The sequence below is a fragment of the Thalassophryne amazonica genome, chromosome 5, assembly GCF_902500255.1.
Source record: "Thalassophryne amazonica chromosome 5, fThaAma1.1, whole genome shotgun sequence".
In the NCBI taxonomy this organism is placed as follows: domain Eukaryota; kingdom Metazoa; phylum Chordata; class Actinopteri; order Batrachoidiformes; family Batrachoididae; genus Thalassophryne; species Thalassophryne amazonica.
Window position 1 is genome coordinate 85,391,162 of NC_047107.1, and position 129,921 is coordinate 85,521,082.

The 129,921-nt window shown below is 41.3% G+C and overlaps 2 protein-coding genes across 2 annotated transcripts; both read right to left on the reverse strand.

Moving 5' to 3' along the window:
* Positions 1-35,631: 35,631 nt before the first annotated feature.
* cspg4b (chondroitin sulfate proteoglycan 4b) lies at positions 35,632-108,033 on the reverse strand. Its single transcript, XM_034170764.1, is given in 13 exon segments — positions 35,632-38,316; positions 38,398-38,575; positions 39,227-39,399; positions 47,369-47,500; positions 56,528-56,726; positions 75,426-75,602; positions 76,530-77,003; positions 79,838-80,835; positions 80,838-82,491; positions 82,494-82,587; positions 82,589-83,406; positions 84,705-84,869; positions 107,881-108,033. Coding segments are annotated over 12 exon segments (7,107 nt in total). The 5' UTR covers positions 84,861-84,869; positions 107,881-108,033; the 3' UTR covers positions 35,632-36,262.
* A 1,981-nt stretch (positions 108,034-110,014) lies between these two features.
* Positions 110,015-119,459, reverse strand: si:dkey-193c22.1 (uncharacterized protein LOC567837 homolog). Its single transcript, XM_034170765.1, is given in 9 exon segments — positions 110,015-110,767; positions 111,358-111,520; positions 113,075-113,216; positions 113,323-113,406; positions 113,570-113,782; positions 117,307-117,372; positions 117,374-117,428; positions 117,541-117,676; positions 119,431-119,459. Coding segments are annotated over 9 exon segments (1,110 nt in total). The 5' UTR covers positions 119,447-119,459; the 3' UTR covers positions 110,015-110,532.
* Between the last annotated feature and the right edge of the window lie 10,462 nt (positions 119,460-129,921).

Below are 129,921 nucleotides of genomic sequence, written 5' to 3' on the forward strand. Positions count from 1 at the left end.
GACTTGAGAGGAGAACTGAGGACCACGATCTGAGACAATGTCAGTTGGTATCCCATGCAGATGTACAGCGTGGTGGACCAGGAGGTCTGCGGTCTCCTGGGCTGTTGGGAGCTTCGGGAGGGCCACGAAGTGGGCCACCTTGGAGAATCAGTCCACTATTGTGAGGATGGTCGTCATGCCCTGGGACGGCGGGAGACCCGTGACAAAGTCCACGCCAATGTGCGACCAGGGGCGATGAGGCACCGGAAGCGGCTGGAGGAGTCCCTGGGTCTTTTTGTGGTCAGCCTTGCCCCTGGCACAGGTGGTACAGGCCTGGACGTACTCCCGGACGTCGGCCTCCATGGATGCCCACCAGAAGCGCTGCCGGACCACTGCCACGGTTCTTCGCACCCCTGGGTGACAGGAGAGCTTGGAACCATGACAGAAGTCCAGGACTGCAGCTCTGGCCTCTGGTGGGACGTAAAGTCGGTTCTTCGGGCCGGTCCCCGGGTCCAGGGTTCCGTGCCCGGGCCTCCCGGACGGTCTTCTCCACGTCCCAGGTGAGGGTGGCCACGATAGTGGACTCGGGGATGATAGGATCCGGTGGATCTGACAGCTCGGTTTTGACTTCCTCTTCGTGGACCCGGGACAGGGCGTCAGATCATTGGTTCTTGGTCCCGGGGCGGTAGGTGATCTGGAAGTCAAAACGCCTGAAGAACAGTGACCAGCGGGCTTGCCTGGGGTTCAGACGCTTGGTGGCCCGGATGTACTCCAGGTTCCGATGGTCCGTGAAAACCGTGAACGGTACCGCAGCTCCCTCCAGCAGGTGTCTCCACTACTCAAGAGCCTCTTTCACCGCTAGGAGTTCCCGATTGCCGACGTCATAGTTCCGTTCTGCCGGGGTCAACCTGCGGGAAAAATAGGCACAAGGGTGGAGAACCGTATCGGACTCCCTGCTCTGGGACAGCACGGCTCCTATCCCTGAGTCAGAGGCATCCACTTCAACGATAAACTGGCAGCTAGGATCGGAAACCGGCGTTTCAACTCCCTAAACGCGGCCTTGCACCAATCCAACCAGGTGAAGGGGACTTTTGGGGAGGTCAGGGCTGTCAGGAGGCTAACAACCTGACTGTAGCCCTTAATGAACCTCGTGTAGAAATTTGCAAAGCTGAGGAACTGTTGCAGCTTCCTACGGCTTGTTGGTTGGGGTGTTAAATGCCGTCTTCCATTCGTCTCCCTTCCGGATCCGAACCAGGTGGTACGCATTTCTAAGATCCAGCTTTGTGAAGATTTTGGCTCCATGCAGGGGCGTGAACACTGAATCCAACAGGGGCAACGGGTATCGGTTACAAACCGTAATCTCGTTCAGCCCTCTGTAATCAATGCATGGACGGAGTCCGTCGTCTTTCTTGCCCACAAAAAAGAAACCAGCACCCATCGGGGAGCTGGAGTTCCGGATCAGCCCAGCAGCTAAAGAGTCCCGGATGTAGGTCTCCATTGATTCGTGCTCAGGACGTGAGAGATTGTACAGCCTGCTGGACGGGTACTCAATGCCCGGAATCAAATCAATGGCACAATCGTACGGATGGTGCGGGGGAAGAGTGAGTGCCAGATCTTTGCTGAAGACATCAGCAAGATCGTGGTACTCCACCGGCACCGCCGTCAGATTGGGGGGGACTTCAACATCCTCTTTAGCGGTCAAACCGGGAGGAACCGAGGATCCTAAACACTCCCGGTGGCAGGTTTCGCTCCACTGAGCCACAACCCCAGACGGCCAATCAATCCGGGGATTGTGTTTTACCATCCATGGGAAGCCCAAAATAACGCGGGAGGTAGAAGGAGTTACATAAAACTCAATCTCCTCCCGATGATTCCCAGACACAACCAGAGTTACTGGCTGTGTCTTGTGTGTGATTAAAGAGAGAAGGGTGGCATCTAGCGCCCGTACCTTCAATGGAGAACGTAGAGCCCCTAGGGGGAGCCCGACCTCCCTTGCCCATCTGCTATCCAGCGGATTCCGTTCCGACCCCGTGTCCACCAGTGCTGGGGCGTGAAGGGTTAGATCCCCATTCAGGATCATAACTGGGATGCGTGCGGATCTACGGGATTTCCCCGCGTGAATGTTATAGCCCACCCTTAGCCCAGTCTCTAGGGGCAGGCGTTGTAGTTTAACCGCTTGGGGCAGTTCTTCTGGATGTGCTCACTCGAGCCACAGAAAAAAATTCTCCGCGGGCCAGTCTCCGTTGTCTGTCATTGGATTTTACTTTGGCCCTGCTCGTGTCCATAGCTTCGTCAGCAGGGGGAGCTGTTGCCACACGGAGCTCTCCGACTGTGGAGCGTGGGGACGGCGGCACCCTTTCGGACCCGGAAGGAAGAGGGACGGCTCGCACACAGCCACGCCCTTTGCCCCGCTCCTGACAATGTTCCTCTAATCGGTTTTCTAACCGTATGACCAGGTCGACAAGCCTGTCAAAATCCTGCGGCTCATCCTTAGCCAACAGATGCTCCTTCAGGACCGGAGACAGTCCGTTTATGAAGGCGGCGCGGAGCGCAACAGTATTCCAGCCGGACCTCGCAGCTGCGATGCGGAAGTCAACTGCATACTCGGCTGCGCTCGGACTCCCCTGTCTCATTGACAGCAGCACAGTCGAAGCGGTCTCGCCTCTATTGGGGTGATCAAACACTTGTTTAAACTCCCGCACGAACCCAGTATATGTTGTTAGGAGCCGGGAATTCTGCTCCCAGAGCGCCGTAGCCCAGGCGCGTGCCTCTCCCTGAAGCAAGTTTATAACATAAGCCACCCGGCTGGCATCTGACGCGTACATAACGGGTGTTGTGAAAAGACGAGCGAACACTGCATCAGGAAGTCTGCGCATGTCTCAACACAACCTCCGTACGGCTCCGGAGGGCTTATGTAAGCTTCAGGGGTTGTGGGGGGGGGTTCGCTGAACCACCATTGGAATATCTGTATTCAGTGCTCGGTCAGCAGGAGGAGGTGCTGCAGCAGCGCCCAGTGTGTGCGCTTCCACCTGGGCGGTGAGAGCCTCCATCCTCCGATTGAGTATAACATTCTGCTCGGTTACCAAGTCCAACCGAGCAGTGAAGGCGGTTAAGATTTGCTGCAGCTCACCTAATACGCCTCCTGCCGGTGCCTGTGCACCCTGCGTTTCCATTGACGGTTCACTCGATGGTTGACGCCCCTCGGGATCCATGACGTTGGCCGAGATATCCTGTTGGGAAAGTGTAGTGACACGGACCCACAACAGGGGGCCTAAATGAACGGACAATGGCTGAACCAAAAGATAATTTACTGTTGTGAATGTGCACAACGGAATACAGACAATCACATATTTAGAATCCAGTCAATATACAAAGGTGATGTGTGGGCAGGCTCGAGGATAGAAGATGTCTGTCCAGAGAAGAGTCGGGTCCCTCTGGTGATGGGCCAGCAGTACCTCCTCTTCAGCGGCTCACACAACATAAGACTCAATAAAATGTTGTTCAATTTCAATTTAATTGGCTCATAAAGCACCAAATCACAACAAAATCCATCTTAAGGTGCCTCACATAGAACAGTTCAACATAAAAAATTTAAATAAATAAATAAAATTTAAAAAATTCAAATACATAATTAAAAACAGAAGTAAAAGAATAAAACAGATAAAGAAATAAAAACTATTCATAAGAAAGAGAATAAAAATAGGCTTTAAGTCTTGACTTAAAAATGTCCATGGACTCCAACTGTCTCACGGTCGCAGGAAGACCGTTCCACAGTGCAGATGGACGATAAGATAAAGCCAAATAAAAGAATGAAGATTACTGAATAACAAGACACGTACACTTTTGCATCTGTCAGATTTTCACTCTGGATCCAGTTAAGGTGCCTTTTGGCAAACTCCAGGCGAGCTGCCTTGTGCCTTTTACAGGCCTGATTGGTGTATTGCTGCAGAGATGGTTGTCTTTCTGGAAGGTTCTCCTCACTCCACAGAGGAATACTGGAACTCTGACAGAGTGACCATCAGGTTTTTGGTCACCTTCCTGACGAAGGCCCGTCTCCCTCAATCACTCAGTTTAGATGCGCAGATGATTATTTTCTGAAGCAGTTTTATTTTGTGGGGGGGTTTTTCAGTCTTTTGAAAATGCGACTCATTTTAGGATTTGATGGGTTCTCTTACCATTCTGAAACTAATGTTCCAAATTTAGACTGTTTTGAAACTAATCATTTTCACTAACAGTAGGGTTTTTATTTATTGAATTACTTTTTAAGTAGCCCTTGTATTTACACTTTGAACATTGTGAAAGAGATCAGTGTCAAAAAAAACATTTTACCTCTTTACTATTTCAATCCATCTGAAACAGTGAGTAGGATTGTGACGTAAAACATGTTTGTTTGGTTCATGATTTAAAAAAAGCCTTCTGCCATGATTAATATATGTGGAATATTTTGACTGGAGTTTAAACATGAAAGCTCACTTAAATCTGTCTGTGGGCAGATTTTATTTCCCTAATTACATTCACTTTATAGTTATTTTCAGGTAATTGCCTATCTAATTAAAAGTAATCCACATTGATTTACATTGTGCTGGCGTGGACAAAACCAGCTTCTTTCTTTCTTTTCAGTTTCCTTCTTTCACATAAAGTCTGTAACTGGAATGTTGCTAAAAATAATAGTTTGCTCTGTGTCGGATAACCAGCGTCTTGAGTTTCTTGCTTTATGTTCTTCTTCTTCTTCTTCTCCCCCCCACAGTAAATGAAATGTTTCTGTACATCTATAACCACCACTAATAATCTTGCGCTCGGAAAGGGATAACACTTTTTTCTTCCCTCTGAATGTTATTTATGTTCCTGTGTGGTGTTTTTACAAGCAGTTCTTGGTCTTGTAGAAATGTGATTAGTCAAACATTGGCTTGGTCAGCAGCTCCCATGAGCACATCTACTGACTTCAGCACAGTGATGAAGCAGCAAAATCCACTGAAGGCTTCAATAAGATCAAGAGGAGGCTCAGACAAGCCCCAAGCTTCAGCAAAAAAACCCCACAATACTTTAGGTTCAAAATCACATTTAAACGTCCTTAAATTTGGAATGGTCTAAATTTGAATAAATGCACATCTTTGTATTCTGAAATGGGTGATAAAATGCTGAAAAAGAACGCAGTGCATTAAAAAACAGCAGATGTCACTCATGCAATTAAACTGCTAAGATTTCTAGAAGTGGAAAATGGATTTCAATAGTTTTTCCATGGGATGATTCTTGTGTTCGGGCAAACATTGCTTACACCTTTTTATGGCAGTCTGCCTCAAATTTATATCTTTTATCAGAAAAAAATGCCTTCAACATCCCAAAGTACGTGGGATGATTGAAAAGTTTTGAGCCTGACCATTAAGAAACTACAACTGAATTAATGTAATGTTTTATTTTTTCAACACAATCCTCATGTACATCCATGCACTTTTTCCAGCAATGCTGCAGTGCCTTAATACCATTCTCATAGAAGGTCTTATCCTGGAGCTCTAGGAAGTCATCCACTGCAGATATGACATAATTTCAGTATTATAATGAGTTCCAGCAAGATGCCTTTTCATGTTTGGAAACAGACAGAAGTTCGAAGGAGTCAAATCAGGGGAATAAGGTGGGTGAGAAAGAGGTTTGAAAACACATTCATAAAAGAAAGCCACTACGATGATTGATGTGTGGACCAGAGCACTGTCCTGGTGAACAGCAGAACACCTTGAAGGAGCATTCCACAGCACTTCTGGTTTATTTTCTCCCACAGTTGTCGCAAAAGGGAAACACAACAGGCCCCGTAGATGGTCTGTCCCTTCTGGAGATAGTCCACCATTATGATGCCCTCAGCGCCCCCAGAAGACAGATGCCATGAGCTTTCCAGTAGATGAGACAGCTGTGCCTTTCTTTGGCAGGGCAGAACCCACATTTCCATTGCTTGAACTGTTGTTTGGATTCCAGTTCGACATGATGGACTCAGGGCTCATCCATGGTCACAAATCGTTGCATGAATTCACCTGGATCTGCCTCAAAAATCAGAAGATTCTGTGCTTGAAATCTGGAACCTCGTGCCCCACTAAACCTTAAACATCCTATGGATGTTCTATGGAACCTACAAATGCAATATAGACATGATCTACATGTCAGTAGGACGTCTAATGTTTAGTGGGGTGTTTCTGATCAGCCGTGAGAAGCTTTGGGGCCCATCCCGCTGAAGGTTTCATCATTCCCAGTTCTTCCGTCAGAACTGAATGAACTGTCTCCTGGGAAATGCCTACAATACTGGCTATGTGAGGATCACTTACTCTTCTGTCAGTGAGGGCCATATCATGGATCTTATGGATCATATCGTTGGAGGTGGCAGTTCTGGGTATTTCTGATCTTGCTCCATCTTTGATGCTTGTTCTGCCCCTCTTGAATTTGGCTGACCAGTGTTTAATTGTAGCATAAACTGGGGAATCCACCCCTAATGTCATTCCCATGTCCTTTGGAGACATTCCCTGTTTCCTGAGATACCGAATCACAGCACGCCCACCAGCTTTGTTCATTTTGCCAATCTGACACACCCCTACTCACTTTACTGACATATTGTGTCTGCAACATTGTACCCAGTGAGTCAAAATTTCACACATTCTCAAGAGAAATGTTGGTTTCTCAGAATGCACAAACGGAGAACCACCCCCTACTTTTTCTGGGTAAGGCTCAAAACTTTTTAATCCCCCCTCGTAGTCCAGGCAAGTCTAAGAGTATGAACTGGTGCTGTGCTTTGTCGCATCCATGACAAAATGGAACGTCCTTGGGTCTTGGATGGCAGCCACCCTGGCAGACAACCGGTTCATCCCCACCTCTCAAAAGCATCCATCTACCTGCTGCAGCTAGTCTAAGAGTTTGACAGTCTTTAGGCTCCTGGTGCTTCCTGTCTTACTGTATGGTTGACTTGGAGCAAAGGCAATGACTGTTTGTCTGTGGGACTATATCTTTTCAAAGGCTCCTTGGGTTCCATTTGAATGATGTTGTGTTAAAAAAGCAGTTACTTGGGGAGCTTCAGATGGGGCTTACCACTTGCATTAACATCAGCTGCAACATCTTGGCCATGTGGTGGTTCTGGGCATGGTCCAGCATGCAGGCTTTCTTCAGTCAATGGCAAAGGCCAAGGGGACACCCACATATCACTTAGAGGTGGGGATAGACCGGATGCGTGCCTTGGTGGTTTCCATTGATGATGCAAGTGGGTTTATTAGTGTGCTGGATGTGGGGAAACATGATGCCAGTACATGGTCCCAGACACTATTTGACCTTCTTCTCCCAGTGGAACTATGTGCTCTCCAAGTACACATCTAGTTACTTTAAACTTTTCATAAGTCTGAAAAAAGTCACTGCCGCTTTAAGGACGGCCACAACTGCTGAGAGAGCGGCTCCACAGCGATGCGCGGAACTCCTCCGCACGTCTGTCTTAATGTGCTGAAAAAGTGCTGATGTCCACGTCTTTTCACAATTCCTGTGCTAGTCAGACGACATACCGGATCAAGACAGCGTCCAGTTTAGAAATGAAAGGCACATTCCACTGTTACAGGAGTTTTTGTCATGGAAAGAGGAGCGGCATGGCGCAAAGCAACGCCGTGATGAAGCCTTCCAGGACATGTTGGGGCATGTCCAGCTCATGCACAATCACAATCGGATAATCACACGACTGAAAAGCAACCGGAATCCATCTGAAAGCCACCTGAAAGCCATCCTGTGAGACCACCACCGAGGTGGTTTTGTCCCACGTAATGAACGGCTCCGTGGCGCATCCCTCCGCTTTTCTTTCCATGAAAAAAACACTCCTGTAAAAGTGGAATGTGCCGAAAAAGTGCTGATGTCCACTCCTTCTGCCTTTTTGTGAAAGTCAGACGAGGTCCCGGATCAACAAAGCCTTCACGTTGGAAATGATCTGGTTGTTTCAGCGGGGTCTGAGCATTTCGATCGGCGCTGAGAGCGTGCCGTGCTCTCAGCAGTTGTGGGCCGTCCTTAAAGTGGCAGTAACACTCCTTAATCTGTATAATCCCCATAAAATCGTCCCTGAAAGCCATATTAATTTTCCGAACGGTGTCCACCTGGAGGTCTCTCACAGTTTCTGGAAAAAAATTGATGCAGCAAAGCTCCAAATCGTTCAGACATTTATTCTCAATAAAAATCCGACGAGAGGGGTGGACCAGTGCTCACACAACGCCTGCTCACAGGTGAATGACGCAACCGACAGCCGTGAAAAAACTTACGCATGCGCACGAAGGTTCAAGCTTGTCTGATGCAATTACACGTGATTCAAATCCATATGGTTTTTGAAAAAAATAAAAAGGTCCGATACTTTTCTAATAGACCTCATATTTACAGCACTTACCTTTTGCCATACTTTAGCCTTATTCCAAAATGGATGAAAGTCATTTTTCCATCCATGTAATGACTTCAAGTGAGATTTCTTTATTCTAACCTGGATCCAAACTAAAACGTAACATACTCCTTGTTGGCCCTATGCTTCACCTCTTCATCAAGTACCATAAATTTATATTCGTAATTTCTGAGCAATGCTGGCGACAAGAAAACAAAGCACATTGATGGTGGAGACCACCTGTGCTCCATTAACCTTGTACATCTGGAGGCATCCAGCATAAAATTGTGCCAAAACAACATGCAGATCCATACCAGATCTGCTGTCATGTCCCTGAGCAAAATGGGAGAACCCAAAAAAGGTTTGCAAGATGTCTTACAAATAAACTAATATGAGGACAGACAGGAGAAAGACTGCAACCTTTAGCAACTTCTTGTTTTCCTGTTGGCAGTAAAAATGATTGAAAAGTAACTCAAAGTCACAAGATTTTTATGTTGTGTTTTCATATTAGTGGACAATGAGTCACATGAGAGTTGACCTTTGTTTATGTATGGAAATGCCCATCAGTCAGCTGCTCATAGAACTGAAATGTTGTCTATATTAAATTATGAAGGTATGCTGTCAAATCCAATGACCCAGTGTCACATGTAGTGAGTCAAAAACGCACCACGAGGAAAGAAATTGCAAAAAAACATCCAACTGAAGGGATATCACAGAAAGGAAGTGTTAGACAGGCAACTCACAATGGCACCCTTGAGCAAGATACTCAATTTTCAAGTTACTCCTGTGCACCTTGCTAGGAGGCACCCTTAGTCCAGGCCTTTAGGGAGTCATGAGGGGGGTATTGTGCAGATTTGTCTACAAGTAACAAATTCAACTCAAATGTACAGTAGTGTTCAGAATAACAGTAGTGCTATGTGACTAAAAAGATTAATCCAGGTTTTGAGTATATTTCTTATTGTTACATGGGAAACAAGGTACCAGTAGATTCAGTAGATTCTCACAAATCCAACAAGACCAACCATCCATGATATGCACACTCTTAAGGTTATGAAATTGGGCTATTAGCAAAAAAAGTAGAAAAGGGGGTGTTCACAATAATAGTAGTGTGGCATTCAGTCAGTGAGTTCGTCAATTTTGTGGAACAAACAGGTGTGAATCAGGTGTCCCCTATTTAAGGATGAAGCCAGCACGTGTTGAACATGCTTTTCTCTTTGAAAGCCTGAGGAAAATGGGACGTTCAAGACATTGTTCAGAAGAACAGCGTAGTTTGATTAAAAAGTTGATTGGAGAGAGGAAAACTTATACGCAGGTGCAAAAAATTATAGGCTGTTCATCTACAATTATCTCCAATGCTTTAAATTGGACAAAAAAACCAGAGATGCATAGAAGAAAATGGAAACCAACCATCAAAATGGATAGAAGAATAACCAGAATGGCAAAAGCTCACCCATTGATCAGCTCCAGGATGATCAAAGACAGTCTGGAGTTACCTGTAAGTGCTGTGACAGAAGACGCATGTGTGTAGCTAATTTATCTGCAAGAATCCCCCGCAAAGTCCCTCTGTTAAATAAAAGACATGTGCAGAAGAGGTTACAATTTGCCAAAGAACACATCAACTGGCCTAAAGAGAAATGGAGGAATAATTGTTCTTTTTGGGTCCAAGGGCCGCAGGCAGTTTGTGAGACGACCCCCAAACTCTGAAATCAAGCCACAGTTCACAGTGAAGACAGTGAAGCATGGTGGTGCAAGCATCATGATATGGGCATGTTTCTCCTACTATGGTGTTGGGCCTATATATCGCATACCAGGTATCATGGATCAGTTTGGATATGTCAAAATACTTGAAGAGGTCATGTTGCCTTATGCTGAAGAGGACATGTCCTTGAAATGGGTGTTTCAACAAGACAGTGACCCCAAGCACACTAGTAAATGTGCAAAATCTTGGTTCCAAACCAACTAAATTAATGCCTCGCAGATGTGAAGAAATCATGAAAAACTGTGGTTATGCAACTAAATACTAGTTTAGTGATTCACAGGATTGCTAAAAAAGCAGTTTGAACATAATAGTTTTGAGATTGTAGCGTCAACAGCAGATGCTACTATTATTGTGAACACCCCCTTTTCTACTGTTTTTTTTTACTAATAGCCCAATTTCATAGCCTTAAGAGTGTGTATATCATAAATGCTTGGTCTTGTTGGATTTGTGAGAATCTACTGAATCTACTGGTACCTTGTTTCCCATGTAACAATAAGAAATATACTCAAAACCAGGATTCATCTTTGTAGTCACATAGCACTACTATTATTCTGAACACTACTGTACCTTCTTCATTTTTGGAGGGCGTCAAGCCATGCGCTCACTGGGGGCTGCCATATTGGCCAAATCTAAGATGGCCACTGCCGACATTTGATAATATCGTAACTTCATAACTGAACGCCGTGGGATCATGAATGAAGGCACTTTTTACAGGTTTGTGACATCAAGAATTCCAAATTTGACCTCTGTTTTGACATGCACAGTCGGGATAACCCCCAAGGACATATAAAACACAATTTGGCTGATTTAGCAGTTAAACATGTGACATTTTCAAATCAAATTTGTTTTTTCCACATCATTTTAGATCATAAGAGTTGACAATTGAGATGAAAAATAAGCCAAGTAAGTGCTTAAGTGACTGCAGGAGAATGATCTGTGGAAGTGTGTTTGACTGTGCACTGGGGGAAATGGATTTCACAGCTGTGGGGAAAAAGCTGTCTCTCACTCTTGTGGTCCGTGTTCTTATGTTCTTGTACCGTTTCCCCGATGGAAGTGGTACAAACAGTCGATTGCCTGGATGGGTGGGATCCATTACAATACGCCTGGCCCTCCTCTGGATCCGGCCAGCGTATATTGAATCCAAATCAGGGAGAGGACCTCCCACAATCCCCTGAGCTGTCCATACCACCCAGGCCAAGTTCTTCCTGTCCTGTGCCGTACTGCTCCCATACCACATTGTGGCAATCTGGGAGAGGATGCTCTCTATTATAGCCCTATAAAGTTTGTGGGCAGCCGAGAGGAAAGTCCAGCCCGTTTCAGTTTCCTGAGGAAAAAATTCTTTGCTGGGCTTTCTTCACCAGGCACGATATGTGCAGAGACCAGGTCAGGTCAGATGTGATGTGGATGCCCAGGAATCTGATGCCGTCCACCTGCTCTACTGCCTCCCCATGGATAAAGAGGGGAGCATGTTCAGTCTTTCTGGACTTCCCAAAGTCCACAATGACCTCCTTGGTCTTACTGGTGTTAAGAACCAAGTTATTGGCTGCACACCATCCTGTCAGGTGTTGAATCTCCTCTTGGTAGTGAGCCTCATCATTGTCCGATATGAAGCCCACCACTGTGGTATCATCCGCAAACTTGAGGACCAAGTTAGAGGGATGGATGGATGAGCAGTCATGTGTGAAGAGAGTGAAAATAGCTGGGCTGAGCACACAGCCCTGCAGTTTACCAGTGTTCAGAACCAGTGTGGATGATGCACTATTGTGTGGATGATGCCTATTCTCACCATCTGAGGCCTGTTGGTGAGAAAGTCCCTGATACAGTAGCACAGTGACTAAGATAGACCCAGGTTGTGAAGCTTCAGCACCAACTTGTCTGGACTAACTGTATGAAATGCTGAACTGAAATCCACAAATGGCATCCTAACATAAGTATTAGGATGCTCCAGGTGAGTTGGGCTGTGTGAAGTGCTAATGAGACTGCATCCTCGGTTGAGCAATTCCCCCTATAAGCATACTGGTGACAGTCCAGGCCAGCAGGGATTGTGTCCTTTATGTACTTTAGGAGGATCCTCCCAAAACACTTCAGAACTACTGAGGGCGGTAGTCATTAAGGCAGGTGACAGCTGATTTTTTTTGGCACAGGCACAATGATGGAGGATTTGAGGCAAGTTGGGACCACAGCAAATTGCAGGGACAAATTGAAAATGTCCAAAAAGACTCCCGCCAGTTAGTCAGCACGTTTTCAGACTCCGTCCCAACACCTTATCTGGTCCTACCGCTCTGTTGATGTTTATCCTCCTCAGGGTGGACCTCACTTGATGCAGTTGCAGGATGAGAGGCTTATGTTGCTCCTCTAGCCGAGAAAGATGTACATTTTCTCTGCTGTAGGGAGTTTCGAAGCATGCAAATAATCTCAGGTGTCATCATTATTCACATGTCCACCTTCAGACTTGCCCAACCCTGTGCAGCAGACTCCAACATTTGCAGTTTCCTGTGCAAGATCTCTTGCAGCTATAGTGGAGGATGGAACATGCCTTACTAGCATCTGTCCGTGATGCCCGTTACGGTAACCAGATACCATTGTCATCCTTTTGCCAGCCGCATTCACTGAAATCAGGAATTTCCTGGCAAACTGAGGTTGCTTGATTCCATTAAGAGCTTGCCTGAAGCAGTGTCCTATTTACTATGTGCTCAAACAGCACTGCTTGAGTGGGTGGTACATTCACCAGTGTTTTTGTACCGTTTGTAAAAAGACGGTGCCTGGCTTCATTGACCTTGGCCAAACCACATCCCTTACTGTACATTATTACCACAAATCGTTCCAGCTTCTGTATGTCAAGAGACTCAAGACTGAAGAGTTTTGGCTCATGAGTGACAGCCACCTATGTTTAGTGTGTCCTGAAGTGCTTTGTCAAGATTCCCAGGCAGTCTTGTTGCCACATCCAAGGAAGTGTGATGTTGCATCACATCCTGTGAGGGCGTGGAAGAGTGGCAATGCCATAGACTTGGAGGGTCCAACATGAGAGCAGATATAATGGATGGCAATATCACAAAATTGTTTCCCAATAACGAAGCCCACCCACAGCTGTGAAAGGCCAAGTGTGGTGAAGAAGCATACAGCAAGAACCACCACATCGCTGTCAACAATACAAACATAGGCTGTCCTGTGACCCTGTACTGCAGCATGTTCCAGATGAAGTAATGTCCTTGTATCTGCCTCAGTGGTTAGAGGGTTGGAGAGCTGACACATCACAGGGTCTGTTGGAAAGCACATTCTCAAACTTTCTACTGAGGGGGAGCCTCCCATCCATATCTTTCTTGACTCCTCACTGAGAAAGGAGAATAGCTCCTTTTTCTTATCCTGATTTTTTACAGAACCTACTGTTCCAATCATGCTTTGGGGTCTGTGTCTTGCCATCCTTAACCATAACCCATCATTCAGCTGATCACAGGGGACTCTCATTCCAGAAGGAACAGCATTGATTTCCTTAAAGTCATTCAGATCTCTTGTGTTAGAAGTCCTTCCTGTCTCTGTTCATTTTTATCTGACAGCACGGTTCCCAATTGATATAATTCATTGTTGACACAGTATTATGAATCGCTACAGATATCTTAAGCAGCTTCAATATTTAGCACCACCACCAGTCCATGCAATTCATGTAATTCATCAATATTCTTCCTCACCAATCCAGCCAAGCACATCTGAAAAAGATAGACTATTTATTAGTACTTGTAGGTTCAACCACATAAACATAAAATACTAGAATAAAAATTACACAACAAGTTGTCATATCAGCAACCCATACTTGCATCCCTGAAAAAGACAGAAATAAACATGACTTCATAATTATGTCGAATGTAAATGTCTCTGGCCTTTATGGGCTCAACAGACCTTTACCATACAAATAGTGCAACATACAAATTTTACGACCTGATAAACAAGCATTATATAGATTGTTGTTGTAGATGCCCAGATTTAACACCTAAAGCTTAAAAAAAACAAAAAACAAATTAGGCTCTATTTGCTCTGGGCGGTTATCCTGACTGTGAATGTCAAAACAAACAACAGATTTGTAATCCTTGAGGTCAAAACCCATAAAAAGTGCCTTCATTTCCTGTTCTATGACTTTCGGTTATGACGATATGATATAATCGCAGCTCAGCTGGCCGCCATGTTGGATTTGGCAAATATGGCGGCCCCCAGTGACCTCCAAAAATGAAAATGGTATGTCTTCGTCTACACCTGGGCCAAATTTCATGCTTGTAGACAAATCTGCACAATTTAGTCCCTAAGGGCCTGCACTATGTACAACCCCTGTCAAAAATTATGGAATCACCGGCCTCGGAGGATGTTCATTCAGTTGTTTAATTTTGTAGAAAAAAAAGCAGATCACAGACATGACACAAAACTAAAGTCATTTCAAATGGCAACTTTCTGGCTTTAAGAAACACTATAAGAAATCAGGAAAAAAATTGTGGCAGTCAGTAACGGTTACTTTTTTTAGACCAAGCAGAGGGAAAAAAAATATGGACTCACTCAATTCTGAGGAAAAAATTATGGAATCATGAAAAACAAAAGAACGCTCCAACACATCACTAGTATTTTGTTGCACCACCTCTGGCTTTTATGAATGAATGAATGAATGAAAAATGAATGAATGAATGAATGAATGAAAACTGTTTATTTCGAACATTTGATACAACAACAATTACAAGATAGATCAGTAAAGACAACAACAAAAAAGTTCCTACTGTGTACCCAACATGTCCGAAAAGGGGTAGGGTGAAGCATCAGCTTATTTATCCCTACCCCTTCTTCCCCACAACCAGTAATACCCTTTGCCACATATACACATAGATTCCTACACACCTAAACCGATATCAATATATATATATATATATATATATATATATATATATATATATATATATATATATATATATATATATATATACATACACATATATATATATATACATACACATATATATATATACATACACATATATATACACATATACATACACATATATATACATATATATATACATACACATATATATATACATACACACATCAACATACATACATATATACACATATACATATATACACATATATATACACAAACATAAATATACACCTACACATACCTACTTACATACAAAATACTATATATTTACAAGCCAAAGCAAAAAACAAAAACACCCTAACCCTCATTACCCTTCCTCCTCCCTATACCCAGAAAAAAACATTTTTGTACCGCTGTTTGAACTGGTTCATGCTTGGACATTGCTTGAGCCCCACTCCCAATCTGTTCCACATCCTCACCCCACAGACAGAAATACAGAAACCTTTTAATGTTGTTCGTGCCCACTGATGCTTTAAATTAAATTTCCCCCTCAGACTGTAATCCCCTGATCTGTTAAAAAACATTTTTAATATTTGCTGGAAGTAAATTGTTTATTGCTTTATACACAATTTGTACTCTTTGAAAATGAACCAAGTCTGTGAATTTTAAGAATTTGGATTGTAAAAATAGTGGATTTGTATGATCTCTATAGCCAGTATTATGAATAATTCTTATAGCTCTTTTCTGCATTACTGATAGTGATTGTGTTGTACCTTTATAAGTATTACCCCATACCTCTGCACAGTACTGTAAATATGGTAAAACCAGTGAGCAGTAAAGAATGCGGAGTGAGTTGTGGTCCAGAATATGTTTCGCTTTGTTTAGAACTGAAATGCTTCTTGACAGTTTACTTTGTATATGTTTTATATGAGTCTTCCAGTTTATCTTATCTATTATCACCCCCAGAAACTTATTTTCATGTACCCTTTCAATATCTACCCCCTCGACTTGTAACTGAACCTGTATGTCTGTATTACAATAGCCAAATAACATGTATTTTGTTTTACTTAAGTTTAATGATAATTTGTTTCTGTCAAACCATATTTTCAATTTTCCCATTTCTATACTGATCTTCCTCAGTAACTCCTGCAAATCCCCCCCTGAACAAAAAATGCTTGTGTCATCTGCAAATAATACTAATTTTAATATTTTGGAAACACTGACAATATCATTTATATAAATTAGAAACAGTTTTGGACCCAATACTGACCCCTGTGGGACGCCACAAGCATTGTCCAAGCATGATGATGTATATTCCCCCAACTTCACAAACTGTTTTCTGTTACTTAAGTAGCTTCTCACCCAGTGCAACACCAACCCCCTAATCCCATACTGTTCAAGTTTATTGATTAATATGTCATGATTAATTGTATCAAAAGCCTTTTTAAGGTCTATAAATATTCCAACTGAATGTAATTTGTGGTCTATGGCGTTTGTAATCTCCTCAACTGATTCTATTAATGCAAGTGATGTTGAACTATGTGCTCTGAATCCATATTGACTATCAGTAAGTAATTTATGTTTATTTATGAATTTGTCTAATCTATTATTGAATAACTTTTCTAATAATTTGGAAAATTGTGAAAGCAAAGAAACAGGTCTATAATTTGTGAAGTAGTGTCTATCCCCAGTCTTATACAGCGGCACAACCTTAGCTATTTTCATTTGATTGGGAAATTTACCGGTTTGAAATGATAAGTTACAGATGTATGTTAATGGTTCTACAATCCATTCAATGACCTGTTTTACCACCACCATATCAATTTCATTTAAATCGGTAGATGTTTTATATTTACAATTATTCACAATGTCTATAATTTCATTTCCATCCACTGCTGTGAGGAACATTGAACAGGGATTTCTTTCTATAAGATTATTATCCCAATCCTCAGATTGGGAATTGGGAATTTTTTCTGCCAAGCTTGGTCCAATATTTACAAAAAAATTATTAAAACCGTTGACTACCTCATCCTTATTTTCCTTCTTGACATTATTATCAATGAAATACTGAGGGTAACTCTGTTTTTTATTACCATTTTTGATAATGCTATTTAATATATCCCATATTCCTTTAATATTGTTTTTGTTATTATATAATGTTACTATAATATTCCTTCCTACATACCCGTATAATATTAGTTAATCTATTTTTGTATTTCTTATATCTATTTTCTGCCTCTTTAGTCTTTAGTTTTATGAATTCTCTATACAGTGTATTTTTCTTATTACATGCATTTCGTAACCCTTTCGTCATCCATGGTCGAGCTTGGATTTTTTGTTTTCTGTAGTCTTGTTTAATTGGACAATTTTTATCATATAATGATGTAAATATTTGTAAAAAAGTTTCATATGCACTATCAACATCACTTTCACTGTATACCTTTTCCCAGTTTTGCTCCTGTAAATCCTTCTTTAGTGTGTTCATGTTTTCCTCTGTCCGCACTCGCCTGTATTTTATTTTCTCCTCTGGCTGATTCCGCCGATGGTTTCTATTATAAACGATGAAAACTGGTAGATGATCACTAATGTCATTGATTAATAATCCACTCACAGTGTTATTCTCAATATCATTGCTGAATATATTATCAATTAAGGTGGCACTATGGGATGTAATTCTGCTTGGCCTGGTGATTTTTGGATATAAACTCATACTGTACATTATACTGATAAATTCATCTGTTATTTTATGCTTATTTGGATTGAGCAGATCAATATTTAAGTCACCACAAATGAACACAGTTTTTTGATTAGTTTTTGAGAACATTTTTCCCATACAGTCAGTGAATGTTTCAATACTAGATCCTGGTGCTCTATATATACAGCTGACTAATACATTTTTGCTTTTTTCTTCACATATTTCAATAGTTATACATTCTAATAAGTTATCAATCACAGTTGTCATATTGTCTACTATTTTATAATCCATGTTCTTATCCACATACACAGCCACTCCTCCTCCACTCTTATTCTTTCTGTTTACACAATTAAATTCATATCCATCCAGTTCAAAATCCATTCCTTTATCTTCATTGATCCATGTTTCTGATATAGCAATTATGTTAAATATTTTTTTTAAACTGACTTAAATATTCTTTAATGTTGTTAAAGTTTGCATATAGACTTCTGCTGTTGAAATGGATTATTGATAATTTGTTATCCGTTCTAATGATCAGATTAAACTGTTCATCTGTATAATAGCAACAACTGTCATTGATATTTGAGAAGAAATTATTGTCCGGGTCTATATCGTGCTCCAAGTCCAGTACATTGTGGTCTGTGTATTTAAATGTTCTCAGTTCTACTTTTCCATGATCAGCAATCCTTTGAGTTATATCCTTCTTGTCTCCAGATGTAGATGAATAGGTAGTAGATGAATAGGTTCCTCTGGTCTGTGTCATGGTGTTGTGATGTGTTTGTGTCCTCATACCTTATTGGTCATATTTGTCCAGATCCTCGCTTTAAGAAACACTATTGTTCATATTTGTCCAGCTCCTCGATGTTCCTTATTGCCATGACTTTTGCTTGTTCTGGTGATCCGTTCAGTTTGATGAATATTTTACAGTTTGAAGTCCATGTGTGCTGGATTTTTCCCTGTTTCTTCAAGAAGCGTGCTTTCCTGGCGATGTCGGCATTCCGTTTGGTGAGATGTTCATTGATGAATACGTTTGTCCCTTTCAGTTTTCTTCCTTGTTTTAACAGTGCTGTTTTGTGTTTTCTGTTGATGAATCTCATGATGACGGTTCGTTTATCACCGTCATTTCTCCGGGGCAGAGGGTGGCACGCTTCAATGTTATTTAAATCCATTTCTATACCTTTAGATAGGCGGAAATCAGCAACCTGTTTTTCCACAGAGCTGACCTCCTGTTCACTGGGCTCCCCTCCGCTCTCATCTGTTACCGCCCGTGCGTAGGACCGTGGTTTGATATGAAGACCTGTGATGATGACGTCGTTAATTCTGGTGTATTTCTGGTCCAATTCAGCCACTCTATTTTCCAGCTGCACCAGATGCCGGTCTTTCTCGGCATTCTGGAGCCGTAATGCCTTCACCTCCTCCACCAGATCCATGATTGATTTCTGTTGCTGCTTCACAACAGAAATCTCCTCTGATAGAAAGTCCAGAGATTTTTTAACATCGTCACCTTCCTCCGCTGTCAGAACCTTCTTAGGCCCCATGGTCGGCTTATGAGCAGCTTGTCGATCGCCGATGTTAACAGCCTGCGTTGTTTGTCACCGGGATGGATCTGCACTGCGCTGGTGCCGCGCGGCCTCGGTGTTTCCGCGCTGATGGATCCGCGGTGGCTGCACGAGGCCTCGGGGAAGCGGCACTCGTGACGCGCGGCTCTAATGACGCAGCGCGCGGCCTCAGTGAATTCACCACGTTGGGCCTCGGACGTTGTTGCTGTCCAGTCGCGGGGCTAAGTTGCCGGTTGAGGTGGTATTCCCACTGTCCGGGTTGGCAAACACCGGCGTGGCAGATGGCAACCACAAACACCACCTCTGAAAACTCACGTACAAACTTTTTGCAGCTCGCTCTGACGACATGCAGCTCTGACTGACTGTGACTGACGCAGCTCTGACTCTCAAGTTTATAACAGCTTGCAGTCTCTGAGGCATGGACTTAATGAGTGACAAACAGTACTCTTCATCAATCTGGCTCCAACTTTCTCTGATTGCTGTTGCCAGATCAGCTTTGCAGGTTGGAGCCTTGTCATGGACCATTTTCTTCAACTTCCACCAAAGATTTTCAATTGGATTAAGATCCGGACTATTTGCAGGCCATGACATTGACCCTATGTGTCTTTTGCAAAGAATGTTTTCACAGTTTTTGCTCTATGGCAAGATGCATTATCATCTTGAAAATCCCCAAACATCCTTTCAATTGAAGGGATAAGAAAAGTGTCCAAAATATCAACGTAAACTTGTGCATTTATTGATGATGTAATGACAGTCATCTTCCCAGTGCCTTTACCTGACATGTAGCCCCATATCATCAATGACTGTGGAAATTTACATGTTCTCTTCAGGCAGTCATCTTTATAAATCTCATTGGAACGGCACCAAACAAAAGTTCCAGCATCATCATCTTGCCCAATGCAGATTCGAGATTCATCACTGAATATGACTTTCATCCAGTCATCCACAGTCCACGATTGCTTTTCCTTAGCCCATTGTAACCTTGTTTTTTTCTGTTTAGGTGTTAATGATGGCTTTCGTTTAGCTTTTCTGTATGTAAATCCCATTTCCTTTAGGCGGTTTCTTACAGTTCGGTCACAGACGTTGACTCCAGTTTCCTCCCATTCGTTCCTCATTTGTTTTGTTGTGCATTTTCGATTTTTGAGACATATTGCTTTAAGTTTTCTGTCTTGACGCTTTGATGTCTTCCTTGGTCTACCAGTATGTTTGCCTTTAACAACCTTCCCATGTTGTTTGTATTTGGTCCAGAGTTTAGACACAGCTGACTGTGAACAACCAACATCTTTTGCAACATTGCGTGATGATTTACCCTCTTTTAAGAGTTTGATAATCCTCTCCTTTATTTCAATTGACATCTCTCGTGTTGGAGCCATGATTCATGTCAGTCCACTTGGTGCAACAGCTCTCCAAGGTGTGATCACTCCTTTTTAGATGCAGACTAATGAGCAGATCTGATTTGATGCAGGTGTTAGTTTTGGGGATGAAAATTTACAGGGTGATTCCATAATTTATTCCTCAGAATTGAGTGAGTCCATATTTTTTTTCCCTCTGCTTGGTCTAAAAAAGTAACCATTACTGACTGCCACAATTTTTTTTTCTTGATTTCTTATAGTGTTTCTTAAAGCCAGAAAGTTGCCATTTGAAATGACTTTAGTTTTGTGTTACGTCTGTGATCTGCTTTTATTAAACAACTGAATGAACATCCTCCGAGGCCGGCGATTCCATATTTATTGCCAGGGGTTGTAGAATTTAGTGGCGTTTACAAGCAGAGATGGAATGAACATTGGGTGAGAAGCTGGACTATCTGGGAGGGACTCTGAATAGAGATCCTGCTTCCTTGCATTGAAAGGCACCAGCTGAGGTGGTTCGGACATCCGGTGATGCCCCTTTGCTGTCTCCCTAGCGAGGGCCCCCAGGCACATCCGACTGTGACAAGGCCTGAGGAAGAACCATGACACACTGGAGGGATTGTATTTCCCAGTTTGCTTGGGAATGCTTCAGGATCCCCCAGGCAGTTATGACTTGGACAAGTTTACGGAAGTGCGGAAAGAGCTGCTGTTCTCTGTCACTGCAAACCGGCCCGGGATAGGCGTTAGAAAATGAATGAATGAAGCATTAATAACTATGTTTTCATTTGTGTCTATTATGTGCAACAATGAATTGATGTGGTTTGATAAACTTAGAATGAGCCTTTCAAATATAGGCTCCCCAAGGAAGCTGCCATGTTGCTACAGGAGCCCAAAAGGGACATACCTACTCCACCTTGTGCATTTTGCAGCTCGGCCAGAAGACTGTAGAAAAGGAATCAGTGGATGGAACTCTGTACAGTCTCCTGGTTGGTAAAGCAAGCTAACAAGTTTGAGAACCCTGGTTTTTGTGATAAGGGTGAATCATACATATTGCATTTCACAAGTGAAGGCAAGGGGACATGAAACCCATCACCAAAAACCGTGAAGGGAAACAAAATCGAGAACAGTGATTCTCGCCACTAAATGACACTACATCCTACACACTATAGCTTTAAATATAAAGGGGGAGGTGATGGTCTAGTGGTTAGAGGATCCTCAGTTCAAAACCCAGCCAGGCCGGAAACTCACTAAGGGCCTTTGGGAAAGTTCCTTAATCCCCTAGTTGCTCCCGGTGTGTAGTGAGCGCCTTCCATGACAGCACCCTGACATCGGTGTGTTTCTGTGTGAACATGAGGCATAATTGTTAAGCGCTTTGCGCTTCTGATGCAGATGGAATAGCACTATATAAATGAAGTCCATTTACTATAAAAATAAACAAAACTTAATTTCATATACGATTGTTTTGTTCAGTTCCTGCATGATGGTTCTTCTTCTTGCCATTTAAGATCATGCTGATTTCATTGGCCATGTCAGATAAGTTGTGGTTTGTGCTGTTGCTGCCTCTTGAGTAAAGTAATGTGGTTGGAGTTAGTTACTTTTGGATCAGAAGTTAAGCAACAGCTCTTTCTCATAAAAGACAAATCACTCCTGCTTTTGACAGCAGCATGTTACATTCTGAAATATCCTGCAGTATCTGCCAGCACCTTGTTGAGCCTCAAAAGAATGAATTAAGCACCACTTTGTAGATGTTTGTGGATGTACAGGGACTTGGGGAGAATCAGTCCAATGCAGCGATTCATTGAAAGTTGAAACCTCTGGCTTTGTTTAAAACTGCTACTTCCTTCTCTCTCCTCCCCTTGTCTTGCAGCCTGCTTTTGTTCTGGTACCCACAATTATCAGCCTTTAAATTACAGTGATCACTTTGAGATCTACGAGCCGAGTCCTTATTTCTCTCTGAGATGCTGCCTTACATCTGCTGCATTATACAAGTATTAGTAAAACTGCTAATGTGACTGTGTGGTACATACAGACTGCAAGCTGTGTTTGTTGCGGCCGTTTCCTGCCAAACACCAACATATGACCTCTCTGTACACACCAAGTCAGCGTTTCCTTCAAACCACTTCCCACTTTGCAGTGGCTCAAAGCAGCTTTAGTTCATCGAACACCACTTTTTTTTGTCTCACTCTGATAAGGCTTCCATGATAATAAAATAATAATTACAAGGGAACAACTTCACATTTAAGCATCAAACAAAGCACTGTGTGGATTATTATACATTATAGAATGGCTGAGTGGATCCTTGTCATTTGATTGGTGGCACGAATGTCACGTGATGTCATGGATTATTTGTACCATTTACCGTTATGTTTCATTGGCTGTGCAATAGTTATTTTTTAGCGTGCAATTTTTGTGCTACATGAAATATGCTATTGCACGCACCGACCACCGCACATACTCACACTACCAAGGGCGGAATTTAGCTAAACACAGCGGAGTTTTTTTGCTGGCGGATGACGATTTGAAGGACCTAATTGACGCTGCTAATTCTTTAACACACACGCAAAAAATTCAATTCAATTCAATTTTATTTATATAGCGCCAAATCACAACAAACAGTTGCCCCAAGGCGCTTTATATTGTAAGGCAAGGCCATACAATAATTACGTAAAAACCCCAAAGGTCAAAATGACCCCCTGTGAGCAAGCACTTGGCGACAGTGGGAAGGAAAAACTCCCTTTTAACAGGAAGAAACCTCCAGCAGAACCAGGCTCAGGGAGGGGCAGTGCTCTGCTGGGACTGGTTGGGGCTGAGGGAGAGAACCAGGAAAAAGACATGCTGTGGAGGGGAGCAGAGATCAATCACTAATGATTAAATGCAGAGTGGTGCATACAGAGCAAAAAGAGAAAGAAACACTCAGTGCATTATGGGAACCCCCCAGCAGTCTAAGTCTATAGCAGCATAACTAAGGGATGGTTCAGGGTCACCTGATCCAGCCCTAACTATAAGCTTTAGCAAAAAGGAAAGTTTTAAGCCTAATCTTAAAAGTAGAGAGGGTGTCTGTCTCCCTCTCTGGTTCCACAGGAGAGGAGCCTGAAAGCTGAAGGCTCTGCCTCCCATTCTACTCTTACAAACCCTAGGAACTACAAGTAAGCCTGCAGTCTGAGAGCGAAGCGCTCTATTGGGGTGATATGGTACTATGAGGTCCCTAAGATAAGAAGGGACATGATTATTCAAAACCTTATAAGTAAGAAGAAGAATTTTAAATTCTATTCTAGAATTAACAGGAAGCCAATGAAGAGAGGCCAATATGGGTGAGATATGCTCTCTCCTTCTAGTCCCCGTCAGTACTCTAGCTGCAGCATTTTGAATTAACTGAAGGCTTTTCAGGGAACTTTTAGGACAACCTGATAATAATGAATTACAATAGTCCAGCCTAGAGGAAATAAATGCATGAATTAGTTTTTCAACATCACTCTGAGACAAGACCTTTCTAATTTTAGAGATATTGCATAAATGCAAAAAAGCAGTCTTACATATTTGTTTAATATGCGCTTTGAATGACATATCCTGATCAAAAATGACTCCAAGATTTCTCACAGTATTACTAGAGGTCAGGGTAATGCCACCCAGAGTAAGGATCTGGTTAGACACCATGTTTCTAAGATTTGTGGGGCCAAGTACAATAACTTCAGTTTTATCTGAGTTTAAAAGCAGGAAATTAGAGGTCATCAATGTCCTTATGTCTGTAAGACAATCCTGCAGTTTAGCTAATTGGTGTGTGTCCTCTGGCTTCATGGATAGATAAAGCTGGGTATCATCTGCGTAACAATGAAAATTTAAGCAATGCCGTCTAATAATACTGCCTAAGGGAAGCATGTATAAAGTGAATAAAATTGGTCCTAGCACAGAACCTTGTGGAACTTCATAATTAACCTTAGTCTGTGAAGAAGATTCCCCATTTACATGAACAAATTGTAATCTATTAGATAAATATGATTCAAACCACCGCAGCGCAGTGCCTTTAATACCTATGGCATGCTCTAATCTCTGTAATAAAACTTTATGGTTAACAGTATCAAAAGCAGCACTGAGGTCTAACAGAACAAGCACAGAGATGAGTCCACTGTCTGAGGCCATAAGAAGATCATTTGTAACCTTCACTAATGCTGTTTCTGTACTATGATGAATTCTAAAACCTGACTGAAACTCTTCAAATAGACCATTCCTCTGCAGATGATCAGTTAGCTGTTTTACAACTACCCTTTCAAGAATTTTTGAGAGAAAAGGAAGGTTGGAGATTGGCCTATAATTAGCTAAGATAGCTGGGTCAAGTGATGGCTTTTTAAGTAATGGTTTAGTTACTGTCACCTTAAAAGCCTGTGGTACATAGCCAAGTAATAAAGATAGATTGATCATATTTAAGATAGAAGCATTAAATAATGGTAGGGCTTCCTTGAGCAGCCTGGTAGGAATGGGGTCCAATAGACATGTTGATAGTTTGGATGAAGTAACTAATGAAAATAACTCAGACAGAACAATCGGAGAGAAAGAGTCTAACCAAATACCGGCATCACTGAAAGCAGCCAAAGATAACGATACGTCTTTGGGATGGTTATGAGTAATTTTTTCTCTAATAGTTAAAATTTTATTAGCAAAGAAAGTCATGAAGTCATTACTAGTTAAAGTTAAAGGAATACTCGGCTCAATAGAGCTCTGACTCTTTGTCAGCCTGGCTACAGTGCTGAAAAGAAACCTGGGGTTGTTCTTATTTTCTTAAATTAGTGATGAGTAGTAAGATGTCCTAGCTTTACGGAGGGCTTTTTTATAGAGCAACAGACTCTTTTTCCAGGCTAAGTGAAGATCTTCTAAATTAGTGAGACGCCATTTCCTCTCCAACTTACGGGTTATCTGCTTTAAGCTGCGAGTTTGTGAGTTATACCACGGAGTCAGGCACTTCTGATTTAAAGCTCTCTTTTTCAGAGGAGCTACAGCATCCAAAGTTGTCTTCAATGAGGATGTAAAACTATTGACGAGATACTCTATCTCACTTACAGAGTTTAGGTAGCTACTCTGCAGTGTTGGTATATGGCATTAGGGAACATAAAGAAGGAAACATATCCTTAAACCTAGTTACAGTGCTTTCTGAAAGACTTCTAGTGTAATGAAACTTATTCCCCACTGCTGGGTAATCCATCAGAGTAAATGTAAATGTTATTAAGAAATGATCAGACAGAAGGGAGTTTTCAGGGAATACTGTTAAGTCGTCAATTTCCATACCATAAGTCAGAACAAGATATAAGATATGATTAAAGTGGTGGGTGGACTCATTTACATTTTGAGCAAAGCCAATTGAGTCTAATAATAGATTAAATGCAGTGTTGAGGCTGTCATTCTCAGCATCTGTGTGGATGTTAAAATCGCCCACTATAATTATCTTATCTGAGCTAAGCACTAAGTCAGACAAAAGGTCTGAAAAATCACAGAGAAACTCACAGTAACGACCAGGAGGACGATAGATAACAACAAATAAAACTGGTTTTTGGGACTTCCAATTTGGATGGACAAGACTAAGAGTCAAGCTTTCAAATGAATTAAAGCTCTGTCTGGGTTTTTGATTAATTAATAAGCTGGAATGGAAGATTGCTGCTAATCCTCCACCTCGGCCCGTGCTACGAGCATTCTGGCAGTTAGTGTGACTCGGGGGTGTTGACTCATTTAAACTAACATTCATCCTGCTGTAACCAGGTTTCTGTAAGGCAGAATAAATCAATATGTTGATCAATTATTATATCATTTACCAACAGGGACTTAGAAGAGAGAGACCTAATGTTTAATAGACCACATTTAACTGTTTTAGTCTGTGGTGCAGTTGAAGGTGCTATATTATTTTTTCTTTTTGAATTTTTATGCTTAAATCGATTTTTGCTGGTTATTGGTGGTCTGGGAGCAGGCACCGTCTCTACGGGGATGGGGTAATGAGGGGATGGCAGGGGGAGAGAAGCTGCAGAGAGGTGTGTAAGACTACAACTCTGCTTCCTGGTCCCAACCCTGGATAGTCACGGTTTGGAGGATTTAAGAAAATTGGCCAGATTTCTAGAAATGAGAGCTGCTCCATCCAAAGTGGGATGGATGCCGTCTCTCCTAACAAGACCAGGTTTTCCCCAGAAGCTTTGACAATTATCTATGAAGCCCACCTCATTTTTTGGACACCACTCAGACAGCCAGCAATTCAAGGAGAACATACGGCTAAACATGTCACTCCCGGTCCGATTGGGGAGGGGCCCAGAGAAAACTAGAGAGTCCGAAATTGTTTTGTCGAACAAACAAATCCACCACTCCATAAGCCATCTGGAGGCATGAATAGCCGTTAGGATGAAGTCAGGACGAAAGACTGACAAATGTCTGATGCGATTTTTCACTAGAGTGAGGAAAGCAGACGGCAGTCTGTACATGAAGTCAGTGGATGGCATCACAGACTACTGAGAACAATTTTGGACTCCTATTTAAAGTTCGTGTTGGACTGTTAAACACCTGTGACGAACACCAAAATGTAAGTCCCTTTTAATAAAATATGAAATGACAAGGATCAAGACAAATAATGAACTATAATGAAATAATGTTTTTCCATTCTTTCAATGGGATGAATTTTAATTTGGTCAAAGATGGGACATACCATTCAACTTGGCTTTGCCTCGTTGAATGGTATGTCCCATCTTTCACCTCATAAAATATTTGTACCGTTGAACTCAAACATTCATTATTTGTATAATACATTCCTCTTACTAATGTTGTTGGATATACTTTACTTCAGTATCTCAACAGTGACACACTTTTTGTAATTTTGTCTCGTTACTCCACCACCATGGAGTTGAAATGAAGCAACCAATTTGTGCTTGTACTTTAGACTTTCAGCTTTAATTCAAGAGGTTTAATTAAAACACTGCATTAACCATTCAGGAAATCCAGCCTTTTTTTTTTTAATACATAGACCCTCCTTTTTTGAGTCTATAACTAACATCTGACTGATTGACAGCAGTTTCGTGACCAAGCATAGCCTGATCGATTGGTATTCCACAGAATATTAAGCAGATAAAAAGTCTGGAGTTGATTCCATGTGTTGAATTTTGTTCACTTGAACTCTGAATGTGATGTACAGAGAGATATTTATGCAAATGAAGGTGCCCTTAATTTGGCATAAAAAAAAAAAAAAGACAGACATCGATCGCAGGAGAAACTTTAGGAGTGGTGAAATCAATTTGTCCCATTCTTAAAAAGAGGGAAGGCAGTGACAAGCTCACATCTAAAGGCCTGGAAGATAATCATCAGCAATCAAAAAACTTCACTGACCACAAAGGTTTTTCATCTAAGTATTGGCAATAATCCTTATATTTAGAATTAATGTAATACGTCCAGTTACTTATTCATTCACTTTCTATACCTTTCTCCAGTCAAGACAGGGGTGTGGGTGGCACTGGGCGTATTCCAGGAGTACAACCCAGCTGAGTCGTCATACGGAGTGAGGCAGGGTGCACCCTGGAGACGATGCCAGTCTATAGCAGGGCCACATATAGACAAACAAACAAACAGTCACGCTCGTATGTACACTTAGAGTCCATTAAAAGTTTCCAATCCACCTAACATGCATGCATATCTTTGGAAGTGGGAGGAAGCCAGAGTACCCAACACCCGGAATAGTTGTAATTCCTTAATGTTAATGCCATATTTTTGTTAAACACCCTGAATTAAAGGAGGTCTACAATCTACAATCACATTAATTGCTTGATTTTCCTCCAGGGTGGTGTACAGAAGCAAAATGATAAATTTGTTACCATCAACATATTGTATATACGTGAATGGATGTATCGCCAGACACAAACACATCGTGCCTTTGGAGAGATAATGTGTCATTTTTAACCAAAGGATTGCAGGTGTATTTGTTTTTTAGAAACAAGACATGCACAATTTTAATCACTACAGGACATTTGGTTTCTGATCCTTCGTTAAAATTTATTGGTCCGTTTTGAGTAATGTTTCAATAAATGTAATATTGATGAATTTATCAACTGCAGCATAGCTTAACATGAAGGGGGGGAAAATGTAAATAAACAGAGAAACAGGAATGTAACACTTTGTTGCAGAAACAACACTGAATCAAACTGAATGGTTGAAAACTAAAGACTCACAGACTCACATGCAAACTTTTGAAGTGGTTTATTTATAAACTATACAAATAAATATGACACTTTTATTACAGGTTACATTGTTCAGATGACACCGAAAACTGTTTGTTCTGGATAAAATAATTCTGTTGTCTTTTGGAATTGACCACGTAAGGACAGTAGGTTTCATTTGCAGCACATAACACAATGTCTACTTCAGGACACAAATTCAACAGTTTTATCAACAACAATAATAATAATTATAATAATTTACCAGACTTTCTGAAAATTACAGCTTTACTGAAGAAATTTTTACTACCAGCATTTCAAAAACAAATCCTTTCTCAGTTAGAAATTCTTGCTAAAATATTTAAAAACTGACAAGTTGTCATGCTCACAATAATTTACTAAAAAATAAACAAACAAACAACAAAAAACAAATGATACAAATTGTAATTATTACTCAGTGATGTGAAGGTGATAGAATACACTACATTTTTGTGTTATAATCAGTGCCGTAATGTTTTATATACACTTGTTCAGAATATAAAAATGCTGTGCACAGTAAAATAATAAACAACAAAAATCAGTGTTAACATTTCAAAACCAATGTGATTATTTTCAAGTTCATATAGCATAATAATTTAATATTTGTTCAGAATATAAAGGATGTGTGAGACAAAGATGCCGACATGCAGTGGGTAAAATGAGTATTTGATACACTGTCTATTTTGCAAGTTTTCCAACCTACAAAGAATAGAGAGGTCTGTCATTTTCATCATAGGTACACTTCAATGGTGAGAGACAGAATCTAAATTTTTTTTCAGAAAATCACATTGTATGATTTTATACAATTAATTTGCTAATTTGCTCTGCTATTGCATGAAATACGTATTTGATACAATAGAAAAACAGACCTTAACCCCTTAAGCCCTAGAGCCTATTTCACCAAAATCACATACCCATACATTATGATTTATCTCTCAGCTTGCACAAGGTCACAAATGCAAAAGTTTGGATCAGCTAAAAGACAGGTCCTAGGGGATGTTGTGGATGCAAAAAAAAAAAAAAAAAAATGAATGTAAATAATACTTGGTAGGAGTAAATGAGGTTTTTTTCCCCCAAAAAATGAATTCCGATTTCTGTCTTTATTTGCTTGGTGTTTCAGCTGTGGTTCATCGATATGTGACTGAAGTGGATACTTTTGTAGAGGAGACTTCGCTTGACATTTTGATGCATAATAAGTGTATATTGGTGTCGGCATTGGTTAGTTCCGAGTGTTCAAATGTTCCAAAACAGGGCAAGTCCCCAAATTTGGGGACTCTAGGGTTTAAGAGGTTAATATTTGGTACAGAAACCTTTGTTTGCAACTACAGAGGTCAGACGTTTCCTGTAGTTCTTGTCCAAGTTTGCACTGCAGCAGGAATTTTGGTCCACTCGGCCATACAGATCTTCTCCAGATCTGTCAGGTTTCGGGACTGTCGCTGGGCAACACTGAGTTTCAGCTCCCTCCAAAGATTTTCTATTGGGTTCAGGTCTGGAGACTGGCTAGGCCACTCCAGGACCTTGAAATGCTTCTTACGGAGCTACTCCTTAGTTGCCCTGTGTGTTTGGGGTCATTGTCATGCTGGAAGACCCAGCCACGACCCATCTTCAATGCTCTTACTGAGGGAAGGAGGTTGTTTGCCAAAAACTCTCGGTACATGACCCCATCCATCCATCCTCCCTTCAATACGATGAAGTTGTCCTGCCCCCTTTGCAGAAAAGCACGCCCAAAAATGATGTTTCCACCCCCATGCTTCATGGTTGGGACAGTGTTCTTGGAGTTGTTCTTATCCTCCAAACAAGGCGAGTGAAGTTGATACCAAAAAGCTCTATTCTGGTCTCATCTGACCACATGACCTTCTCCCATGCCTCCTCTGGATCATCCAGATGGTCACTGGTGAACTTCAAACGGGCCTGGACATGTGCTGGCTTGAGCAGGGGACCTTGCTGCCCTGCAGGATTTTAAACCATGACAGCGTTGTGTGTTACTAATGTAATCTTTGTGACTGTGGTCCCAGCTCTCTTCAGGTCATAGACCAGGTTCTCCCATGGAGTTCTTTGCCTTCTCAAAATCGTCCTTACCCCACGAGGCGATATCTTGCATGGAGCCCCAGACCAAGGAAGACTGACAGTCATCTTGTGTTTATTCTACTTTCTAATAATTGTGCCAACAGTTGTTGCCTTCTCACCAAGCTGCTTGCCTGTTGTCCTGTAGCCCATCCCAGCCTTGTGCAGGTCTACAGTTTTGTCCCTAGTGTCCTTAGACAGCTCTCTGGTCTTGGCCATGGTGGATACGTTGAAGTGTGATTGATTGAGTGTGTGCACAGGTGTCTTTTATACAGGTAACAAGTTCAAACAGGTGCAGTTAATACAGGTAAAGAGTGCAGAATAGGAGGGCTTCTTAAAGAAAAATTAACAGATCTGTGAGAGCCAGAATTCTTGCTGGTTGGTAGGGGATCAAATACTTATTTCATGCAGTAAAATGCAAATTAATGATTTTAAAAAAATCATACAATGTGATTTTCTGGATTTTGTTTTTAGATTCTGTCTCTCACAGTTGAAGTGTACCTACGATAAAAATTACAGACCTCTCCAATCTTAGTAGGTGGGAAAACTTGCAAAATGGACAGTGGATCAAATACTTATTTTCCCCACATAATGGAAAGAAAGTGCTTCACAAAAATTTTTCTTTTCATTATTCTGTTATTTATGATACGTGTGATCATGAAGGAAATGGCGACAAGGTATCAGAGTTACAAAAATTGCTCCACAACAGTTTGTCATACACAGTGATATGAAAACAGCATCATGAGTTGAAATGTTGGAGCAAAGCATCTTTGTACCAGTGACAGTCTTAACAATTCACAGTATTTTTTTTCTTAGCATAAGCGTCTGCTCTGTTGCTTACAACAGTACGAGTAAACTAAAGATAGATTACTTTATGCACAGGTTAGCTCAGATCTACACATTGCAACATCCACCATCAGCATGGTTGCAAACCCAGACAAACCATCTCCTCAATCAGCTGCTGTTGGGGCATGAACTGATTCAGTAAAGGTCACAGCATGTTCTCAAAATCAAGGCCATTGACATAGTCCTCACTGACAAAGGCACTATCCAACACTCAGTCCATACAAACATGGAAGAGAATAGGAACAACGCATTCCTGATAAATGCCAGAATTCACTGGGAATAAGTCAGACTCTACTCCACAAACCACTCACTTTACGGATTAAAGATTGGACGTCACAGTGATTAACTGCATTATAAATACTTAATAAAATCCTTTGGTTAAAATGAATAATTACAAAAAATAAAATATATATATATATATATATATATATATATAAAAATAATAAGTAAATGCGGCGACCATAGTTTATTAGAGAATGACGTGTTTGAAAAAGACTGTACTTACTGGCCACTGGTGCTGTCATTTCTTGTGAGAAAACAATGGTTGCTGTCGTCATCTTTGAATGTAGTGGCACAGTACTCTACTCAAGCAAGTTGAAGAAATTAAAACAATTTAGATCAAAACATGTAAGATCAAAGTTAGTGGTATACCCTAAATGTTTTTATTGTCTTTCAGATAACATTATTGTGTTCACAATCACATTCACTATGCAACAAAGTCCAGTAAATATGTTAGCCTGTTAGCTGTGCAGGTATTGATAACTTCATAATATTAGGTCCAGTTAATCCATGATTAGTGAGGAAATAAGTGAGCCATAATTTTTAATGCCCACACCAAAGTAAAACCGTTATGACAAACACTGTTCAGCCCCCAATATGATGTAATAAACACCTGAACTGAGGTTAGCCTGATAGCTGAGCTTGCCAGTAATTCTTAAGACTCGCCTGTGCCTTTGCAAACCCTAGAATTGTGACCACTGCACCCAAACAAGCCATAAACTGGTCAACTGCAACAACTGTGGCAAGTGGTTCTGCTACAACTGTCAGAATGTCAACAAAGCGTTGTACCAAGTGATTGTAAAATATGGGAATCGCCTCCTATGTCACTCTACAACCTGTGAAACAGAAGACAAGGGGACGGACAAGCACAATCAATCATCAAAACCAAGTTTGTTTTTTTTTTGCCTTCTTGCTCTCGGTCGGGACGGTCGCATTTTTCTTTCCTCCTCCCTCCCCAACTTTCCTGCTACTGTAGCGTGTTTGTCTGTGAGGCTGCCAGCCCTGCTCCTCTGGAAAACGGCAAAATGGATCTGATGAAGTGGTCTGAATGCAATTGACACTATTTTTTCTACAAGACACTCAGGAGCGGAGGACCTGACCTGTCCTGCCGGGACACATGTGGCGGGTTACGTGATGGACAGCTGGCGGAGGTGGCAAGTCATGTGCCTGTACACGTTGTCTGTGGAGGACGTTGAAGATATTTACTTATTTGGAGCTGTGGTGACCGGGTTTCTGCTGTGTGGAGCGGCCATAACACTGGTTTACCGGAAAATTAAGAAGGTGGAGGTGGCATTAATTGGCCCGTCCAGGCTGCCCCACATGATTGATTCGATTGGAAGGGCAATGTCAGCTCAGTCGGCGGGTGTTAACCGCACGCTGGAATCCATCTCGGGGAGAATGGCTACACTGGAAAACCGCTTTGATTGTCAGTAATGACCACATCTCATCTCCTCTATTCAGATGTATTTGGGAGCCACTCTGAAGTTTCAGACGGTGGAATCTTTCAGGCGTCTGTTAATCTGGATATCTATCTGGTTTCCAAACACTAGCTGCCCTTCAAGGCCGCTGGGATAAAATTCTCCCCCCGAGGAACATTCCTGATGCCTCGCTCCTCGTCTCCCCCGCCTCTTTGTTTTCTCCCCTCCCAGTCCTGAGATGTTGACTGTGGGACCTTGAGACTCTGGTGGACTGATTCAGGACTGGGATCCCCCCCCAGGATGGACAGATAAGGCCTGTCGATGGCGCCAAGGGCGGCTTTCCGGGCTGTCTGTGTGAACACTGGACATATTCAAGTCTTGGCTGTCGTCTGTTGTGATTTGTTTACTGTTTTCCTGTGCTATGGTTTTTTTTTTTCTCCAGTGCTGCTGCGTGAGTTCAACACAGCAGCAATGGAGGTTTTTTCTTTTCCCAATTCTTCCCTTGTGTGTGCTTTTAGATGTGCTCATGTACCGGGCCAGCTTATGTGTGTTGTGTGTGTTATGTTGTTGTTTGTTTGTCATGAGGCTGGTCAAGGTTTGCTCAGCCCTGCTCGTGACTTAGGGCAGGGATGTACATCTGGAGCTGGTCCCTGGGCGCCAAAAAGGCGACCTCTGCTCCTAACTGGCAATTAGGATGGGTAAAATGCAGTAAACACATTTCATTGTGCAGGGAACATGTTCCTATGTGCATATGACAATAAACTCCTTTTGAATCCTTGAATCCTTGAAGTGCAAGAGACATAGAAAACAAAGGAAGGAGTGACAACGCACTTAGAAGAGGTCAAGAAATCTTACACTGAAGTTGTCAGAACCTCCATGCAGTGACAGATATGATCAACAGCAGATATTAACAGGCAAGATCCCAAGCAACATGACTGACCCAAAATCACATGACATGGTCAGGGTAGTGAGGGAAGAACTACTGTAGAGTGTGCAAATTCAAGCCTGGTGTCTAAATCTCATTGTGCACCATCTACCTGAAGCAGATGGCAACTCTGACCGTAACCATACGAGGGCAGGCTGAAAAGTTCTAAGGCTCACCAAGAAGGAGAAATGCCATTTCAATAAAACTTGGCATGCATTAAGTTCAAGTCTTCTGATGACTGTTTTTTTCCTTCCAGGTTGTGAGGTAGTTTGTGGTTCATAGCCAAGTTTGAAAGTTCGTGGAAGAGGGAAATGGCAAAAATGGACAAAATCTGGCATCACGGTGTGATTAAGTACCTGCATAAGAAGGGGTTAAAGCCCAAGGACATTCATGCGGATATGGTTGCTACATTAGGGGATGAAGCTCCCTCCATATCTACAGTGCAGAAGTGGGCAGCTGAATTTAAGAGGGGCAGAGAGAGCCTTGAAGACGACCCAAGGTCTGGCCGGCCTGCAACAGCCACAACCCAGAAAAACACTGACCTTATTCATGAAATGGCGATGGACGACAGACGATTAATCAGCTAGCAGATGCTGTGGGAATATCCCGTGAGAGAATTGAACACATTCTGCATGAAGAACTTGGAATGTCAAAGGTGTCAGCTCGGTGGGTGCCACGTCTTCTGACGTCTGATCAGAAATGCACCAGGCTCGTCATGTCGAAGGCAAACTTGGCGCAATTTGAAGAGGATCCAGCCAATTACATGGAATGTTTTCTTACCCAGGATGAGTGTTGGGTTCACCACTCTGAACCAGAGACAAAAAAACAATCAATGCAGTGGAAACACCCAAGGTCACCACCTCCAAAGAAGGCCAAGGTCGTTTCGTCTGCGGGGAAGGTCATGGTTTCAGTTTTCTGGGATGCCAAGGGCATTGTGTTCGTGGACTATCTTGAAAAGGGACAAACCATAAATGGACAGTACTATTCTAACCTACTGAGACAGTTACGTGAGGCTATCAAAAAGAAGCGACCAGGAAAGCTGACGAAAGGGGTGCTGTTCCATCAAGACAATGCCCCAGCTCACAAGGCAACAGTGGCCATGGCCACTATCCACGAGTGTGGATTCGAACTGGTAGATCATCCACCATACTCCCCGGACTTTCATCTGTTCCCAAACCTGAAAAAAACTTGGCTGGGAAGCACTATCGGAGCAATGATGAGGTGATGGCTGCTGTTGAGGACTATTTTGACTCTCAAGATGAAAGCTTCTATGCCAAGGGAATTGAAGCACTCAAGCACTGCTGGAAGAAGTGTGTGGAGTTACAGGGAGACTATGTAGAAAAATAACCCTGAATTTGTTCAAACCGACAACTGCATCATAGTCAGCCTTAGAACCTTTCAGCCTACCCTCGTATATAGGCCTTACAGCAAATGATCAACAAGAAATTTAACCTACTGGTGAATATTACGGTAAATTGGTAGGGTAAAGTAAAAGAAGCTGTGCAGAACTGCAAGGCAACAATTGATTATACGAACCTCAAGTTCCCCTAATTTATTGAATGAAAGTTAATGCGTAAGGGCAAGGTAGCAAATCATAGCAAAGTCTGACTCAAACTCCTCCATGAAGTTGATGGAGATGATTTGAAAATCCAGCACACTTGTATTATGTTAGGAAGATGATGTGACAAGATGGCAGATGGATGGAGGACTTGACGTTCATATGATGGAATAATGAACAGATAAATACAGCACAGAGGGTGACAATAACCATCATTTCTGAGGAGCACATAGATTAATGCAGACTGGTTTTCAGAAAATATTTTGCAACAGGTAATTTATTGCAACCTTGTTTAAATACAGTCTGCTGTGTTTTACTCTGTTTAAGCTCTCAAAACCCACAATGCATACATAACAGTATTATCCAGCACATATAACTTAGAGATGGTTTTTGGATGTTCATACCCAATACTGGTTCTTTTGAAGACTGGGAGAAGTGGTTCTAACAATGTGCGAGGGTACTACAGGAGAACCATTACTCCAAGAAGTTAGGAAGACTGATGAATCAATAGTGTTGTACACAGAGTCTGGGTACAGTAATCGGTCAAGGACAGGGCACTCTGGACATGGGGGACTTAGTGGAGTTACAGTTACTGTGGGCACTGTTGTGCTTCTGTGAGTTTGGCCCTGGTAAGACTGTCTGTTTGGAAGAACAGCGGAAGGTGACTTCACTGAGGTGTTAGGGTTCTGCTTCCTCTGCCTTTGGTGTCGTAGTAAGACAACCAGCACCACAAAGATGATTACAAGCAGCAGTAAGGCTAGAAGTGGTAAGATGACCAGAAGAGGGTTGGAGGTTTTCTGGGGATAGGACTCAACACGAACTGGTGTGTTTCTAAAAGGTACATCCTCCATTTCCAGAGTTGGTTTACCAAGAGTTGTACTGAAAATACCTGTTCGGTTGGAGTTTCCCCAGCGGCTGCGTCCCTTGAACTTTTGCTGGTTTTTGCTTGATTGGCGGGTGGAAGCAAAATCTGTTGACAAGTCTGGGAAAGTGGTTCCAAGTACGTGAGTCTGGACTGGTGCTTTATGGAGAGATGTTGTGGCTGGAAAAGGATTCTGTGTGGTTGAAAGAAGGGTTGCCTCATATAGTACAACTGTGAAGTGAAGTTCTCCTTTTGCAGGCTGGATGTTATCAGCTTTCAGCACAAAGACCAGTGAGTCATTTATCTCTTGAACTCCAGTCATGTTGGCACTAAGATGCAAGGCCACCTTCTCATCCTTAAGTTCTTGAAAGGTGAAGGACTCAACTGGTACTACATTCCTGGACACTTCAGGTTTCATTTCAACTACCTTTCCATGTTTTGGATGAGAGATGATTTGAAAAACTGGGTCACTGTCACTTATCCTAGCCAGTTCAGAGACATTGAGGAAGCTACTATAAAGTTTGACGACCATCCCGTTGGGAATCCTTAAACCTTTACCAACTTGTATCAAAGGTATCACAGTGATGTTAAGCACTTGGCCAGTCAGATTAGTCTCTGAAGTGAAGGCAGTAAACTCAAAGCTATCTTCTGCAGTGGAAAGGGAAATCATATGGTAGAACAGTCTTCCAGCCAGTAGATCTTCCTGTTCAAATTCTATAATCTCTTGACTGTCTTTTAGAAGCTTGCCAAAATCTGGAGTCCTTGTAATTTTGTAGTGAATGGTGACATTTTTCCCATTGGTCTCAGCAGCAAGATTTTCTTGTGTCAGAGATACTGAGGTCTGGCCCTGTTCCAATGTCAATCCAGTGTGGTTGACCAGAGAAATGGTGATTGGTATGACATCTATGTTAAAGAGTTTATAAATTGGTTTGTGATGATCATCAGTAACACTGAAATAAAAGACTCCAGAGGCAGGACTTCCATCTTGGATGAAATAGACACTTCTGTTATTGATTTGTGCTTGTTTGAAGGTGACAATGGACTCATTCAAAGCTCCTTTTAGTGCTAGATAACCATTGTTTGGTTTGCTAATCACAGAGAACTTAATTTCATCAGGACTATTGTCCAAGTCTTCAACTTTGAGGTTCTCAGGCCGGAGAACTACAGTATCTCCTTGGACCACTGTCAGACCTGGGGCCTTGGTCTTCAGCAATGGTGGTTGATCATTTACAGGCGTGATTGTAATATTGAAACGTTCCTCAATAACATCATTATCCAGTAGAGGGCGTTGTGCTGTTTTGCCCTTAGAATTTAGCCATGCGTTAAAGACAAAGAAATCATCAGTCGTCTCAGAGTTATCATGCTGGTAGGTGATCCCGTACTTGGAGATGATGAACTGGGAAAAGTTTGGCTTCTCCTTGGTGAGATTTCTTTCACCTACCACTATCACACCATGGTGAGGCAAAGATGTCACCTGGAACCAGACCTCATAGGAGCTCCACTGAGTCTTCGGGAGTCTAGCCATCAGATTAGTGGCGTCTAACTTGGATTCATCAATGATGACACTCTCCCCTTCTGCTACCACAGCACCTAATGTAGAAAGTCCAACACAGATTAACATTTTTTCAAACAATGAAAGGCACCAACATTAGCGCCCCCAATGCTCCATACCTGTGTTTGCAAGCAGGACTGTGTTGTGTTCTACATTCTCATAAGAGATGTCCATTTTGAAGGTCAGGCTGTCCAGAGAAGCTGGAGGTGATGTCACAGAGAACATTATGGAGTCCACTGCTGCCCAGCCCACTGCCTCAATGGGGGCCTGAATGTAAACAACCTCTTTTCGGTCAACCTGTAGCACAGAAACACCAACATCTGGCTGATTATAACATTATCCATCATATTTCATCAATCCATTTGCTACACATTCTTCACACAAATTATCTTGCACACTTGGGGAGAAGCAGGGTACACTTAATTGTTTTCATTTTAATTAACAACACAGCAGTAAGTACAGTACACATAGCATCCCAGTACTGATCATTTCAGAACTCCAAAAAAAACAAAACAAAAAAAAAACCCTGACTTGCTCAGAAGCCTTAAATATCTTTTTCAGAGAAGTGCTAAATGTAAGGATGTTTAATGTCTATTACTCATAATAGAACCCCGGCATCATTCTGCTTGATTGGAGAAACACTGTTACTGTAAATATTAGTATAGAGAAACATTTTAGCTAATATCCTTCATTTTGTCCAACAAGGACATCTGTAACTATGATAGATCAGAACTCTAATGGCAGGCTCTTTTAAAATTGGGAACAAATTACTACATTTTGGGGTCAAAGCCTATTTAACATTTGGAAACAGGAATGTTTGTTCCGTGTTCTATCACAGAGCACAATCTGGTGTTTCTGGCACTGGCAGAGGTTTTACACTCAAGCTAAAAAAAAAAAAAAAAAAAAAAAAAAAAAAAAGCTGCTATAATTCTGCAGTGGTTCACTCACCATATCTTGTGTGAAACTGGAGATGTCTGTTGTGGAATTATCAGGCTGCCTCATCACCAGCCGGCCCAGTTTAGGATGGTGAATCACACTGAAAGTAATGATGCGGTCTGAGGTATTGCTGTTGTCATTGGTCACTGCTTGCAAATCTGCATTTGTGATGGGTGTTGAAGAGCCTGTATGTCACAGGAGGAAAGACTTGAAATTAAGTGAAGTGTAATTACTGACTCACAATACCATTTGTTAACATTTATTAATGTCTGCTGGTGTTTTTTACTTGTCTGTTATTCACTTTTAGTTGTAACCACACTGTTAAAAGACATATGTGGCAGCGTCAAATGTAACAAACTAAAGTTTTCCCTTTGGAAATGTTCTTTAATAATCCAAATTATGCAAAACAAAGCCTGGAATAGGCAAGTAAAAACCTTTGATGTGTCAAATGAAAGCTTCAATGCAGACAACTGAGTTTTTACAGCACTGCCCCACATTGCAGGGTGTTACATAAAATCAAATTAGGAAAGTATAAGTGGATCTGCAACATGTGGACAAGTTAAAAGAACCATTGCTTGTGCGCAATGATAGGAAATGGTTTTTCTGAGAGCCTGACTTACTTAACCACAACTGTACATGAAGAATGAGGATACAAAAACTAACAAATGATTAACAGAAATGACAGGGACAAAGAACATTTCTTCTCTTTGCCTCAGCACGTCATACACAATGATGAGAGGAATCAGAAATAATCATGCAGCTGGGAATAAACTTACAGGAACATAGTCAAAATGTTTCCAAAAACCCCTGTGAGTTGTTTCGTCTGTGCCTGAGAGATTTGAAAAAATGTGTGTCACCTTGTCTTTTATCAATCTCAAATTTCCAAACAGGTATAAAACAGATACTGTTGCACAAACACACCAAAAATGGACACAGTCTGAACTTGAGGCTATTAAGGCACATGAAATAAGTATATGAAAAGAGTTTAGAAGAACATAGAATTGTAGATGTAGAACCATGTATAGTAAAACATAATGTGAATACCTGGCTGTGTTTAATTATACTCCTCCTGGGATTTATTTATTTTTTAGAGAGCAGTACAAAGAGGCACAAAACAAAAGAGAGCAAGAGTGTAACATAAAAACAAATGGCAAAGGGGAGGTGATGGTCTAGTGGTTAAGCGTTGGGCTTCAGACCTGAGTGTCCTCAGTTCAAACCCCAGCCTGATCGGAAAATCACTAAGAGCCCTTGGGCAAGGTCCTTAATCCCCTAGTTGCTCCCGGTGTGTAGTGGGCACCTTGCATGGCAGCAGCCTGACTTCGAGGTGAATGTAAGACATTGATGTGTTAAGTTCTTTGAGTGTCTGATGCAGATGGAAAAGTGCTATGTAAATGCAGTCCATTTACCATTTATGGCCCCCAGGTCAGTATCATTAACACTACATAGGTTCCAGACGATAAGTCAAGGTTTTATTTACTTGTTTGGCTGATTCTGCAACTTATAATTCAAAGCCACTTATGTCAAAAATATGCTGCATTATCAGCTATGGCCACATGATGGCAGAGTCTATACACGTGATAAATCAATGTGATGCACATGTACACTGATCTGAATGAGGAGGTGGTGCTGGGTCTTAGAGGATGCAATGGAGAAGGATTGCTAGGGGTAAGCAAGACTAACTGTATCTCACTAGTTGAAAAGTTTAGTTGAAAAGTCTATTTTCAACTAATGAGATAAACATGTCCACGTTTAGCTCTGCACTGAAGCAGTCTGTGCATCCGGGAACTTCTAATGATTCGCCTTTTCGGTGTTGACAAGATATATTACCTCTGGATTTATTTTTACCTTTAACATTAACATTAATTAACCAGTTAGCTTCTGCTTGCTAAAGTGATGTTTATGTCAAAAATAAAGAACAGATTAAATTCACTTTTGTCCTGAGTGAAAAGATCACTTCCAATACATCCAAAAGTAGCGCCTAGGTTGTAATTATGTAGACTTCTCCTTTATTAACACAGCAATTACATCTCCATGTCCAGGTAATTGCCTAGGAGATCAATATTGTTGCATGAAGTGGTAGTACCAATCAAAAATATATTTCCTCTTCATGACAGGTTTTTAACAGATGCAACTAATATAAATATGGCGCGCCATAAAACCTGAAAAATACATTATATGGTCAGCACTGCTACTTCCAGGTCAGCAGTGTGTTTGGACATGACTGGTTGATTTATGCAAGACCTTTCCCTTATTTTTATCAAACCCTTTGGTTAGGATCTCAACCAAAGGAGCATGCAGAATAAAACTTAGGGATAACTTTTAATGACACCTTCATCTCTCACCACATCTAGCAACATTTACGTATGAAGCCTAACGCCATTTCCCAAGATCGTTTTCTACTTCCTGCCTGTGAATGCTGCTATTCCCACGCAGAGAGCGGATACACTGCATGACTACGGGCTAAACTGAGTATATAATTTTGAGTATATGTCTTATTGTTACATGGGAAACAAGGTACCAGTAGATTCTCACAAATCCAACAAGACCATGCATTCATGATATGCACACTCTTAAGGCTATGAAATTGGGCTATTAGTAAAAAAAAAAAAGTAGAAAAGGGGTGTTCACAATAATAGTAGCATCTGCTGTTGACGCTACAAACTCAAAACTATTATGTTCAAACTGCTTTTTTTTTAGCAATCCTGTGAATCACTAAACTAGTATTTAGTTGCATAACCACAGTTTTTCATGATTTCTTCACATCTGTGAGGCATTAATTTTGTTGGTTTGGAACCATGATTTTGCTCATTTACTAGTGTGCTTGGGGTCACCGTCTTGTTGAAACACCCATTTCAAGGGCATGTCCTCTTCAGCATAAAGCAACATGACCTCTTCAAGTATTTTGACATGTCCAAACTGATCCATGATACCTGGTATGCGATATATAGGCCCAACACCATAGTAGGAGAAACATGCCCATATCATGATGCTTACACCACCATGCTTCACTGTCTTCACTGTGAACTGTGGCTTGAATTCAGAGTTTCGGGGTTGTCTCACAAACTGTCTGCGGCCCTTGGACCCAAAAAGAACAATTTTACTCTCATCAGTCCACAAAATATTCCTCCATTTCTCTTTAGGCCAGTTGATGTGTTCTTTGGCAAATTGTAACCTCTTCTGCACATGTCTTTTATTTAACAGAGGGACTTTGCGGGGGATTCTTGCTAGTAAATTAGCTTCACACAGGCGTCTTCTAACTGTCACAGCACTTACAGGTAACTCCAGACTGTCTTTGATCATCCTGGAGCTGATCAATGGATGAGCCTTTGCCATTCTGGTTATTCTTCTATCCATTTTGATGGTTGTTTTCCGTTTTCTTCCACGCGTCTCTGTTTTTTTTTGTCCATTTTACAGCATTGGAGATCATTATAGATGAACAGCTTATAATTTTTTGCACCTGCATATAAGTTTTTCCCTCGCCAATCAACTTTTTAATCAAACTACACTGTTCTTCTGAACAATGTCATGGACGTCCCATTTTCCTCAGGCTTTCAAAGAGAAAAGCATGTTCAACAGGTGCTGACTTCATCCTTACATGGGGGACACCTGATTCACACCTGTTTGTTCCACAAAATTGACAAACTCACTGACTGAATGCCACACTACTATTATTGTGAACATCTTTTCTACCTTTGTTTTTTTTTTTTATTAATAGCCCAATTTCATAGCCTTAAGAGTGTGCATATCATGAATGCTTGGTCTTGTTGAATTTGTGAGAATCTATTGAATCTTCTGGTACCTTGTTTCCCATGTAACAACAAGAAATATACTCAAAACCTGGATTAATCTTTTTAGTCACACAGAACTACTATTATTCTGAACACTACTGTATATAGACAATAGACACTGGTGATGGTGCTGATCCCTGCATTCTATAGTATGAAGCAGATAAGACAGGTGGCCAGTCCATTGCAGATTACTTCCCCAGCCAAGGAAGGTACCTATTCATAGCTGGGTGGACTGAAACAATGCAGATTCAGTCTCTTGTTCAAGGACACAGATAGGTAGTGTCACCAGGAATCAAACCCAGGTATACATAAACTAAACATACATAAACAGGCTCACTCTCTCTGTAGACACAGGGGAGAGAAAAAGTGTGTGTGCTCTACATCACTGGTCCTCAGATAAATCAATGCACTCTTCAGACATGATCCTCTATAATAGTAAGTCCATCCAACTGCTCCCTTGTTTTCACTTGGGGTTGCCACAGCAAATCCAAGGTGGAGATCCAAGGTAGATCTGCATGTTGATTGGGCACAGGTTTTACACCGGATACCCTTCCTGACACAGCTCCACATTACATGGAGAAATGTGTCAGGGGTGTGGTTTGAACCAGGACCCTTTCACACTGAAACCAAGCACACTAACCACTTGGCCACCATGTTGATGAGTTAATTAAGAATTACAATCACTACAATGTCAGACCTTTTGCTGCTCTCTACCTACGTCTTACCATCTAAAGTAATCATGGTCTACAACTATGACAAACCAGCATGTGAAGATCACAAATGTGATCCATCACATCATGTGATGATGTAACATGCTGAACTTGTAGGGGAAGTATAACTTTAGTGCAGCTTTGGTGATTCTGGAAACCTCCCCAGTGATGCCAGTGTATATAGCAGGTAAAATAGTGTTGACCAGGTCATCATTTTTCTCAGTAAATATATTTGTAAAAGTGCTACTGACATGCAGTTTTCACCAGATGTCAGTAACAACCCAAATAATCTACACATACAAAGAAATAAAAAATAATAAGTACAGAAATCAAGTTATGTGTAATAAAACGGAATAACACAAGGAAAAAGGTTTTGAACACACTTACTCATACAAAAGCTTTTGTTGGTAATGACGGCTTCAAGACACCTCCTGTATGGAGAAAATAGTCACATGCATTGCTCAGGTGTAATTTTGGCCGATTCTTCCACACAAACAAACAGTCTTCAAATCTTGAAGGGTCCGTGGATCTCTTCTGTGAACTCTGATCTTTAGTTCTAGCCATACATTTTCTGTTGGATTCAAGTCAGGTGATTGGCTGGGACATTCTACCAGCTTTATTTTCATTCTCTGAAACCAATTGAGAGCTTCCTTGGCTGTGTGTTCGGGATCATTGCCTTGCTAAAATGTCCACCCTCCTTTCATCTTCATCATCTTGGTAGATTGATTTCAAGAATGACTCGGTGCATTTGTCCATTCATCCTTTCTTCAATTATATGAAGTTTGCCAGTACTGGATGTTGAATAACAGCCCCACACCATGATGTTCCTACCTCCGAACTTCACTGTTGCTGTAATGCTTTTAGGGTGATGTGCAGTGCCATTTATGGTGTGTATTAGAGTTCAATTTTGGTCTCCTCTGACCAGACTACGAGGTCTGTTAGAAAAGTATCCGACCTTTTTATTTTTTGCAAAAACCTGATGGATTTGAATCACGCGTGCTTGCATGAGCAAACCTTGAACCTTTGTGCGCATGCGTGAACTTTTTCACGCCTGTCGATTGCGTCATTTCCTGGTAAGCAGCCTTTGTGTGGGACGTGTGCAGTGCGCTCAGCGGATTTTCATTTCAAGGAAAAAGACGGAATGACTGGAGCAGCGCTGCATCAAATTTTGCCAGAAACTGGGCGACAGCCAGGTGGAAACCATTCGGATGATTCAGACGGTTTCGGTGACAAATCTGTGGGCATCACACAGATTAAGGAGTGGTACAACCGGTTTAAAGACGTCCGCACAACGGTGGAGAGCGAGCCACACTCCAGTCGGCCATCAACATGCTGAAATGACCAGATCATTTCAAAGTGAACGCTGTGGTGATGCGGGACCGTCGTGTGACTGTCCGAGAAATTGCGGAATAGGTGGACATCAGCACTTTTTCGATACATTCCACTGTGACAGAAGATTTGGCCATGAAAAGACTGGTGGTGAAATTCATAATGCTGCTGACGGCGGCGCAAAAGCGCCTTCGTGTTGAACTCTCACAGGACATGCTGTGACATGCCCACCTCTTCCACAATTTCTTGGATAGTCACAGGACTGAAAAGTTACCAAAAGCCATCTGAATCATCCGAATGGTTTCCACCTGGCTGTCGCCCAGTTTCTGGCAAAATTTGATGCAGCGCTGCTCCAGTCGTTCCGTTTTTTTCCTTGAAATGAAAATCCGCCAAGCACACAGCACACGTCCCACACAAAGGCTGCTTACCAGAAAATGATGCAATCGACAGGCGTGATAAAGTTCACGCATGCGCACGAAGGTTCAAGGTTTGCTCGTGCAAGCACACGTGATTCAAATCCATCAGGTTTTTGCAAAAAATAAAAAGGTCCGATACTTTTCTAACAGACCTCGTATATTCTCCCAGTATTTCACAGACTTATCTAAATGTTGTGCAGCAAATGTTAAATGAGCTTCAACATGCTTTTTCTTTAGCAGTGGCGTCTTGCATGGTGAGTGTGCATACAGTAGGCTATGGTGGTCGAGTGCATTACTTTGTTTTCTCTGAAACAATTCCAGGTCTTTCTGAAGTGGCCCTTGGACAAGTCTTCAGATAATACTTTTCAGTCAGAAACCTTGCGAGGAACACCTGGTCTTGGAAGGTTTATGGCAAAATTATGTTCTTTCCACTTCTGGATTATGGTCCCAATAGTGCTCGCTGGAACATTCAGACATTTAGAAATCCTTCTGTAATCAATGCCATCAGTATGTTTGGCAACAGTACGGCTGCAAAGATCTTGAGAGAAGTCTTTGCTTTTACCCACTATGAGATGTTTCTTGTGTGACAACAATGCCTTTTTGCACCTCACTTTCTTCAGGTGTTCCATACTTTTTTCCTGTGTCATTTCATATTATTACACATAACTTAACAATGGACATCTATGGTTTGATTTCTTTATATGTGTGGATTATCTGAGATCTGGTGAAAATTTCATGTTAACAGCTTTACAAATATATTTACAGAGAAAAATGGTGGCGTGTTCAATACTTATTTTACCCGCTGTATATAGCAACATTGTGGGCTCCTCAGAATTGCAAAGGATCACCAAAGTATATCAAGGTTCACAGCAGAAAAAAGGAATTTTTAAACATCTTGAAAATCCCACCGTAGTGACAAGACATACGCCACAATGACAGAATATCCTGGTTCATCACAGACATCCTCCTCGATCTTGAAGTGACTAAAGTGTTCAATGTATTGAGAGAAAAGCAAAGTTGTGTTTGTGCTTTACGTTTCTGTAGTGACCGTCATACTTTTGCTTTCATTGAGCAGGTCCAACATCTGTTTTGCAAATCAACATTACAATGTAGGCATCAAAGCTCATGTGACTGCACGAAGTCGATAGCAGCTTACACAAACAAAAGCAAAACCTGACTTTACATTAAAACTCTACATACATGTCATCCTTGCATGGTGTGGAAGTGTCTCCAATCACCCACTGCTCCACATGATCAAACACCTCTTTGTCAGCTGCAGCTCCGTTCCCACCCACCCTGTCTGGCACAGAGTATCAACAGAGTGGCCACAGACAGACCGTGGCAATGATTTTCAAGTACCCACTCACCCTGCGGCTCAGATCGTGCCAGTTGGCCGCTTGCTGCTCTCACAGAATCTTTTCTTATAAACTGAGAAACCAGACCACATGAAATCTCTGAAAGTTTTGAAACGTGTTCTCAGACAGACAGAACTCAGCCGGCCTTTTTTTAGACCATGACTATTACATGTAGCATCAAATCAAAACAGGTGATTCACCAGACTGGCATTTGAGTAAATTAATGAATAACAGCTGTATGCACGTCACATTCAACCAAAGGAATTCTTGGCAGTGGTCAAGCTGAACAGAACAGGTTTCAGAACACCTGCATAAACATTCAACTGAAACAAAAGTCCTATAAAAGAAAATAAACACGAAATCAGCTACTTGGTTGTGATTATGGCTACTGGCACTGCAATGTTTCATGTGACATTTGACTGACGGACTGGAAACACAGAGCACAAAAAAAGATAAGCGCAGCATGTGACAGGTACAAGGTGAGATCTGTTAATCACGGAAAGTCAAATAGCTGAATCAGAGGTCATATGAGCAGTGTGCATTTAACTTTGGTTACCTGGAAACACCTTGAGGGGACGGTTTCTCTCCAAACTGATAACCAAAGCTCTGGCAGTGATACTGAATATCTGCCTGGGAGTAAAGTTCACGCCATCATTCACTTGGAAACTGAATCCACCAGACATGGCACCTGGAAATGAAATAAACCAGAAAACTGGAATCAATCAAGTGGTCAGACTCCAGACTGGCCGAGATAATTTAGAGGGCAAAGGTATTAGATTGCGTCAGAGGCGGAGAAGAAAAAGAACTGTAGCTTTCTGAGGATATTCATTTTGTTCCTTGCAGGGAAAAGACAGAGAGGTTTGTGTCTGGTTTTGACAAAGTGCACATGAAAAGGATGTGCTCAGCAGTTCTGATGTTAGCCTAAAGAAAAAAAAAAAAAAATACAATACCAGCTTTATTCTGAGTCCACAACAGATGACCAATAGAGTATATCAAAGAGATGAAGTGAGAGATGGTCTTTCAATGTGAATTGGGGCAAGTCTTTTAAACACCATTATTAAAATACGGCAAAAGAAAAGGAGAGCAGTAAACACACATTTTGTATGTAGAGCCTATCCACTGTTCTACAATCTGTAATCCCTTCAAATACTACTCACAGTAATGTCAGTCTTATATGCAACTTAACATTGCACAATGCTGTTCAAGCTGCTGTTTACACATCGGGGTCAAATCACACCATTTGGCAATGTTAAGAGTGTCTTCTACTGGGCGCAAAGTGAATAGCAACAAGCCATGATCAGCAGAACCAAAACAAATGAAAGATATCAAACAAGTGAAGACATCTGCTGTAAAATAAAACCATAAAGGCAATGAGATGGCGTATAACGCTGTGTTTAGAATCTCGGGACATTTGGAAAAACCACACATAAAAAAACCCCACTTCCGGAATTAGTGCACTCATGAAATCACCTTGGTAATTTGAGTCATCAGCTACTTAGCCTATATCACAGTAGAGTTAAGCTACCTTTATCTTTTGGGCTAAATGAAATTGTTAAAGATGTTTTTGCTGATGTGTGGTGCTGGTAGATTAACTAACTGTACACATAATGTGAATATATTGCATATAGCAGTCATGACCTGTCTCACTAGTGTCAAAGGGGCCGCCATGGCTGTAATGTTAACTTGGGTTGCTCAATTTCGTCACGGGTTTCAGAGCAGAAGTTACAATTCAAGGCATTTTTCCCCAGAAGCTAGAAGTCAGAATCTCCGAGGGTTTGAGTGCAGCATTTCACCTTTCCTTTACAAAACCTAAGAATATTTTTTTAAAAGGTTCCACTTGTCTTCTACTTCATTAGGTTATATCATTGAGAACAAAAGTATTTGGACAGTGACAGTTTTTGTAATCTTGCCTTTTTACACTGCCACAATGGAACTATGAAAATATGCTTGTAAATTTAAACATGACTTCAAAGGGTTAAAAAAAAAATCATATCATTTAGGATTAACAGCCATTTGCAAGTGGACAAGCTAAATATGAGGACTATTGTATTTCATTTACATCAATGACTAAGAAATAGAAATACAACCCCAATTCCAATGAAGTTGGGACATTGTGTAAAATGTAAATAAAAACAGAATACAATGATTTGCAAATCCTCTTCAACCTATATTCAATTGAATACACCACAAAGACAAGATATTTAATGTTCAAACTGATAGACTTTATTGTTTTTGTGCAAATATTTGCTCATTGTGAAATGGATGCCTGCAACACGTTTCAAAAAAGTTGGGACAGTGGTATGTTTACCACTGTGTTACATCACCTTTCCTTCTAACAACACAAGCGTTTGGGAATGGAGGACACTAATTGTTGAAGCTTTGTAGGTGGAATTCTTTCCTGTTCTTGCTTGATGTACGACTTCAGTTGTTCAACAGTCCGGGATCTCCGTTGTCATATTTTGTGCTTCATAATGTGCCACACATTTTCAATGGGCGACAGGTCTGGACTGCAGGCAGGCCAGTCTAGTACCTGCACTCTTTTACTATGAAGCCACGCTGTTGTAACGTGCAGAATGTGGCTTGGCATTGTCTTGCTGAAATAAGCAGGGATGTCCCTGAAAAAGACGTTGCTTGGATGGCAGCATGTGTTGCTCCAAAACCTGGATGTACCTTTCAGCATTGATGGTGCTATCACAGATGTGTAAGTTGCCCATGCCTTGGGCACTAACACACCCCCATACCATCACAGATGTGTAAGTTGCCCATGCCTTGGGCACTAACACACCCCCATACCATCACAGATGTGTAAGTTGCCCATGCCTTGGGCACTAACACACCCCCATACCATCACAGATGCTGGCTTTTGAACTTAGCGCTGGTAACAATCTGGATCGTCTTTTTCCTCTTTCGTCCGGAGGACATGACGTCCATAATTTCCAAAAACAATTTGAATTGTGGACTCATCAGACCACAGCACACTTTTCCACTTTGTGTCTGTCCATTTCAAATGAGCTCGGGTCCAGAGAAAGTGACAGCGTTTCTGGATGTTGTCGATGTATCACTTTCCCTTTGCATGGTAGAGTTTTAACTTGTACTTGTAGATGTAGCGACAAACAGTGTTAACTGACAGAGGGATTGAAGGTCACGGGCATTCAATGCTGGTTTTTGGCCTTGCCGCTTATGTGTAGAAAGTTCTCCAGATTTTCTGAATCTTCTGATTATATTATGGACTGCAGATGATGGAATCCCTAAATCCCTTGCAAATGAACGTGGAGAAATATTGTTCTTAAACTGTTGGACTATTTTTTCATGCCGTTGTTCACAAAGTGATGATCCTCGCCCCAGCCTTTTGGCGATGCTCTTTTTATACCCATTCATGAGTGTTCTCAGTTCCCATTCTCAGACAGCAGCAAACAATGTTTGTAGACTTTGCAAAGAAAATTAATTTGGGAAGTGAATGGGTCTGGTTTATTATACTTTTTCACACCTTTTTCCAGCAATCTACTAAATAGTAATACTGAAAAAGCCAAGCAATAAACTTTGATGTCCTCAGATGAAGCCCAACTGGAAAAAGAAAAAGTTGCAGTTCCTCGACTGGCCTCTTGAGGCTGGCTCCAAAACAGAGCACATTCCTGTAGGACTCTGTGTTACAAATGTTAAAAAAGTTTAGAGCAGAAATAAACATGTTCACAGCCTGGTACAAATAAAAAAAAGTTTTAGTCTCAAGAGATAGGCTGACTGGAAAATTATGGATTTTTTAAAGAGCAGGGAAAAAAAAGGACAGAACTTATCATTTTCTGCAGTCACCTGGATTTAAACAGGTCAGAACTTTTGAAGCTTCCATGACAGCCAGAGTCTGCTCTAATATAAATGTTGTGCAAAATATTCCAGTGAAGTAAATTAACATGGTTAACACTGAAAACTAATGGTGCATGTTGTCATTTTTTTTTTTTTTAAAAATGGCCAGACATCAGCTGACAAGGAACACATTTAATAAATGACAATAAAATAGGACAAAAACAGACAGACAGGTGATTTATACTGTATTTGAGGAAATCACACATTTTATTGAAATGGGCGGTCCGAAAAATGTAATATTCAGTGTTTCTCACTAAATCTAGTGACTTTCCAAATCCTCTTGAAGACTTATTTTCTCAAAAGCGACTAGCGACAAATCTAGCTACTTTTCCTTGCATCACTGGAGACTTTTCTGGTGTTTAGCGACTCAAAAGTGAAAGACTCTGTTGTCACCGAATGGCAGCGGCCCCCTTTACAGAATCAGAATCAGAAGAAGTTTATTGCCATTGCCAGTGAACAGGATTCACAGACTAGGAATTTGCTTCGGTACAATGGTGCAACATTAAGAAGAGATAAAATGCTAGGATAAAATATAACATGTGTCAAATTAAGATAAAATATAAGATAAAAAAAAGAAATATGAAATATGAAAGGCTGTGTGCAACAGAAAAACAGAGAAACAGAAAAAACAGTGCAGTGGGAGGAGTGCAATTAAAAACCAAAGTACACTGTCTAAAGTGACCTGTGATAAAATGATAAAGTGACAGTTAAGCTTAAGGTGACTGAGTTATGAGGTGTTCATGAGTCTAACGGCAGAGGGGAAGAAACTGTTCTTATGGCGGGAGGTTCTGGTCCGGATGGACCGTAGCCTCCTGCCCGAGGGGAGTGGTTTGAATAGACTGTGTGCAGGGTGAGAAGGGTCAGCTGTGATTCGACCTGCTCGGCCCAGAGTCCTGGAGACGTGCAGGTCGTGGAGAGATGGAAGGCTACAGCCGATCACCTTCTCAGCAGAGGCCACAATGCGCTGCAGTCTGTGTCTGTCCCTGGCTGTGGCCCCGGCGTACCACACCGTGATGGAGGAGCAGAGGATGGACTCGATGAAGGCCGTGTAGAACTGCACCATCAGCTGGACAGGTAGCTTGGTCTTCTTCAGCTGCCGCAGGAAGTACATCCTCTGCTGGGCCTTCTTGATGAGGGAGCTGATGGTTGACTCCCACTTGAGGTCCTGGGTGATGGTGGTGCCGAGGAAGCGGTGACAGACCACAGTGGTGATGGGGCTGTTGGTGAGGGCGAGGGAGGGCTGTGGCTTTCCTGAAGTCCACGATCATCTCCACTGTTTTCTGGGCGTTGAGCTCCAAGTTGTTGCTGCTACACCAGGTCACCAGCCGGTCCACCTCCCTCCTGTAGGCAGACTCATCCCCATCCGAAATGAGTCCGATGAGGGTGGTGTCGTCTACAAACTTGATGAGCTTTACAAAGTCGTGGCTGGAGGTGCAGCAGTTAGTGTAGAGGGAGAAGGACACAGCCCTGTGGAGATCCTGTGCTGAGAGCCCGAATGTTCGAGACATTTTTTCCCAGCCTCACACGCTGACTCTGGTCCATCAGGAAGTCTGTGATCCACCTGCAGGTGGAGTTGGGCACGTGGAGCAGAGAAAGCTTGTCCTGGAGCAAAGCTGGAAGGATGGTGTTGAATACAGAGCTGAAGTCCACAAACGGGATCCTAGCGTAGGTTCCTGGGGAGTCCAGGTGCTGCAGGATGGAGTGCAGGGCCAGGTTTATGGCATCATCTACAGACCTGTTGGCTCTGTAGGCAAACTGCAGGGGGTCCAGGAGGGGGTTGGTGATGGACTTCAGGTGGGATAAAACCAGGCGTTCGAAGGTCTTCATGACTACAGTGAGAGCCACAGGACGGTAGTCATTAAGTCCAGTGACACGTGGTTTCTTGGGGACTGGAACTATGATTGAGGACTTGAAACAGACTGGAACATGGCATGACTCCAGGGAGGTGTTGAAGATCCCCGTGAAGACTGGGGCCAGCTCATCAGCGCAGTGTCTCAGGGTGGCAGGAGAGACACAGTCTGGGCCCGGGGCCTTACGTGGATTCAGCCTTTTGAAATGTCTCCTCACGTCATCCTCTTGGACCGAGAGGGCAACAGGGGGAGTGGGGAAGGCAGCAGTGAGAGGGGGGAGGTCCAGAGTGTTTGAATATCCAGTTGTGTGGGGGGTGGGGAGGTGTGAGTCCTTGTCTTCAAAGCGTGAATAGAAGATGTTCAGGTCGTTGGCCAGCTTCAGGTCGTCAATAGAACGAGGTGCTTTGGGCTTGTAGTTGGTGATCTCTTTCAACCCCCTCCACAGAGAGGCCGAGTCGTTGGCAGAGAACCTTTGCTGCAGACGTGAACTGTACATGGATTTAGCCTTTGCCACCTCCTTGCTAAATCTGTACTTTGCACCTCTATAGCTGTCTCTGTCTCCTTCTCTGAAAGCCACCTCTTTCTGCTGACTGGAGTTTAGGTGTGAACCAGGGCTTGTCATTGTTATGTCTCACCCTGGTACGCTGTGGGATGATGCTGTCTTCACAGAAATGAATATGACGTCACAGTGTCCGTGTAGTCATCTAGACTGTCTGTTGAAGCCTCAAACATATCCCAATCTGTGGTGGCCAAGCACGCGCGTAGCTCCTCTACAGCTTCATTGCTCCACACTTTAGACGTCCTCACAACAGGTTTAGAGAGTTTAGGCGCCGCTCACTGTCGTGTAACAATGATCTAACGTGCTCCCTTCTCTGGTCGGGCATTTAACAAACTGTTTGTATATTGGTAATTCCTGACTGAGATTCCCTTTGTTAAAATCACAGAGAATTATAACAAGAGAGTCCGGAAAGTCTCTCTCCACGCTCATAATCTGATCCGCGAGCGCGCGTTCGGCCTCGTGCACGTCCGCGCTCGGTGGAATATACACAGAGCAAAGTATGAAAGAGTTAAACTCACGTGGAGAGAACGGTCTGCAGTTTATGAGGAGATATTCCAGAGAGGGACAGCAGTGTTGGGAGATCACAGTCACATCGGAGCACCAGGCGTTGTTGATATAGAAGCAGAGTCCTCCACTTCTTGTTTTTCCACCAGAGAGTGCTCGGTCTCTGTCTGCGCGGAGGAGTTGGAATCCCTCTAGTTGGAGCGCGCAGTCTGGTGTCTGTGCATTTAACCACGTCTCCGTGAAGCACAGTACACAAGATGAGGAGAAATCTCTATTCTTCTTCATCAGCAGTGCCAGCTCATCCATCTTGTTGTGGAGTGAGCGGACGTTGGAGAGAAATATCTCAGGTAGGGGCGTGCGCGTGCCCCTTCGTCTGAGGCGCACAAGAGCTCCAGCTCGTGCGCCTCAGACGAAGGGGCACGACTGACTTTTTACAGTCGGCTACAGCTGACTGTAAAGCACTGAGCGGAGGGATATCTACAATCCTCCGGGTTCAAGCACTCACGCGCGATGACTCGCTCACCCAACTTACCTTGTTTGCTGTGCTGTGACTAATTAGTCTCCAGACATTGAGAAGCCCTGGCCTTGAGAAATTATTTTATTTTAAGATGGCCAATTTTAATGGCAAAAATAAATAAACAAACCAAGAATCAAGTTTATTTGTAATTCTAAATATTTTAAAGGTGGTTTTACTCACTTTTTTGTCTCTCCCACAACGCCCCCCCCCCCCCAAACTTTATTTCAACAAATACATTAACAACCGCAGTCTCGTTTGAACCCTCCGTGACATTGTGGGATTTGACCACTTACGGGGACCTCCCTTTAATATATACACAGCATAACTTCATATGGATAAATGGTGTACTGCTTTGTTTTCCGCTGCAATCACCGAAGCAATGGTGAAAAGATTTTTTTTTTTCGGTTCCCAGTGGAGAAGAAAGGACGAAGCAAGTGGGAGACATTGCGTCTGTAAGTGTTAGCCTATACAGCTAACCTGAGTAGCTCCGTTCTCTCGCCTGCAAAAGCGCCTCGACATGTTTGAACTCCGGATCATAAACAAACCCCATGTCCACTTTATCACCGCATCGTCACTTTTTCTTTGCATTTTCACTTTGTTTGCGTGTAATCTGCACAAAAACCCATTAAAAATGCCGTGGTTGGTACCCTGGAAGTAGATAAATTGTGTCATATGAGTCATATTTTACCCCTTTAGTGCCCATCCTCAAACGAGACTACGGTATCCTATAACATTCACAGTATTATCATTATACATAGAAATAGACAGAAAATAAAATAAATTGTACAGTGAGTAAAGGGATTCTTTCATTTTAATTCTATTTAAACATCTGTTATAAAGCGTGACAGTTTTGTGACATTTGGGAGAGTCTGCTTATATATTGTTCAAATTCAGCCAGAAGTCCATGTACATTCCTTTTCAATAGTCTGCATTTATGAATATGGAATTTACCAAACATTATTAAGAGGTTGATAATGTATTCAGTGGTCTTTCCCACATTTTATTTTCGTCATTTAGTGACTTGTAACAACTTTTTGGACAGCCAATAGCTACTTTTCTTACTGAGGAGTTGGCAACACTGTTAATATTTGGCCGAGTTTGTGCAAATGGCAATCAACCCTACAGATAGAATTTTGCGCGGAGCACTCAGATGTGCAAATATGACAGTTTCCTCCTTCATGAAAACTATGCGAGGGAATTTTTTGAACTTCTTTTACTAATTTCTGCCTCTTGTAGCATCATTAGTTCGGAGGCCACTTGATGCGGCTGCAAGCTGTTGTGGAGACTGTGTCATCTGGAGCATTTTATTTCAAACACCTGTAATAATATGGCTTGTTGTGTGGTAAAACATCCTAACAGATCTTCTAAGACATTCCCTGCTGCAATAAAATGCTCATCTTATTTAATGTTGCATTCAGCAGTATTAGCACTTTTAGCAGTTGTCAGTAGCCTAATCAATTAAGCCCCTTAATGCATGATTACTGAGAAAATAAGCAGCTCCCAACTTTTAATGTCCACACCAAAGCAAACTGTTAGGAGAACTGCCATGCAGTCCCCAAAAATATGATTTAATAAACACTTGTTGTTCGAATGTGAAAAAAGGGGCATGTTTATGCATCTTTCATCACACCGCTTTATGCATTGAGTTCATTGTGCCACTGCTATCAACATGGTGACACCTAGACCATGGCCCAGACATGGACTTCATATTGGCTGTCTCGGGTCTTTATAGAAAACCTATGGGTGCCATCACCCAGGCTTTGTCCAGTATATATACACAGTCTATGGGAAAAAAAGCTACCTAAGACAAAATAATATTCGTAAAAGAACATTTTGCTACATCTTAAAATTGTGCCAGAGCACATCTTAAGTTGCCTTAAAAACAAATAACTAAAATAAAGCAAAAAAACAAACAAACAAACAAAAACAAACAACAACAAAAAAAAAAAAAACAGATTTTAATTGGTATCCAGGATGGGGTAGCATGATCATTTTGCCACATCCACCACATCACTGAATTGCCTTGAGTTGTGGATGACAACCTTCCAGGCAGACAACAAGTCTATCTCCATTACTCAACAGGAATGTTCCATCTGCTGCAGCCAGGTGAAATGTGGGCGTTTATACTGAGGCACCTATGTGCTGGATCATGCCTAGAGAAAAATACCACATGAACAAATGTTGTAGCTGTCCTTCCCTCACAATGCATGCGATACTCCTCTTCAGAGTCTCTCTAGTTAATTGCTGGTTTGACAGAGTCACTCCAGCCATACCCTAGGATGCTCCAAAGAGACCTAGTACCAAAGACACCCAGGCATCGCCTTTGGTCACTGACTTGGATCCAAGTCTCAACCATACAATAAGACACACAGCAACTAAAGATGAATTGATTGAATCTTCCATACACAAATAAAAAGCAGACTTTACCTTTATGAACAAACAGCAGCTGGCCCTTGTCTATGTGAGCCTGGGTGAAGTTTAACACCTCCTTCATGGGGGCACTCTTCAGGGCTAGGTGTCCGTTGCTGGGTGTATTTACCATGAAGTGAAGCTCTTCTGGTGTTGTATCCAGGTCCTGTACCCTCAGATCCTCTGGTGTAACCTCAGTCACTGAGGCCACCCACACCTGGATACAAGACAGAGATGGACACAAGTGTTGCATCTAATCTAAATATAAACAACACAACCAAGCCAAGAGACAAAAATAAATAAATGCTAAATGATCTGCATTTCTATAGTGCTTTTTCATCTGAAGCAGATACTCAAAGCACTTTACAATGATGCCTCACATTCACTTATTCATGCACACACTCACACTGATGTCAGTGCGATCCCATGCATGGCAGCTCAACCGCACTCCAGGAGCAGTTTGGGGGTTAGGGACCGTGCCCAAGGACCCTTCGTGATTATCTTGTCTGACAGGGATTTACTGTACTGACAGTATAACGTGCTATATTTTGTGCATATTAATTTGGGGTGCTCGTCTAACGTCTTCTTATAAATAAGGATTTCAGACAATAAAACAACTTAATAAAAAGCAAAACAAATCATCATTTTCACACTGTACAGAAAAAGACAAGGGACCTCCCCCGAATGGAAACCTGAATGCTGGTTAGACAGGGACAATATTCTGCAGGGCAATAACCATACCATATGGATGCAGAACAATTGGCCAGCATTTCGACTTTTTGGATTATAACGCAAGACCCCACAGGGCTCACATAATCCATGAGTTCATGGAGCAACAAAGAAGGGTAACACAGATGCATATCCTGCCAAAAGACCAGACTGCAACCCAATTTAGCATTTGTGGGACATGCTTGGAAGAAAAGTTGTCAACTGAGGCCCTCCCCTAGAAAGCCTGTAACAACTGTGATAAGAAATGCTGGAAAAGTGGAACAACACTGGCTGAGGACTCGCTCAGCCTTGTACTGGATATGCTACAATGAATAGCATCTGTTAGCAAGGGGTGCTCCAACATGCTACTGAAATATTTGCACAATTACGGGTGAATGTTAACTTGATTATTGTAGTGCTCGCAGCACGCATACACTTTCATTGGCGGCGGCGGTGGGGGTGTAGTTGATCCATGATCCATACAGACTGTCCCCCATGGTTCAGCCCAAAGTGGCAGGGTCCAAGGTGCAAGCTGGGACAGCATACACAGGCACAATCAAGTAACTGAGTTATTGTACATGACCATCTTTGTCAAATACAGACTGGAAGGTGGTTGAGACCAGCAGAGCTTAAGTGCTGTGGGACTTTAAGTTCCACACAGATAAACAGGTGTTGGCCACCTAACCACACATAGGGGAAGTTGACAGGAGCACAAGAGAGCAGTTGTGTAGATGTGGCAATTTTAAGTAATAGCAGCAACAACAAAAACCAGAACATGAGAAAAATCAAGAAGTAACAGGAGCCCATCCATCAGGGTGCACCGACTTCTTCCTACTTCTGAGGACATGCAGGTTATTTGAATACATGCAGGGGCGTAGGTTTGCATATGGACCATAGGGACAAGTCACAACCAATATTTTGGGATGGCAAAATAGTCCCTCCCAATATTTAGAATTTTTTTTATATAACAAAATCATTCACTATTTTTTTGCGAACTCGATACTATAATTTTAGTCGTCACGTTTTGTGTTTTCGACGTGCCAGAGTGACAGGGTTACCCATGTTGCAATTTCATTAGCTCACGTTCTTCTCACATGGACGTAAACAAAGCGCATCTCGTGGCAGGCAGTGCTTAATTTGTAAAGTGGGAGGTCCCAGAGCGCAGAGGATGGGTGGCTCCGGTGCAGTGTTGCCAGATGTACGATAATTATCGTATTTGTACGATAGTTTTGCCCTCTGTACGATGTACGATCAATAAATGTACGATCAATAAAGGGAAAAATCCAATATGTACGATAATTTCAGTTGGTTGCCCAAACACGCATCTCTCTCTGACACCCAAGAATCATTTTGCAGGTGTTGCACTCAGGCGGCATCAAATTCTGGCTTTGGGCGACCGGGACAGTCATTTGAAAGCCCGCCGCCTCTCCATACAAAGTAATGAGTTCCCATCCAATCTTTACCGTGACAGGAAGATTCCCCAACCAACAACCAACAAGAGCAAAGCGATATACAAGAAGAATAAAAAAAAGTTAAAGTTCCTTATGGAGGTGTCAACATTTTTTTCTGTGTTCAACAAAATCTGCACAAGTGGCCATGGCATCGGATGACAACAGCGACCTCGAGGTTGAATTCGACTCTTTCTAGTCTGGTAATTAACACGTTTGTGTCCCTTCACAGAAAAAAAAATCTTTCTAGTCTGGTAGTGCATTTGCGTTCTTTTTGTGCCATAGTTTCCCCATTACTATAATTACTGTTTAAAAATGTGACATAAAATTCTTTGTAAATTAAAAAAAAAAACGCTAAAATAGCTACGTTGTATGCGTTTTGTTTGTGTACGATAATTTCTCCCAAAATACGATAATTTTGAGGTTTTGGTACGATAGTTTCATATTTCATATCTGGCAACACTGCTCCGGCGCAGAAAAACAAGAAGGGCGGGGGGGGAGGGGTTGCGAACAATGCTGTGCGCCACACTTAAAATAAACTGCACACCCACACAAACACGCACGCACACCTTCACAAATGACACTAACACCCTGCCTTTTCCTCAAAAATTACTACATTTATGTTTGCTGTCTGTACTTTTCTGTCACTTTTGCGCTCTTTTTCATACTTTTCCCTCGTTTCAAAAGTCACCGAACGCACTTTACCGTAATATATGCAACATATAGCATACTGTTGGAAAGCACGGGTTCTTGGCTTGCTGTCAGTGTTGAAATTTTTCAGCGTGAGGGCTTACATGAGAACTTACGGTAATGAGAATCAGCAGCGCACTAGTGTGAAACGTCAGTGTTTTTCCTCTGCGTTATGACATCACAGGCTTACGTTTACCATAATACACCCTATATATCATTGTAAAGCCCTTTTTTTTGTTGGCAAATTAGGTTGCCAGATACCTACAACTGCATTATTGATGAAGAGAATAGTTATATATCTTGGTTGCAAAAACTTTTTTTTTTTTTTTGTTAGCTCCACAAGTATTTTTTTTGTTGTCTTGTTCTCTCAGGTGTAGGCCTATAGAATAGATTCGTGATTTTGGGTTTGTTATTTAAGCTATTTCTTTGTCTGCCTACACACTTAATGTAAATAAAGTGTTAAATTATTCAGCATTATGTCGTCATATGTTATGTATTATGCTGTACTTGTGCGTCTAATGGTATGAGTGGGTTAGGGGGTGGTGGTGGTGGTGGGCAGGGGGGTGGTATTGTCCCTACCAAAGCCGAGACCAAACCTACGCCCTTGAATACATGCAATCTTTTTCTCATGCGCCATGCTGGTCTTATGTGTGTCTAATTGTCTAATAGATTGTCTAATAGATTACAATTTGTTCATGTAAATGGGGAATCTTCTTCACAGACTAAAGTTAATTATGGAGTTCCACAAGGTTCTGTGCTAGGACCAATTTTATTCACTTTATACATGCTTCCCTTAGGTAGTATTATTAGACAGCATTGCTTAAATTTTCATTGTTACGCAGATGATACCCAGCTTTATCTATCCATGAAGCCAGAGGACACACACCAATTAGCTAAACTGCAGGATTGTCTTATAGACATAAAGACATGGATGACCTCTAATTTCCTGCTTTTAAACTCAGATAAAACTGAAGTTATTGTACTTGGCCCCACAAATCTTAGAAACATGGTGTCTAACCAGATCCTTACTCTGGATGGCATTACCCTGACCTCTAGTAATACTGTGAGAAATCTTGGAGTCATTTTTGATCAGGATATGTCATTCAAAGCGCATATTAAACAAATATGTAGGACTGCTTTTTTGCATTTACGCAATATCTCTAAAATCAGAAAGGTCTTGTCTCAGAGTGATGCTGAAAAACTAATTCATGCATTTATTTCCTCTAGGCTGGACTATTGTAATTCATTATTATCAGGTTGTCCTAAAAGTTCCCTAAAAAGTCTTCAGTTAATTCAAAATGCTGCAGCTAGAGTACTGACGGGGACTAGAAGGAGACAGCATATCTCACCCATATTGGCCTCTCTTCATTGGCTTCCTGTTAATTCTAGCCCAAACTGCCCAACTGGATCCCAGCCTGTGGTCTTTCTCAGCTGTCGCTGGAACTATCCCAACAAACACAATGTTCAAATGCAATGTACCCATGAAGGTCTGCCGTACATCCTGCTCCTTCATTCTCATCGTTTTACACAATATAATTGAAATAGCAAAAATAAAATAAAAAAAATCTCTGACTAAATGGAAAAATGTCCCACCAAGCACTCCTCGTGTCTCATTCAACAGCAAAATTCAAATGAAGGACATCCCGGAGCTAAATATAGCTGTGCAGACTGTAAACACAGTTGGATGTACTGAAGAGCTGATGAGACTCCGCTGAGGCCCGGCTTCCACGAGTGCCTCAAGCATCATGACAGTGTAACGTCTCTACTCATCAACACTCAAAACTCAAAACTACTGAAGCATCCAGACACTTGACAACAAAAGATGAGCTTCTACACTCCAGTGGAGCTATTGCATAACATGAATGCCACTTTCTCTTACACAAGTTATAGTGTATTATAACCATTTAGACAAATCGATTCAGAAACATGAATTTCACTCACCAGGTTATAGAGACTGTATATTCTTCTGATTTTGGTGGCTACAGCTCATGTATAATGTTCTTGAGGTTGTTGAAGTTATCCTATAAAAACTCACAGGCCACAATGTCACAGTCTAAGTTTGGCTTTCATTTATTTTAAGGAGGTCTATTTAATACATTTAATTGAATTTAATAAATGCTCTAAGGAGCCCAGTAATGAATCATGAGAGCTCTTTCGCTTTTAAAGTGTTTTCAACAGGCTATACAGGATTTTGAATAAGAAATGTGGTCACACATTTGCACACATCAGCTGTCACCACGTTCACACTGCTGCTCTCAAAGTGGATTAATGTTAATTTGAGAAGTGACAGGGAGCACAGAATTAGACACGAAGGGTCAGGGAAGTGGAAATAAAATAATTAACCGGCACTTCATCATAACATCATTGGCTCATGTTTGATTTAGTCCAGATGGTGCTAAAATTCTTTCAAAATAAATTTAGTCTCAGGTGTGAGTAACAGTGAGCTGCCGGCCTGTGACTTTATGACTCATAGCTCTGACTAACTAAGGCAAAGCCTTGGACTGAACATCAACATATGTTGATGTAAATATATTGTGCTGATTGTATTGTGATACACCATAGTTCAAAATTGCTTGGGTGTATGAAGGTCTTGAGATGAACATGACTGACATGATTTGTTAATGATAAACTATTGTAGGGATTAATGGTACATACATATGGGTTTATTCAAGGTATTCATGAAAATATCATTGCTAAGTAGAATATCAAGAACAGAAACTTCTGTATTCTCGAGATTGATAGATTTATTGAATGATATATGTAACTTACAACAGCAGTAAATAATATGTTTATGTCGCCAACATTAATGCGCCAAGCTCCTCACCATGTCATTTAGGTCTTTCAGACTTTTTTTTTTTTTTTTTTTAGTAAAATGGTTCTGGGGAGCATTAGCATGGCTAAAACCCTGCAGCTTCTGGTGTAACACATACACAGTGTGGTGAAGTCACATACAGTGGTCCCTCGTTTATCGCGGGAGTTACGTTCTAAAAATAACCTGCAATAAGCGAAATCCGTGAAGTAGTCAGCGCTATTTTTTGCAATTATTATAGATGTTTTAAGGCTGTAAAACCCCTCACTACACACTTTATACACTTTTCTCAAACAGGCATTAACATTTTCTCATTTTTCTCTCTTGTGTAAACATTCTCTTTTTTCTTCTGGGCGAGAAGATTATAAACCGACACACGCAGAACACAATGCGCGTGCTCTCCCTTCGCTCACTGCCTCTGGAGGTACGGATGCGGGACCCGCAAAGAATCCGAGTCCTCTCTCGGTGGCCACGGAGCTCTGCGGCTGCGGTCAACATACGCATCAAAAACAGCGAGCGTAGTCTCTGGACCCGTTGCCAGATTTGGCGCTGCTCCGCACAGCAGACAGGAGGGCGGTGTGAGTGGCCTGCTGCAGCGTTTACCGAGCCCGCAGACTCAGTAAGTGCTTCAGAGGCAGTGAGAGAAATCGTGGTGATGTCGACCGGTGCCACGACCTGCCGCCTGATAAGGACGCAGAACACAATGCGCTGTAAAAAAAAAAAAAAAAAAGCATGCAAAATTGCACAAAAAAAAAATCTGCGAAACTGTGAGGCCGCGAAAGGTGAACCACGTTATAGCGAGGGACTACTATACACCAAGATCGGCCTGATAAACAAGGCTGTGAGTCACATGACTCACCCACATCAAAGGAAAGATGCATGCATTAAATTTAAGCAATCCACTTCAACTTGTCAGACATGGCGGGATGCTACCTGCTCAAATGGCTGCAGCAGCCTGCCAGGAAGCGTATTAAGTGTCGAACCATTTGTGTAGAATTTCTTTGAATGTTGGAACCAAATTCTGTTTGTTTGCATTTTCATAACTATAACATTTTGCTTACTCTTCTAATTCTGATGTATTTTCCATGCACACATTTGATACAATTTCACTGCATAGACAGATATAAAATGTAAACGGTGACAGGGTATATCTTGGAGCCAATGAAGCCACTGGAGGTTTGGCTAAAGCCATTTTTGACCAAATGAACAGTGTCTACCATAACACACACACACACACACACACACACACACACACACACACACACACACACACACCTGAAATAACAGGGAAAACTGCATTTATTTTTTTTTTTGCTCCTGTTCTAAATTTCATATTGCATGTGACGTCACTGTCCCTGAGGTGCACAGAGTAATTCATAAAAATACAAACCATGGAACAGCACTGAAAAGACCTTGTTTCAGACAATAAAAAGATCATAAATATTGTGTGCATTTTTCAAGAACCATAATCTCTCAAAATCTAATGACCAGAAGAATCTGAAGTACAGTGACAGAGAGCCACCTTGTGGTCAATAAAAAAAAAAAAAACTAAAAAAGTAATTTTTGAAACACATCTCTGACTGCTTTTAAATCAACGTGACAGCAAGTGATCAATGACCAGCACTGGAAAAAACAATAATAATCAGAATAAGCAGAATAATGTAATGCGACTTGTAATTATTCTCATTAGTAGTATGATGATCATTATTATTAATAATTTATTTATATAAGACAGGTTTTCAAAGTGTGTTAGAGTGAGCCCCCCTCAGAGAACAATGAATAGCTGCCCCCCCCCACCATGACACACATACACACAACTTCAACATCTTTGTGTGTTTTTTTTTTCTGTTAGATGTTAAACACATTTTAAATGTTTTTAAGGAACTGTCTATGCAATTACATTTTACAGCCTTTGTAAACATTTTAAACATATTTTTAAAGAACTTTATTCTTTCACACATTTTACACCTTTTTCAAAACATTTCAAATGTTTTTTTTAACTTTCTATTCTTCTATTTTACCTTTCGTCACATTTTAACATTTAAACATCTGAGTGTTTTTAAACATCTTTGACATAACTAACACGTTTTAACATAAATAATATTAATTAAACTTTTTTACATATTTAGTCTCTCATCTAGTCTCACCTCTTGTTTAGTGTGATCAATGAGTCTGGATCTTTGACGCGCACAGGCAGCTGATGCGAGGATGCACTGTGATGAGGAGCAAACCAAGATTGTCCTCTCTCTTCTTTTTTTTTGGTTGCCCCAAACTGTCTTCTCACTGGTAGATTTACACACTAAATATGTATCCATTTTGCTCCTGGCGTGTTAGTTAATGTTTTCATTGTCCTTTTCCCCCCTTTTTCTTTTGTTGGGTAACAATGTTTAGAGTTATTTTTTGCACCCCCACCCCTCGAAGAACTCTGGCGCACACAGTTTCAAAACCACTGATATAAAACTTACAAAATAAAATCACATTCTGATTATAAAAAGGTGTCTTGTTCATTTTTGTATAAAATGATTCAACTCTGTCTAAATGTCTGACGTCTGTAACCAATTCAGTTCACAAAACAGTAGCACGGAAAGCAACAGCTCTACAGGCTACTGTGGGAACACAAAGTAAGCCTGTATTCTGAGACCGCAGGACAAGAAACAGGGTAACGCTTATTAAGGGTTGTGAGCTAAGCAGGTGCACATTCACTCCTTTATGTAATCAACAGAGCCTTAAAATCTGCTCTTACAAAACAAAGGGAGCCCAGTACAGGGCTGACGTGTTAAAATCTCACAGTTCTACTGCAGTTGAAACTCTATTGTGAGTCATCTGAAGACAAACTGTACATTATAGTTGGCAAAGCTGGAAGACAAAAGAGCACAAATCAGTGTTTCAGAATCAGCCACAGACAGGACAGGGATAAATGCGAAAAGAAATAGAAGGATTTGTTAGGTCTCTAAGATGCAGGTCAAAAGACAAAGGAGGACTAAAAATCACACCACGATTCTGACTATTCCTATAAACATTCCACTATTTTTTATTTTATTTTTTTTTTTTTTGCTGGTCATTACTGAGCATTTGAAGAGGCTGCAAAGACAATAGAGACCTATACTTCAGTACTTCAGACTCTGTGTCCAGCTGGACCACATCCGACCAACGAACCTGACAGGAGCACAACTCGGTACATCGGCAGTCGATATAAGACACACACCTTAAACATCATGTCAGACAAAGTGCTTTGCAGAGACAGGTAGTCAAGATGGTGCAAATATTTATTAATCTGGTGAGTAAATAGCAAAAAGACATCATGCAACAGATATGGCATCAATGTTTGCTATTTCTAGACTGTGCCATCACACCACTCAACAAAATGAAGTGCTGGACAGAAGCACATGGCACATATTTGCAGCAACATATGTCTGCGTGATGCCTGGGGTTATTTCCATTTGATTTCATATCTAATCTCTATATTTATAAGAAGCCCTAGAAATATTTTCCACGTAGACCACAAACCAGATTATGTAAAATAGCATCACAGTTCACTGAAGCAGCTTTGGTTTAAAAGGGCAAAATCAATTCATATCTATGTTTCACAATTAAATATGGTTGTTTCATGTTAAACATAGTCACAGTGTCTCCAATGCATTACTGGGCATGCAGAAAATACCCTGCTCTCAGAAAGATTTAGGGCACTTTTTCCACTGGAAGAGTCACTGTACAGCAGTGGGCACAGTTCCGATAATCCGATAACCAATAATTATCGAAGATAATTGTTGTGAAAGTGTAGTGACATGGACCCACAACAGGGGGCGCAAATGAACGGTCAATAGATGAGCCAAAAGGTAACAATTTAATGTTGTGAAACGTGCACAACGAACATACAGACAATCTCAGAATATAATTACAGTCAAATTACAAAGGTGACGTGTGGGCAGGCTCGAGGATAGAAGACGTCTGTCCTGAGAAGAGCCGGACCCACACGATTTCCGCCCCCACAGAACCTGGTGAATACTGGAGCCGCCAAGTCCCGAATTCCCAGGTGATCACCGTCCCCGACTGTCGGATCTGGTACTGCTGGCGAAGAACAAAGACAGTCAAGTGTGGGTGTGTGTACACCCAGTAACAACAGCGGTGGGAATGCCACCTCCACCTCTCACTCAATATGTTGCAGAGTACCGCAGTGATTCCTCAGGGAAAAAGAGTGCCGTCCTGCACTCACTCAGCCTCCACAGAAAAAGGAACCGGTACTCCTGCAAACACTCACAATATACAGATATATTGCAAAAGACACAAACGGCTGAGGATATTACCTCCAATGAAGTATGATATCTCGGCGATGAGGTGGAGATGACGTCTGGTCTTTATGGAGTGCGATGATGAAGAATGTGTGACAGCTGTCAGGAATTAATGAGTGACAGCTGTCACTCCCGGCTGTGTCCGTGGCGGCAGCGCCCTCTCGTGCCTGAAGCCCGCACTTCAGGCAGGGCGCCCTTTGGTGGTGGGCCAGCAGTACATCCTCTTCTGGCGGCCCACACAACAATAATGTTTTCATTATTGGATTATCTTTTCAGATAACTTTAAAAACCATTATTGGACTAATTATCTTCCAATAAAGTTTGTCCGATAATTTTAGACTGTTAACGTGGTAAACAAAGATGAACAGCTACAAACTCTTATAAAATTTGAAACCAGTTGAACACCTACCTGTTAAATGTTTTGTAGCAAATGTGCAGTTCTACCCTCTGCAAAAAGAGGAGAGCTGCTTCTAGAAGAAACTGCTCTATCCTCTGAAGGCAAAGGAGAACTGGTCACACACACACACACACACACACACACACACACACACACACACACACACACACACACACACACACACACACACCACACACACACACCACACACACACACACACACACACACACACACACACACACACACACACACACCACACACACACACACCACACACACACCTCATTTCTTTTAACCCCACACTGATACGCTGGCAATAGCACCCAAGTCATCCAGAGGCATACATTTTTAACTTATGGTTCAAATTTTAACCAAACTAATTTCAGACAAGTTATTTAAATTAACATCATGTCTGAAGTTTTATAAGTGAAAATAGCTGATATGTTTTAGTTTTAAAGTAATGCACTAATTTTTAAGGTTTTAGTGTGCACATGCTATGTGTAGGTGCATTATGGGTATAGGATAATCTCAGTACATTCACGACATGAAAAATGCATTTGAGACACTCTGTTCAGGCTCCACGGATGACAGCATTAAACTCTAGTGCCTAAAACTCTTGTGACTATATTCTCTGGGTTTATAGACGTTATTGTGTTTGCGTTTATTAAATTCCACGCATCGTAAACGTAGCAGAGTAGCAGCAGACAGATTATCTGGAATTTTGTTTTGGCAAGTTTTCACGGTCTCTACTGCCATCTACTGGCCAGCAGTGTTCATGGCAGTATTCAAACTGAAGCTGGGCTGATATTTTCAATCACTGTACTCGGTTCCAGCTGAAACTATACCACAGAACCGTACGGTGTAAAAGGTCAGAGCGCACGATTTATGTTCTCAAACACACTGTACGTTCAAAAACCACACGTCGGACTTGTGTTTCCAGAAGCAAAACGTAAACAGAAGCTTTTTTTCCAAACTTAATTTACAAAAACTCTCGATGGGAGACATCAAAGTTTAAAAAAACAAAACAAAAAACATTACAAGACAGGTCTGCTGTGTTTGCACAGGCACAGTGCGAGAGGTGGTCGCAAGATATTAAACGCAGCTTGTTACTCCATGTATACTAAACGATGCAGGACGCGCAATTAACCTGAAACTCGGTGCGATCCAAAAAATTCTGGCACTAATGAAAAATCAACTGAAAAGGGCCAAAACCTGCACAGTGTAAACCCAGCTTAAGTACTGAACGTCTGGCACCAGCGAGTAGATCATGGCAGTGTTCTATTTATTTTTGACACCGTTATATCAGATGGTTATCTAATTACAACTTGGCTTTTTCTTTTTGAAAATGCCTGTTTTTACAATAAAAAAGGAATATTTTACAAAAGCACACTTATCTGTAAACACCAACACAACGACCACACGTCACATTAAAGTGTTGGTTTACATAATGAATGACTCAACCAATCAGTGTTTAGCGGAGGCACATTTTACCCAGAATCCTTTGCGATCTGTCTGTTTGTTGCAAAACTTCAGAATTAGTGCATTATTCAACATTAAAAGATATGTTATATTTTAACTTTGTACAAATGACAGAATTGACATTAATGGAGTTATTCTACCAGTATTCATTTTATTTATACACCAAACCATAACTCAGCATTGCTTTATTTTCCAAGACCTCCGCCTGATGGCAGCCTTATGATTGAGTAGAGAGTTGAGCTTTATGGCTCCTCTCAGATTGCTTCTGTGCTGGAAGCCATGTAGTAAACAGGAGATTCCAGCAGGGGGCAAGATGTTCAAAGACAGACGTGCTGACTCATTGTTTGGGTCTGTTGTTGCTTTTGATGCTTCCAGAAGCAATCGTGGTGTTAAAACTCAAATCACGCTTTGTTAGTAGTTGCAAGTGTACCAGAGACAATAATGGAATTTATCGGTTATCTGTAACTTCCGATACATTTTTGGGTGGTTTATCATTTTATCTTTATCAAAGATAACTTTTCAGTTATCTGATTATCTGTTATCGAAGTTAATTTTTTGCTTATCTGTGGCCACCACTGCTGAACAGTAACCTAACCCTACTGGGACTGGTGCTAGTTACAGCTATGATTATGATGTGCATTTATACCAGCTACAGTGTTAACCAAACTATCTTGATGTGAGCTGTGTGGGGCATATTGTTTTGGAGTATGAAAACAGCTCTGCTCAATAAGTGAAAGTACTATGGCAATCACCAGTACCTCACTCTGTAACTTCTCCCGTAGTAGCACATCAAGGGATGTAACCAATCAGTTATCACCAGTGCATTAGGTGTGCCCCAAAGACCCTGTCAGGTCTTATACTCCTACATGTCAAATATAAACCAGAAAAGTACCAAACAAATATGATAATCAAGTCAAGACTGGGAGCACGCATAGGTGCCGTATCCACCATACCACGGGACCGCCCCGGGTGCTGGATGGCAACCACCCAGCCAGATATCTGATCCATCCCCACATCTCAAAAGTAACCAGCTTTGTGCTGCAGCCCTGAGAAACATAGGGATTCCTCTCGGCCTGCACCAGCCTCTGGGACCCACAATCTATGTGGTGGATCAAACTCAGAGAAATGTGCCATATGGAAAAATTTCATAGTTGATGCTCCTTCACAATGCAAGTGATATGTCTCATCTGATTCTCACTAAGTAACCACTTGTTTGACACAAAGTGATACCAGCAGTACTCAAGGGCCCTCCAAAGAGACTTAATACCAAAGACATCTACTTATTACCTGATGCTACTAGTAGTAGTTAGCATCCAGGTCTTACTAACATACCTTAAAGATTTGGATCTTTGTTCTCCTGCTAAGATATCTGCATCACCAAACACCTCTGTCCAGTGAACCTCATAACTCCATAAGCTCTTAAGCAGGTGTCTCTAGGATGTCAACGGAAGAGGTAAGTGAATGTCTCTGAAAGTTGAACACTTTCACCACATACAGATACACTTCTGATGGCTGAGTCCACAAAGTCATTGAAAGGCTGGATCTTGGTCTTGATCCGGGACAATCAAATGCAGGTCATGAGGGATGAGAAAAGCACACAGACTTTTGTGACATATCGAATCAAATAAAATATGCTTTATTGTCCCCTCAGGGAAATTCTTCTTGGGCAGCATAAAGCCTGCCTTAAAACAGCCTAAAAGATAATACCATCCCCTATAAAATTTGAAACCCTACAAAAATAATTACATTAAAACCAGTATACAAATAAGTGCAAAGACGCTAAAGCGCCAAATAGGGAGATCCTGTCTAGCTGTGTCTTTTTCCTAATTAAAGCCTGCCTCACAATTCACTGCTGTATTTTTTTTTTGGGGGGGGGGGGGGGGGGGGGGGCTGGAAAATCAGCACTGTCAGCAACAATTTGAGAGCCCTATGACATCATGATAAACAATTCTGGAGCTAACAAATGAAATGTTTCATATATTCATGGAAAACATTCAAGTGCACTGATTCAGTGAGTTGAAATGAAAAGAAAACACTAACTACAACCCCTGGCAAAAATTATGGAATCACCGGCCTCGGAGGATGTTCATTCAGTTGTTTAATTTTGTAGAAAAAAAGCAGATCACAGACATGACACAAAACTAAAGTCATTTCAAATGGCAACTTTCTGGCTTTAAGAAACACTATAAGAAATCAAGAAAAAAAATTGTGGCAGTCAGTAATGGTTAATTTTTTAGACCAAGCAGAGGGAAAAAAATATGGACTCACTCAATTCTGAGGAATAAATTATGGAATCACCCTGTAAATTTTCATCCCCAAAACTAACACCTGCATCAAATCAGATCTGCTCATTAGTCTGCATCTAAAAAGGAGTGATCACACCTTGGAGAGCTGTTGCACCAAGTGGACTGACATGAATCATGGCTCCAACACGAGAGATGTCAATTGAAACAAAGGAGAGGATTATCAAACTCTTAAAAGAGGGTAAATCATCACGCAATGTTGCAAAAGATGTTGGTTGTTCACAGTCAGCTGTGTCTAAACTCTGGACCAAATATAAACATGGTAAGGTTGTTAAAGGCAAACATACTGGTAGACCAAGGAAGACATCAAAGCGTCAAGACAGAAAACTTAAAGCAATATGTCTCAAAAATCAAAAATGCACAACAAAACAAATGAGGAACGAATGGGAGGAAACTGGAGTCAACGTCTGTGACCGAACTGTAAGAAACCGCCTAAAGGAAATGGGATTTACATACAGAAAAGCTAAACGAAAGCCATCATTAACACCTAAACAGAAAAAAACAAAGTTACAATGGGCTAAGGAAAAGCAATCATGAACTGTGGATGACTGGATGAAAGTCATATTCAGTGATGAATCTCGAATCTGCATTGGGCAAGGTGATGATGCTGGAACTTTTGTTTGGTGCCGTTCCAATGACATTTATAAAGAGAAGAGAACATGTAAATTTCCACAGTCATTGATGATATGGGGCTGCATGTCAGGTAAAGGCACTGGGGAGATGGCTGTCATTACATCATCAATAAATGCACAAGTTTACGTTGATGTTTTGGACACTTTTCTTATCCCATCAATTAAAAGGATGTTTGGGGATGATGAAATCATTTTTCAAGATGATAATGCATCTTGCCATAGAGCAAAAACTGTGAAAACATTCCTTGCAAAAAGACACATAGGGTCAATGTCATGGCCTGCAAATAGTCCGGATCTTAATCCAACTGAAAATCTTTGGTGGAAGTTGAAGAAAATGGTCCATGACAAGGCTCCAACCTGCAAAGCTGATTTGGCAACAGCAATCAGAGAAAGTTGGAGCCAGATTGATGAAGAGTACTGTTTGTCACTCATTAAGTCCATGCCTCAGAGACTGCAAGCTGTTATAAAAGCCAGAGGTGGTGCAACAAAATACTAGTGATGTATTGGAGCGTTCTTTTGTTTTTCATGATTCCATAATTTTTTCCTCAGAATTGAGTGAGTCCATATTTTTTCCCTCTGCTTGGTCTAAAAAAGTAACCGTTACTGACTGCCACAATTTTTTTTCCTGATTTCTTAGTGTTTCTTAAAGCCAGAAAGTTGCCATTTGAAATGACTTTAGTTTTGTGTCATGTCTGTGATCTGCTTTTTTCTACAAAATTAAACAACTGAATGAACATCCTCCGAGGCCGGTGATTCCATAATTTTTTTCCAGGGGTTGTAAATATTTTACAAGCATGTAAGAAAAGTAAAGGGTGCACCATAAGCACCGATGCTTACAGAAGCTTCCTGACAAACTTGCTGGACATCAGCTGAAGAGGAACTCATTTTGCGCTTTATAAGCAGTGGTGCTGGCAGCAGTGAAGAATCGTAACACAGCAACACAGAAGTACATCTCACTCTCCACCCCTATGTGTGGAGTGCTGGAGCGCAGCGTGAATATATAAGTGCGGCCAGACCGAGAGGACCGCCAGATCAGTCAGAGGGGGTACTGATCAAAGCGCCAGTCACGGTCTGATCGCGACCAGTGTTTTAAAAGTTTACAGTCACAGCGCTTCATTCATTCACTGCAGTGTTTACCACAGTCATCAGCATTCTGGTTGTGATGAAAATGATCCACAAAGACAGAATAAAATAAATAAAATAAAATAAAGTTAAATTACTCCGTTTCAGACCTGCACTACACCGTGCAGTACCGACCCGAACCACTCGGTGGAAACGTAGCTGTTGGCATACACTGGCTAATCGTCGAGGTGTGACAGCTGCATTAATTTATTAGACGTATGCTAATGTATGTCAGCGTCTTTAATATGGTCGACATACGCAGGCTTAATCATCAAGGTGTGAACGTCAATATATCTGTAATATCATGCTTATTATGGATGTAACAGCCCGTTCAGCCGCGTGCGCAGCTCAGCAGCTCTGACACGCTTTGACTCGTAGTGACACACAGTGTTTTCAGTTTGACTGCGCAATGTTCACGTCTGGTGCACATAATGACTGTGTGCCACTGGTTTTACACATTACTACATTCCCTTTGTGCACCCTGAATGGGATGCACCGGGGTGAAGTCCAGCTCATCCTGCCACAACCGGGACATGCCGGCAGGAGTTGACGTGCCTGTCCATGGCGAATTTCCCTCGAACGTGGTCAGACTGTTTTGAATGCTGTTTTGACACATAAAACTATTTAGAACGCAGTCAGAATGAGTCCATCTCGACTGCCATTCCATATATTTCCACTTCAAACACACCTTGAACGCACCTTGACAGTTGCGTGCATGTGCTCAACATTCAGGCTGCCTGACTGTTTGGAATCCACCTTGACACTTCCCCAATGTGTGTCAAAGTTCGGGCAGCATTCGGCCTCTAGTGTGACGGGGGCATTAACATGGGCTATGTAAAAAAGACCGAGACATGCTCCCCTCTTTTAAGATGGCAGAGTGGCAAAGAGCAGCTTCTTTCCATTTAAAGCAACAGGTATAGAAACAAATGATCTCTTACAGACCTGGGGCCTGTACTACGAAGCAGGGTTAACTTACTCAGATGTAACCCAGGGTCAACCTTTTAAACCGGGGTTGACAAAACTTGGTTCCCTCAAGTGGTGGTAAGCGGTACTACGACGCTGAATATGATGATTTGTTGAACCTGTGTTAACCTAAGTGGAGTATGTGCGCGTTCACATAAAAGGGGCGTTTTGCAGCACACGTCACCATTTTTCAATGATGACGCGGTCACCTTACTTTACCGAAGAAGAATGCACGATTATTATGCGGAGCTACGAGGAATTTAAATTAATGTTAAGGGGGAAATCGAACACATCGTCTGCCAATAAAGCAAGACAGGCTAGTTGGAAACGTATTGCTGATTGGGTAAATGCGTAATTGTTCTCCAAATCTGTTACAGATGATTAACCCGTGGAATGTCTGATATGTGTAGAAAAATGCCCCTGTTCCATTAATTACGCCCAGATGTAACACGATTCAGAGGTGAGCATAGGCCTACTAATAAATGTTAGGTTAATTTAATGTTTCCTAAATAGGCTACCTTGACTGTATGATTACTATTCCTAATCCTGTCAATATTTCAGATGCAATAGCAGTGCCAAACGCACCTGGCAGCAGGTGAAGATGAAATATAAAAACATCCGGTAGGTAGGTTTATATTCATAGCTTGATAAGCCCCACTTCGCCTAATTAATGGACATGCATTAGACCTATTTTGATATTAGTAATTACCCGTGATTGCATAAAACCCTTGTTTGATTTGCATTGCGGATAAATGGCCAGGGAAAACGCCAAATGCATCCAACAGTTTAGCTAGAGCAAGTACTACCTTGCGAATCATACGACATACAGTATTCTTGCTCAGATGTTCAGCATCACAGATGGAATACATAAATTGTCCACTGGCAAAATAGGCACAAGGCACATTATCTGCTCGATCGTCGGGGCATTGCTACACTGTAAAAAATTATTTTTGTACAGGAAAACGCTGGCAGCTGTGATTACCAGGGAATTCCTGTAAAACATACAGCAGCACAGTGGATAACATTACAGACATAATATGTATATAGATTTACAGTGAATGAACCACGGCTGACTCACATTAAAGGAACTGTTACATCTACAAACAAGAGCTCTTTTTTTTTTGTACATTTAACCGCTGTATTTTTTACAGTGGTGACCACAGCTGCCAGCGTCTTCCTGTAAAAACAACAGCCTTTTATTACAGTGTACGATGGATGATGTTACAGACGTCTGGCCCGATCAGCTGACAAAGATAACGAATTCCCTCGGCTGAGGATCTATATCTTTCATAGAGAATATCGTCCGGGTATGTCAGCGGATTCTGGTGGTCTTTAAAAACCCTCGCCCTGCAGAGAGAGCCTCTCACAATTTGTGCCCCAATATCAAACGGATCATCCAGGTAGGCCGGCATTGTCTTCGGAGTGATGCAGGTGGATGGACGGTACTTATAAAGGGAGTGGTTAAGCGGAAACCTCACACTAATCCTGGAACATAACCTGCTTGGAGCAGGTTTGGCGCAAAGCGTAAGTTGCCGTGGCAGCATGCCTCGATCGAAACCTATCCACCTTTCGTAGTACGGGTTAACTGGGAAGTTACTCCACACGTCATCAACTTACTCCAGAAGTTATCCTGATAAGCCAGTAACCCCGCTTCGTAGTACAGGCCCCTGAACTATTATTATTATTGTTGTTATTGTCATTATTATATTTTTGATGGATCTCCCCAATATCCATCAAGTATTTTTGGATGCAAAATATACTTGTTTTCAAGTTAAACTGTAACTTTTATATTGACCCGCTGGAAAGCAGTGATAGATACCCATTCCAGAAGAATTTTCTTCGCACCTCCCAACAGTTCTTTACCATTTTATTCTTTGTACTATGTCCAAAAGCCTCAGAGTATATGTCAATGCTTATTAAGTGCTGCCAGGACCCCTTGACCCTCCTCCACATAGCAAACATAGCTTATCCAGGCAGTCATAGGAACACTGCCCACATGAAAACTGTAACCGGTGGTGCCAGACCCACTAGTAAAAAGAATTCAGGGTTTAAATATAGAGCTCCAGTGCAGACTCACCCGCAGGACCATGTTGGCTGTAATAAGAGGAGGCTCATCGTTGACAGCTGTAACCTGGATGTACACAGTCTGGGCCACACTCTGCTTCCTGAGGCCAGTGTCGTTGGCCATGATGGTGAAGTTGTCATCTAAGGTTTCACTGCTGTCGTGGACGTAGTAAATGAATTCATGCTCCACCTGGTTACAGATTGTAGGAATAGCCTGAGACTGGAAATGCAAATCGTTTTGCAAATCCTCAAACTATATTTCACGACTCTTTCAGTGTCAAATATCAATTAGTACATAACACACATAGGGAACACACATTTAAAGCACATTTGTTCTGGGAAGGTTGTTCAAATTCAGCAAGAACACAAACAGGCTGCAAGTATGGCTCAGCACTTGTAAAATGAAGTGGATTTTAAATTAAATTAAAGAGTCATACTATTTTCCAAACAGGACCATAAGATTCACAACAAGGCCTCACAAGCAATTTGATGAGCCTATGTCTCTTTATTTTACCTTAGGATGATTGTGCATGTTAAAAGACACCAACACGGCCCACAACGGGAGGTTCAGTCGTGCTCATGGGCATCTATCAGAACCCCCAATTTTTTTTTTAAGATGAATATGCCGTTTGTTCTTACGGAGTTACTTACAGAAATTTTTGAAGACCCACTCATTGAGTGACTCAATTAGGTCAAAACAGAGGGGACGCAAAAGACAGAAGTTGTAGTCCAAGCTATGCACTCACACTACAAAGATGTTAGACTCCATTAATTGCCAGTCTTGTCTCTCTCTCTTTTGCACTGCAAATAGCAGGAAAACTAAAATGCTAAGTCGTAATGTCAGAATTCGCACCCTCTGTCGCCGGAGTACTGAGCAAATGTTATAGGTTATAGGTGATTTTTGGTAGAACAGCAATGCTTGACTATTTCAAATTTGATTTTCTGTTGACCCACTGATGAAATAAAAATCAATGTTAAATCAAAATTCTGTCTCATGAAACTTTTACACACTACTGTATATAAACTGGAATGTAGACAAGAAAAACAGATCATGTGTCTTCAGTTAAATGTATGGGTGAAAATTACAATACAATAGTCATCAGTCAGAAGATCTCACCTGCCTCCTGGTGAAAGATCTTATGGGAACACCTGGATGACGAGAGTGCTCAATGCGACCGTGTTGAGGAGCCTCAGTCAAATTATAAAAGAAGTTGATTCCAGAAAAGTGCCTGTTAGTGACCTTTAGCACTTCCTGAGTCAAAGCCTTGGTAGCGCCCTCATTCAGCGTAAAATTGGAGACCTCAAGTGGGATGAATCGAGGAATAATGTCCACAGACATCCTAATGGCACTGACGTCAGTGACTCCATTGGTGGCATCCAGGATAAAACTGTCCCTGGCTTTGTTGGGTTCCACCTGCATATACTGAATGTTTCCAACATTAACATCCTCCTGGGAAAATGTCATGACAGGGAACTGTTTGGTTCCGATGTAGCGCTCCTCAGATTCAACAAAACGCCGGAGAAACCCATGAGAGGGGGCTAGCATGACGGTGAATATAATCTCAGACGGCAGGTTGTCCTCATGAGTGACCTGCAGCCATCAGAAAACATTCAGTTGTGAGACGTTACATGTGTCAACAAGGTTTATTTTATATTTTGTTCTCAAAGTAACTCTGCATCATTGTATAATCAGATTTTACCATTTCAGCAACCTTAGCAAACCAAAGCAGCAAAATTCATTTTCTTGTTTGAACATGAATTTGACTCTGGTATTTTACTTTTAAAGCATTTTCCAGTCTTCTAAAAGCTATGCACCCCTGAAGCATGCCAATCTGAAGGATGGATCATGATGTCATTAACAGTCATTTCCAGATCATGTCCAGAAGAGGCAAAATAAGACTGATAGTATTTCTACAACCCCTGGCAAAAATTATGGAATCACCGGCCTCGGAGGATGTTCATTCAGTTGTTTAATTTTGTAAAAAAAAAAAAAAGCAGATCACAGACATGACACAAAACTAAAGTCATTTCAAATGGCAACTTTCTGGCTTTAAGAAACACTATAAGAAATCAAGAAAAAAAATTGTGGCAGTCAGCAACGGTTACTTTTTTAGACAAAGCAGAGGGAAAAAATATGGACTCACTCAATTCTGAGGAATAAATTATGGAATCACCCTGTAAATTTTCATCCCCAAAACTAACACCTGCATCAAATCAGATCTGCTCGTTAGTCTGCATCTAAAAAGGAGTGATCACACCTTGGAGAGCTGTTGCACCAAGTGGACTGACATGAATCATGGCTCCAACACGAGAGATGTCAATTGAAACAAAGGAGAGGATTATCAAACTCTTAAAAGAGGATAAATCATCACGCAATGTTGCAAAAGATGTTGGTTGTTCACAGTCAGCTGTGTCTAAACTCTGGACCAAATACAAACAACACAGGAAGGTTGTTAAAGGCAAACATACTGGTAGACCAAGGAAGACATCAAAGCGTCAAGTCAGAAAACTTAAAGCAATATGTCTCAAAAATCGAAAATGCACAACAAAACAAATGAGGAACGAATGGGAGGAAACTGGAGTCAACGTCTGTGACCGAACTGTAAGAAACCGCCTAAAGGAAATGGGATTTACATACAGAAAAGTTAAACGAAAGCCATCATTAACACCTAAACAGAAACAAACAAGGTTACAATGGGCTAAGGAAAAGCAATCGTGGACTGTGGATGACTGGATGAAAGTCATACTCAGTGATGAATCTCGAATCTGCATTGGGCAAGGTGATGATGCTGGACTTTTGTTTGGTGCCGTTCCAATGAGATTTATAAAGATGACTGCCTGAAGAGAACATGTAAATTTCCACAGTCATTGATGATATGGGGCTGCATGTCAGGGCAGTCTAAGGCACACCTGTGCACTAATCATGGTGTGTAATCAGCATCTTGATATGGCACACCTGTGAGGTGGGATGGATTATCTCAGCAAAGGAGAAGTGCTCACTATCACAGATTTAGACTGGTTTGTGAACAATATTTGAGGGAAATGGTGATTTTGCGTATGTGGAAAAAGTTTTAGATCTTTGAGTTCATCTCATACAAAATGGGAGCAAAACCAAAAGTGCTGTGTTTATATTTTTGTTGAGTGTATAAGGTCCCACAGTTGACAGTGCATGTCAGAGCACAAACCAAGCATGAAGTCAAAGGATCTGTCTGTAGACGTCTGAGACAGGATTATCTTGAGGCATCCATTTGGACTCTTCCTAGAGCTGGCCACCGGTCTAAGCTGAGTGATCGGAGGAGAAGGACCTTAGTCAGGGAGGTGACCAAGAACCCGATGGTCACTCTGTCAGAGCTCTAGCATTCCTCTGTGAAGAGAGGAGAACCTTCCAGAAGGACAACCGTCTCTGCAGCAATCCACCAATCAGGCCTGTATGGTAGACTGACCAGATGGAAGCCACTCTGTCATAAGAGGCCCATGGCAGACCGCCTGGAGTTTGCCAAAAGGCACCTGAAGGATTCTCAGACCATGAGAAACAAAATTCTCTGGTGTGATGAGACAAAGCTTGAACTCTTTGGCGTGAATGCCAGGCGTCATGTTTGGAGGAAACCATGCATCATGCTGTGGGGGTGTTTTTCAGCGGCAGGAACTGGGAGACCAGTCAGGATTGAGGGAAAAACGATTGCAGCAATGTACAGAGACAGCCTGGATAAAAACCTGCTCCAGAGAGCTCTTGACCGCAGACTGGGGTGACGGTTCATCTTTCAGCAGGATAATGACCCTAAGCACACAGCCAAGATATCAAAAGAGTGGCTTCTGGACAACTCTGTGAATGTCCTTGAGTGGCCCAGCCAGAACCCAGACCTGAATCCGATTGAACATCTCTGGAGAGATCTGAAAATGGATCAGTGCAAAGGATCATTTGCACTGATATCTAAAAGTTGGTGCCAGACGGGCTGGTCTCAGTATTTCAGAAACTGCTAATCTACTGAGATTTTCACACACAACCATCTTTAGGGTTTACAGAGAATGGTCTAAAAAAAAAAAAAGAGAAGATATCCACTGAGTGACAGTTGTGTGACCAAAAATGCCTTGTTGATGTCAGAAGAGAATGGGCAGACTGAATTCAGTCTGGATTGAAGTAGACGTCATTACACTGTAATGTATATCTGGCTAATTGGTAGCTCTCGAAAATTCTCGAATGATTAAAAAACAAACAAACAAGACCAGGTAAGCAAGCATTGTTAACAAGGAATTTCTATGCTAAACCAGGCGATAACATTCTTTGATATCCTTATCTTTCACAGGCCTTAGCATCTAAAGAACCACAGGTAACTATCGGCAGTAAAAATTAAGGATAATGGCCTTTATGCTTTAACAAAACTCAAACAGCATCATGAAGATTTTTTTTTTTTCCCAAACACTCACCTGTAGTTTTGTGTCACCAATCTTAACTGGTTTTCCCTCTTCCACCAGCAATGTGTCATTATGCTGCACAATGGGTGGCCTTTGATGACTTTCCAGGTAAACCTTGACATTGACCGTCACTGTCCGTTGAAGGCCTTTTGCTTTCACTGTTAAGTTGAAATGGTCTGCCAGATGTTTGCCATCGTTGTGGTGATAAGAGATTAAGTTGTTCTTTACATCTGACAGTGTGAATGTCTCCACGCTTGTTTGATTGAGGTAAAGTCTGCCATACTTGGGAACCTCATCCAGCTTGAAGATGACTTCCTGGTCATCTCTGATGTACATATTTGATATCACACTGAAATTGCTGGAGGAAAAAGCTACTGATTGGCCCTTCTGAACTAACAAGCCAGTGTTGTTACCAACTTTCAAGAAAGGATCATTTGCACTGATATCTAAAAGACCTGAAACAAAATGTTTTCCATCTGAGACAAAGAGCACAAACCTGCCACTGCTTACACCTTTGTGAATGAACAACACTCGCTTTTCATCCAAATCCTTCTGGCGAAACTGAAACAGACGATGAGAGGTATCATTCACCAGCACCAAGTCTCCCATCGGGATTCCTCTGCGGGTGTAAATCAACTGACCATCATCAAAATCGGAGTCTGCATCATGATAACGCAAATCCTCTGTCGTAAGTAACCTCTGTCCATCCCTTACTACATGGAAAACTTTATCAATAACACGAACTGGCTTTTGATCATTCACTAACTGAATGGATATGTTAAATGTTGCTTCTTTGGAGCCAATTTCATCTTCAGTAATGGAAGGTTTGAACCCTTGGCTGGTGGAGGCAATGAAAGTGAAGTTATCCTGAGTTGTTTCGCTGTCATCATGGATATACATTATCCGTTCCTCTAAAATATCCCAATTACTGAAGGATAAGATGTTGTTGTAGCTAGCATTAGAATTTGACTGAATAATTTGTGATAGCTTTCCATGTTTGGGACCGTTATGAGAGTGTAGTATATGTCCTTTACACTCAAAGTCTCTGCAAACAGATCATCTTTTGTGATCAGTTTGCTTTCTCCCTCTAAAAGTGATAGTCCTTTGTTTCTCATAAACACACTGTTGACATCGGCTTTGATGGAAATATAGAAATCATAGGTCTGTGACTGTGCATGTTTAGAAAACAGCTGGAATTTGAAGTAGTCACTTGTTTCTTCATAGGGCCTGCCAACTAACTCATAATGTACTTTAAGATCTGTGACGTTTCTTTGGCTAAAAGTTGCGTTTTTCCTCAAAAGTGTAGTGTGGAGGAGTAACTTCCCTTTCTTTGGAGTGGTGACGACCCGAAAATAAAGGTCATCTTCTGAGAGGGTGACACCTTCAGCTCTGGCAAAAAGATACTCTGAGTTCAATGTCACTTTTCTAACTTTATCCATGTCTACCATTACATTCCTCAGCAGGCCATAGCTCACCCACCGCACTGTGATGGGGAAGAGTATTTCAGTCGTTGCCCTTGCAGCCACACTAACTTTGCACTTAAAGTAATCACTGACATTGGACCTCTGAATTTCATGATAAGTGCTCACATATCTCAAGCGTTCTTTTTCTAGAAGCCTTTGGGAGAATGAATCAGTGGGCCTCCATTCACCACTTGAGTGAAGCCTCTGAAGTTCTCCGAACTGCGGGGGATCAATAACATCATAGCGGATGTCCACAACCTGCTTCACAGCATTGGCTTGCACAGCCAGCTGTTTTGTACCAATTACAGCTGTCTCTCCTTGGATAATTTCAAGGCCTGTGTTGTTAGCAATTTTATACTGCAAGGCTACAGCCATAACTCGTAGAACTACAGTGTTGCTAACCTTTTCTCCATCACTTACTCGAAACACTATCCTCGAGTTTCTAACCCCTGTGTGAACATAGTACACCCTCAGCGCCTCCAAGTCGGAGTAAAAGAATGAGGTCACTCCATTACTAGTGTTGTTTTCAATTTCCAAATATCCTGCATCAGCATTGAGGTTCCCAAGCACGGAGAAAACAAGATTGCTGTAGCTGCTGTCAATATCTGTGGCCTTTAGAACATCTGTGGTGAGGCGCTTCCTTGTCTTTTCCAACAGGACAAAGAGATTACCTTCAGGGAGACTCAACTCAGGCGCATCATTGGTGGGTGTTACAGTAATATTGAAACGGTATAATCTGTTGTCCTTCAAATAGTCAGGCACTTGCTTTCTACTGTTAGAATAAATTGAAAACAAAAAGAAATCATTTGGATCCTCAGAGCCACCGTGAATATACATGACTCGGCCGTGCCAAAGGTCCAACATGCCAAACATGTTCTCTTCTTGGTCCTGATCGACATCAAGCCTTAAATGCCCATGAAACGGTTGTTCCTGAATGCGGAAGATAATCTGAGATTGTCGAATGCCAAGCTTCTTAAAGTCCAAGAGAATCTTGATATGTTTGGCCTCGAGAGATGCTCGGCTGCCCTCCTGGACCACTAGGTTTTTCATTTGAACAAAATTAGACCCATACTTTTTGTCTAAGCCCACGGCAAGGGTGGACATATGGAAATATGGTGCTGTTGTCACCAAATCAAAATGGAATGCTGGAACACCTGTTGGACTCATGGTAGTTGAAGGCTCTGGCTCTTTTATCTGGCTCACAATCCAACAGAGATATCCTTAGTCACAGCAGCACTGGGAATTCCCATTTTCACTCCATTGACTTCAATGTTTTCCATGCATCCCTTAAAGAACCTCCTCGTACCGTTTTCCAGACACAGAGAGCAGACCCACCTTTCTGACTTCAGATCTGGTGCTGTCATCAATACCTCCAACAAAAAGAAAACCTTTAAGGTGAAGTCCCTTGGAATGAGAGCTTAAGCCAGTTTTCACCATTTCACCATCAACTGTTAGCTCAAAGCTCTTGGAACTGAAATGTAACTTGACAGAATGCCATTTGTGATCACTGATGAAAGTGAGCGACCGAAGCTCAGTTTTACTGCCACCTTTCCCAACAATGGCCACAGGTAAACCTTCCTGAATCTCTAAAGCCACAAAATCTTCTCTGGCAGAACTGTAGAGGATAATGCCCTCTTTGGCTGAGGTGTGCAAATCAGACTTAAATAGTGCATTCTGTCCTATGTTCCAGGGTGGAAGAGACATGTAAGCTCTAGAGCTGAAGAAGCTAATTGGGTCCTCCTCATTTGCAAAAAACTCAGTGCTACAGCCTAAAGCCACTTCATGCACACTCTTCAATCCAACATAAGGCCGCAGAGATGACAGCAAGTCATGTTTGTTGAAGACCACCTCATCCATGCAGCCACGGAAACCACTCAGATTACTGTGGAGATAAAGTCTGTCCAGGCCTCCTGAGCCTCCAACATAGAGACCATCTGTGATGTCAAGCTTGTGCTGGGAACCAGGCATCATCACAGTTGTGTGAGAGTTCTTGTCTACAGTCAGAGTGACACTGTGCTGCACATGATGGATCTCAACAGCATGCCAGGCTAAGTCATTGAGCAGGGTGCCTCTTTCTGAGTGGAGCATTTCCTCCCCAGATCCAAGCTTCAGTTTCACCTATGAGCAGAAATACACACATCATGAAATAATATGAATAAGTGATATAAGATAAACATATTTGTGTGATGAATTTCATGAATTATACTGGGTGTTATCAATAAATACTGTATTGAAATAATGTATAACTTATCAGAAGGGACTAACACCTGGAAGGGGGAAAGACAGCATTCATTATGTTTCCTGTGGTTATAATCACTACTTCTGTGACTTTAACGCATGATGTGCACTATTAACTCTTAGCCTTCAGCTATGTCCCCAGAGCATCATGTCACCATCCCAAACAAATGCAACATCTGGGATGACACTACCTGTCCAGGCTTGCTGCTGACTCCCTGCTATTCATGTCAGGTTTGCTGCGGAGTGACGTTCACATGGAATGAAACCCCAAACCAGAGCATAACTCAGTATGAAAAACATATTTGGTGAACCTGGACCCATTTCAAAAACAAAGACATGTAATTCCCTGTCCACTGTGACGCCAGTGCAGCAATACAACACAGTAACACAAGTATCACTTTAACCATTTAGGAATTAGTTATGTTGATAGAGTCCCTCCATTTTAAGTAATTGTACAAAATGCATGTGTTGATGACTGTTAATACAAATCCTAGTTTTACAGTCAGTCTTCTTTAGACAAGTCAGGGGATGGATACATGAACATTTCCAAGTCACTGAATATGTCTTGGATTTGACTTAAATCAATCATGAAGAAACACAAACAATATGATACTGGATGTCTTTACTAGGCAGTTCTTAAAAACTGTGTGGCCATGCAAAAAAGAGACGAGTGAGGGAAGCCACGAAGACACTGATGACAACTCTAAAGGAGTTATAGGCTTCTGTGGATGTGACTGGAGAAAGTGGGGACGGCTGATTAAGCTGTGACAGGTAAAAGTCTCCATTTACTGCAAATTTGTCCATACCTACCATAGAACAGTATGTAATTCTTAATCCTTTAATACATTGTTTCTTAAGCATCAGTTGACATCAACAATGACTTGAAAGCCATAAAACGTAGACATTCTAGTTTCTTGGTGTGGAGATAACACTCAGTCACACCAGACAGATTTGTCTGCTTGTGTTACGGTGTTGACAAAATGACACTGTCAGCTGAGACGGAGAAATAGCTTGAAGGCGGCCTGTGTGCTTGCGTAAAAGTGTCTGAGATTGCACACAAAGCTTTTTGTATGTACTGTAGTATGTCTGTACTTGCACTGTGGGGGCATTTATGAGGGTGCTGAAGCATGCTTGAGCACATACTGTAAGCTAATGCGCTGAGGCCATAGATGTACCACCTGTAAGCGACCAGCACGGAAGCTCCAGTACACAAGTAGTCGGTCTGACCGGCAGCTAGAAACAGCAGACGTCGGTGCTGGAGGTTCGGAAGCGAATGCGAAGCATGTTACGGTCGGATGACTCTGCTGCCTTAAGCTGTACAAAACTGTCACCATAGAAGGAAGCTGGAGAAGGATGAAGGAATTGTGAGAGAGCAGCAACGTGAGGGAGACCTTACATGTTTCCACGAGGTGTTTGCTGTCATTTAGAAGCTCTGGATCGAAGAATTGCAATCAAACTGTGCTTGATGATTTTGCTTTAAAACTAATGGAATGCGAATATTCTGTCAACACAAACCAAGTCAAGCACTGTAATCGGCATCTAGGAACTGTGACATTTAGATTAAAAATCTGTGCAAATTATCATCACAGTTCTTTAGAACTCAAACAAACAGAGGTTTATAATAGCATGCATCGGGCACAAATTATACCTTAGCAGAGGAAAAACAAGCACTCACAGGGACCAGGAGTGGAGGTGCACGGCTCAAAAACCAAGTCAATGTAACTATTAAGCCAGCAACACTCAAGTGTCCTTCTTAATAAAGGTTTTAATGATTCACGGCAGGCACACACTGAGAAAGACCTAGTCGAAACGCGTCTGTGCTCCTGATCCTGTTGCCTTGCCATGAGTCATTAAAACCTTTATTAAGAAGGACACTTGAGTGTTGCTGGCTTTATAGTTATACAAATTATACCTTACACATGGATGCTTGTAAGAGATGTTTAAATCCAGCTTCCTGGTGGGCCACCTGTCTTTCCATAAATATGTACATGCACTCAGATGTAACACAGCGGCACCTTTATTTTGGTTATAATTTATCAATAATATAACCACTGCCTTTTGGATGAAACAAAGCACAGGCCTGCACACTGTGACAGAATTACAGCCATTTGTCTTTGCTGATTTGCAGCTTTATATGAAAATTGCAAAACAATGGACCCAAAATTTCAGAATTTTTTTAACAATAAAATGCTCTTGACTTTACTGCCGTAACAACAATGTACAAACAGCCAGTGGATGTGGAAAGGGTTCAGGGGAAGTGTCAGACAAGTTTTGGCTTGTCCTGTCCTGACAGGAACCTTCAACCTGAACATGAAAGACTTCGACATTCCCACATTGTCTCAGACCCTGTGTTCCAGAAACAGTGTGGCGTCTGGTCCCAGCTGTTTCTCCTACCTCACCTCCCTGCCATTTCACATCACCCTGTAATCTGGACTAACATGCTCTGAAACTGACTCATGTTGCATCACCACCAGGTGAGTGTTAAATGATCGCAAGTCTCACCAGCATATTCAAAAGTTAATGAACATCTTCATTATCAATGAAGACGGATGTGAATTTAATTTATTTGTAGTTCGTGCTGACAACAAGGCAAGTTACTAATGGCCCAGACTGAGGCATTAGGCAAGCTAGGTGAAATAAATGTGGATTAATGTATTTTTCCCCCAAGCTGCAAAAGGGTTAAACACTAATGAATGCAATGCTTGACCACATATAATGTGTGTGCACTGTACAGTCTAAATTAAAACAAGTGAACACCAAATCAACACACCCTTAGCTATTTTAAACAGCCATCAATCAGCAGCAGCTGGAAAAGAGAAAATAACTCTGCAGAACAAGCAGAACACTGTATCTGCAGAGTAGTCAATTATATTTACATTTATTCTTTTTGCACACCAAAATGATCTCAGCTGTCATCACAACAGGGAGGTCCTCGAGTGATTGATATCTTACCTATCTAATTGCTCTGTGTGTCCTGTACAATAACAACACTTCAAATCTTGCTCCTATTAAATATGGGGTTCCACAAGGGTCCGTTTTAGGCTCACTGCTATTCTCCCTCTATATAGCACCACTTGCACAGATACTGCATCGTTTTGGAATTACTTTTCATTATGATGATGAAACTCAGCACCACATGCCGATAACCTCACATACACACTGAAACCTCAGAGGACTACATGTCTTCAGTGAAAATTGGATGACCAGCAACTTCTTACTTTTAAATTCTGACAAGACAGAGATGATGGTCATTGGTCCTGCAAGACATAGGCATCAGTTTGACCAGCTAACATTAACCTTACACTTGTCTGTTATGCATCACAGTGATAAGGTGAAAAATGTTGGGGTGATTTTTGATCCCACACTGTCCTTTGACCTACACATTAGAGAAATCACTAGGATTGCTTTCTATCACCTCCGTAATGTTCCAAAGATTCATCCTATCCTATCTAGGGCTGACGTACAGACTCTGATCCATGCTTTTGTCTCTTCTAGACTGGATTACTGTAAATGTCTATTCTCCATCTTACTGCAGTCCAGCATTAGAGGTCTCCTCAACTGGTTCAAAATGCTGCAACTAGAGTTCTGAGTAGGAGCTGAATGTTTGACCACATTACCCCAGTTTTGGCATCCCTTTCCTGGCCCCACAAGGTCAAATTACATACAAAATCATCCACAGACTAGCACCTCTCTATCTGGCTGACTTAATTAAACCTTATGTACCAGCCTATGCATTTGCAGGAGGCAGGATTGCTGTGTGTCCCTTTGATAAAAGAAACCAGCAGGCCGCAGAGCTTTCTCTTATGTGCACCTATACTGTGGAACAATCTGCAGGCTGAGATAAAACAGTCTGAGTCTCTGGAGTCATTCAAGTCCAGATTAAAGACCCATCTCTTTTCTCTTCCATATACTTAACATATTAGTGTTAACCTGAACAATTTGTCTCTTCTCCTTTTTATTTGTGTCAGTAACAATGGAGCTGGTCTCAGCCTCATTATATCTAAATTCTGGGTGTGTTACTGAAGTTAAGCACTCGCTGCCAGCAACCAGATTAGCATCCTCTATGCTACTCTGTTGGTTTACTGCTGAGAATTAGTTTTTTGTGTGCTGTTAATTCTGCTTTCATTTCTCTGTTTGAGGTACAGTAAGAGGACTGATGTCTGATGTTGCCTGCTGGACCCGTGGTCGAGGATGCATCTGCAACACCACAATCACAAACCCAAACAATGAGTCACCACTTCTGTCTCTGTGTGCCCTGCCCCCTGCTGGAAGCTCCTGTTTACTACATATTTTGTAGCAGTGAAGCAGTTGAGAGACGTTAAGATCAACTCTACCACATCAAAAGGAGCCTAACCACCAGGTTGTGTCTTCTGACAGTGGAGAAAAAGTCAGGAGATGACCCAGCCTTTGTCCATAGTGTTCAAGTGTTGAAGTATTTAAGCCTAGACTCAAAACCGTTCTCTGTTACTTATAGACAGCAGATGGTTTTCTTTTGTTTAATTCACTGTAAACATATTTGATTAGGATGTTGACTTGTGTATTGTTCCTGTCTGTGGCTGTCGCTTTTGATTTGCAAGACTGTTCAATTTTTGTTTTTGTAGTGTGTATTGTAAAGCACTTTGAAGCTTCTTGTAGATAGACCTTTATTGTCCCCAGGGGGAGATTTGTTTTCACAGCAACTGTCACATAAAAACACATATAGACAAAGAACACACATACAAATGACAAGTGATCAGGACATGTTATAAACTGTTTAAAACTGCTATGGCAGAAGGGACAAAGCTTTTACTAAAGCGCACCCGCTTCCACTTCAGAGTTCTGTACCTGCGACCAGAGGGCAGCAGGCAGAAGTAACAGTGGAGAGGATGATCAGAGTCTGTGCTGGTTGTCTGGGCCATGCGTATGACTGCCTTATTGTTGAGTTGTGAGAGGTCCGTGGTGCGCAAGCTGATGATTCTGGATGCTGTGTGAGTGACCTTAATAAGTTTATTTCTGTTGGTGATGGAGAGCATATTGAAGTAACAAGGTGAGCAGTGCAGAAGGATGGGTTGAATGATACTGGAGTATAACAATAACAAGAGTTTTGGGGTGACAGAGAAGGCACGGAGCTTACGAAGGATATGGAGTGTTTGCTGGGAACGTTTATGGATGTCAATGACATGTTGATCAAAGGTGACCTTATTGTCCAATATGAGTCCGAGATATTTGAAATGATTGACACGCTCAACTGTTTTGTTATGAATGTTAATGGGGGCCAAGTCCGGGGTGTGTGATTGAGTATGAATCAATAGCTCCTTAGTCTTGTAGACATTAAGCTCCAAGAAGTTATCCGAGCACCACTTAGTGAAGTGGGTAACAGACTGATGGAAGGCGATTATGGAGTTACTGTCCTTGAGAAGAGCAAGAATGGCTGTGTCATCAGAGTATTTAAAATATGTAGTTGTGGGCGAGGGGCTGGTGCAGTCGTTGGTGTAGAGGGTGTACAAGAAAGGGCTGAGTACACACCCCTGGGGGGCACCAGTATTGGTGATAATGGTTGATGAAGTGTCTGAGCCAAATCTGACAGACTGTGGTCTGTTGCTGAGGAAGTTGTGAATCCAACGAATGAAGAGTGGAGACAGATTGAGAGTTTGGAGCTTCTTAATCATTTGGGGCCGTTGTATAGTATTAAATAATGAGCAAAAACAATGAATAGTATGGATGCAAAGGTACCAGGTGACTCAAGATGTTGCAACAAGGGGTGGAGGAGGCATGCCACAGCATCCTCGGTTCCCCGCCTGGCCCTGTATGCAAACTGGTATGGGTCCAGCAGTGGTCTGACAGCTGGGAGAATGGTGTGAAGAATAAGTTTTTCCAAGCATTTCATGAAGACGGAGGTAAGAGCAATTGGCCTGTAATGATTTGGCTCGGATGGACGTGGCTTTTTGGGAACCGGGATGATTGTGGATGTTTTCCAGACTGTGGGTATGTATGCTGATCTGAGGGAGTCCCAGAAGATGGAGTACAGAACTGGGGACAACTCCATAGCACATAGTTTCAGCACTCTGGCCGGGATACCATCTGGCCCTGATGCCTTCGCCACCTTACATCTACATCATCCTCCGTAAATGGCAGGTGGGATGGAATGTCCAGGGGCAGGGCACCAAGAAGTACCTCACAGAGGGCAGAGTTATCAGTACTATCAAAACGTGTATAAAATGTATTGAGAGTATCAGCAGAAATGGTAAGGTCGGGTATTGTATTGTGGCCAGATGTTTGACCAGTGAGGACCTTGATTTTCTTGTAAGCCTGCCCAGTGTCCATGCTGCTGAACTCTTGTTCAATCTTATCCTTGTATATGAGTTTAGCCTTAGTTATGTCATTTTTTAAATCTGTCTGTTCAGTGTACTCCAATCCCCACGCTGGAAGGCTCTGAATCTGTCTCTCATACTGTTCTTAATGTGAGATGTAATCCAAGGATTACAATTTGGGTATTTCTTAAATGTTCTTATTGGTATAGTGGATGATATACAGAATTTAATGTAATCTGTGATTACTGAAACCCTGTGCTCCAAAGCTCCTTCAAAAATCTCCCAGTCCGTGCACGCAATAGAGCCCTGCAGCTGTGCAACTGCATCCTCGGACCAAATGGGGGTGCTGTAGGTGGAAGGCTTAGCCCGTTTTAGTACTGTCCTGTAATGCGGAAGCAAAACAACACTGTGGTCGGAGAAGCCGAGTGGAGGATGTGCCTGGACAGTAAACACATCAGAAATGTTCCCGTAACATAAATTCAGAGTGGTGTGCTTTCTCGTGGGAATATCCACGTAGTGATGTAATGATGGCATGACAGTATCCAGGGAATGTAGACACAGCTGACTACCACACACGGGAATTCCCTTGGGAGATAAAACGGCTGTAGAGACAGGGTCAGCAGCTCGACATCGGGTGTGCAGATTGTGCTGGTTTTGATGTTAACACATCACCACTTGTTGACGAAGACGCCGCTACCCTTAGATTTACCAGACTTGCACGCTCTGTCAGCCCGCAGGATGTTGAAGTGGTCAAGACTGACCTCAAAGTCCGAAGTGGTCCCGTCCAGCCAGGTCTCCGTCAAGGCGATGACACATGCATCTCTGAAGGTCCGTTCAAACTGGCACTTGGCATGCAGGAGATCCATTTTGTTACTGAGAGATCGAACATTAGTCAGGATTATTGTGGGAAGAGGGGGTCTGAAGGGACGCTTCCTCAACCTGGTGCGTACACCTCCTCTCCTACCCCGTTTTCTTGGTCGGATTTCGGGTGGAAGATCAACTTCTGGCTTCTGGAGGCAGAGTGAGGCTAAGCGTAGCTGGAGAAGCTCATCACGGCCATAGGTAAGTAAATCATAGCCGCTAATCCTTGGTTGTAAAGCTCCGCTGTTCTCCAGTAACCATAAAATTAACAGTATTATAACAAAAGTCCTGCTCAGATTCAACATTTTACATGTACTTTAACATAAAAAAGAAACAAAACAAAAACATGACGAGACAGAGCCGTGTCGTCACAGCAGAGCGTGCGTGCACCGTTTGTATGACGACAGCACTTTATAAATAATATTATTATTCTTATTATATGTTAACAGGTAGGTGGTCTGGGACAATGCAGATTAAGTGTCTGATCCAAGGATACAGACAGATCACCTGAAGCACAAACCTGGAATCCAACATTGGTAGTCCAATATCATTTTAGGCAGAAATTGAACTTTTGCCCCCCCCCCCCCATTTTGAAGAAAAAAAAAAAAAAAGAAAAAAAAAAGAGAGACCTTAAATGATGCACTGTACCACATTCTGTAGACAAAAATACTATATTTTGACCTTATAAATCAGATTAGATTTTGCTTCTTTATAGTAATATATTTTCTTTTCTGCCTGACATTATTGTTAATGCAACCTTTTCTTGACTTGTTTAAATGTTAGCTTTATTCCAAGTAATGACTTCTTTTCTTTGGTGATGGTTTCCAACTTTCTATGAGCCTGTATAGAAGGGGAGCTGAGGAAATTAAATCCCAAAGGGGGTCGCATTGTCTGCTATGATTTTTGTTTTGTTTTTGCTGTTTTATATGATAGATATGGTGATTTGCCATAGGAAATGTGTTATTAAGATGTCTGCATTCCATCCAAATGGGCTCTATGGCCACGAATTTAAAGTTTGCACCCCGAAATCTTCAAACCTCAATTTTGGTAGGGGAAAATGAAATGCAATTTTTGGCCTTCTATTACCATTTAAATCATATATATTTGGTATCACTGGAAAGGTATTTGAATAAGCTTTTGGATGCTGGTATGTAAATTGTGATGACATAATAATAAAGCAAACAGAGCTCTGGTATCAGATCGGAAAAGTATCGGTATCGGCAGATACCCAATTCAGGTATCGGATTGGATCAGAAGTGAAAAATTGTGAATCGGTGCATCCCTATTAACGCCCCTCAAGGCCCTCCACTGAAATGAATGGGAAAAACTGAATTTTTTTTTTTGCAGTTTGAAATCAGTGTTTTTTTTTTTTTGACTGTGAATATGTCAAAATTATTCAATTATGTGTTTTAGGAGGATGCAGTTACATGACTAGTGCTGTTTATTAGGTGAAGACATTTCCCAGAGATAGGATTTTGAGGAGGAAAGTGGGAGGTTTTTTTTGGGGGGGGGGGGGGGGGGGGTTAATAGTGCATCTCGGACAGACTGCCAAAATTAAGCTGAGCACAGCGTGAGAATGGTTTTCAAAAAGCAGATCTAGTCACATATTCTCTCCTTTCCATTGTGTGGCCAGGAGAGCTTTAACCAAGTGTGTTTCCTCTCCCAAAAGCGTGGAACCGGCAGTGTAAAGCCTGGTTCATGCGGCAAGATTTCAAAATTGTTGGTAGGTTTCCAAAACCCATGGAGCTGTATATAAGAACTAGAGAGCGCAGTAGCGCTGAGCCGTGTGCCGACAAGGAGGCGTGATCATCATTTTAATTCCGAGCAAGTTCGTGATTTGCGTGCATAGAAGTTCACTTAATCTCGTCAAGAAACAGGTGGAATATGTCGGAAAGCTGCGCATGTTGGCAAAGCCACAAACGGAGGAACAAGGGAGACAATATTTCCTTCCACAAGTAAGTGGTTTTGGTTCTTCTTATCACTTTGTCCATGATATTTGGATGATAAACAGCTGTATGTCTTCTGCCGTACCCGTGTCGCCCGTTGACATGGACCATTAACTCTTCAGTTATGTCTAGTTGATATTTTCCACTGCTCGACCAATGTCTAGGTAAAATATTTGTCGTTAGTGATTAAAATTGTTCGACAAGACTGGGGATTTTTTTTTTTAATTTGCACCTTAAAATAATGAGATTATAATGACCTGCGCTGTGCCGCTCACAGTCACACCCACACACAGAGATGTGTACCCACACCACTGACTTCATGAATAAAACTCGGTCAATAAAGGATAATTGTGTAAAAATATACTCAACCAAAATATAAACGCAACACTTTTGGTTTTGCTCCCATTTTGTATGAGATGAACTCAAAGATCTAAAACTTTTTCCACATACACAATATCACCATTTCCCTCAAATATTATTCACAAACCAGTCTAAATCTGTGATAGTGAGCACTTCTCCTTTGCTGAGATAATCCATCCCACCTCACAGGTGTGCCATACCAAGATGCTGATTAGACACCATGATTAGTGCACAGGTGTGCCTTAGACTGCCCACAATAAAAGGCCACTCTGAAAGTTGCAGTTTTGTTTTATTGGGGGGGATACCAGTCAGTATCTGGTGTGACCACCATTTGCCTCATGCAGTGCAACACATCCCCTTTGCATAGAGTTGATCAGGTTGTCAGTTGTGGCCTGTGGAATGTTGGTCCACTCCTCTTCAATGGCTGTGCAAAGTTGCTGGATATTGGCAGGAACTGGTACACGCTGTCGTATACGCCGGTCCAGAGCATCCTAAACATGCTCAATGGGTGACATGTCCGGTGAGTATGCCGGCCATGCAAGAACTGGGACATTTTCAGCTTCCACGAATTGTGTACAGATCCTTGCAACATGGGGCCGTGCATTATCCTGCTGCAACATGAGGTGATGTTCTTGGATGTATGGCACAACAATGGGCCTCAGGATCTCGTCACGGTATCTCTCTGCATTCAAAATGCCATCAATAAAATGCACCTGTGTTCTTCGTCCATAACAGACGCCTGCCCATACCATAACCTCACCACCACCATGGGCCACTCGATCCACAACATTGACATCAGAAAACCGCTCACCCACATGACGCCACACACGCTGTCTGCCATCTGCCCTGGACCGGGATTCATCCGTGAAGAGAACACCTCTCCAACGTGCCAAATGCCAGCGAATGTGAGCATTTGCCCACTCAAGTCGGTTACGATGACGAACTGGAGTCAGGTCGAGACCCCGATGAGGACGACGAGCACGCAGATGAGCTTCCTGAGACGGTTTCTGACAGTTTGTGCAGAAATTCTTTGGTTATGCAAACCGATTGTTTCAGCAGCTGTCCGAGTGGCTGGTCCTCAGACGATCTTGGAGGTGAACATGCTGGATGTGGAGGTCCTGGGCTGGTGTGGTTACACGTGGTCTGCGGTTGTGAGGCTGGTTGGATGTACTGCCAAATTCTCTGAAACGCCTTTGGAGACGGCTTATGGTAGAGAAATGAACATTCAATACACGAGCAACAGCTCTGGTTGACATTCCTGCTGTCAGCATGCCAATTGCACATTCCCTCAAATTTTGCGACATCTGTGGCATTGTGCTGTGTGATAAAACTGCACCTTTCAGAGTGGCCTTTTATTGTGGACAGTCTAAGGCACACCTGTGCACTAATCATGGTGTCTAATCAGCATCTTGATATGGCACACCTGTGAGGTGGGATGGATTATCTCAGCAAAGGAGAAGTGCTCACTATCACAGATTTAGACTGGTTTGTGAACAATATTTGAGGGAAATGGTGATATTGTGTATGTGGAAAAAGTTTTAGATCTTTGAGTTCATCTCATACAGAATGGGAGCAAAACCAAAAGTGTTGCGTTTATATTTTTGTTGAGTGTATAATATATATAAGTGTACTGTAATGGTTTTAGGAGGCGCACTGCATTGAATACAGCAGCAGCTCAGCCTAGCAGCGTAGCTTAACAGCGCAGATCCGTGTAACTTTCAACACTAATATTTGGGAATGTGTGAGTGTCAGAGTACGTTTAATACTTTCCTGACATAATTTAATGTAATTTAATTTTACTGGCTTGATATCCAGGTCAAAATGGCATTTTAACACGTATTTTGTGATCATTTTTCTGAGTGTATTCAGTCGCGAATCTCCATTGAAAATGCATTAACATCCGGGTACTTCATCAATATTTTGCCCGGTTAAGAGACGTCATGTCGCTGTCCACGAAGGGATGTTTTCGTTTAGTGTGCAGCAATGGGACTGCACTCTCTAGTTCTTATATACAGCTCCATGCCAAAACCTGAGACCCCACATATGGGGATAACAAGTCATAGATCTAACATGTTTGGTCGTACAGTGTGTGGTGTGCAGCCCCACAGTAAAGACAACACACCATACATGAACACAGATTTCACACACGAACAAGTCAGACAGGAAATCTCACAAAGTCTCTTGAGATTAAACATGATTTTAGAGTAAAAAACGGAGAAAGTTTGTGGACTATTTACAACAGAAAAAAAAAAAAAAATAGAAAAAGAAAGGGCATTCTTTAAAGTGGAGACAGCGTGACCACTGGACTTTCTGGTGCACCTTAACAGCCGTTTTGATTTTGGATTAGGCTCCGTGCTTCAGTCACCTCGCTTTCTGATTGGCTGCACGTCACATTCAGCAGGCTGCATGCTCGTTTGTGGTCGAGGGACACCACACACACTGCAACATCGACCCAAGACAATTCAACATGTTGAATATCCCCAATTTGCGGTCTGAGCGCTCCTGACGTCTTTCTGAACAGATTAGAGCGCTCTTAACACACCACACACGGCAGGAATATCTGATAAGATTATCTTTAGCATCATCATGACAGTCAGGGCATCCTTATGATTGCCAGAAGGGAAAGATCGGGTCTTTTATCGGCCTAATTATCCTGCGGTGTGAACCAGGCATTAGTGGTTTGTGCAACTGTGCTGTATCATGTCGTGCTAAGCTAAGGTGCTACATGCGGGACACCGGCAAGTGTCACTGAGGAAGGTGCTTCTGTGATGACGGAGTCTGACAGAACGTGATAACAAGTGGTCGCTGTTAACAGGAGAGCCGTGATGTGGATGAGCTTCCAGCCATGAGCTTCCTAACCCTAACCCTAACCCAGTGGCTAAGCTGAACTAAACTGATAGCTAAGCTAAAATAAGATACCGGGAGCCACTGAGGGAGGCTGGTGGAGGAACGCTATGTTTCTTTGGAGAAATAACAGCGACACAGTGTAACAATAATTCTACATGGGTCTGTGTGTGAACACAGCAGGAGTGGAATCAGAGGCACCGCTTTCACGGTATGAAATCATTATTATTCTGTCTTATTGAGACGTATGCAATGTTTGTTTGTTTTTCTGAATACCCCGCGGGTTAATCATTTCTTAAAAGATAGAGTTGACTGGAGTGAGATACGGCCTTTAAAGAAGAGAACACCGATCTTCCATCAGCACCTTTAGTTGGCCACAATCATTGCATTGAAGAACAAAGACAGCAACCTCTGTGTGATCACCAGCCTTGCAGTTAATTTGAGGGTGCAGACGAGTACTTGTCACTGCATGTGTGCTCAGTGTGTAAGCAGTAAACCACTGATACAAGCTGACTGGAGTGCCTCGCTTTGGTTTTTAACTGTCAAGCCACTCTACTGATTCACACTAAAAGCCAAGAACGTCAGTGGTTTGACAAAGACTTGTTTTGGTTCTCATGGACTCAAAGTGAAGTCAGAGGATCTACACATTCACAAATGCAATGTAGTAAATCAAGTGATTATACTGTAGTTATTTTTGAAAAACAGCTGTAGTGTGAGTGAGTCATGTTAAAATAACTAGTGATCAGGGTCACCGCCTGGACACGCAAACTGTACTGAATGTAGATGATGTGTGCCGTGATCCTATCATCCAGAGCAGCTAATAACATCTGAAGCTGTAAATAATGGGAAAAAATGTCCCTCCCGTTTTCTCTCTCAGTGTAGTACTAGCATTTCAGACTACTACGCCACTGTTTGATTGTTCTTCCAGTACATCAAGCATTATGGTCTCTGTTATGTTGCTGTTGCATATCTCATCAATAAAATTTATTTGCAAATGTTTTCACTCACTCACTCATCTTCAACCGCTTACTCCAATTAAGGGTCATGGGGGGGAGCCTATCCCAGCAGTCACAGGGCGTAAGGTAAGGTACACCCTGAACAGGACACCAGCCTGTTACATGGCGGAACTATACTTAAAGCTACGTATTTGTTAAAGTTCATTTTTGCCAAAAACAAACAAGCAAGCAAAAAATTGAATCAAATGAATCACTTTATTCTTTTGGGGTTTGTCTGTGCGAGCAGGTGCATGTGTGTCTGTGGTCATTTGTGCGGACTGGCAGGGCTCAGCTATTCTTAGACATAAATGGGGGGTCTCCAAGGAAAAAATGTTGGGAACCACTGATGACTGGTTATCCATTTCATGGTGCTTTATAGGCTATCTATGAGGAACTAGTGGCAAATTCAGGTGACAATACTTCTGTATATGAAAATATGAAGAAGTGGGCAGCTCACGTCTAGTCAAACCAAGAAGAAGATGATCTGCACAGTGGTTGGGCCATCACATGTTCTGACTGAGGAAAATGTTAATGTGGCGATGGAAGACGGGCACCTGACGTGAAGTTGTCTGTGGTATCCAATGAATCAATCCATCACCTCAAAATGTTCAAGGTGCTGGTGAGGTGGGTCCTTTGTTTGTTGATGGCTGAGCACAAGCACATTCACAACACAGTGAAACATTGCGTGAAATCTTGAGCCTCTTCAACTCAGAACCCGTCAACATCCTGGGTCAACTTGTGACCTGAGACAAAACTTGTGTTTCCCACTTTGGCAAGTGAAGGATCATGAAATACGAGGTCTGTTAGAAAAGTATCCGACCTTTTTATTTTTTTCAAAAACCATATGGATTTGAATCACGTGTGATTGCGTCAGCCAAGCTTGAACCTTTGTGCGCATGCGTGAGTTTTTTCACGGCTGTCGGTTGCGTCATTCGCCTGTGAGCAGGCTTTGAGTGAGGTGTGGTCCACCCCTCTCGTCTATTTTTTATTGCGAATAAATGTCTGAACGATTTGGAGCTTTGCTGCATCAAGTTTTTTCCAGAAACTGTGAGAGACCTCCAGGTGGACACTGTTCGGAAAATTAATATGGCTTTCAGGGACGATTTTATGGGGATTACACAGATTAAGGAGTGATCCAGACAGTTTAAAGACCGCCCACAACTGCTGAGAGCGCGGCGCTCCCAGCCCCTATCGACAGGCTGACACCCCGCTGGAACAACCAGATCATTTCCAACGTGAAGGCTTTGTTGATCCGGGACCTCGTCTGACTTTCACAAAAAGGCTGAAGATGTGGACATCAGCACTTTTTCGGTACATTCCACCATTACAGGAGTTTTTTTTCATGGAAAGAAAAGCGGAGGGACGCACCACGGAGCCGTTCATTACGCAGGACAAAACCACCTTGGTGTTGGTCTCACAGGACGGCTTAAAGGGGGATGTCAGATGGATTCTGGTTGCTTTTCAGTCGTGTGATTATCCGATTGTGATTGTGCATGAGCTGGACCTGCCCCAACATGTCCTGGAAGGCTTCATCACGGCATTGTGATGAAGCTGGAACTTTTGTTTGGTGCCGTTCCAGTGAGAATTATAAAGATGACTGCCTGAAGAGAACATGTAAATTTCCACAGTCACTGATGATATGGGGCTGCATATCAGGTAAAGGCACTGGGGAGATGGCTGTCATTACATCATCAATAAATGCACAAGTTTATGTTGATATTTTGGACACTTTTCTTATCCCATCAATTGAAAGGATGTTTGGGGATGATGAAATCATTTTTCAAGATGATAATGCATCTTGCCATAGAGCAAAAACTGTGAAAACATTCCTTGCAAAAAGACATAGGGTCAATGTCATGGCCTGCAAATAGTCTGGATCTTAATCCAATTGGAAATCTTTGGTGGAAGTTGAAGAAAATGGTCCATGACAAGGCTCCAACCTGCAAAGCTGATCTGGCAACAGCAATCAGAGAAAGTTGGAGCCACATTGATGAAGAGTACTGTTTGTCACTCATTAAGTCCATGCCTCAGAGACTGCAAGCTGTTATAAAAGCCAGAGGTGGTGTAACAAAATACTAGTGATGTGTTGGAGCGTTCTTTTGTTTTTCATGATTCCATAATTTTTTCCTCAGAATTGAGTGATTCCATATTTTTTTTTCCCTCTGCTTGGTCTAAAAAAGTAACCGTTACTGACTGTCAATTTTTTTTCCTGATTTCTTATAGTGTTTCTTAAAGCCAGAAAGTTGCCATTTGAAATGACTTTAGTTTTGTGTCATGTCTGTAATCTGCTTTTTTTCTACAAAATTAAACAACTGAATGAACATCCTCCAAGGCTGGTGATTCCATAATTTTTAACAGGGGTTGTACTTAATAGTATGTGCCTACATGTAATATGAATGATTAAAACAACACTTCCTCCAACTGACTCTCATTCAACAGTGCATTTCCACCGACAGAAGCAGAGAACGTATCATTCCTCGTCTTGGGCGATCATTCAAAGTGCCCTTGAAGTGCAGCGAAATAACCAATTGTATGTAGTTACTAGGGAAAATTAATAAATATTTGGCAAATCAACACTGCCAAAATTAATGGCTTTGGGGCGCCGGAATTTTAGCCCTTGCTACAAAAATGCGGGAACGTTAGATTGCTACAGTCAGTGATATATGTGACGCTGCAGCTGCCGCTGTCAGTCAGGCAGGAAGAGATGATGGTGACGACGACATTTGGGTTATATTTATTTATTTTTATTTTGTCTCCGTGTGTTTTGCTGGAGTAAGTTGAAGAACTCTTCGGAGGTTTAAAACGGGACAAAACTAATCAAATCAATGACACCAAAGTTTCGCGGGGATCCTTTTGGAGGCGCATGGAGGTGCGCACATCAGATCTTTCTCGTGGTTTAATGACAATTGCATATCCCGGTTGGAGGAGAGACGTTTGTCTGACTCGCTATAAACTGTGTCAGGCTTCATTCACACTGTCAGCGCGCACACGTCACGGAGGCTGCTGATCTGCGCTCTTTACTGCGGGGTGGAAAGGAGCGCATCCACCTCTGCCAGCTGCGGACTGACTCCTCTGGATCCACTTCAGCTCAGGTGAGCTGACGAGCTGCTCGGATTTATTCCCGAATGTTGCTCCTGGTGTGGAAACGAGGATGAACATTTAAGATAAAACGAATGAGTGAAGGTTTTTTTTGTTTGTTTTAGGGGGTCAACGCTGTGATCTTTTTTGGGGCAGCAGACCAGTTATAACGGTAATAGGGGAGGCCGGGGCTGTTTGTAACTGTTCAAAGCTGCAGCCATGCTGGTATTTTGATTTCACTTTACATGTTATGAGGATCAGTTCACAGAAGTGAAATATTCTTTGGAGTATTCCACACTCTAAAACAAATGATTTGCTCAGTTTAAAAACAAAACCCTAAAATAGCAATTTGCATGTTTTTAAAGAAATTCTAACTCAGCCACTGAGTACACACAAGACACTTATAGTAAGACAAACCCAAGTTTAGCAACACATTTAATTAAGTGGTTTTGTAAACTTAGTTAATTTTAACCAATTTAATTTAAAGGTTTTGGTGTTATTAGTTAGTCAAGTTATTTAATTTAAGTTTTTCAAGCTTCTTTAGTTTGCCTCCATTCCACTCAGTAATGTTATGCAAAATATTACCTTAATTTTCTCTCTCTCTCCCTCACACACACACGCGCGCGCTCTCTCTCTCTCACGCGCGCGCTCTCTCTCTCTCACACACGCACGCGCTCTCTCTCTCACATGCACGCGCTCTCTCTCTCTCACACACGCACGCACGCGCGCGCTCTCTCTCTCACATGCACGCGCTCTCTCTCTCTCTCACACGCACGCACGCGCGTGCTCGTTCTCTCTCTCACACACACACGCGCGCGCTCGTTCTCTCTCTCACACACACACGCGCGCGCTCGTTCTCTCTCTCTCTCTCACACACACACACTTTCTCTCTCTCTTGGAAGGTGGTGTGAACATTGTAGTATGTACATAATGTTCTTTTGGCAATTGAAGAAATTTTCCATATAGTGTAAATCTGCTGATATTTTCTATTTTGTTAAGGTCGGTGTCATTGTGAACCCCAGGATCTGTTTGTCTGAAGATAATGGCAGTGCAGTACAGTTTGGTGTACTATGTGTGTAATTGGTGTCAAATGGTAAAATGTTCTTTGCTCAAGAACTTGAGTGTTGTATTGTATTTGATACTGTTCCTTTCCAAAGTAGAAATGGGGCCTAATATAGCTGTAAATGGTTAAGTTTATCTGTAAAACTGCTGATTTTGAGAAGGACATGAAATGATTATTGTGGAATTGTAGTAATTTTCTGACTGTTCACTTGAATGCCTGTACTGGACAAGGCAAGGGAATCTGTTGGCAAAGCAGCCCATCAAGACTGTTTTTCACCAGCCGCCACTGGTATATACGAGTATACACACACACACACACACACACATATATATATGCATATACATACATACATACATATATATACTCTCCACTCAGATTGCAATAGCCAATCACAGATTAGCCTTTCTGTCCATCATTTACCTGTATTTTGGCATGCTTGGCGCCAGAAAGTTATGTTGGATCCAAAAGGATCCAAAAACGCTAGGACCAAAAGTTATATTGGATCGGTTCCCACTGACCAATAGCGTTAGAGCTTACTGCCAACAGCTAGCCAATCAGAGCGCGGCATACGAAGGTCAGGAACTAGCTGACAGATGCTGGTTGAAAAAAAATGGCAACAAACATGTCAACAACAGCAGAAAATCGTCTGCCAGCGAGGTCTGCTGAGTTCACAGAGGAGGAACTGGTGGAAATATTGAACTGCAAGGATGCCAAAAACACTAAGAAGGTAGACAAGCACGCTACTGACGTTTTAGAAGCATTCATCTGAATCAATCATATGCTTTTCACAACAACATAAATTGATCTAATTTACTTGACTCTTTGTTGTTTGCTTAATTTGGGGGGTGGGGGGGAGAACATAACAATTGATGGATGGCAAGTCGTCCAACATAGAGAAATATTCGATGAAGAAACTAACTTTTCTGTTTTTGTGCAAATATTTGCTCATTTTGAAATGGATGCCTGTAACACGTTTCAAAAAAGCTGGGACAGTGGTATGTTTACCACTGTGTTATATCACCTTTCCTTCTAGTAAAAGGAAGTCCCTTCGGCTGCTCCCTTGTTTGCACTCGGGGTCGCCACAGCAAATCCAAGGTGGATCTGCATGTTGAATTGGCACAGGTTTTATGCCGGATGCCCTTCCTGACGCAACTCCACATTACATGGAGAAATGTGGCAGGGGTGGGATTTGAACCTGGAGCCTTCTGAACTGAAACCAAGCACATTAACCACTTGGCCACCACCCCTGCTACTTGGCCACCACCCTTGCTATCACCCTTCCTTCTAACAACACTCAATAAGTGTTTGGGACGTGAGGACAATAATTATGAGTGTCATGACTGGGTATAAAAGGAGCATCCCCAAAAGTCGCAGCCATTCACAAGCAAAGATGGGGTGAGATTGTTTAAGAACAATGTTTCTCAACGTTCAATTGCAAGGAATTTAGGGATTCCATCAGCTACAGTCCATAATATAATCAGAAAATTCAGAGAATCTGGAGAACTTTCTACACGTAAGTGGCAAGGCCAAAAACAAACACTGAATGCCCGTGACCTTCGATCCCTCGGGCGGCACTGCATTAAAAACCGACATCATTGTGTAAAGCATCTTACCGCATGGGCTCAGGAACACTTCAGAAAACCATTGTCAGTTAACACAGTTCGTCGCTACATCTACAAGTGCAAGTTAAAACTACCATGCAAAGTGAAAGCCATACATCAACAACATCCAGAAATGCCGCTGCCTTTTCTGGGCCCAAGCTCATTTGAAATGGACAGACACAAAGTGGGAAAGTGTGCTGTGGTCTGATGAGTCCACATTTCAAATTGGTTTTGGAAATCATGGATGTCGTGTCCTCTGGACAAAAGAGGAAAAAAGACCATCCAGATTGTTACCAGTGCAACGTTCAAAAGCCAGCATCTGTGATGGTATGGGAGTGTGTTAGTGCCCACGGCATGGGAAACTTACACATCTGTGATGGCACCATCAATGCTGAAAGGTTCCAGGTTTTAGAGCAACACATGCTGCCATCCAAGCAACGTCTTTTTCAGGGACGTCCCTGCATATTTCAGCAAGACAGTGCCAAGCCACATGCTGCACGTGTTACAACAGCGTGGCTCCATAGTAAAAGAGTACTCGACTGGCCTGCCTGCAGTCCAGACCTGTTGCCCATTGAAAATGTGGCATACTATGAAGCGCAAAATATGACAACAGAGACCCCGGACTGTTGAACAACTGAAGTCGTACATCAAGCAATAATGGGAAAAAATTCCACCTATAAAGCTTCAACAATTAGTGTCCTCAGTTCACAAACACTTACTGAGTGTTGTTAGAAGGAAAGGTGATGTAACACAGTGGTAAACATACCACTGTCCCAGCTTTTTTGAAGTGTGTTGCAGGCATCCATTTCAAAATGAGTAAATACTTGCACAAAAACAATAAAGTTTATCAGTTTGAAAATTAAATATCTTGTCTTTGTGCTGTATTCAATTCAAATGAATATAGGTTGAAGAGGATTTGCAAATCATTGTGTTCTGTTTTTATTTAAATTTTACACAACTCCCAACTTAATTGGAATTGGGGTTTATATATATATATATATATATATATATATATATATATATATATATATATATATATATACATACATATACACACATATACACACACACACAGTAGTGTTCAGAATAATAGTAGTGCTATGTGACTAAAAAGATTAATCCAGGTTTTGAGTATATTTCTTATTGTTACATGGAAACAAGGTACCAATAGATTCAGTAGATTCTCACAAATCCAACAAGACCAAGCATTCATTATATGCACACGCTTAAAGCTATGAAACTGTGCTATTAGTAAAAAAAAAAAAAGTAGAAAAGGGGGTGTTCACAATAATAGTGTGGCATTCAGTCAGTGAGTTCATCAATTTTGTGGAACAAACAGGTGTGAATCAGGTGTCCCCCATTTATTTATAAGGATGAAGCCAGCACCTGTTGAACATGCTTTTCTCTTTGAAAGCCTGAGGAAAATGGGACGTTCAAGACATGGTTCAGAAGAACAGCGTAGTTTGATTAAAAAGTTGATTGGAGAGGGGAAAACTTATACGCAGGTGCAAAAAATTATAGGCTGTTCATCTACAATGATCTCCAATGCTTTAAAATGGACAAAAACAACCAGAGACGCGTGGAAGAAAATGGAAAACAACCATCAAAATGGATAGAATAATAACCAGAATGGCAAAGGCTCACCCATTGATCAGCTCCAGGATGATCAAAGACAGTCTGGAGTTACCTGTAAGTGCTGTGACAGTTAGAAGATGCCTGTGTGAAGCTAATTTATTTGCAAGAATCCCCCGCAAAGTCCCTCTGTTAAATAAAAGACATGTGCAGAAGAGGTTACAATTTGCCAAAGAACACATCAACTGGCCTTAAGAGAAATGGAGGAATATTTTGTGGACTGATGAGAGTAAAATTGTTCTTTTTGGGTCCAAGGGCCGCAGGCAATTTGTGAGACGACCCCCAAACTCTGAATTCAAGCCACAGTTCACAGTGAAGACAGTGAAGCATGGTGGTGTAAGCATCATGATATGAGCATATTTCTCCTACTATGGTGTTGCGCCTATATATCGCATACCAGGTATCATGGATCAGTTTGGATATGTCAAAATACTTGAAGAGGTCATGTTGCCTTATGCTGAAGAGGACATGCCCTTGAAATGGGTGTTTCAACAAGGCAATGATCCCAAGCACACTAGTAAATGAGCAAAATATTGGTTCCAAACCAACAAAATTAATGTTTGGAGTGGCCTGCCCAATCCCTGGACCTAAATCCAATTGAGAACTTGTGGGGTGACATCAAAAAAGCTGTTTCTGAAGCAAAACCAAGAAATGTGAATGAATTGTGGAATGGTGTTAAAGAATCTTGGAGTGGAATAACAGCTGAAAGGTGCCACAAGTTGGTTGACTCCATGCCTCGCAGATGTGAAGAAATCATGAAAAACTGTGGTTATACAACTAAATACTAGTTTAGTGATTCACAGGATTGCTAAAAAAAGCAGTTTGAACATAATAGTTTTGAGTTTGTAGCGTCAATAGCAGATGCTACTATTATTATGAACACCCCCCTTTTCTACTTTTTTACTAATAGCCGAATTTCATAGCCTTAAGAGTGTGCATATCATGAATGCTTGATCTTGTTGGATTTGTGAGAATCTATTGAATCTACTGGTACCCTGTTTTCCATGTAACAATAAGAAATATACACATCCTGGATTAATCTTTTTATCATCAATACAACTTTGGTGTCATTATTAGTCCACGGTTCAAATGACGTGTTCAGTTCAAATTAGGGCTGCAGCTATGGAATATGTTTGAAATCGAATATTCTATGGATTATTTTATCAATTAATCGAGTAATCGGATAAAAAGTACTATTGTGTTTTAAACAATATCAGTAGTGGCAGGGCTCTCCCTAAAGCAGTGGCACAATTTTGCTGTGCCATCATGCAGATTTTTAAGTTTAGGGTGTTCCCTCTGTTTTGCTGGGTTATTATTTTTGTTCATATTAAGAGTTTTAGGGCTTTGCCAAACCATAAGCCCAGGCAATCTGTGAAATCTTCAGTCTGCGGACAGTGCATTCTTTTTTTCCTTATTACTGCATATTTCATTTTTATTACTGTGATTTATTCAGTGTTTAGTGTATATTTATAAATGACGTACAGTGTAGCTCAAACCAAAGTCAAATTCATTGTTTTCTGTGGATACTTGGCGAATAACACAGCCTTTGAAAAACGGCTGTGGATTGCAGCGTTTCCACAAAAGCTGCCTGTTGATAAAAACGCTTACCAAATCTGAATTAAAGCTTTTTTTAAATCATTAAACATGACTCATTTAAAGAGCGCATCCTTTCGCTCCATCTGTGGAGGTGGAGAATGGCCAGTGGAGCAAAACGTGTTTTGTTTTTTTTATAAATATATACAAACACACTGCTTCACTTTAAGTCCATTTCAGATGATCCGCATGGACCCTTTCTCTCAAAAGGCTTTATTTTACTCAGCGTGTGGCTTTGGAAACTTGTAGCAGGCATGTTACATTGATTAGCGCTATGGTCTTCTTCTGTATTTTTTGTGGGAGTGTTACAGCACCACATACAGGCCTGGCGTATGTTCTACAGCTTTAAACGAAGCCTCGAGGCAAATTCTTTGCCTCGAGGCTTCGTTTGCCTCGAATTTGCCTCGAACATTTTTTTAATCCAATTACTCGAATCGTTTCAGCCCTAGTTGAAATATGAGGCAAACATTTTCCTTCTTCTACTAAGGAGGATTAGAACTTTTTGTGGTACACAGCACCAGCTACTGGACAGGAGGAACCTAGCAGCCAATGTGACTCGCTGATTTCAAAATGCAGCTCTTTTCAACCAGACGTGTCATGCCGTGATATGTCAATCATCTGTGTCCAATCAGATTTCAGGGGAGTCCAGTGCAACTATGGCCTCCGCTCTAGCTCCACCCATGCCAGGAAGTGTTCAACATTTGACATTTCCTGTTTCACTGTGGACTCAAAATTTGGCACTTCCCGTCTGCGACTCCCTGTACCATGAGCGAGCTTCTCGCCGCTGTGCATCGCTTCGCTCGTATAAGTCTTGGGCATGTGTGGTGTGCGGCCACATGGTAAAGACAACACATCACACATGAAGAGATTTCACTCACGAACATTCCCAGGTCAGACCAGAAATCTCACAAAACCTCTCGAGATCAAACGTAACTTTGGAGTAAACAAACATGGTGCACGAGGAAGAAGCAATGGACTTTTTTGTGGACCGAATTTAACAGAAAAAAATGACACAAAAAGAAAAAGAAAAGGCATTGGTTAACGGAGTGGAGACGGCACTCGCGCAGGACTTTCTGGAGCACCATGACAGCTGTTTTGATTTTGGATTCCCCGCTGCGTTTCCGTCACCTCTCTTCCTACACATCACATTCAACAAGCTGCGTGCTCATTTGTGCTCGGGGCCCACCTCGCATGCTGGAATATCAGGCTAAGACAATCCAACATGTTGAATTTTCACGATTTAACGTCTGAGCTGTCCCGACATCCTTCCCAGCAGACTAGAACACTCTTGACACACCACACACACAGGTTATATAAGGTCATATAAGATTATCTTTAGAACCATCACAATAGTCGGGGCTTCCTCATCTGAATGGGAAGATCGGATCACAAATCAGCATAATTATCTTGGTATGTGAACCAGGCATGTTGTTATGATTTCTGTGTGATATGTCCTTTAAACTATGTCTCTTGGTGGTGTCGTTTGGTGTAAAAGCCACAAAGAGCTTCATTATTCTGAAGAATCATCTTCTTCTATCTGCTTCATTATGTCTCACCACAGCAGCTTGTCATCATACTGACATCTACTGGTATAATAAATTGTAGCACAATACTAAATACTAAAAATTTTCTTTTGGCTTCTCCTGTAAATAATATAGTCATTATTGATTTGATATATAGAACAACTCCAAAACAACCAACACTTAGATTCATTAACTGCTGTAGATTTTTTGTTGCATTTTCACTGTACAACTTGTCTCGGCAATGAATTTTGTGTGTAAAAGTGCACCAAAAAGGACTGACTTATTTTAAAAATTCACAATGACATCCCTCCTATCATGTAGTGAACACCTGATGCCAACTTATTTACATCTGTCACTTCAAGATAACCTAAAGTAGGAAAAAAATAAAGACAGACATCCTACAGACAGACAGACAGACCAGGCAAAACAGGTAACGTCTGGAATCTTCCACAATCAAACAGCTCCTCAGACATATACAAACTTTTCAAAGAGAAACGGGATTTAATTAGAAACGTGTCCTCTTGGAAAACAGACTTAAATGACAATAGATGGTTTGAAAAGTTGTTACCTCCCGTCGACAGCTCGACCAGCAGCGACCACCACAGCAGACCGCACAACCACAACTTCTTCGTGGTTGTTTCCACAGCAAAGCCCATCTTCTGTTCTGGTGGACACGCTAATGTGAACAGACTGGACCTCGCTACAGTTACATGTTCCTGAAACTTGCTGACTTTCACTGTCTTGGGCTTCTGGAGGTTTTTCTAAGGGCAAAAGACAGATCAATGTGGAGCTCACACAACAAGGGCGTGCGGCTATGAATCATCCACACGCCCCCTAGCGTCTGTGTGCACGCATTACACCGCTAAGACACGCCCCCATCGGGGCGAGGGGCGGGGGAAGCAGTACCGTTTAAACATTATTCACTTTTGTTTGAATGTATTTCCTGGTTAGGATTAAAAAAATAAAAAAGAAAGACTGACAAAATAAGTAAATAATTAATTGAGCCATTGCTATATTAGGTTCTGTTGACGTTTATTTTCCACTTCATGCGTAAAATGGAAATATATGCAAGAGGACGCTTAACTTAAAAAAAACAAACAAACTTTGAATCAAGTGATATGAACATTTTATTACACTGGACCGAGTGCTTATAAATGAATGCATTAATGTCTACGGTGTTTGCCATTATCAGACTGATCAATTTTTATTTGTTGTGCAGTAACTGTGTTTTACCACTGGGGGAAGCACATCCACTCCTTTGCACGGGGTATTTCTGTATGAGGCAGGTGTTCCACAATATGGGAAACCTGGACATGTGCCCAGGGGTGATCGAACAAAAGAGACCCTCTATGACAGGAGGAAAAAAAAGTCAGCCCCACAGAAATACAACAGACTGGCAGGAAGCCAGTGTTTATCTATACGCACAATCTCCACCCAGACTCTTCACAGTATAAATCATTCTGCTTTTTGATAGGGTTTCACCAGTCTCACTCGACTTGTCTGCAAAGCATAACCAGTGCCGCAGACTGCAGTGACATTAGTCATTGCTTGGCAACATCCAACACAAAACACACCAGCTGGAAGTATTTGTTGGAAAGAAAATGCAGTCTTCTTCCTTGATTGAACTCAAGTTCCTTAATCAGTAGTACAACAGTTAAATAAAAGCAAGGTGACCGTTGATGGTGTGGGTTGGTATCATGTAACCAGAGGTGGTTAACTGTGGCTTAACCGTGAGCAAAAGTCCTACCACATGTATACATCCACTAAACCTGCTGATTCTAATGAGTTCAATTATTCAAGCAAGTAGATGAGCTAATTAGTAGAATCACCAGTTTTAGGTGCACAGGTAGAACGTGATCAGGCTTTTACTCACTGAAGCCGGGATTTTGAAACTTGATAAAGGGCAGCTGTGATTACAACCCTACTCACTCATGTTATTAATGTTACCGCAAATGCTTGGGAAAGCTAACATTTGCTAACAAATAAATAAATAAATAAAAGGAAGCGAGAAGCAGCTGCAATAAAACAATTGTTCTTACAATTAGCAGCCTTTACAAAAAAAAAAAAAAAAAAAAGTTGAGCTAGCCAACAAGATGTTTATCCTTCCCCACCTGTGGGGGGGCGCTATTAACAACATTGTTTGTCCAGCAGGAACATACTATGTTCTGAAGTACCGTTCGAGGTTTAGTGGTTAACACCGCTCAAGCAAGCAGGCCCTTGGATTGATTCCCACCTGGTCCTTCCTCCCTGGAGTTTGCATATTCCCCCCCACGTTCATGTGGAGTCCCTCCGGGTGCTCCAGCTTCCCCACACTTCAAACAGCATGCAGGTTCGGTGAAACAGAAACTAAATTGCCAGTAGGTAAGTGTGTGAATGAGTTTGTCTATGTGGCCCTATGATAGACTTGCATCCTCCCAGGGTGTACCCTGCCTTCTACCTTATGACTGCTGGCATAGGATCTAGCACCCCCGTGACTCTTGGTTGGTGTAAGCTGGAACAGAATGTGAATAATGAATAACACGAAATCAGCTATGAAATCTTCATTTAAAAAAAAAAGTAAATCCCAGGTCTACCTTCTGATGCCAAATCTAATAATTTTTTCCTTAATCCACAATTAACGTCTCTGCCAAACTCAGTGAAGCACACTTTGACTTGAGATATCATACCTTACACAACAATGCCAATCAAACTGCTGATGATAAAAAACCAAAAACATCATTGCCATCATTTTATGCTTGGCTTAATAAAACTAGCGGATTGTTCTAATACTACAATAAATTATTTATGACTCAGACATCTTCCTGTATAAAACATAAAATTTTCATCTGTTGAATTAACAGAGCCCAAGCTCGGCGAGACCTGAAAGTGGTTATAATATCCTATTTTAAATGATAATTATTCAGCACAGGTTGATTAAAAAAAAAAAAAAACCCCAAAAAAACCCAATACAAAATAGCAACATATGAAATCAAAACACCTTTTTTCAGTAGACTAAAGAAGAGTACGACACTCAAAAATAAATCCCAGTGTTACATCAACGAACATCAATACTTCATTTGAAATATTACCCACGAAATTACAGTTACCAGATTAATAGTCCTTTAGAACGTTTTATCTTCTAGAGCAGTTTAAAACCCAAGATACATATAATTATTACTTTGATGCATTAGATACTGTAAAAGAAAATGTGTACAGTGGCTAGAGTTGTTTGGTGCCGATGTCATCGGCTTTCCACGAGTTTCCAGTGCTCCTGCTTGATACAGCTGTAGAGTGGATGGTAGAGGCGTCTGTCTGATGCCATCAGGTTAACAACAATCTCAAGGTGGTCGAGTCTGGGCAGCAGGTATACAGACACTTTCACAGACAGCGAAGTGAGGAGTTCAGAGAACCGCAAGGAAGATTCGGCAGGGACGATGTTGTCTCTTGTCCTGTGCAGCAAAACAAAAGGAGGCACTCTGGTAGACAAGGAATATAAACAAGGAGTAGAGTCACTGACATCTTATACATTATGATAAATAACTATAACGGCGGGGGGACAACTCCCAACAACTTCACATCATTTATGCAATTTACAATTACTTCAGATGTACATTTTAGGTGATAAATATTAATCACATATAATGTATAATTCTGGGTTGATATCAATTCATTGTCTAAATACTTGCACACATTCAATGACAAAGATGAACCTAAAGTGCAGAACGCTCATGTGGCAATTCTTCTCCCCAAGCTGGACCTTTTACCATGACAATATTTTGATATTAATGACTGGTGTAAAACATTGGTGACATCACTAAACTCATGTGCATGTGTTAAAAAATTCTAACTCTTGCAAGTAATAAATATACATATTTGTTTGAGATGTAAAATGACTACAGCAGAATACATTGCAGTGAGTTTAGTGCATCACTAATTACATTAGATTGCATTACACAACTGATAAAAAAAACAAACCATTTTATTAAATTCAGAACTAAAACAACATTTATTTAGAGCATGATTGTTGTTAATTGAAAAAAATACAAAACTGTTCAATTTTAACCACCTCTTCAGTTTGTCTTGGTTGAGTGTCTTCAGTGTGTGTGTAGGTGAATAGTAAGAAAAGTTTTCCACTCCATTCATGGCTTTGTGCATTGTCGACACATATTCCACATCTCGCATCCGCTCGTGTTCATAATGGTCCAAGATGTTGTACACACCACTCAGACCTGTCCAGGAAATTGAAAATACATGAATGCATTCACACAAAATGTCTGTACAATGACAACATATGTTTACACAACTATAACTTTAGAAAATTTTACAATATTCACAATGAGGCAATATCAGTGCATCACAAATCAGAAGAATGGGGGTTAAAAAAACAAACAAAAAAACTACCTTCCCAAAATAAATACATTCATTATTCTAATTTAGTATTTCTCTGATTTACCAGACTGTTTCATGTGGAATATTTATCAAATCTAATTAAATCCAAGTCGGGGGTTAAAATCAAATGAAGAGATGTCATATTGAGTTTAGGAACGTTCATTCTTCCACCTACCGACTTGAATCATAAACAAAAAGACAACCAAGTGATTTACCATGTTTTTAATTTCATGATGATATTTAAAAGTGTAGTCCTTTTCTGTTTTTCATCAATTAAATCTTAAAAAGGCTTTTTGTCTGCAAGATGTAATTTTGTTCCTTAGTATTAAATAAAGGACTTACAATCTTCCACTGCCGATATGATAAAGATATGTCTTGTTTGGAAACAATTTTGGAATTTGTGGATTAAACTACAACGACGAGATGCCGTGACACACTTTCTGTGATGATGCCATAGATAATGTGTGGCTTTTCTAACAATGAAAGGCAAAGAAATATGGGAGACCTTCATTTGCAAATGAAACTGGGAGGGAATAAAAATAACATAAAATTTAAGCAGGAAGAGTCTTTCAAACTACACGTGCACATGCGTTTTGTCATTTGTGTCATCTCCAAGATCGCACAGAGTCCGTCAGTCCTGCCTTCACTGCGCATGCATCATTAGCCGTGGTTCATGGATTATCACCTTGTTTCTGCTTAAAACTGCACTCCAGTCATCATCTGTCTCAGTGACAGATATCTGAAGCTTCTGTACAACAATCATTTCCACATAAATTCAGCATTATTTCATCATAAAAGACAGAAGAAGCGACCAGAACGACGCGGCTACACGAGCTGCAAGCTGACGCGTTCATTGGATAATTTAATAATTTAAGAGGTTTTACCTTGTCATCTGATGGGAAATAATCACATTAATCCATTTGATTACTTTGGGTGAAGAGACTGTCTCAGACAAGCGGTTGAGCTCAGAAATGACGCATGTGCAGTGGAGGCAGGGTGGACCGTTTGGTCTGCGATGCCAGCTTAGTCCTGTTAGGACTGGAGCCTATCCCAGCACTCACTGGACAAAAACCTGCATGTCTTTGAAGGTGGGAGAAACCCCCCTCCCACCCGAGGAAATCCACACAAACCTGGGCAGAATGTGTAAACTTCACAGAGAAAATACCAGGTTGGGTCTGAACCTGAGACCCTCCTGCTGTGAGGCACAGCGCACAACAGTAATAGCCAGCAAACCACCCTGATTTCAACATGTAAATTGTCAATTTTATGGAAAATTAAATGGGACTATTCCCTTAAATATTATAAGTGCTGTATTTGTTTAGATTTTTGCTTTGATTCGTATTCAGTTAGGGCGAAACCTTTCCTGGGAGTTGGTGATGCACTAGAGTCCTTACCAATAACTCCTCTTATTGCCATTGTAATATAGTGCTGCTTGCTTGCCTCGATAAAAAGCTCTTCTCTTGAGTCAATGAGAAATAGAGTGGTCAGTGCACACAAATGTGCACCAGCTGAATGACCAATTAACACTATGTTGTCCTGTAAAAGCAAAAACAAGAATACATGCATTTATATGTAGCCTAATATTTTTCAGTTGTTCTTTCCCACTCTCACTTTAGAAAAGAAAAAAGCTGATATTTCTTACTTTGTCTAAACTGAACTTATGTTCACTCTCTTGTACCCAAACTAAGCAGTCAGCAATGTCTTGGACCATCTGCAAAACATTCCCTTGGAAGTAGGGTTGAACCATCAATCAGTGCAAAAACCACAATAATACCTCCAATTATGTTTGTTATTTCTCATGCAGATGTTGTGTACAATCCCAAATCAGAAGACTTTGGGATGATATGGAAAATACAAAAAGTAAGAGTACTGTGTTCTGTAACTCGTACTTTTGGATAGGTGCAGTAGTCAGGACAAATGACAGTGGCCTTTAGCTCTTCAGCCATCTGCTTGCCCATTAAACAGTAAATGGACCTGTCACTAGAACCCCATGCTCCTCCGTAGATGAAAACCACCACCGGTAACGGTACATCTTCGCAACTGGTGGCTGAGGTGGAGTGGTAGATGTCCAGCTTGTTACCACGGCGACCAAAACTAATTCCCTGTCAAGTGTTCAAACACACAAAAAAATCAAATTTGGTAGAGCCCTTGACAGTTAAAATGACAGAATGAATGAATCTCAGTCTAATGGTAAAACAGTAAAGCTGCACATTAGACACTGGTGAAAAAAAAATCTGGTTCCCCTCATCCAAGTGTCACATGCAAAAACACTTAGGGCCCGGTCACATGGCGATGGCTGAACAAAGGAAAAAACTCACAAATGATTGAGGAAAGATAGACGAATGATCCTACACCTTCCCCATCACTGAAAAGCCTGCGAATTAAGAACGCAAAAACGACAGAAATAAAACCGAAACCAACAAAGAAAAGCTAAGCGAATGTCGACTTTGACACTTTAAGAGCCATGCAGGTGGTGATTGATGATCCCTTCAGATTTGTCCCAATTTTATTATAGGTAGATATATGTTAGAAACGAACAAAAATCACATTTTTTTAAAATCCTTGATAGGGCCCGCTTTCTTTTTAGGGGGTCCTGGAAATTTGGGGTCAAAATGAGCAAAAATGGCAAAAAGTGTAATGCCGCGTTCACACCGGATGCCACAAATTCGCATCCCTCGCCTGGCAATGGACGCACCACCATCGCCGGTGTGTCGCTCTGCTTGAGCCGCATTCACACCGGACGCCACGCGACGCCACAAATTCATCATTTGCTGCAGGAGCTGTGTCTGGATGACGGCTGCTTTCAGTGGTACTTCTGCCCCTCCAGGGCCCAGTTTGAGGACCTCCTGTCCCGTTCGCGCACACATGTGAACAAAGAAAAAAAAAAAAAAAAAAAAAAAAAACTGGCTGCTGCTGCAGTTCCTTGCTCTCCTCTCCAGCTCTGTCATAATTGTGTTATAAACCAGTCACCATTTGTTTTATTATACATGTGTGCAGTTAATAAAATTATCTTCACAGACGATTCATTCACGCGTGAACATGTGAAAAAAAAAAAAAAAACTGGCTGCTGCTGCAGGTCATTGCTCTCCCTTCAAACTCTGTCATAATTGTGTTAAATAAATAAAGGACAAAACGTACATTATTTATTTAACACAATTATGACAGAGTTTGAAGGGAGCGCAATGACCTGCAGCAGCAGCCAGTTTTTTTTTTCTTTTCACATGTTCACGCGTACATAAGTCCTGCTCACAGGTTGGCTGCCAGAGATAGGACATGTCCACATCAAGTATAAACTCCAGACATCTCCACGTCACTACATATCCAGTCCCTGATTGGTCATCGTGGCGTGTCAAGATGAAAAAGTTCAGATTTTTCAACTTGGGAAAGAGGGTGACGCCATATCACGCCACAAAGGCGCCAATTGCTCAAAATCGCTTTATTTGCATCGCTTAATTCCCATTCATCGCGTCGCATTGCGTGGCTTGGACTTTTGTGGCGCCACAATGCGTCCTTCAATAGGGATTACATGGCAACCTCTCACTGCCATCGCTCGCGTGGCGTCCGGTGTGAACGCGGCTTTAGTCTATTCAGGTATGGACTCTCCAGAAATGTGAAAATTTTGGCAGCTGACTCAGGGTGCAGCCCATAGGTGATGCAAAAAAATAGCGATTTGCAGCAATTGTGCACATTTTCACAGGGGCGGTGTGGCCTGCGCCCTTAGTCAGCCAAGGTCTGTTTTGCATGTGGATGATAGATTAGGACCTCGCACTTTGATTATGATGAAAATTTTGGTGGCTGACTTTGGGTGCCCAAGTATAGGGGGCGCTTTTGCTGCAAAAATGTGAAATTAACACTTTTTCACACAGTGATTTTCCCATGCGCCCTAAGTCAAAAGTGCTGAAATATGGCTCATATTGTTACACAGCATCTCTAGTTTCAGTGTTAAAGAGAGTTTTGTGTCTGGTTTTGGAATTGACCCTTTTGTTGGACCACTTCACAAAGAGGCCAAATATGGTAAATTGGCCACATCTGATTCCTCCGATTTTCATGAAACTTGCAGAATTTGGCAAAAATAAACACTTTCAAATAACCATATATTTCATGAACCATTTGTCCTATTCTCATCAATTTGTGTACATTTTTCGTAAGAACCAAACCTTGTTTATTTTTTGCAGTTTTGTTCCTATTTGGCCACCAGGTGGCAGCCTACAGTCAGAGTGGCTTGCCACACTGCACTCAAAACTTACAGAGGCCCCTTTACCCTGTTATGGGAGCAAATTCTGCCAGTTTCATGAAAATCTGAGAAAATTACCAAGTTACCATATTTGGCCGCTTCATGAAGTGGTCCAACAAAAACGGTGCAAAAAGGGTCAATACCAAAACCAGCCACAAAACTCTCTTTACCACTGAAACTAGAGATGCTGAGTGACAATATGAGCCATATTTCATCACTTCTGACTTAGGGCAAATGGGGAAATCACTTTGCGAAAAAGTGGTAAATTCACATTTTGGTGGCAAAAACACCCCCTATACTTGTGCGCCCAAAGTCAGCCGCCAAAATTTTCATCGAAATCAATGAGGTCCTAATCTATCATTATATGCATAAAAGACCTTTGTTGGTGAAGGCCACACTACCCCTGTGAAAATGTGCACAATTACAAAAAATAGCAATTTGCAGTGCCACCTGTGGGCTGCACCCTGAGTCAGCCACTAAAGTTTTCACGTTTTTGGAGAGTCCATACCCGATATACTAACACTAATGAAAATAAATTTGGCTCACTCAGGGTGCATGGAAATATGAGCATTCGAAAACCTAAATTTTGTGATTTTGCCATTTTGGCTCATTTTGACCCCAAATTTCCAGGACCCCCTAAAAAAGCGGACCCTATCAAGGATATAAAATGTGATTTCTGTTCCATTCTAACATATATCTACCCATAAATTTTTGGGGGGACAAATATGAAGGGGTCATGAATCACCCTCTAATAGAAACCTACCTGACTCTTATAAAAACTGGCTCTTAAATGAAATCAAAACGAAACATTCACAGTGATGTGACAGACAGCGGGTATGAGACCAATCGCAGCCAACCTTGTCCTCATGTTCGCAGCACCTGCTGGTGCAGGATTTGGTTGTCTGGACAACAGATGAGAGATGTGAGAAGTAGATGATAAAACGTTCTTAGCGCAGTTGTTTCTGTATGACAACGTTGTTTTTGTCCCACACATGGACGAGTCATCAGCGATACAAGGATGTTATGTTCAGCTTGTCTGAGTTTTAATTATTGATCCGTTCAGACATTGTCAACGTTCGTGCAAGACGTCGGACTTGGGAGGTTGGATAAAGTTATACAGCAGTAAAACGGAATGCTGACATTACGGACACTACACAAGTGATAAGGAATTCAAGACAGAAAGAAAAACGGAACACGGACGAATTGAGGTTGTCAGGATTCATTCACATTTTTCAACAGTTATTGCCAGCTGCAGGAGTGAAACTGGACGATGGTTAAACAATGCCTCCAAAAGTCAATGTAGTCCAGATTTCTTGTTTCATTTGGGCTTCAGTGTCCTTTGTTAGTGCTGTGTGACTGAGACTTAAAACAATCAGCTTTTCTTTAACATACTTTTTGATAAAGTTTAGAGTTTTCATTGTTCATGTGCCATGACTTCAGTTGAAAGTAAAGCTGTCTGGTACTGCAGGTATTTCAGCGATTCTATCACAGCTCTGGTTAAATGGTATGTTCGCCTAACAGAAAAGATACAATTAATTAACAATAAAAGAAAATCAAACTGTAATTGAAGGGGAAAAACACCAATACATCAAATGAAATAAAAACTACAGTATTTCAAAAAGATACCTCGGATTCAGAGCTTCTATGTACTTCTTATAACCGGGTTGGTCGGGCCACCCAAGCAGCCACTGTGCAGCTAGCGATATGGAATATCGCACGCCAACAATCAGGACTCCAATAACCACAAGCAGTGAAGGGCCTGACCTTCACACCAAAACCCCCCCCCCCCAAAAAACAACAAAAAAAAAAAAAAAAAACAACTTTTTTTTAGGGTGTTAATGAAATTACATGGATTAACCATTATTTTTGCACATATGTGAACATTGCAATGACAACTACATGTCTTTGGCACTAGGTCTGTCTGAAGAATCCTTGAATACAGCTGGAACAACTTAAGGAGACACAGATAAGGTATACCATTTGTGTCAGCTGTGACACTATGACTAAGGGTGTTTTCCTGAGCATTATCCAGCACGCAGGTGCCTCATTCCTGAAAACCTCAAACCCGGACAAGGCCAAGGAGACGTGCATGTAACACCTGATTGCTGCAGACAGTTACAGTACTTTTGGTGGCTGTAGTTTAGGACCCAGGACAGTTCTGTTGTTTAATGCAACAGGCACAATGCCAGTGCAGAGTCCTCCACCTGACCTAAAACACCAAGACACCTCATATTCTGAGATAAACCATACTGAGACCTGGTCTCAGCCCAGTTCAACTTGAATTCTCGCGATCAAAGACCTCACTATATTTAAAAGTTGCTGAATTTTTGGTCTGTAATGCTTTCCATACATACAAGATGAAGTTTGATACAGCTGTACCTGGATGTTAAAAAGCAGGATGCTGACTAGAAAAAGCATCAGCTTTTATTTGTTGCATAATTTGTGTTGCTGCTGCAAAACCTTTCCTCCACATGTGTATGTCAGCAGGACTTGCATTAGGGATGTGGACAGAGTAGGCCAGCGCCTTGATTAGGTTCTGCATAATTGCATGTGACCGCATTTCCGGGAGTCGCACAGGGAGTTCCATGCGACTGACTGTTGGAGGGATATCCTGACCTATTTTTAGGTCGATGACGTAAAAAATTTCTTGTTTTGTCTCGCCAAAGTCACTTAAATTGTACCGGAAGGAAGAATAGGGATTAAAAATCAATTTATAGGGAATAAAGAGTACGTATTTCTTTTCATTTTTCGTGAATTTCAGAAGGATTGTCCGTTTCACAAAGATTCTGGTTGATCACCAAAACCCAATGACTGCCAGTGTTGAGATGATATACCATTTAAAATGAAGGAGAATGAAGGAGAGGTAGTAATCCATCATTCCTGAAAATTTCATGGAGATATCTTGGATATTAAGGAAGTTATGAGAATAAATATGAAGGAACAAGTCCAACTCGGTCACAAAGGCCTTATCGTTTCATCTATTCATTAAGGCCAGCAAAACGAGCTCAATTCCAGCACAAAAACGCCCATAACTTCCTTAATACGTAAGATAATCACATGATTTTTGTGTCACTTTAAAGGGTCTTTCCTGTTCTTTCTGAATCCACAGTCAGATTTTACATTGGTATGGGATAGAATTTTTATACACGTCCCTACTTGCATTTTGTTTTTGTTTTTTTGTCATGATACTTTACGAAACATTTTCAAAATAAATGAAAAATGTTCACAAATCCCTACATTTTCAGTGCAACGGCGCCCCTGCTGGTCCTCATGGGAGTAGAAACAGAAATGGCTAGTTACGTTTAATTAACAACTTAAGTGGGCCAGTAATTCCAACACTGAACCTAAAATAAAGTGACTCCAGCCTCCTGCCTTTCACAATGCTGCTTGTAAATCACTGTTTTAATATGAGCAGACGGTACAAAAAACGAACAAGATACAAAGTGTTGACAGCCAAGCCGAAACTCGTACGACTTTTCATAGCGGAAAGGAGTCAGCACAAAAAAATGTATACATACCAAATTCTAATCATAGTACTTTAGTTTCAGCCCCAATTTTTGGGCAAATTTCTTTGTTGTGAAAATCGTTAAGTGTCGTCACTGCTCAGCGAACGAAACAAAGAGCAACAAGCAAAGCCAAGAGATCAACAACCACTAACATAAACGTGGGAAAAAATATACAAACTTCCAACGCAGTTACTTAAATATCAGTGAGTATCTGTAATATTACAGTATATACATACCTAAAGGTCCACTTTTCTATACTCAGTCATTGCACTGTCTACATGCAGGTGAGCCCACCGATATTATATTTGGTGCTGGACATAATTTCCATCTTGTCATCTTCTCTGATGAGCCAGTCATACGGTCTTCTTCTATTTTATAGTCGGTTGACATGCAGGTTGGTGGCCCAACTACCGCCACCTACTGAACTGGGGTGTGACTACAATTAGTTGCAACACAGGAACCCAACCCAGAACGTGCATGTTCGACTGCCTTTTTGTTTTTGTTTTTTTTTTTTAACGATAATTGTCTTTGTGTTGTTATGTACCACACACCTAATCATTGGATTATTTAATTTACTTTAATAAGCCAGTTCATCAGAAAATTAGTCATGAGTATGTTTGTGTAGCACTTTTGACAGATGTCCCAGCAGAGGGGGGAAGAGTTCTGTTTAATTTATTTGGCATTCATAATTATCGACTCGGGTGTATCCAAGCCATACACACGCATAAACGCACACAGAGGCCACTTGGATATAATAATAATAATAGTAATAATAATAACAATACTACTACCACTACTACTACTAATAATAATAATCTTTTTTTACCAGTGGATGGATGGATTATCAACTAATGTTCCAACAACTTTAAAGAAGATGGTGTCCTGCTGTAATAATGAGTTTAAGAAATGAAAAATGTGAATTAAGATGTGAAGTTAAAGGATTGCTTATGTACAGTACTCTGTACACAAGACTGTAGAACACTGGGGAAAATGTAAAATGTTTATGTTATAGGCTAAAATATGCAAGAATAAATCAATAAATAGATTTTTTCCCCAAGCATTAAAGTCCAGTGCAGATATTGTTTTATATGTAGACTACCAATACACAGCTGTGTTATTTCCCATCTTCCTCTAATTAGTGCACTTCTGCAAAATCCAGAAAAAAATGTGCTTCTGCAGAGGTTCCTCTGGGCAAGACAATGGAAACCTTGTACTCAACACTGCAAATTCATGGAAATCAGAGTAGTCTGCAGGTTTTGACCAATCTGGAGGCTTTTGTTATGTTTGGCCCACAGAGCGTGACCTGCAGGCCTGTGTGGGGAATGTCAGGGCCCTTCAGCTACAATGTGAGGAGTCCCAGGTTTTTTTTACAGAAGCCACAGTGGAAAAGGAGCTGTTCCATGAAGACAAAGCCAGGCTGTCACTTGCAGTACAAGTGGAGTCAGCTTATTTTTATTATTTATTTATTTTTAAATAGTTTGATGAAATTCAATTGCTGAACAGCATTACTGTGGGTAGAATGGTATTACGATAATTACAATTTATATGTGTGTGTAATCTGTGAAGCAGAGAGGGGTGTGCAATTTGTAATTCATTAAAAAAAACCCTGCATATTTAGTAGAATAGATTTCAAAAGTCATTACACCAATCAAACAAAGATACTTCACTCCCCTCAAAACCATGCAAACCATAGAGAAAGACAGCAGAAGAAGAGCGCTGACTCTCTGCAGTAGTGTGCCACCATGTGGAGCCTTTTTCTATTGCTGGATGGGGCTGGATGTGCTCGTAAATAATGTACTAGTCACTCAACAGCAAAGCAATTTATAAAGTTATCTTAGCAAAATCATAAAAATAAATTAATAGAACTCACTATAATGCATTTGATAAGAGAGTTTATATGACACCTAAATGGATTCTTGTCATTTTATTGGTGGATTGTATTGTCATGTGACATTCATTATCTGTCTTATTGTATCAACAACGTTGGGTAGGATTACTTTGAAAGAATACATGTGGATTACATGTATGTATGTACATACATTTGGATTACTTGTAATCTGATTATTTTTGGATTACATTTCAAAGTAATTCTACCCAATCCTGTGTATCAAGAAATAGTCCACTCTATGACTGGCATCATGCACCATGCATTTTGGATTAGCTTTTGAGATAACTTTGAAATAATGTCACTTCTGAAGTTTTATAAAGTGAAAACATCAGCTATATGTTTTAGTTTTAAAGTATTGCACTAATTTTGAAGGTTGTAGTGTGGACATGCTGTGTCCAGGTGCATTATGGGTAATCTCAGTACAGTCACGACAGGAGAAATGTAGAAATGAGCTGAGCTGAGCTGTTGCAAGCTATGTAGTAAACAGGAGCTTCCAGCAGTGGGCAGGGCGCACAAGAGAGAAGTGCTGACTCATTGTTTGGGTCTGTGGTCACCTTTAATGCTACCAGAAGCGATCGTGGTGTTAAAACTCAAACTAAGTGTACCAGAGACAATACTGAAAGTTACCGGTTACCTGTAGCTTCCGATAAATTTTTGGGTGGTTTATTGGTTTAGCTTTATAAAAGATCCCAGACAGCAAATAGATCCGGGCCGGATGTAGCCCAACATCTGGTACCAATCCTGAAAACAGATTCGGTCCAGACAGTTTTTGCACCCTGGCCCAGATCCGGCATGGCTCCGCTTTACAGTTCTGGAACAGATCCAGACCAGATCTGAACTGGATCCGCAAAAGACCAACCGTTTACAGACCATATCTGGCACGGATCTGGGGCAGATGTGGACCACATCACAGCACTGTGGCAGGAACAGTTTTTCAGGGGTAAGTTCCGTGGATCCGAGGAAACTGATTTGTATCTATAACACACAGATCAGTGTCCCTGGACTTATAAAACTTGTCGTAAAGAAACAAACCACTTTGCAATAAGCATTTAAAAAAGCCTCAGTGACGATCACGATTACAGAGTACAGAGTTTACAACCACTAATGGATAGTTTCTACCGAGTGCAGATAAAATTGCTTATCGTTATGCCCCATGTTCCTGCCACGGTGCTGTGATGCGGACCACATCTGTCCCAGATCCGTGCCAGATATGGTCTGTAAACGGTTGGTGTTTTGCGGATCCAGTTCATATCTGGTCTGAATCTGTTCCAGAACCGTAAAGCGGAGCCGTGCCGGATCTGGGCCAGGGTGCAAAAACTGTCTGGGCCGGATCTGTTTTCAAGATTGGTACCAGATGTTGGACTACATCCGGCCCGGATCTATTTGCTGTCTGGGATAACTTTTCAATTAGCTGATTAGCTGTTATCGAAGCTAACTTTTTGGTTAGCTGTGCCCACCACTGAGTACACCATAAGCATCAGCATTTGCGAGGACATCTTTAATGACTGTTGAGGCAATGTCAAGTTGAAGAATTGCACAAGTTCTTATCATGATTGTTCTCTGGATTCAGGAAAGCAGGTATGTGCTTCCACAGCTCAGCTCAGCAGTTTGCCTGTGGGGTGAAGTCAACTCCTGTGCGGTGTTAATAAATTACTTAGAAATACATATGTCATATAATATTACTCATTTCAGACTCTCTAAAACCCATGTTAATACATTGTTGCATTTCTACTGGGGTTATGTGAGGTTAAGTGTGATGACTGTCAGCAAGTTTGCACTGAGTAAATATGTTCTTGATATCTGCACAGTAAGTTTTTGTACTTTTGTCTGCATCAAAAGTATATCTTGTAAAAGCTAAGCGACTTTCATTATCTTGTTATCATGTGAAAAGACGTAAACAGCAGGCAGTAGTTCCACTAACACAAGGCCCTACTTTTCATGTCTTTAAAGTTTGACCTATTTAGCAACATGGCCTAAACATGACATTTTTTGATCACGTAAGCACACACATGGGAGGATCACTTCTTAATGATGACAGCGCAGTGGGTGGACCGTGGGAGAAGACCACTGCTGGACCGTGAAGATGGATGGGACTCTGACCAGTCAACAGAGAGCAGATTCTGATTATAAAAATGTGGTGTAGTCAGAGAGTCTTCAGTCTTTTCTGCTCTCTCCCCTGCTGGTGATCTGCTAAGAACTACATAAGGAGGAGCCAGCCGAACAGATCCACAGAATTCTGTGTCTGGTAAACTTGTCTTTACTTACTCTGTTTGAATAATTATTTGTTAATAAATGCCCGCGTGTGTGACCTAAGGTAAATAGTTTTGCTGTCCACATGTTGATGTCTTGGAATGTCAGTTAATACCGTGGTAAAAGGTCCACTCCAACATGTGAAAAGGTAAAAATTTCACAAGGTATTAGGTTGCACACTCCAACAGCGGACACAGTCCCGTCTCTGCCCCACTGCTATCAGCTTCCTGTTGTTCCAAGAAGAAACACCAGTCTAATTTTAAGTAAAATATCAAATGACACAGATCTATTTAGGTGTCATATAACACAAATGATGAATATTTTCCATTTGTGCAACTCGTAAATATTTTATACCTTTAAACTGACAATTTAGAGACAGAATGTTGGACAGGAATCACTAACTGGCACGATCCTCAGTATAAGCTTAACAGCATTCAGTGGGTTGCAAATGTGTAATGCTTAAACGTGTGCATGCAAAAATTTGTAAATCCATGCATAAGTCTTATATATTTGGAGCAGGTAGTATTCAAAATCTATTTATTTATGCTGTATCTTGCTCTGTGCTAAAACTTTAAAAATCAGCTGGAAAAAAATTAAATAATATTTACAGTATATTTCTTACCATAATATGTCCAACCTATCTGTAGTGTTTAGCAGTGAAATCCCTTTATCTTAAAAAAAAAAAGAGAAAAAGAAGAAGAAAGAAACAAAAAAGTTCTAATATTCACTTCTGGAGAGATTCTGTTTGCCAGCTTTTCATCGGTTAAAACAACCATCACACACATGGCACAGTGACTAGTACATTAAGGTATATGCCTAGGCTTGTGATTGGTACATTAAGACATTCCCATGGCAGCAGAGTAGAGGGCTGCACTGGAATTGGGTCCTGCCGGGGCCCGCGAGACCCAGCGCAAATCTTGCGGGAGCGGGTGGTCAGAACTTTGCTGCGGGCAGCTAAATATAAACACTGCAGGAACAGAAGTGACAAGATGACTGACTCAGTCAGTGAAGAAGAATAGTGTAAAGTATGTGTGTCCACACATTACTTTCATCTTAAATAATTTAACAGCAGCAGACACAGTGCAATGAGTTACTTCATTCCCTTTATTGGGCATGCAGTAAGTGAAACTGAAAACTGAACTGTCTTTAAACTGAAAATAACCAAATAGTAACACTATTTTTGATCAGTGCATCAAAAGACATACAGGCCAGGAATTCACCAAAACAAACAATCCCATGAATTTCTTTATTAATAACCATAAATTATGTTGTTAATCCGTGGGACGGGAGAAAACACAAATCAATTCATCTCTATTATGTGGGGCTCAGCATTTTGTGGGTGTGGGCAGGACTGTAACACACACGTTGCGGGTGCAGGCGGGAATGGTCAGAATTTCGGGAGCGGAACAAAGAATATAGTCCCGCGCAGGGCTCTAGCACAGAGGCTCACATACACCATAGAGACAGATAAAGCAGTGCAACAATAAACAGGTAATTTATTGCACTAACTATATTATAGGTTAGTGCATTTGGTGATGGGAGCACTAAACGAATTGGTTTTGCACAGTCAAGGGATCAGCGGTCTAATTCTTCTTTCGGTGAATTTCACTTCTGTTTTTCGAATGGGATTTCCTTCTAAAGTTCAAAATTCGAACTCGTCAACTTGTTTGAACTCCACATAACCCGAGTTCACAATACAAGATGGCTACTCTGAGCATCATCAGCAGCAAAAGCTGTAGATTTTACTGTTTTTTAAAGGTATTTCTGTAATTTTGTATTCAGTTTAGTAAATCATGCACACAGTACTGTCCTACTGCTATCTGTGGACATTGCTACAGTATTTTATACGTGAAATAACAATGTGTTATCAACTGGTGCCACTACTATGGGCTAACCTGGTAGCTGTTGCTAACAGCAATGACTGCTACACCGTGTCATGTGCAGGTCGCACAGATAGCAAGATTGGAGTACTTGTGTAGTACTTCTGAAGCACATCACTTCATACTGTGACTGTGCATCACTCATGCATGTTACTGTCATTGCAAAGCCCCTGCTGGCCATGTTCCCGATTTAGTTCGGGAGTACAAATGGAGTGCGGGTCCCGTACGTTACTATACTTCTTGATTTTTTGCAAGACACGTAGAATTTATATGTGCAGGACCAAAAGTATTCACCGCCATTCTGAGCCCTTCTACGAAGCTGAACACGTGCAAGTGATGTGCAAGTCTCAAGCACGGTTTTGCCAAATTTTCCCTGTAGATTGCCTGTAGTAGCATGTACAGCGGGTTGTAAGTTAGGAATTTACTTCAGTACACAAATATTACAGAAGTATAAAAACAAACAAACGAAACACAAAAATAAAAAAAACCCATTTTGATCCAAAATCCCACAATAAAACATGTCTAAAATTTTGTTTTTAAAAGATCCACATATTGTGCGTACAAATTTGATCATATATATATATATATATATATATATATATATATATATATATATATATATATACTAAATGATAACCTGCTGTGAAGGAATATGCTTTGTTGACAGTGCTGCGATTTCTATCTAAAAATAAATAAATAAAATCATAATACTTAGATGCTTTGATTGTTTAATCAAAATGTAATTTTAACATGTAACATGCAGGTTGTTAATACAAAGTAAAATTATCAGCATGTCCCAACTTAAGTGCTCAACATATTTTTTTTAAACATTTGATATAGCAAATTAAGAGCAGAAATAACCTTTTCACTGCCATCTCCAAATGTTATCCTGTCCACATCCGGACCACAATGTTCCAGACTATCAGTTTCAAAGCTTTGATATGTCCACTGGTAGCCAGGACTTTGATAATACATTTATGCTAACATGATAATATTTTAAGGGGGGGGTCCTTCATCTAGTAATAATCACTCTTGCAGATTCAACGGTTGGGAGCAGCTTTTAGCTGTGCAGAGTGACAAATCCAGCATTTAGGCCGTAGGAGGTCCTGCTCGAATCCAACTGGAAGGGCTGGTGCTACTGGTCGACTCATTGAAATGTGAACTTTGTGTTTCTTTTGCACAAAGCACTCAGAACAATTGCACTCTTGAAACACAAGTCTGAGGTTTGCAGCAATTCAAACCCCAAGAATTAAGTGCAATTTTTTAAGTAGCACAGCAAATTTATTGACAATATCTGATGTAATTTCTGACTATGTTTTGTGAACTGGCATGAGACGCATAGAATATATTTGTTACCACCTCACAACTCATCAAAAATAAAAGGGCACATAATGAGGGCAAACCCATTCAAATGGTTAACTTTAATGCAGCAGATCAAACAAAACAAACAAAAAAACAAACAAACAAAAAAAACCTTTATTTTACTTATATAAGATCCCTTAATCTGCCACTTGCTAGATGTTTAGTGAATGTTGTATTGATGATGGATTAAGAACAGGTGTTGTTGTCGGTGAGAGAGAAATGTACAAAAATGTACTAACTATGTTTAACTATGAAAGAAAAAGAGACTGAGGGAGATGATCAATCAAAGTATGTAGTGAAATGGCATCCATGAGACAGAGTGAGAGAAAGTGTTACTAAATTTAATAAAGGGAAGAAATAAAAAGTTTTCTAAATCATCAAACAATCCTGCAGAAATGATACTGCATGAATGTAGCAGCAAAAGAAAGAGTGAGAGAGATGATCAAGTGATATAGGAAGTGAATGAGATAATTGGGGTGGGGGGGGGTGAGAAGGAAGGCATGAAATGACTAAATCAGTTAAAAAAACGCATTAAGTGATTACTTTCTAAAACTCGAACAGCATGGTCATACCGCTACACAACCCTACAGAAAGGATTTGTATGAATGTAGCTGAAGTAGACATTGTGGTTTTGAAGATACATATTGCTTTAAACAAGCTTGTTTGTCTGTTTCTTTAATTTCCAAAGACTTGGTCTGGTGGCCTGGATATAACAAATAAAAAAGAATGAATGAATGCATGAATGGGGTCTGATGGCAATTCAATTCAATTCAATTTATTTCATTTATATTGCACCAAATCACAACAAAACTGCCTCAAGGTGCTTCACACAAGAAGGTCTAACCTTACCAACCCCTAGAACAAGCACACAGGTGACAGTGGTAAGGAATGGCCACAAACATGGTCATTGTTGCATGTACGGTTTTAATGAATTTTTCTCATCATAGCAGTGTTTCATGAATTATTTTGGTTTCTTAGGGACACCGCAGGGTTGTGTTGTCCATTGTTTTATGAACCCCTCCCAAAATGTTCCACATATGAAACAGTTGCTTCAGAAAATTAGTCACTGTTCCAGAACACTAAATCAAACAACTGGTTCAGAAATCCACTGTTTTGAAGTGATAAAAACAATAAATAAAGCAACTGCTTCAAACATTCCCTGTTCTTACATTGTAAGTGAGACAAGTGCTCCAAAAATTATTAAAAATTACAAAATGGTTGACTGAAATGCTTTGAACACTTGCTTCAGAACATCACTTTTTCAAGTGCTCTGACACAAAATGAATAAATATTCACAGTGTTTAAAACACCTAAAATTTTACATAAAGCCACTGTTTTAGTAACAAGTGCTTCAGAAGTTCCCGAAAACATGAAACAATAGCTTTAAATGCAATTCACTGTTTCCAAATGCTCAAAACACCAAATTAATCAGTTGCTTCAACAAACATTCACACACATTTGAAACCTTTGAAACACTCAATGGAACTAATGTTTCACAAACAATTGTTGTAAGGCATTCAGTCTTTCTAAATGCTTAAAACATCAAATGAAACAATTCAAGGTTCAAGGTAAACTTTATTATCCCACCAGGGGAAATTCATGTGGTCATCATTGCTTGTCTTACAACATATGTTATAACCAAAAGACAAAAAACTGATTGGGACGTACCACAAATAATAAACCGCACAAAAACACAAAACATACATCATAAAATATAAAAAATGTTAGCAGATCCAAAAATATATAATAAATAAGCAAATAAATAAAACCAGGATGTATGATTTGAGGTAGACAAGTTAAAATGGGCCTAGAATCAAGTCAGGATTACACAGAAGTTTTGAGTGTGTTGTTGTACTTGTATAATGTTATTGTTGTAGGCGTGAAGGACTTCTTATACCTATCTGTTCTAATCTGTCTTTGCAGAATTCTGCCACTTGACTTGTGGCTACTGACAAATTTTGGGAATAGAGGATCTGGTCTGTCTTCTTGAGGATGAGCTCATTGTACAACTGAGCTACAATGCTTGGTTGATGCCTATGATTTTACTGGCTACATTGATAATGTGCTGCAGTTTTTTATGATCCTTCACATGCATATTACCAAAAGTACAGATGAGACCAAAAGACAGAACACTCTGCAAAAGAGCTTTATAAAACATTTTAAAAATGCAGCTGTCCAGTTTAAAGTGGCTCATTTTCCTAAGGAAAAACATCCTCTGCTGCAATTTCTTAGATTTTGGTTCAGCAGGTGACTCTATGTTTTTAATTAAATTTTAGCTCAGCTCAATTTCAATTCATTTGCATAGCACCAAATAACATATGAATAATGTGAACTGCTTTTTCTATATAAAGTGATTTCCTGTGATTATAAGCCAAAGAACCACTTTTAGTGCTATTTAGCATCATTTCTGTTTTTTGTGTGTGTCTTCAATTAAATTTCAGTTCAGTTTGATTTCAATTTATTTATACAGCGCCAAAATCATACCATGTCACTCCAAAGTGCTGTTCTAAAATGCTTAAGGCTCAAATATTCATTGTTTCAAAACACTCAATGTAAAAAAAACAAAACAAAAAAAAAACAGTAAAGTACAGTATCAGCTTTTTCAAAATGCTCAAAACACTAAATCGGAAAGTATCCACTGCTTCAGAAAAGTATTGCGGTGTAATTTTAAGAGATGACACCCCAAGATTTTCTTTGACTCTGATTATTTTTTTTTTTTCAAGGCGAGGTTTTGGACGATTGATTGTAGCTGTAAAACTCAGACAGTTTGTCTGTAAACAAGGACGCTGACTGGCCAGAAACATAAAATGAAGCTATTGCTTCAGACAATGTTTCACCCCACCCCTCCATCATCTGCCACACCGCTGTAGTGGGTACACTGGACTGGTGTGACCCTCATTACACCACTGAAGTGTCCTTGAGGAATCACCTTAGTGGATCTGCTCAGCAGAAACATAATTTGGTTGGTGTCAGTGGGCGGTACCTGGAAAATATGGCACTGCTCCCCTCCTGTGACCCGGCGCCCTGAGGTTGTAATTGATGTGTCCAGGACCCAGACATGCTGCTTATTTCCCTTCCATCCCCAACTCAGATGGAATTACAGAGCAATTCTGTTCTCGTG